This window comes from Phoenix dactylifera, chromosome 18, assembly GCF_051530095.1.
Source record: "Phoenix dactylifera cultivar Ajwa chromosome 18, Ajwa_hap1_PhDact_Kaust_v1.1, whole genome shotgun sequence".
Classification (NCBI taxonomy): Eukaryota; Viridiplantae; Streptophyta; class Magnoliopsida; order Arecales; family Arecaceae; genus Phoenix; species Phoenix dactylifera.
Window position 1 is genome coordinate 1,944,821 of NC_143207.1, and position 144,179 is coordinate 2,088,999.

Below are 144,179 nucleotides of genomic sequence, written 5' to 3' on the forward strand. Positions count from 1 at the left end.
TCTGCTATGTGTAGTGGAGAGCTCAGTCACCGACGTCTGAAGCCCAGTCACCGACGTCTGAAGTGCGTCCAGCTTGTCGATGAGTACATTCGACAAGCGCTCGGCCCACTCGGTGGTGGTGTGCATGTCACGACCTATGTCCTCTCGCATCTGTCGAGTGGTGCTCGTGACCTCACTCATGCTGTGGAACTGGGCCTGGACCAAACTCCGGACATTGTAGATCTCTTCCCGTACATGAGCCGTCATGTCAGTCACGGCCGTCAAGGAAGGGACCAACTGAGAAGATACGGGTGCAGGAGTGGGAGCAGGCACCGCACCTCGGAGCTCCCGAAGCAGCTCATCCCTCACATCTCTGACTATCTCCTGTCGCAGCTCCCGGAGCTGCTCAGGATCAATCCGGACCTCCATGGATGGTGGAGCCGAGGAGGAAGGTCCGGCGGAGGTGGTAGGAGCAGGAGGAGTGGATGGAAGGTCTGGATGGTCTGGAAGGTCTGGGTAGTCTGAATCGGGCTCAGGACTGGGTGAAGGTCTGGTGGTCTGAGCGGTGAGGGTAGACTTCCTAACCCATACCCCCTCTCTCTTCCGAAACCCCATCCTGTGTAGGGTCCCCGCACGCGTGCGATCAGTCCATCGCAAAGCGCGAAAGGGCTCCCCCTCAGGAATGGGAACCTCGTACTCCCTAAAAAGAAGGGTGAAAATCATGCCGTATGGGAGGGTGAGCCTAGGTCTATCTAGGGGCTCACACATATACCTATAGATGAGCTTAGGGAAGTTGATTGGGGTGTCCTGAAGGATATAGAACATAAGAGCTAGGTCTCTCTCATTTACAAAATCAAATCTCCCTGTCTTAGGAAAGATGGATCTAGACAAAATACTCAAGAGGATCCGCACCTCAATCGGTAGTGAGCTCGCGGATACCTCGTCTAGAGGTGACTGGGGTGGATGTCCTAGAACGGCCGTAAGGGCCTCAACCCTATCCTCAGGGTGTGCGGGAGCCACCCCTGCTAATGGAAGGTGGAAGATGTGGGCAATAAGATCCTCCGTGACACGCAAAGGGACACCGGCTACTGTGCCCTCGATACCTCCATCTTCCCGATGGACGGTACCATAGAACTCTCTAATAAGGCCCGGGTATGTGGGGAGGTCCAGTGTAAGGAAGTACTCTAGGCCCTGGGCCCTAAGTCTATCACCTATGGTGAACCCTTCCCGGGAGAGGAAGTCGAAATCGACATACCTCCCGGTGGAGACGACCTTTCCGGCCAATGGCCTCGCGGGAACCGCCCTAGGCGGGGAACGAGCCGGAGGTGGTTGCCTCGCGGGATCGTGCCGCGCCTTGGAGCGCCGCTCGGGACCGGCCTCGGGTCGGGACCTCTTCCTAACTACGGTCTTACGCGGCATTTTGACCTAAACTGAGAGAAAAAACCTAGAGGACGGTGAAGGACCGACGGAAAAGACTCGGAACCGACCGGGAATGACCTAGGAAGGGAGGAGAACTCAATGTCCGACGAAGAATCGATGGGAAAATGGCTTGGAGACGATCGGGGACGACCTAGGAGTCGGCTCTAGGGCTTTTTGAACAGTGGCGGCTTGAAAGAAAAGTGTTTTCGAAACGACAAATCTAGGGTTAAAAAGTCGGATCCCGACTGCGAGTCGACTCCACTGAGTCGCGAGTCGACTCGACATCGAGTCGACTCCAGAATATGCGCGAGTCGACTCTCCTTATGCGCCTGTGGACCTCGAGTTGACTCCCGACAGTATGCGAGTCGACTCCCCCTCTGCTGCCATCTTTGCGAGTCGACTCCCGCCAATGCGCGAGTCGACTCCCCCTTAGGAGCCGGCTCTGAAACTTACTCGAGTCGTCTCTAACTTTGGCACGCACCTAAAACTCATGCTATAATCGTACCGAATGACGGAAAATCACTTAATTAAGATCTGATTTGATGATCATTGGAAAGAAACTCTATTTTTAACCACATTGTAATCATCAAAATCAATGTATCTAGTGGAACCACTAGGATGGATCAATCACTCCTAATCCCCTCCTAAGCACACTAAACCTCTCTTCACTTAGGAGTTTTGTAAAAATATCTGCTAATTGATTATCAGTACAAACAAATTGGAGTGTCACATCACCATTCAATACATGATCTCTTATGAAGTGATGTCTTATCTCAATGTGTTTAGTTCTTGAATGTTGAATTGGATTTTTAGTTAGGTTTATGGCACTTGTATTATCACAATTAATGGAAATTTTATCTTGTTTAATGCCATAATCTTCTAATTGTTGTTTAATCTATAAGATTTGAGCACAACAACTCCCGGCTGCAACATATTCAGCTTCTGCAGTGGATAATGCAACCGAGTTTTGTTTCTTGCTAAACCATGAGATAAGGTTTTCTCCTAGAAATTGACACGACCCGCTGGTACTTTTTCTATCAAGCTTACATCCAGCGAAGTCTGAATCTGTGTACCCTATTAAGTTTAGGCTAGATTCCTTAGAGTACCATAGCCCTATGTTCTTAGTTCCTATTAAGTATTTAAAAATTCTCTTAACTGCAACTAGATGTGATTCTTTAGGATTAGCCTGATATCTAGCACACATGCACACACTAAACATAATATCAGGTCTACTTGCAGTAAGATACAGTAAAGATTCTATCATACCTCTATAAAGTTTTTGATCTACAGATTTACCTGATTCATCTTGGTCTAACTTGCATGATGAGCTCATGGGGGTGCTGATTGACTTGTTTCCCTCCATGTCAAACTTCTTGAGCATCTCCTTGATATATTTGGCTTGATTGATGAAGATGCCTCCTTCAGACTGTTTGATTTGAAGCCCGAGAAAGTAGTTCAGCTCTCCCATCATGCTCATCTCAAACTCACTCTGCATCAAATCAGCAAATTTCTCGCAGAGGCGATTGTTAGTAGCACCGAAAATGATATCATCAACATAAATCTGTACTAATAACATATCCTTATTTTGCTTTTTCAAAAATAGTGTTGTATCTACATTTCTTCTAGAGAATTCATGTTCTAATAGGAATTTGCTAAGCCTCTCATACCATGCTCTAGGTGCTTATTTTAAACCATAAAGTGCTTTATTTAGCTTATATACATGATTGGGGTATTGATGATTTTCAAAACCAGGAGGTTGTTCTACATATACCTCCTCATTAATATACCCATTTAAAAATGCACTTTTTACATCCATTTGAAATAGTTTGAAGTCCTTAGAGCATGCATATGCTAATAGTAGTCTAATCGCCTCAAGTCTAGCTACGGGAGCAAAGGTTTCATCAAAATCTATACCTTCTTCTTGATTATACCCCTTTGCTACTAGTCTAGCCTTATTCCTTATAACAATTCCATTTTCATCAAGTTTTTTTTTATAAATCCATTTAGTACCAATAATTGGATATTCAGAAGGTCTCTCTACTAGATTCCACACTTTGTTTCTAGTAAATTGGTTTAGTTCTTCTTGCATTGCATTTATCCAATTTACATCATTTTCGGCTTCTTCTATATGTTTGGGCTCAAAGTGTGAAACAAAAGCTAGATGGTTATTCAAATTCCTAAGGGATGCTCTAGTCCTAACGGGTTGAGATGGATCATCTAGAATTAGTTCCTTAGGATGCCCATGAGCATACCTCCAAGCTTTAGTTAGCCCATGATCCATAATAGCCTCTTGGCTTGATGATTCTCCTTCAATCAACTTTTGATTATCATCTTGTAATCCCATCTCATCTATCTTTTCTTCAAGTATTTCCATATCATCATCAAAATTAACCTTCTTACTAGACGAGATGTCACTAGAGTCATCAAAAACAACATGTATAGATTCTTCTATAACTAAGGTTCTTTTATTAAAGACTCTATAGGCTTTACTAGTTGTAGAATAACCTAAGAATATTCCTTCATCAGATTTAGGGTCAAATTTTCCTAGATTATCTTTCCCATTATTATGCACAAAATACCTACATCCAAAAACATGAAAATAATTAACCTTTGGTTTTCTGTTTTTCCACAGTTCATAAGGTGTTTTCTTTATAATGGGTCTCAATAGAACTCTATTTAGTATGTGACAAGAGGTATTAATGGCTTCTCCCCAAAAGTACTTAGGGAGGTTACTTTCACATAACATAGTTCTAGCCATTTCCTCTAGTGTTCTATTCTTCCTTTCCACCACTCCATTTTGTTGTGGTGTCCTAGGTGCTGAGAAATTATGGGTTATTCCCTTCTTACTACAAAATTCATTAAATGACTGATTTTCGAATTCGGTACCATGGTCACTTCTAATGGCTATGACTGAAGACTCTCTAGCATTTGTTACTTCCTTATGGAACTTCTTAAACATAGAAAATGCTTGATCCTTATGCACTAGGAACATGACCCATGTGTACCTAGAGTAATCATCTACTATAACTAGACCATATTTATTTCCACCTAGGCTTGTTGTTCTAGTTGGACCAAATAGGTCCATGTGTAATAATTCTAGAGGCCTAGAGGTAGAGACACATTTTATGGATTTAAAAGAGTTCCTAGATTGTTTGCCAAATTGACATGCTTCACATATTTTGTTCTTTTTAAATTTTAATTTTGGCAAACCTATCACGGAGTCTCTGTTAACTAGTTTAGTTATTGTGTCCATGCTTGCATGACCTAACTTACGGTGCCATAACCAACTAGCATCATTATCTTTAGTTTCATTTACAACTAAACATTGGTTATGTTTTGCAAGATCTTCTAGGTCTACAACATATACATTTCTACGTCTAATCCCTTTAAAAACTAAACTATTATCATTAGGGTTTGTTATAATGCATAGTGATGGCTTAAACATAACATCATACCCTTTATCACATAATTGACTAATGCTTAATAAGTTATGCTTAAGACCATCAACATATCTAACATTATCAATAAAAGTAGAAGGGGTGATTTGAACTTTACCAATACCAATGATGTGACCTTGGTTGTTGTCTCCAAAAGTCACAGCACCTCCCTTCTTAGCTTCAAGGGTGAAAAATTGATCTTTGTCACCCGTCATGTGCCTTGAGCAGCCACTATCCAAGTACCAGCAGTTTTTGTTGACCTTAGCTGCAAGACACTCCTACACAAGCAAATCATGTCATCTTAGGTACCCAAGTTTTCTTGGGTCCTTCATGGTTAGTCAAGTTGGTTCCTTTTGGAACCCATACCCTTTTAATTTTCCTTTTTATTTTATTTTTTCTAAAATTACACACATTCGCTTTATGACCTATAGTACCACAGCAAAAGCAAGTTATTTTCTTAGTTTTAGTTTCTCCAGCTTTAACAAAGAAGTTACTAAGAAGTTTTTGTTTATTTCTTGGTTTATACCCTAAACCCGCTTTATTAAATACGGCTCGTTGACTATTAAGTATCATGTTTAATTTTTCAGAACTATATGTAAATTTTTCAACTAAGGGTTTGTATTTATTAAGTTCTTTAGTTAGAGTTTGATTTTTTGCTTTTAGGTCATTAAGTTCTTTTGTGAGATCCTTATTTAAGATTTGTTTATGATTTTTAAGTTCTGAAAGTTCCTTAGTTAGTTTTTCATTATCTTTAGTTAAGGTACTAGTCTTTTGAGTTAAAAGTTGGTTGCTTGTCTTAAGTTCTATATTTTCTTTGATGATTAAATCCTTATCCTTAACTAATTTATCGTATTTATGTAGGTATGATTGATTAGCTATTTTTAGTTCTTTATTCTTAAGATTTATGGCCTTATATTCTACCATTAATTCATTAAATGCATCATAAAGTTCATCAAAAGAAAAATCAGGATGCGTATCGGAAGTTACCTCGTTTTCATTGGCCATGAAGCAGAAATTGGCCTTCTCTTCTTGTTCATCATCTGATGAGGAGGATGATGAGTCGGAGTCGGATAGTGTTGTGACAAGAGCCTTCTTCTTCTTGTACTTACTCCCCTTCTTCAGTAAGGGGCACTCAGCTCTTATGTGACCCGGCTTCTTGCACTCGTAACACCCAATCCCCTCATTTTTCCTTTCCTTACCTTTGTCCTTGCGGTAGGAATTTGAGGGGCCTCTCCTTTGATGATAGGACTTCTTGTGGTTGATGAATTTCTTGAACTTACGCACAAGAAGAGCCTCACCATCATCTTCCTCATTCTCTTCTTCGTCACTGCTGCTACTGCAAGACAAGTCCTTGTTAGATGAAGTAGACTTAAGAGCTATTACCTTTTTCTTGTGGGAGGACTCCTCTTCGCTGTGTTGCTTCATGGTTAGCTCGTGAGTCATTAGGGATCCAAGGAGCTCTTCAAGTGGAAGCTTGTTCAAGTCTTTAGCTTCTTGGATTGCCGTCACCTTGGCTTCCCATGACCTTGGTAGGCAGCGAAGTATTTCCTGACAAGATCACTGTTAGTATAGCTCTTGCCAAGGCTTTTTAGGCCATTGACAATGTCAGTAAACCTAGTGAACATGCTAGTGATTGTCTCATTAGAATCCATTTTAAATAGTTCATACTTATGAACCAATATATTAATTTTGGATTCTTTAACTTGATTCGTGCCCTCATGGGTCACTTCAAGTCTATCCCAAATCTCTTTTGCAGAATTGCAAGTAGAGACCCTATTGAATTCATTTCTATCCAAGGCACAATAAAACACATTCATAGCTTTAGAGTTTAGTTGTGCCTTTCTCATGTCATGTTCATCCCAATCCTTTTCTAGTTTGGGTACCTTGATACCCTCTACATATATGGATGGGATGTATGGGCCATTTACTACAATGGTCCACATCTCATAGTCTTGGGCTTGGATGAATATTCTCATCCTAGCCTTCCAGTATGAGTAGTCGGATCCATTAAAGAAAGGGGGTCTTTGGGTGGACTGACCCTCAATGTGGGAAGATCCAAATGGGGTTGTCATTTTGATCTTTTAACTCTTGGGTGGAAGAGTTTAGGCTCTGATACCACTTGTTGCCCAGATAGACAACCCAAGAGGGGGGGTGAATTGGGTTTTAAAATAATTTGAATAATTAATACAATGTGGTTGACTAATTAAAAACTATTGCAAGTTATTTAATTAATGCTAAGTGCTGTGAGTGATATGAGGGGAAGAAGAAGAGAGACAATCCAACACAAACACAAGGTTTTATAGTGGTTCGGAGCTAACCCTTGCTCCTACGTCCACTCTCCAAGTCTCACTTGGGAATTCACTATAACCCCCTTGGATTACAGCCGGTTGTTTTCCAAGCTCACAACCAAACTTGTTGTTTTACGAGCTCACAACGAACTCGGTCGGTTTTTCCAAGCTCACCGACTAGAACCGCCCCGATTGTTTTTCCGGGATCACAATCAAACCCTTACACACGTTGGTTTTAACTCGGCTCATCAACCAACCTCAATCCCCTTGATTCAATCTCCGATTGAACTAAGTAAATACAAGTTGTAGAAAGAAAATAGAAAATGAGCTTCTCAAAAAGCAGATGAAAACAATATGAACAATAAATGAAGTTAAGAAGCCTCAAACGCTTTTAGATTGGAGATGAGGAATGGCTTCTTAAACTTCTGGTCTCCTCTTGAAAGAGTAGTCGACTTGAATGCAGGAGAAGGAGGCTTTAATTGCTGGAAAGATGTAGTTGGAAGCAGTAAATGCAGATCTTCCTCTTTTTCGTTGAAGAGCACGTTGCAGAGCTTGAATGCTTGATTAGTTGGAGTGGAATGGTTATTCTCTACCTTGCTATAGTCCTTTGTGGCTATTTAAGCCAACCCCCATGGAAACTAGCCGTTAGAGTGCTTTTTCTGCCCGTTCTGAACACTCTGCGCAGCCTGACAATATGACCGTTGGTGGGTTGGAGTCGACTCGCACGATCAGGAGTCGACTCGGCTGTAGCGGGAGTCGACTCAAGCTTTTCCGGAGTCGACTCGGCAACTGTTCCAAATTTGAATTAAAGTTGCCTTCACGACTGGGAGTCGACTCGTCTTGACCTGGAGTCGACTCGTCAACTTCTGGAGCTGACTTGGCAATTTTGGAGTCGGCTCATCCACTGAAGTCCGTGGATCCAATTTTGAATTTTGTCCACTCGAGTCGACTCGACTGTCCTGGAAGTCGACTCGAATCTCAGAGCCCGAACTCCCGATCCTCTGTCTTTTGGCTCGTCCAGTCTTGGAGTCGACTCGAACTTCCTTGGAGTCGACTCGGCTCTCAGTTTCCGAAAGATGGTCTTCTGCCTTTTGACGTGAAGCTGTCTTGGAGTCGACTCGAGCTGTCTGGGAGTCGACTCGAATCTCAGAGGCAGTAACTTGGTTTTCTGTCTGTATTGGGGTCGCGGTGTCTTGGAGTCGACTCGCGTATTGCGGGAGTCGACTCGAATCTCAGAGTCCATAAAATGCTCTCTGACTTTTTCTTTGTGTACCGCTGAGAGTCGACTCTTGCTTTCTCTGGAGTCGACTTGCCACCTATCGGAGTCGACTCGCGTTCCACTGGAGTCGACTCGAATCTCAGACCCGAAAACTGTTCTCTGACTTTTCTGCCTGTGACTGCTTGGAGTCGACTCTTACTTTCTTGGAGTCGACTCGGTGAACATCGGAGTCGACTCGCGCACTTCGAGAGTCGACTCGCTGACAGGTTCTGAGTTGAAGCTTTCTGTCCTTCTGTCTGTTCTCAGTCGGAGTCGACTCGTACTTATCTGGAGTCGACTCGAGCTCGTGCCAGTGAACTTGATACGCTTGGAGTCGACTCGTGATACTCGGGAGTCGACTCGAGTCTCAGACATTGGTTCAAACAGACTCCTTAACTTATCCAAAAATTATGAACCAAGTCTTGGGACACTTAGACAGGATTTTCACTGAAACACTCAATTGAATTCATTAGTAATCAAAAGATATACTCAAATGCTTTGAGCTCATCAAAATCAAATGGGGTTTTAATCAATCACTCCACACATTCTACGAGATCGCAGATACTTCTGAGGACATTGAAATTCAAAATTTGTTTTGGATGCCATAAGGATGGTGTTGAAGGTCTAGATACCAATACCTTGTCGTTAGAACCAAAGGAGTGGGAAAATCAAAATGATTCAACTTGAGCCTTGGGATGCCAACTTCCTAGCATCCAAGGTTCCGATGGTAGCACACGAGCATCTAAATTCTCAGGGCATGTAGTAAAGGAGCCAATGTGCAGAGTGCATGATCTATATGATGGTTAGAGCTTTTAGGGATGAAATTGTCCCAAGTTTAGGGGCATCCTATTAGATAACATACCCGCATAGCATGCAGGGGTTCGGGGGTTGAAAGTGGGGTGACCCGAGACGGAGGAGCATGATTCACTCTCTGCGAGATGGGTCCAGACATTAAGTGGAGGGTGAGCCTGCCATCCGTCAGGTCTTACTCGACTTTTTCCGCACTAGATGGACAGAGGATGAGGAGGCCAGTGATGGGGACCGCCCTCTGAGAGTGGATGTTGGTATTCATGACGCTGAGAGTGTATCCTTGATCCAGCCGGTGTCGGCGTTGGAGGTACAGGAGGCAGTCTGGGCCTTGACTCCTGACAAGGCCCCTGGACCTGATGGTTTTCCCCCTTTCTTCTTTCGACGGTACTGGGGTATTATCCGACCAGCGGTGGTGGAGGCTATTCAGTGCTTCTTTACCCAGGCAGCTATGCTTGTGGGTTGGAAAGCTACCTTCATCACGCTCATGCCTAAGCGTCAGAATGCGACCGAGCCCTGTCACTTTCGTCCTATCAGCTTGTGCACAACCTTATACAAGGTTGTGGCAAGAATTATGGTGGGCAGGATGAAGCCCCTCTTACCTGATATCATTAGCCAGGAGCAGGGGGCTTTTGTGGCTGGCAGAAATATTTCTTACAATGTTATGTTGGCCCAGAAAATGATGTGGGATCTTCGGCGAGCTTCGAAGCGGCACAGCCTAATGGCAGTCAAGCTATATATGGAGCGGGCTTATGATAAGATCAGGTGGAGTTTTCTTCAGCGGGCGTTGGAGGCTTACGGTTTCCCCAGGCAGTGGATTGATTGGGTGATGGGGTGTGTCCGTGGGCCAAAATTTTCTATCTTGGTCAACGGCACACTGTCATCCTTCTTTGAGTCCACCTTAGGATTACAACAGGGATGTCCGTTATCCCCTTATTTGTTTATTATCTGTGCTGATATCTTGTCACGGTCTTTGGAGAGGGTGTGCGCTAGCCGGGAGTTGGAGGCCTATGCCCTAGCCCCGGGGGCTCGTCCTACTCCCATTTACTCTTTGCTAATGACTGTCTTCTTTTGACCAGGGCACGGATTTCAGATGCTCAGGTTCTTCGCAGGGTGGTGGCAGACTACTGCGTGGCGTCCGGCCAGAGAGTGAATTTGCTTAAGTCTACCATTTCTTTCAGCCCCAGCACGGAGAGCAGAGTCAGACAGGAGATTAGAGCGATACTGCAGATACCAGAGTAGGAGGGGGCGCTCACCTACCTAGGTGTTCCTATTACTGGCCAGAGGCTACGGGTGGCAGAATGCTCGGGTTTGGTGCAGCGAGTCCAGAGCAGGTTGGAGGGATGGAGGGTGTCCTCCCTATCCATGATGGGGAGAGTGACATTGGTTAGAGCGGTGCTGGGATCCATACCGGTGTATCTTATGGCCAACACAGTGGTTACGAAGACGATTCTGTTGAGAATCGAGCGCCTTCTTCGGAGCTTCTTATGGGGGTCATACGGTGGAGGTCATGGAGTGCACCTGGTGGCATGGGAGCAGGTTTGCCTTTCTACTGGTGAGCGTGGCTTGGGGGTGCAGTCCCTCATAGAGAGGCGCGAGGCGTTCCTTGCTCGGCACGCGGCTCGGTACTTGTTAGAGCCACACGGCCTCTGGAGTCAGGTGATGGCAGCTAGATATGGTCGGAGGGTTTCAGTGGCGGCGTGGAGGGGTCGTCGAGTCTCCTTCATGTGGCGCGAGATCGGAAGGTACATGCCATCTGTATTGGCACATACTAGGTATTTGATTGGAGACGGCCGGAGTATTGATGTGATCGGGAGTCCCTTCCCCTGAGCTGCTGGCCGACTATGGTTGACACCGAGGCAGTAGAGGGGCTACGGGTGTGTGACCTCCTAGTCCCAGGAGGGGCAGAGTGGGATGAGGCCAGACTCAGGTTGTTGTTCGGGGCACACCTAGCTGCGAGAATTCGGTCCCTTCCATTACCCGAATGTGGGGGGCCGGACGTTAGGGTGTGCGGTACCTCGAGCCGGGCCAGTGTCAGACTGGGAGATCTTTCCCGCATTATTCAGGCAGAGCACGAGCCGGGGCCGGACTGCACTTGGATTTGGAGGTTTGGACTTCACCCGAGGGTAGCTCTCTTCCTATGGAAGATATGCTGAGACCGCCTTCCGACGAGAGCAGAGCTGAGCAGGCGAGGCTGGGGGGTCCCGGTAGAGTGTGAGATGTGTGGAGCTGAGGAGTCAGTGGACCATGTGCTCTTCCAGTGTACATAGGCGAGGGCGACATGGCAGTGGACTGGGATCCCGCAGGGAGCGCGGAGTGCGTGACTACAGTTTCTCAGGGTGATACGACAGTGGTTAGCCAGTTCACAGACTCACGAGGAGGGTATCAGAGTGACTTGCACAGCATATCAGATTTAGCTGGCTAGGAATGCTCGTACTCTTGGCGAGCGTAGGATGTCACCGAGGTTTGTGGCAGATCTTGCTCGGGCACAGGCCACAGAGATCAGGCTCACCCTATCTACAGATAGACCTTTGACAGCTTTGGACACCTGGGGTTCCCCCTTGCTCCGGCAGCTCCTCGGATGGTGTTTTTCACCTGGGAGCCCCCACCCCCGAGCTTCCTCAAGGTCAACTTCGATGGATCGGTTTTGGATGGTGGCACGCGTGGCGGTGCAGATTTTGTCATACGGGACTCGCACGCTAGGACAGTAGCCGCAGGTGGCTGCCAGTTGTTTGATACATCGGTCCCCGAAGCAGAGCTGCGGGCAGCCTGGGCAGGCCTTCATCATGCACGGGTTGTGTTGCGGGCCAGCTTGATTATGTTGGAGGGTGTGTGGAGTGATTAATCATAACCCTATTTGATTTTGATGAGCTCAAAGCATCTGAGTATATCTCTTGTTTACTAATGAATTCAATTGAGTGTTTCAGTGAAAATCTTGTCTAAAGTGTTTCTAGACTTGGTTCATAATATTTTGGATAAGTTAAGAAGTCAGTTTGAACCAAAGTCTGAGACTCGAGTCGACTCCAGAATATTACGAGTCGACTCCAAGCGTATCAGAATCACTAGCACGGGCTCGAGTCGACTCCGGATCATTACGAGTCGACTCCGACTGAGAACAGACAGACGAGCAGAAAGCATCAACTCAAAACCTATCAGCGAGTCAACTCCTGAAGTGCGCGAGTCGACTCCGATGTTTACCGAGTCGACTCCGGAGTAGTATGAGTCGACTCCAAGGAGTTACAGACAGAAAAGTCAGAGAGCGAATTTCGACCCTGAGATTCGAGTCGACTCCTGTGGAACGCGAGTCGACTCCGATGGTTGGCAGGTCGACTCCAAAGAAAGCGAGAGTCGACTCTCAGTGGTACACAAGGCAAAAGTCAGAGAGGAGTTTTCGGACTCTGAGATTCGAGTCGACTCCCGCAATATGCGAGTCGACTCCGAGACAGCGCGACCCCAAAAAGACAGAAGACCGATTTACTGTCTCTGAGAGCCGAGTCGACTCCCAGACAGCTCGAGTCGACTCCAAGGCAGCGCTACACCAAAAAGGCAGAAGGCTATGTTTCAGAAACTGAGAGCCGAGTCGACTCCGGGGAAGTTCGAGTCGACTCCAAGACTGGACGAGCCAAAAGACAGAAGATCGGGAGTTCGGGCTCTGAGCGTCGAGTCGACTCCCAGGATTGTCGAGTCGACTCGAGTGGGCCAAGTTGAAAATTAGCTCCATGGATTTCATGAGATGAGCCGACTCCGAAAATGCCAAGTCAGCTCCAGAAGTTGGCGAGTCGACTCCGGGTCAAGTCGAGTCGACTCCCAGTCGAAGAGGCCACTTTAATTCAAATCCGGAACAGTTGCCGAGTCGACTCCAGAAAAGCATGAGTCGACTCCCGCTACAGGCGAGTCGACTCCTGATCGCGCGAGTCGACTCCGACCCCCAACGGACATATTGTCAGGTTGTGCAGAGTGTGCAGAACGGGCAGAAAAAGGTGTCTAACGGCTAGTTTCCGTGGGGGATGGCTTAAATAGCCACAGAGGACTGTAGCAAGGCAGAGAAGCACCATTCCATTCAGAGAAATCAAGCATTCATTCTCTGCATACTTGTCTTCAACGAAAAGAAGGAAGAGCGCCATTAACTCCATCCAACTTCTTCTTCCCAGCATTTTAAAGAAGCCTCCTCCTGCATTCAAGTCGACCAGACATTCCAGAGGAGACTCAAAGTTCAAGAAGCCCTACTCTACTCCAACTCAAAAGTGTTTGAGGGCTCTTAACTTCTCTCTAGTTTATATTGTAGCAAATCTGCTTTTTAAGAAGCTCAGTTTTTCTGTTTGTTTCTTATTCTTTCCATATTGTCTTTACTTAGTTCAATCGGGGGATTGAATCAAGGGTGTAGAGGTTGGTTGGTGAGCGGAGTGTAAAACCAACGTGTAAGGGTTCGATTGTGATCCCGGAAAAACAATCGGGGTGGTTCTAGTCGGTGAGCCAGGGAAAACCGACCGAGTTCGTTGTGAGCTCGTAAAACAACAAGTTTGGTTGTGAGCTTGTAAAACAACCGGCTGTAATCCGAGGGGTTATAGTGAATTCCCAAGTGAGACTTGGGGAGTGGACGTAGGAGCAAGGGTTAGCTCCGAACCACTATAAAAGCCTTGTGTTTGTGATTGTGTGTCTCTTTCTTTTACTCTCATTTCATTCACAGCACATAGCAATTAATTAATCATCTTGGTAAAGCATTAATTAGTCATCCACAACATTTTAATTGCAAAATTATTTTAAAACCCAATTCACCCCCCCCTCTTGGGTTGTCTATCTGGGCAACAAGTGGTATCAGAGCCTAAACTCTTCTACCCTAAGAGTAAAAGATCAAAATGACAACCCCATTTGGATCTTCCCACATTGAGGGTCAGTCCACCCAAAGACCCCCATTCTTTAATGGATCCGACTACTCATATTGGAAGGCTAGGATGAGAATATTCATCCAAGCCTAAGACTATGAGATGTGGACCATTGTAGTAAATGGACCATACATCCCATCCATCTATGTAGAGGGTGTCACTGTACCTAAACTAGAAAAGGATTGGGATGAACATGACATGAGAAAGGCACAACTCAATTCTAAAGCAATGAATGTGCTTTACTGTGCATTAGATAGGAATGAATTCAATAGAGTCTCTACTTGCAATTCTGCAAAAGAGATTTGGGACAGACTTGAAGTGACCCATGAGGGCACGAATCAAGTCAAAGAATCCAAAATAAATATATTAGTTCATAAGTATGAACTATTTAAGATGGATTCTAATGAGACAATCACTAGCATGTTCACTAGGTTTACTGACATTGTCAATGGCCTAAAAAGCCTTGGCAAAAACTATACTAACAGTGATCTTGTCAGAAAAATTCTTCGCTGTCTACCAAGGTCATGGGAAGCCAAGGTGACGGCAATCCAAGAAGCTAAGGACTTGAACAAGCTTCCACTTGAAGAGCTCCTTGGATCCCTAATGACTCACGAGCTAACAATGAAGCAGCACAGCGAAGAAGAGTCCTCCCATAAGAAAAAGGTAATAGCTCTCAAATCTACATCATCTAACAAAGATTTGTCTTGCAGTAGCAGCAGTGAAGAAGAAGATCATGAGGGAGATGATGATGAGGCTCTTCTTGTGCGCAAGTTCAGAAAATTCATCAACCACAAGAAGTCCTATCATCAAAGGAGAGGCCCCTCAAATTCCTATCGCAAGGATAAAGGTAAGGAAAGGAAAAATGAGGGGATTGGGTGTTATGAGTGCAAGAAGCCGGGGCACATCAGAGCTGAGTGTCCCTTACTAAAGAAGGGCAGCAAGTACAAGAAGAAGAAAGCCCTTGTCACCACCTTATCGGACTCCGACGCATCATCTTCATCATCGGATGAGGAATAAGAAGAAAAGGCCAATTTCTGTTTCATAGCCAATGAAAATGAGGTAACATCCAACACGCATCTCGATTTTACCTTTGATGAATTGTATGATGCATTTAATGAATTAATGATTGAATATAAGGCCATAAATCTTAAGAATAAAGAACTAAAAATAGCTAATCAATCTTACCTACATAAATACGATAAGTTAGTTAAGGATAAGGATTCTATCACCAAAGAAAATGCAGAATTTAAAACAAGCAACCAAATCTTGATACAAAAGAATAATACCTTAACTAAAGAAAATGAAAGGCTGAACAAAGAAACATTAGAACCCAAAAACTATAAACATATAAATGAGAGTATCACAAAAGAACTAAATGATCTAAAAGCAGAAAAACAGACACTAACTAAAGAACTTGAGAAATACAAACCCTTGGTTGAAAAATTTACATATAGTTCTGAAAAATTAAATATGATACTTAATAGTCAACGAGCTGTATTCAATAGAGCAGGTCTAGGATACAAACCTAAAAACAAGCAAAAACTTCTTAGTAACTTCTTTGTTAAAGTAGGAGAAAGTAAAATTAAGAAAATAACCTGTTTTTGTTGTGGAACTGTAGGACATAAAGCAAATGTATGTGACTATAGGAAAGGAAAAACTAAAAGAAAAATCAAAAGGGTATGGGTTCCAAAAGGAACCAACATGACTAACCATGAAGGACCCAAGAAAACTTGGGTACCTAAAATTATATGATCTGCTTGTGTAGGAGTGTCTTGCAGCCAAGGTCAACAAAAATTGCTGGTACTTGGATAGTGGCTGTTCAAGACACATGACGGGTGACAAGGATCAATTTTTCACCCTTGAAGCTAAGAAGGGAGGTGCTGTGACTTTTGGAGACAACAACCAAGGTCACATCATTGGTATAGGTAAAGTACAAATTACCCCTTCTACTTTTATTGATAATGTTAGATATGTTGACGGTCTTAAGCATAATTTATTAAGCATTAGTCAATTATGTGATAAAGGTTATGATGTTATGTTTAAACCATCACTATGCATCGTAACAAACCCAAATAACAATAGTTTAGTTTTTAAAGGAATAAGACGTGGAAATGTGTATGTTGTAGACCTTGAGGATCTTGCCAAACACAACCCATGCTTAGTTGTTAATGAAACTAAGGACAATGATGCTAGTTGGTTATGGCACCGTAAGTTAGGTCATGCAAGCATGGACACAATATCTAAACTAGTTAAAAGAGATTCGGTGATAGGTTTGCCAAAATTAAAGTTTGAAAAGAATAAAATATGTGAAGCATGTCAATTTGGCAAACAATCAAAGAACTCCTTTAAATCTATAAATTGTGTCTCAACCTCTAGACCTCTAGAACTACTACACATGGACCTATTCGGACCAACTAGAACCACAAGCCTAGGTGGAAATAAATATGGTCTAGTTATTGTAGATGATTATTCTAGATACACTTGGGTCATGTTCTTAGCTCATAAGGATCAAGCTTTTTCAGTTTTCAAGAAATTTCATAAAGAAGTAACCAATGCTAGAGATACTTCAGTAATAGCTATTAGAAGTGACCATGGTACCAAATTCGAAAATTATTTATTTGATGAGTTTTGTAGTAAAAAGGGGATAACACACAATTTTTCTGCACCTAGAACACCACAACAAAATGGAGTTGTGGAGAGAAAAAACAGAACTCTAGAGGAAATGGCTAGAACTATGTTATGTGAAAGTAACCTCCCTAAGTACTTTTGGGGAGAAGCCATTAATACTTCTTGTCATATATTAAATAGAGTTTTATTGAGACCTATTATAAAGAAAACACCTTATGAACTTTGGAAAAACAGAAAACCAAAGGTAAACTATTTTCATATCTTTGGATGTAGGTGTTTTGTTCATAATAATGGGAAAGATAATCTAGAAAAATTTGATTCTAAATCTGATGAGGGCATATTCTTAGGGTACTCTACGACTAGTAAAGCATATAGAGTCTTTAATAAAAGAACCCTAGTTATAGAAGAATCCATACATGTTGTCTTCGATGATTCTAGTGATATCTCTTCTAGCAAGAGAGTTAATTTTGATGATGATACGGAAATTCTTGAAGAAAAGATTGACGAGATGACATTACAAGATAACAGTCAAAAATTAATTGAAGATGCATCATCAAGCCAAGAGACTATAGTAGATCATGGGCTAACTAAAGCTTGGAGGTATGCTCACGGGCATCCTAAAGAATTAATTCTAGATGATCCGTCTCAACCTATTAGGACTAGAGCATCCCTTAGGAACTTAAACAATCATCTAGCTTTCGTTTCACATTTTGAGCCTAAACGCATAGAAGAAGCTGAAAACGATGTAAATTGGATAAATGCAATAAAGAAGAATTAAACCAATTTACTAGAAACAAAGTATGGAATCTAGTTGAAAGACCTTCTGAATATCCAATTATAGGTACCAAATGGATTTATAAAAATAAACTTGATGAAAATGGAATTGTCATAAGGAATAAGGCTAGACTAGTAGCAAAGGGCTATAATCAAGAAGAAGGTATAGATTTTGATGAAACCTTTGCTCCTGTAGCTAGACTTGAGGCTATTAGATTATTATTAGCATATGCATGCTCTAAGGACTTCAAACTATTTCAAATGGATGTAAAAAGTGCATTTTTAAATGGGTATATTAATGAGGAGGTATATGTAGAACAACCTCCTGGTTTTGAAAATCATCAATACCCTAATCATGTATATAAATTGAACAAAGCACTTTATGGTTTGAAACAAGCACCTAGAGCATGGTATGAGAGGCTTAGCAAATTCCTATTAGAACATGAGTTCTCTAGGGGTAATGTAGATACAACACTATTTCTGAAAAAGCAAAACAAAGATATGTTATTAGTGCAGATTTACGTTGATGATATTATTTTCGGTGCTACTAACAATCGCCTCTGCGAAGAATTTGCTGATTTGATGCAGAGTGAATTTGAGATGAGCATGATGGGAGAGCTGAACTACTTCCTCGGGCTTCAAATCAAACAGTCTGAAGGAGGCATCTTCATCAATCAAGCCAAATATATCAAGGAGATGCTTAAAAAGTTTGATATGGAGGGGAACAAGTCAATCAGCACCCCCATGAGCTCATCATGCAAATTAGACCAAGATGAATCAGGCAAATCTGTAGATCAGAAACTATATAGAGGTATGATAGGATCTTTATTGTATCTTACTGCAAGTAGACCTGATATCATGTTTAGTGTTTGCATGTGTGCTAGATATCAGTCTAATCCTAAGGAATCACATTTAATTGCAGTTAAGAGAATCTTTAAATACCTAATAGGAACTAAGAATATAGGTTTATGGTATTCTAAAGAATCTAGCCTAAAATTAATAGGATACACAGATTCAGACTTTGCTGGATGTAAACTTGATAGAAAAAGTACCAGCGGGTCTTGTCAATTTCTAGGAGAAAACTTAATCTCATGGTTTAGCAAGAAACAAAACTCGGTTGCATTATCTACTGCTGAAGCTGAATATGTTGCAGCCGGGAGTTGTTGTGCTCAAATCTTATGGATCAAACAACAATTAGAAGATTATGGCATTAAACAAGATAAAATACCCATTAATTGTGATAATACAAGTGCCATTAATCTAACTAAGAATCCAATTCAGCATTCAAGAACTAAACATATTGAGATAAGACATCACTTCATAAGAGATCATGTACTGAATGGTGATATGACACTACAATTTGTTTGTACTGATGATCAATTAGCTGACATTTTTACAAAATCCCTAAGTAAAGAGAGATTTAGTGTGCTTAGGAGGGGATTAGGAGTGATTGATCCATCCTAGTGGTATTTTCCACTAGATTCATTTGATTTTGATGATTAGATTGTGATTAATATAGAGTTTCGTTTCAATGATCATCAAATTAGATCATAATTTAGTGATTTTCCCTCATTCGGCACGAACATAGCGTGATTTTTAGGTGCGTGCCAGAGTTCGAGATGACTCGAGCAAGTTTCAGAGTCGACTCGTAAGGGGGAGTCGACTCGCGCATTTGCGGGAGTCGACTCGAGATCGATGGCAGCAGAGGGGGAGTCGACTCGCATACAGACGGAAGTCGACTCGAGGTTAACAGGCACATAAGGAGAGTCGACTCGCGCCTATTTTGGAGTCGACTCGAGGTCGAGTCGACTTGCGACTCAGAGGAGTCGACTCGTAGTCGGAATCCGACTTTTTAACCCTAACTCCATCGTTTAGAAAACACTTATTTTCACCGCCGCCACTGTTCAAAACCCTAGAGCCGACTCCTAGATCGTCTCCGGCCGTCCCTAAGCTTTTTCCCGTCGACCTTTCACCGTCCATTAGCGTTTTACTCCATTCTAGGTCAACCATGCCTCGTAAAACCGTTGTCCCAAGCCGGAAGAGGCCCCAACCCGCAACCGGCACCGAGCGACGTTCCAAGGCTTGGAACGATCCCGCGAGGCCACAACCTCCGGCTCGTTCCCCGCCGAGGGCGGTTCCCTCAAGGCCGTGCGCCGGGAAGGCGGTCTCCACCGGGAGATACGTCGATTTCGACTATCTCTCCCGGGAGGGCTTTACGATAGGAGAGAGACTTAGGGCCCAGGGCTTAGAGTATTTCCTCACCTTAGATCTCCCCACATACCCTGGACTAGTTAGGGAGTTCTACGATACCGTCCATAGGGGCGATGGGGGTATAGAGGGCACGGTAGCCGGTGTCCCATTATTCATTTCGGAGGATATCATTGCTCAGGTCCTCCATCTTCTCCAAGTTGGGGTGGCACCCGCACACCCTGAGGATAGGACTGAGGCCCTTACGGCCATTCTAGGGCATCCACCCCAGTCCCCCTTGGATGAGGTATCCGCTAGCTCACTTCCAGTTGAGGTGCGGATCCTCCTGAGCATCCTGTCTAGGTCCCTCTTCCCGAAGACTGGGCGCTTCGACTTTGTTTCTGAGAGGGACCTCGCCCTTATGTTCTACATTCTCCAGGACACCCCAGTCAACTTTCCAAAACTTATTTATAGATATCTATGTGAGCCACTAGATAGACCTAGGCTCACCCTCCCCTACGGCATGATGTTCAACTTTTGTTTAGGGAGGCCGAGATTCCCATTCCTGAGGGGGAACCCTCTCGCGCATTGCGATGGACAGATCGCATGCGTCCGGGGACCCTACACAGGATGGGGTTTCGGAAGGTAGAGGGGACCTGAGTTAGGAAGTCTTCCACCTCCACACATACCACCAGACATTCCCCTAGTCCTGAGCCAGACTCAGATTATTCTGACTTTCCCTCCACTTCTGCTCTTACCACCTCAGCCGGACCCTCCTCCTCAGCTCCTCAGGTCATGGAGGTCCGGATCGCTCCTGAGCAGCTCCGGGAGTTGCGGCAGGAGATTGTCCGAGATCTGCGAGATGATCTACTTCGGGAGCTCCGGGGTTCAGTGCCTGCTCCCACTCCTGCACCTTCGTCAGCGTTGGTCCCTTCCTTGACAGTCGTGACTGAGATGACGGCCCATGTGCGGGAAGAGATTTACAACGTCCGGAGCCTGATCCAGGCTCAATTCTCCAGTATGAGTGAGGTCACGGGCATCACTCGGAAGATGCGCGATGACATCCGGAAGGACATGAGCACCACTACTCAGGGGGCCGAGCGCTTGTCGAACGTGCTCATCGACAAGCTGGACGCACTTCAGAAGTCGGTGACCGAGCTCTCCACTACACATAGCAGGGCCACTTCGTCCATTATCTCTCAGCTCGGGCATGTTACAGATGCGGTCACCCTCCTCATGGAGCAGAACAGATTGAGAGGAGGAGCCACATCCTCGAGAGGAGGAGCCGCATCCTCCTCGAGGAAGCCTTAGATTATTTTGTGTTATTTTGACATGTACTTTTTTGCTTTACTTATTGTATTCTAAAATGTATTTACATACACATCAATACAATGAGTAGACATATTCTCTTCAATTGTGTGCAATTTGATCTCTAAGTGATTGTTTGTTCTGCTTACCTCCTTTTTGATATGATGACAAAAAGGGGGAGAAATATTTAGTAGATATGTAAATGGAATCAACATAAAAGAACTCAAAATAAGAATCAAAAATTAAAACATAATTTGTTCTTAGTGGATTTGGTACCTCGAGGCTCATTATCTCTCTGTTGGGGCTCCTAATGGAGTAATCTCCAGAATCTATTCAAGGGATATTCGGAGATTAGTTGAATCCAACTCAAGAACAAATTGTCAGATTTTCCCTCTAAAAACCAAAAATTTTAGTTCAAAAACTTCAATGCATTAAAAGAAAATTCAGAGAATCAAAACAAAGTTGAATGCATATGTTGAGGGGGAGAATCTGAATTTTTAAGAAAGCTAAATCATTAAATATATATAAGCCAAACAATTGATTGCATGATATGAAGGCTTATATAATTCCAAATGAAAGGGGGAGCTTTAATTCCAAAATTTATTGTTTCACGCCTTTCAAGCTTGGATAAATCAAATAACCAGACACTTGAATTCATTTATGGATTTTATTTCCTTATTTATTGAGCAATTCACTTTACATATACTCAATGTTTTGTCATCATCAAAAAGGGGGAGATTGTGGAGTGATTGATCATAACCCTATTTGATTTTGATGAGCTCAAAGCATCTGAGTATATCTCTTGTTTACTAATGAATTCAATTGAGTGTTTCAGTGAAAATCTTGTCTAAAGTGTTTCTAGACTTGGTTCATAATATTTTGGATAAGTTAAGAAGTCAGTTTGAACCAAAGTCTGAGACTCGAGTCGACTCCAGAATATTACGAGTCGACTCCAAGCGTATCAGAATCACTGGCACGGGCTCGAGTCGACTCCGGATCATTACGAGTCGACTCCGACTGAGAACAGACAGACGAGCAGAAAGCATCAACTCAAAACCTGTCAGCGAGTCGACTCCTGAAGTGCGCGAGTCGACTCCGATGTTTACCGAGTCGACTCCGGAGTAGTATGAGTCGACTCCAAGGAGTTACAGACAGAAAAGTCAGAGAGCGAATTTTGACCCTGAGATTCGAGTCGACTCCTGTGGAACGCGAGTCGACTCCGATGGTTGGCAGGTCGACTCCAAAGAAAGCGAGAGTCGACTCTCAGTGGTACACAAGGCAAAAGTCAGAGAGGAGTTTTCGGACTCTGAGATTCGAGTCGACTCCCGCAATACGCGAGTCGACTCCGAGACAGCGCGACCCCAAAAAGACAGAAGACCGATTTACTGTCTCTGAGAGCCGAGTCGACTCCCAGACAGCTCGAGTCGACTCCAAGGCAGCGCTACACCAAAAAGGCAGAAGGCTATGTTTCGGAAACTGAGAGCCGAGTCGACTCCGGGGAAGTTCGAGTCGACTCCAAGACTGGACGAGCCAAAAGACAGAAGATTGGGAGTTCGGGCTCTGAGCGCCGAGTCGACTCCCAGGATTGTCGAGTCGACTCGAGTGGGCCAAGTTGAAAATTAGCTCCATGGATTTCATGAGATGAGCCGACTCCGAAAATGCCAAGTCAGCTCTAGAAGTTAGCGAGTCGACTCCGGGTCAAGTCGAGTCAACTCCCAGTCGAAGAGGCCACTTTAATTCAAATCCGGAACAGTTGCCGAGTCGACTCCAGAAAAGCATGAGTCGACTCCCGCTACAGGCGAGTCGACTCCTGATCGCGCGAGTCGACTCCGACCCCCAACGGACATATTGTCAGGTTGTGCAGAGTGTGCAGAACGGGCAGAAAAAGGTGTCTAACGGCTAGTTTTCGTGGGGGATGGCTTAAATAGCCACAGAGGACTGTAGTAAGGCAGAGAAGCACCATTCCATTCAGAGAAATCAAGCATTCATTCTCTGCATACTTGTCTTCAACGAAAAGAAGGAAGAGCGCCATTAACTCCATCCAACTTCCTCTTCCCAGTATTTTAAAGAAGCCTCCTCCTGCATTCAAGTCGACCAGACATTCTAGAGGAGACTCAAAGTTCAAGAAGCCCTACTCTACTCCAACTCAAAAGTGTTTGAGGGCTCTTAACTTCTCTCTAGTTTATATTGTAGCAAATCTGCTTTTTAAGAAGCTCAGTTTTTCTGTTTGTTTCTTATTCTTTCCATATTGTCTTTACTTGGTTCAATCGGGGGATTGAATCAAGGGTGTAGAGGTTGGTTGGTGAGCCGAGTGTAAAACCAACATGTAAGGGTTCGATTGTGATCCCGGAAAAACAATCGGGGTGGTTCTAGTCGGTGAGCCAGGAAAAACCGACCGAGTTCGTTGTGAGCTCGTAAAACAACAAGTTTGGTTGTGAGCTTGTAAAACAACCGGCTGTAATCCGAGGGGTTATAGTGAATTCCCAAGTGAGACTTGGGGAGTGGACGTAGGAGCAAGGGTTAGCTCTGAACCACTATAAAAGCCTTGTGTTTGTGATTGTGTGTCTCTTTCTTTTACTCTCATTTCATTTACAGCACATAACAATTAATTAATCATCTTGGTAAAGCATTAATTAGTCATCCACAACGTTTTAATTGCAAAATTATTTTAAAACCCAATTCACCCCCCCCCCCCCCTCTTGGGTTGTCTATCTGGGCAACAGGGTGACTTGGCCACTGTCATCGGGTGGATTCAGAGGGGATTGAGGGGTGAGGGCACAGACCTCCCCTTGATCCGTGACATCGTGGTGATGATGAGAGATGGGATGGCCATCCAGGCCAAGCATGTACTCAGGGAGGCCAACGGGGCAGCCGATTGGGTAGCTGGCTACGTGGCCCACCATTCGGGGTATGCCCTTTGGTCGGGGGAGGGGGAGCTGCCATTGGCACTCCGTGAGTTATTGTATTTTGATCTTATTGGGTGTATTCACACACGTACTATATGAAGCGCCTGTTTTAAGCAAAAAAGTGGGATGACCTACATTGATGTGCAATGAAGTAGTGCCTTGCATGCTAGATCATGAATCATCTCAGAGAATTTTAAACTTTCATATCCTTAAGACCTTCACAAAGCTTGAAAGGAAAAAAGAGAAGGTTATAGGGGTGAAAGTGGACCGGATAATTTCTATCCAAATCCATTTTTGCATCTGAATATATTCGGATATAGATAGAAATCTGAGTATTTGAATAAAATTCGTATACATGTCCATATCTGTCAAAGAAAAATGGATATCGATAGACAACTACTCGATTTGTATCTAAATTTTTAATTTTATTGGTAATCTTATTTAATTTTATATAGTACTCATGAACTTCTAAAAAATACATGACCATATTAACATGTTATTAACTTAATTTACTATCCACTTAATAATATCTTTGATTTTGTGGTGATAAAATTTAATTATTCAACTTATATCTGTATTTATATTTATACTTCCTCAATTGATTTATATTCTTATCTATTTAAAATAAATATGAATATAAATTTTTACACCCGACTAGTTTATATTTATATTTATCAAATAAAATAAATATAGATATGGATATACTTGTATCTGATCCGTATATAACCAGGAGCTCTATTGAAGATTCAATGGGTATTGCAAGCATAGCGCCGCCTGTGCTCATGGCAAGGCCCCTGTCCACGGGGTATATAGCCTGTCACAAAGGACAAACCCTATGCTTGTCCTACGCCGAAAAAATAGGAGAACGGAAGATAACAAAGCTTTTGTTTGAGTCTCTTAGATTAAGAATAAGAAGATTCCATGAAATGATTCATGATCCCGATAATGTTGATTAATACATACGAATCACGACATTAAAATATCAACATATACATTAAAACCAACATTAGTTACTAATTCGAAGGCATTTGAAAAGAAACCCTTCAAAAATAATAAAACGAAGACTGTAAAATCGCAGTCAATGTTTTGATAGTATATTAGCCAATGACTTGGAATATATCAATTAAGATAGCAAAGGCCCAAATTTTATAGTGTATCAATTGTACAATACCCAGTTGGATAACCATAAACAATAATTAGGCATTTTGCCAACTATATGGAATTGCCTTTATAGATCCTTATTCACCAAGTATTTCTACGTAGAGTTGCTTCCAATGTGGTTCCAAGTTTCTCTATATCATTCCACACAACCTCCAATTATGTTATCTTAGATCTTCCCCTTCTTTTTTTATCACCTTCAACACAAACCAATATACCTCTCCTTACGGGAGCCTTCTTATGTCTCCATTGTATATATTTATACCATCTCAATCGATTTTCCATTATTTTATCCTTAATTTATGCAACTCTTATAGCTTCTCTAATATATTCAAGTCTTATTTTATGAATTGTATGAAAAGAAAATTTGTTCCCTAGTTTTATTTCTCCCATAAAGGTTTCTTTGTTAGAATCCTCATTTAATAATTTGTTAAAGTAATATCTCGAGCTTTCTTTAGTTTTCTTATTTTTCACTAACATCCTATTTTTCTCATTTTTGACGTATCTAATTTCATAAAATTTCATTCTTACCTTTTGAATCCAACATATTGTTACGAAAAGAACATATAGAAAAAAGAAAGAACTTATCAGTTGAGACGTGATTTCACTGTCCTTAAGAATAGATTGTGCCCCTCTGAGAATGAATCTCGATGTAGCAGGTAATAGCGGCCTATCCTCTAGGATACAACAACCGGGTCACTCCAAGCATACATTCGCAAATGCAGTGACACTATCGAACAACCCAGAAAGAGGTTTATTTAAAAAACATAGTGTTTTACCATTAGAGTGCGACGCACGATTAACACGTTTTCGGATCGGATCTGCCAATTTTGTCTTAGACCACCATTGGGCTCGTGCGTGCATAGGCTACTTACTTTCTTTGCTTTTCTAAGTTAAAAGGTTGAAGATTATAAAATGATCTTTTGAGTTTCATCTATTTCCAATGTGGGACTAAAGAAAGTACACAAGACAAAAGACAAAGGAAGGGTAGACTTGAAATTTTGAAATACTCCAACACATATACCATTTATATTACTAACCAATCACATAAAGTATTATATCTTACATGGTTACCTCTACTTACTAGCATTTTTGCATCTTTTTATTTATTTTGCCATGATTTAATACAAAACAATTTATTTTAATTGTCACTTGTATCTCATTATTCCATCACTATTTTTCTTTATTCGTATATCTTTTCCCCTAGGACTCTCCTGAGACATGTTTAGCTATTCTCCTAATACAACTAGATATTTGGTCCCAGATTATTGGTTTAGTCCTTAGATTCCAGTTTCTCTTCTTTCATAATTTATCTCCAAAAGATACAATATTTCCCCTTCTAAATTCCATCATCTTATCTTTTGTTATTTATTAATAAATTGACATTTCAGTTGAGACGAAAATGTTGGATAACCTAAATAAAGATGCCAATTATCTAAGTTTTCTGCATTTAGGTAATATTTCCAAGTGTTGCAACCGAAGACCATGCCATTAAAAACCATGTGAAGAGGCCGACATTCAATAGCTTTTAAAGAAGTTTCATATCAAGATACCAATGTAATTTAAATAGTTTAATGTGATAAACTAGTAATTGTAAATTTCCAAACCTAGGTTGCATAATCAATTGCTCAATAGCAGTATGAAAGTATGGAGAGAACATTCTAAGGAAATCCATTTCCCAAGTAGCGGTACATTGTGCTATTGTTTTTGGTAGCCAGTATGTGTGAAATAGTTAGGTTCCATATGAGAAGAATACATAAATTGGACACCTGCTACTAATTGCTAATACAAAAGATTACAAGGCAATAATAGAACACTGGAACCCTTGAATTCCTCCAAAAAATGAGACAATAAATAATTATATAGGCAAATAGGCCCGATGCGAAGGGTTACAAAATAAACTCCATGTAAACTTGGGATAACTAGTTGCAATCATCACCACAAAAGCCGCATCACTATTTGCTGTCCTTGCTTGCAGGCCTCTTCTATAACATTGCTCAAGCCTGCATGATTATTGACGATTTCTATTCAAAAACTCCTAACTCCACCGGTTGCCACCAGTATATAACAGGTACTCGCCTACAAATTTTCACTGTATTGGCTAGTAAGAAACTAATGAATTCAGAGTGACTTCTCACTCACAGAACGAAGTTGTTTAGCATTGAGAAAACAAGTCTGCAATTTAGAATTCTCTACTCATTTTGGTCCTCATAAGATGATGCACCAGAAGAGTCACTTGCAAATTGAGTTGTCCCCTTTGAAGATGAAGGATGTGATTCCTCTTGTTGCAGTGTCAACTCTAAAGGAAAAGAGACTGTTAGATAATGGCCACTTATGTTACTGTATTACACACCTATATAAAAGAGAAGGCAAAAGCTTATTCATATGAACAGAATATGCTTTAAGTGCAAGCAGATAAGTGATCCATTTGTGTTGATTCACAACAATGTGTTCCACAAAAAAAGAAAGGAAAAATAAAAAAGGATTGACTATGAAGATTCTGTATAATAACATTCTCATTTTTGACAGTAAATAAGGATGTGATACTGTTTTAGCTACAATGTGATAGACACAAGAAAAATGAATTGGTACAATAGAATTCTCTCTTGCTCTCTCTCTCACACAGCACATGCACACACATGTTCGCAAAAAGAAACATACAGAGAGAGAGAGAGAGAGAATGTGGAACTCTCCCATCGCTCTTCTCTCTCTAGCAGCTTATACAGTGTCAGTGGCATACAGAAGTAATAGGAAAGCTCCAAATCAGCCATATAAACTTTTAGTGTAAATGTTTTTGTTGATCCATCCCATCCCTGACTGATTCTTTAGGAAAAAGGGTAATACACAGCACATGCACACACATGTTCGCAAAAAGAAAAATACAAAGAGAGAGAGAGAGAATGTGGAACTCTCCCATCGCTCCTCTCTCTAGCAGCCTATACAGTGTCAGTGGCATAAAGAAGTAATAGGAAAGCTCCAAATCAGCCATATAAACTTTTAGTGTAAATGCTTTTGTTGATCCATCCCATCCCTGACATGATTCTTTAGGAAAAAGGGTAATGCTCCTAGAGAACAAGATTTTGGGACCAAAAGATCATATTCTCTTGTTGAGAGGTCTAGACCCAAAGAGCCCTATCTTCATAGTCATAGAACAACCCTCGTAATCATAGAATAATCATAAAATAAATGCTTCAAAAAAAATATTTACTTATAAAGATCACCTGAGGTGTTTTGAGCTCTAGAGCGGAACTTCTTTGTGTGCCGCCGAATAAGCTTCTTGGCTTTCGTGATAGTCAATTGTCTAGCAAATGGAGAGAACTCAACATCATTTTCACTCCAGTCGCCTTGGAACTCATTGTCTGCCTCACCTCTCATAGTCCTCAAAACAAATACTTTGGCCTTACGGCGCTGAGAATTGAACAATCCCCTAATGGAGGTCACAAATCCGTCACCAGCTCCATCACTTGGACGCTTGATCCATGAGGTAGGCAACTGATCAGGCCTTCCAGGTTGACCTCCATCGCTGTCACTGAGATCAAGATCGCCTTCAGGAACAACACCTCCATGGCTCTCCCTTTGGCTCTGGGATTTATCTTTAAACTTTTTACCCTACAAAAGAAATAGTATAAAAGAGAATCAATTTGTTCTGGTGAATGATAATTACATGTTAAAAAAAAAATGCTCGTTGTTTGCAATCAGCTGGTCACTAAAGTAATCATTCATGCTGATTCACACGAATGCAACTCACCTGATAAAATAGTCTAGGAAAATGTTTTGTTTATTAACATGTTCAGAGTTACGAAGCAAAATGGAGAGTCACTTGCCCAGCAGGTTGAGCTGGACTTAGATTGGAACAAAACATCACAAACTATTAGTAATACACTATTTTCAGGAAAGCATTGAAGTTGGGCAGTAAAGATAGTCTTACTCCAAAAGCAAGGTTAAAGAGATATGGCATCAGTGATTTCACTAATAGCTAATACTTCATAGTATTTGATCTAAGTCACACTGTGGATAAAGTTAAGAATGCTTTGAGATGCACATTTGAGCCAGTAATGCGAAAAAGCAGGTCAGCCACATATAACTTACCTGCATGCCTGTTACTGACTTTAAAACTCCCCATATGATATGTTTTTTAACACGTGAAAATAGTCTCGTCCAGGTGCCAATAAAATCATCACGATGGAATGTATCCATAAGCAGCCTTAAGTCACTTACAGCAAACCTTGGCCCCTCGTAAGTAAGAAGCAATTCAACCTATGTGACCATTGTGTAATAAAATGGTTAATAACACAATCAACTGAGTTAGAGTACCTGACTACAAGCTAAAATAAACAAACCTGGCTTATTTTGATACTATGAAACACAATCATCCTTCGTGGCCTATCTCTTTTCTCATCAAGAGTTTTGCCAGCCTTCTTTTCTTCCTGAGATGAGCGTGAGGATTTTACTGCCTTGTAATCCTTTGCTTTATTTTTGGATGTCTCCTCGCTAATTAAATATTCTGGTGCGGCATTTAGTGAACCACTTTTTGAGGAAGAAATGCTTGAAGAATGAACTTGCAGGACAAGTTCATTAGCCACGGACTCTGCCACAGTTTCTTCCCATGTTCTGTCAAATGAAGATGTGCGTCGAAGCCCGGGCTTGGAACCAAATATAGTATTTTCCTTTTGATTTTGTGACTTCGACGCCTGCATGCAGATTCCCCCACTTAATACAAACAGATGCTACCATAAACATTTAATTCAGACAAATTTAATTATCTAATATCTATAGGGTGATGGTGTTACTTGATGAGTAAAATTGTCAGGACTAGTTGTTTTCAATTTCAGCGTTACTGCTTTCATTTGTAAAATGGCATGGAAGTCCATCCATTATTTGTATCATGCATCTGATGTTACTTAGCATGCACACATGCATATGTGTGCATGTGCATGCATGTGTGTTTGCATCTTTAATATTGCATCTGTTCTTAGTCTATAGTCAGATTTTTGAAAAGAACGTATATGTTTCTTATGACATGTTTGCCCAATTGTACAACTTACTTGGGAAGAATCACCTTGACCACAAGTGCCAGCTGTAACTGAAGCTGCTGTAATAGCACAGGATCTTCCAGGAGACTCGCCATCTTTTGTGGAATTGCTGCCTGATGCTGTCACTTCAGGACCAGATGTACCTTTTTTAACCCGTCTTGAGCCAGCTGTAGTTGAAACTTTCCAAACTTCCTTCATGTTTTTGATAGGGGAAAAGGAAATTATGACTTATGCATTCAAGGAAGATATCATGAAAAGAACATCAGAGAGGTGGTTTCAACTAACCTGCCGTTTTTGTGAATCTTGCTCTTCTTCTGGGAAAAAGTATGACCACATCATTCTATACATTGTTTCAGTCAAATATATCTTCAATGGATAAATCTCAACCTACAATAATTGTATACCAGTGCAATCATCATTTAAGCAGGGATTCTCTAAACTATTATTTTATGTCAAGTTGAACCATACATGGAGGGCAGTAGAAGAATAATCTCACTGACATTATGAGAAAACCAGTCTAAGCATGAAAATCTTAACAACTAAGTATAAAGCCCTCATAAGCGAGATGAGTAAAAACCAAAACTCCCAGTTAATAATCAATGAAATCCAGAAGTAAACGGACTTGCATTACTATCAAGGCTTTAAATCCCATCTCAGTTTCTCCGAGGAACACGACACCCAAGTTTCCCGCCCCAACCTAGCAGCCATCTCGGTTGAGGGTCCCTGCAGGTAACCTCTATCTCTCTATCCTTCTTTCTTTTATTTATTTATTTCTTTGTTTGTTTCTTTTTCCTCTTGACTTCTTTCTTCTTTCCTTTCTTTCTTTCTTTCTTTCTTTCTTTTTCTTCTTCCTTCCTCTCTTTATTTCCTTTTTCTTCTTCTTTTTTCCCTTCTTCCTTTCTTTCTTTTTCTTCTTCTTTCTTTCCTTTTGCTTTTCCCTTTTCTTCTTTTTTCCTTCCTTTCATTTTTCCCTTTTCTTCTTCTTTCCCTCATTTCTTTCTTTCTTTTTTCTTTTTCTTTCTAGATGTGGATGGATTTCAGAGTCCTGCCCCCATCCTAGTTAGCTTTTTCTCACAGGAATAGGAATGTTGGGATTTAAAACTGTGATTACTATAATAAAAGGAGATTATAACGTGATGATAAAACTATTCCTTCCGTTCAAAGAATTTCTGCAGAAATACATTCTAAAATGGATGAAAAAAGAAATATATGCAATTGTGGTGAAGTTAATGGTTAAAAAAGAAGAGCAGGGTATCTGTTTAAATTACATTTTTTAGACTCAGTAATTTCTGTTTAAATTAAATACATAAATGCAAGAAATAATTGAAATTAAAATGTATGTTGGAATGTTAATCTTAATATGACTTATACACAATCATGTTATGAAAAATTGCAATTGCACTCATTTTTCATCAAAACAGTTACCACAATCCATGAACCAATTGTGAAAAATGGACCTTGAGGAATAGTATTTCATTACATTCTGATCTTTTAAGGTTTCTTCAAGAATGGTATTTTATCATGTCCTCATCTTTCAAGTTTCTTGAGAACAAGGTTTTACGTCGCAATTACCTAGCCCTGTATTGGTGCCTTAGTGGTATAGTATGGCACGACATGCTATTGGCACCACACTATCACATGGCACAGGTGCAAATTTGGTGCTAAGTCGGCACCCAAGAGCTCGAATACCCTTTAGCATAATTGCCATACCTAATTAAGAAAACCTTAACACGTAAAATATGCTATGTCAATAGGTCTCACAATTTACTTGGTGAGAGACTAATTAGAAAAGACTGGAGCAGCTACCTTATCAATAAATAGACATGCATTTTATGCACAAAATGGAGCAAAATTGTTCTTAAAAAAAAAGACTAAGCTTTGGATGTTTAAAAAATTGTAAAATAATATAAGTCAGAAAAATAAAAGCAAACAATTTAGTTAAATTGACCTGGAACCGTTCAAGAGTTGAGTTGCCATCCTTTGGACTTCCTTGCTTGGCATTTACGCGAAGCATAACACTTCTGCAGTCAAATTCCAAATATGAGGAAGAAAATAACTTATAGAGCTCTGGATAAAAGAAATTAATTGCAAGATGAAATATCAGAATATCTGGAAAATAAAATGTAACTATAAAAATTAAAAAGAAAAAGCAAGTGATATAAGGAGTTGAGAGATAATGTCACATTCCCGTGAGAAGGAAAATACGGAATATTTAAAATGCGCTTGGTTCAGATATACACCGCTGGCAGATGTTTCAGGTTTGACCTGATGCATACTGTGCTCATATTGATAAACCCTCCAAAAGAAAAGTGTCATATGGCACAAACACCAAATACCGAAATTAGGTATGCTGTGCTGGAGGGGAAAGAAAATAAGAGGAGAAGAATTCAAGAAATTTTGAAAGAAAAGATAGCAAAATAAGAAGAGAGGAGCTGAAGTAGAGAAGAGGTGGGTGGCGAGAAGGATGTGTCGCATGGTCTTAAATTTAATCAGGAATATGTGCAACACAATTTTATTAATGAGGGGCGGCCACTTAATTAGAATGGATGGACCAAAATGCCCCTAATTAGTGATCTGCTCACATATATACCATAATCGCTCATAGTGTGCAATTTGGGCCCATTTTGGGCTTAAGTAATGATGCAATTATGATGAAAATCTTACTATCTGAAGTCCTCTAATAACCTGAACCAGATCAGCCCAGATTACATCAATATTCATCAATGTTCATCAACAATTTCATGTTAATTACAGAGGATAATGCAGATAAACATAACAAGAACATACATGATGCCATATTTAGAGCTTCGGAACATGAACTATGGTAATGTAACATGACAAGAGGAAGCAAATGTTACGATCTTCAAAATATTTGGTTCTAAATAACAATGCCAATGGTCTAAAATTATTACTGATTATCACAGTGCTCTAACTAGTTTCCTATATGCTATTGTTGATCTATATATTACTATTTGGCCTAAGAAGTGGAAGGGAAGACCCAATATATTAAGGATGACAGTAGTCTGACATGTAATCATACATATGATGGGTTGCAAGCATGGTTTGCCGAACTATGATGGGTTGCAAGCATGGTTTGCCGAACCGGTCTGTACCAGCCGATTTGGCTCGGTACAGAACGGTCCAGCCTGAAACCGGTATCCGGACAGCGTAGATACCGGTTCCCGCTGTCCGAATACCGGTTCCAGTTGTTTTCAGGCTAGTACCAATTAGTACGCATGCGTTCCGACTGCGTACCAGTCTCATACCGGCCGTACTGGTGCGAACCAGCCAGTTCGCACCAGTACCATTTTTTTTTAAACCACAGCGCGCACGTGCTATGGTGTGAGAGCGCGTGGCCCGAAATCGGGGCCGCGCGCCCGCGCGCGGTTCGCCCTGCATGTTTCCGCGCACGGCCCACGCGGGACGCTCTACCCCCGCGCGTTTCGGCACGCGGCGCGCTTTCCTGGTGCGCGGGCGCGATTCTCCGCGCTGGAAATCAGCCCGCGTGCGATTCCTCCGCTCGCACAGGGCAGCCCGCCCGCAGATCCGACTTCTTCGCGGATCGCTGCTGAACTTGACTCTTCCTTGACCACTAGCAGATCTAAATTTGCTGCATCAATGGGTTCTTCAGTGCCCATCTGCTGATCTGAATTTTCTGTTGTAGAAACTTCGGATTGCTTGATTTTTACTGCTGGAGAATTTTCAGTTTGCTATGTTCCTGCTGCTGCCGAATTTTCAGAACCTTCTTTCTTGGCAATCGATGCAAACATGGTCCCGAATTCATGGTTGATCTATGCTGAATTTTCTGAATCAGCGTCAAGATCTTCTTCGCATGCCTCAGTTCCTTCGTTTACTCCGCTTCTTTCGGCATCAGTGGGCTGAGGAGGAACATCAGAAGGCTCTATGATCTCGTCCTCCTCACATACCAATGTGAACTGCTGGAGAATTTTCAGTTTGCTATGTTCCTGCTGCTGCCGAATTTTCAGAACCTTCTTTCTTGGCAATCGATGCAAACATGGTCCCGAATTCATGGTTGATCTATGCTGAATTTTCTGAATCAGCGTCAAGATCTTCTTCGCATGCCTCAGTTCCTTCGTTTACTCCGCTTCTTTCGGCATCAGTGGGCTGAGGAGGAACATCAGAAGGCTCTATGATCTCGTCCTCCTCACATACCAATGTGAACATTGGTTTTTGGTGGGGCAAACAACGATGGAATGGCCTCGACCGCCGCACTTGTAGCAATCCGTAGGGTTCCTTCCATGGTCTGCCGTACCGGTCGGTACCGGCCGGTACATACCGGTACCGGACCCTACCGGTATGGTACAGCTACAAATTTCGGTACCGAACCGTACCGGCCCGTACCGACCGGTACCGACGCGTACCGGCCCGTACCGACCGGTACCGACCCATACCGACTCGGTACCAGCCCGTCCCGAATCGGTACCGGCCCGAACCGACCAGTCCGTACCGGCTCCAATTTTTTTTGGCTTTTAACCCCATCGGTACAGTACCGGTTCGGCTCGGTTTGGTTCGGTACCGTACCGGTACCGATGCCCACCGGTACGTCGGTACAGTCGGTACCGCATACCTTGGTTCCTTCCTTGCGGTATGGATTGGGGCATGGGTCCTTTGCCCCTTTTATTGGCCCATGGAGCAGCTCTTTCTTGATAAGCACATCGATTAAAAGAGGCTTCAGATCTGAAAACAGGAGCGTTACGTCGACGAAAAGGAACTCCTCGGCTGCTGCATTCTGGAGGCCGTCGCACGATTGGTGTTTGTGCAGGGCGTCATTGTCGCTGCTGTAACTCTATACGAAGTGCAAGTTGGTACGCCTCCTCCTTCTGCCATATAAGATCCATTCGATGGAGAACTTCATCCAGCTTCTTATCTTGTTGGTGACGAAGTCGTAGTCGTGCCCTCGTATGATCCATCTCTTCTTCTTCTCACTGTTGGGACCGCCAATCGGTGTTGTAAGCATGATGATGTTGAGATCGCCAATCAGTGTTGTAAGCATGGTGATATTGAAATCTCCAATCAACGTTGTAAACATGGTTGGTCCACATATTCATGGAGAACAAAGGATTTGCTCTGGTTGGTGAAAAATCCTTTGCTCTGATACCAATTGACGCAGTTGGAGTAGGTTGCGAAATTTTTTTACAATGATGACTGAAACTTCCTCTCTTTTTTTTTTCTTTTTTTTTTCTTTGGCAATGGTAATGGGGGATAGGGCTTCACGTGGATAGAAGGGAGGAGATGATGAAAGAGATGGCTAATTAATTTGATTGGGTTCAATGGATGAAAAACTGGCTAAGTGTATTGGTGCTAATTGATGGTGGCGGCTGAATCTTTTTTGGGATTTTGAGTCTAATGCGGGGGACCTAAAAATATGTGGATGATGTGGCTAATTAGGATGAGCCCTAATTGGGTTAGAACTCAAGGGAATATGGCTAGGTGGCAGCGAATAAATGGGATAACTATGGAATATTGACGAGGAGTCACACCCCTTCAACATCCCAATTCTAGGTGGAATAGGAGAACGTCTCACTCCCCTAATTTCGCCCTTTTTTTTTTGGCGTCTCACCAAGGAAAGGAGCCTCTCTTTTTCGTGGTCTTTCTCTCACAAATCTCTGAAAATTTTTTTCAACTAAATCTGATATGATTTCATTCATCAAAACCTCCTCTTATAAAGAGAAAGGTTGAAAGTTACAAGCAGATTTACTTGGACTCAAAATCAGATAAGGACATTTTTTAAAATTCAAATCTAAAGATAAACATCCTAAACCACTTGCCAACTAAAAGTTGGACAAGTGTCACCCCTTTTTGGTGTGCAGATTGGAGTTTTGGGAGAGAAAACTCCAACCGTACACAAGCCCTACTTTATTTAGGACTTCTCCCTTGCTGCATGGAGTTAATCCTAGTGTCATTAGGACTCCATCCCATGGGACACGTGGAGCAATCCCACATAACCAAAGACCCAATCAACGCTTGGAATCAACCTAATTAGGCATTGAAGACTCTAATCAATTGTGAACTAATTTTACTTTTTACAAGGACTTAATCTCACCGCAACTTGGACTCAATGTCACTCACACGACTAAACCAAATGCCTCACGCCCAAGAGACTAGACCCTAGACTCCACAATCAGATGATATCCCTTTTCTTCACGTGATGCAAAGGCCTTCATGCTGAATTCTTTCATGTTGGAAATCCTTCTCAAAGGGGGCACCACATCAAAATATTAGGATCCCTAAAAATCAGCAAGAGTTGATCATCATATGAAGAGTCCTTCTTGTGCCAAGACTCCTCTTCAAAAATTCTTCACGCCTCTGATTTCTTTCCTTCCTTCACGTGGAGAAGTCCTTCTCTTCATGGACTCTTAAGCCTCCTAATCTTTAGCCAAGGATTGCCACATGACACTCAATTATAAGGACTCAATCTTAAACACATGGACTCAATCTTAATCACATGGACTCAATCCTCTCATACAAGGACTCAATCACACAACTCCTAAATTAAATCAAGACCCTTCAATGCCTTGGACTCAATTAAATTTAGGTGTTGGGACAACTAAACTCAATGTGACTTGACCCAATCCTTACATAACATGGACTCTTTTGATGCCACTTGGCATTCAATTATAAGGACTCAATTGAAGACTCAATTCAGCAAACTTACAACTCATTTTAGGATTCAATCATAAATATAAATCAGCAAATTGCAAACCCAAAATAAGAACTCAAATAAACCCAAAATAAAAGGACTCAATGTGGCCTAATTGACCAAAATAATATAGACTCAATCCAATATAATTAAATGCTGGAAATTATGAACCCAATGTGTTTTCGGGCACTCCCAAGCAAGGATCCAAACTCGACGTACATCTATTATGACTTGGGCTCGCACTCCTGCATCAGGACTCCTCATTCCCATCCGCCAAAGAAAAGGGGAAAAAAAGATACAATCCTATCTCACGCCAACAAACAATTCTTATCCTTTGCTCACGTCCACCTAGAGTCCTAAACCCATTAGAACACCTAATCCCTAGCCACCCACAAGTCCTTCACGTCCTAACCCAATCCCATAGCGAGTCCAAGGCCCAATTCCTATTGCGTTATAATCCATCAGCAATTTCTGCACATGGTTGAGTCAATCCACACCCAGTTGAACCCAATTGAATTAATTAGTCATCCTCTTCAAGTCTTCATCCTTTTTATTTGTTTCTTTTAAACTAAGTATATTAAAATTTCATGCCTTTTTTTCTTCACTCTCTATTTTCTTTGATAGCTAAACCAATTTGTATTTTTAAGAACAAGGAATGTATAGAATGAAATGCAACTGGGCAACTCAAGGATAATGCATTCTAATAGTAATTTGCAGTAAGTGAGACAGCAAATGTTGTTTCTATATTTGAATACAACGTAATTGTATAACATAAGCATTATCACTTAGTCTAGTTACCATGACTTTGATGCTTAGATGAGTGCTCCACGATGCATCTAGCACGATGTCACTCTTGTAGAATGTTATAACATACATCAAATATTATCACGTATTGTTTCTTCTCCTTTAGTGTCATGCTTCCTACCTTATATATCTTTTTCCTTCAATTGCCATTCAAACTCATAAACTTGGTTAAACAATTTAGACAACACATTTAAATGCAATCATTTGCTATTATCATAAGCAAAAGGTAAAGTATTGGGTGTTCTTGCTTATGAAATGGCTTACATAAGATTTTCATTTTAAACTTAGTAGAAATTTATTTCTCTCAAGGTGAATAAATTCTTTCAATATCATTCTTGAGTTTGTTTATAATGTTTTTGACTCATTCCTAAAACCATCCTAGACAAGTCAATGATTCCTGGAAAAAAATCCAATATGTGCTTCTGATAAGTGGACAAATATGCTTCTTACGATATATACTAGATGTACATGGCAAGTTCAAATTGATTTCTGACCTCCTTAGTAATCAGCTACGAAGATTTTTGATCCTAAGATTATGTCCTAATATCATGAAGAAAAAGTAATTACTCATGTAAATCTCCTCCAATATTTGACTCTGTGCAGTTTTCCTTGGTTTATTAACTCTACATGGGATGACTTCATATTTAAGTCCTTGGTATAAGAAAAATTCCATAAGTCATACTACAAGGCATATAAGAAGTAAAAGGTCTCCATGATAAAAATACTTAGCTGTCAGTTCCTACATTAAGGAAAGTGTTCTTTGCAAGGTTAGCCAAACCGATTCCAGGACCCGTACTGGTCAGCTACCTGTTCGATACAGTATCGGTTCAGTACGAGGTGAACCAAGCGGTCCAGATTAACCTCGGTTCAACAGAGCATAATCAAGCTTTTAGAGATATTGAAAGAGGGGGGAGGCCAAACCGATTTGAACTGGTTCATAGTTCGCACCGATTCTGCGGTTCAAAAGCTATCAACCCATTATACGAAGTATTGCAGACCATGGATAATGAGAGGTACCCCCACATGGGCTTTCTATATCATATGATGGAGAGGGTAAAAAATCGGATCGGGTGGTAGATCCGAAGCATGTTCAAAAGTACAACACCATTGAGCAGCAATGAGACTACTAAATAGATAGGAACTTGCATCTAGCAAATAAGCAAGAACATTGAAAATTTAACTGCTCTTATTTTGTACAATTTTATTAAAACAATTATGAACTCTATCTGTAGCTTACTACCTAAGATTGATATATTCTAGAAACTTCTAGCCCCCCTGCGTAATGTGATCTACAAGATAGAGCCTAATCTAGAAGTCACAGCCCTATGTCTACAAGAGGTAAGTTAACTTAAGTGGCATGTGTAAATTAACTCATGCATTCAATCATTAACATATTATAACATGTATATTTTTCATAGACGAAAATGTTTAAGGAGGGCACTAACAACTTTGGTGTCTCGACAGCAACTGTAAAAAAAACAAAGTATCAATCTAGGTATATAATATATCAGCTATAACTATTATCTGACATCAGATGATTACTAATATGATACTATCTTATACATGGAATGCCGTACCGGTCCGGTCCTAGACCGGTACCGGAACCACTAAAAAACCGGTATTTTCCGACTTTTTAGCCGAACCGGCCGGTACGGATGCGTACCGGCCGGTTCGAAGCCCGTACCGGCCGGTACCGAGCCCGTACCGGCCGGTTCGCACCGGTACGTTTTTTTTTTTAGAACCACAGCGCGAGGTGCTGTGGTTTTTGAAACCACCGCGTACCGGCCGGCCACCGGTACGCCGACCGGTACCGGTACGGCGGACCTTGATCTTATATGTAATTTTCTTCAATATTTTTATAGTTGATCGGTGGATTCATTTTGGTTCGTCGGCAAGAAATCTTAAGCGGCTAGCCATCTGATTCTCTCCCAGACTGTCTCCTCGAGTGACTGTAAGCGCAACTGATCCACCTTCACCCTCATCCACACCAAACAGAGGAACCGTTTGACATCGAGGCGCCTTAATGATCTTGTATATATTTATTACAATCTGAGGTTGAGGATGACACGCATTCAAAAGAAAGTAGAGCTAAAGTACATGGATCCAATCCACAATATTTTCGTTGAGGATGAGAATAATCCTATGATTGAATGGCTTATGGACTAGAAGCAAGAGTCAGAGCTTGATGAGCCAAGATTGCCTCCACGACTAGCCCGTTTTATAGCCGAGGCTAGGGTAGATGCAGGACAATGGGCAGTCGCAACATTCCACACAATTTTCCAGTTAATCAGCTATAGCTACAGAGGTTACTGGGGAGCCTATCATCACATGACTCCTTATCCAAAACATCCGCCTAGAGATATGATCGAGAGTTACTTAGACGAAGCCATTACGCTACCCGATCGACTTAGTTAGGGGGCAACATCCATCCTCCCAGCATAACTAGGCATAGAAGGGCATGAAGGAAAAGCAAGCAGTTGCTCAACGCAGTTGAAAGAAAAAGGAAAGATAGTTGTAGCCCCGATGAAGAGAGTGGAGTTAGTTCACTTAGATTTGAAACCAGGAAGAGCAGCGATGACAGTTCTGGTAATCATGAATCTGGTGGCTAGAAAAGAAGTGGAAGACATGAGACCACAATTTATGAAACAAATATAAGATAATCTTTGATTCACCAGTGGTCCCAATTTATACATGCCACATAGAATGAAGACCATGGTGCACGAGCTAGTAAAGCTGCGAGGATACAATTGTATATAAAAGACAGGCACCTCGAGGTTGTTCAGGAGGACATGATGCAGCTGCATATGGCCTCGTATGTACAATAGGGTCTATAGATATTTCAGGTTTCGAATCATATGCTGAATTCTATTATTTGCAGGCACAAGCAGCATATGACACATAAGGATATGGATACGATGCGTCCGGGGTATCATCTTCCATTGGCTACTACCCTACGCAGTCCGGAGCACCTTAGAGGTCGGATTTTGCTGCCAGCATATTCAGATGGTCTCCTCCATAGCCGTATTATCAGCCAGAGGATATCTCTCAGATAGAGAGCTCTAAAATGAAAGATCCGAGACTGATTATAACTTAGCGCGCATTCCTGATGGGATGAATGTACAGGACTACATGCTGCTTGTTAGAGGTGTGCCTTCTGATTATGCTAATGATCCGAATATGCACGAGAGACATCGCATTCAACGAAGTTTTAGATGTCAATATATATGTTGTACTTTAAATACATGTAATTGATCATATCATTTTATATTTTGTATCTCACTAATTGATTTTAGGATATTTTATATTACTTCTAGCATGCAAAGCCAGAATTGTTGTATTTTTCTTTACATTTTGAATTTAAACTGATCAAGGTCAGTGGAATCGGTACCAGGCACCGTATCGATTCTCTGCGGCATGAGTTGGTACGGGCCCACACCATGCCATGCTGGGCCTATACCGACAGAAGAGAGGGTGACACAAACCATGGGAAAGAAAAAAAAGAGAGGGAAAAGAGAGAGAAGAGGCTGGCGGATGGTGGCGGAGGCCGACGCCTAGGCAGGAGATGAGGTGAGACCACGGTCAGTTCTCCTGTTTCGAACAAAATAAGGGTATGACCGTTAAAAAAATCGCAATTTTTAAGTGAAGTCCACCGGCCTCCGCCAGCCCTCCACCGACGTCCGCCAGCTTCCCTCCTCCCTCTCCCTCCTCTTCCGCTTGCTCTCTCTTTCCTCTCTTTTCTTCTCCGCCCCTTGCAACGATTTTCATTTTCGTTGCTAAAACCATACCGGTGAGCCGCCGATACGGCTCGGAACGGCCGAAATTGTCCGGTTTGGGACGATTCTGCCGACCCTAAGCCTGATGTTAATGCAAAAGCCTAGGGGTAGCAAATTCAATGACACAAACTTGCCAGATTTTTGCCTCCCTAAGATAGTATTGTTTCAGCGCAATGCCACGGTGATGCAAAAAAATCGTTCCAGAACATCAAGAAGCATTATTTAAAAAGTACCAAGATGATAGAAACATCGAAAAAAATCAAGAAACATCAAATTACACTTAAAGTCACTCAAAAAATAAAAAAAAAATGATTACTATTCATTGAAGCATAAAAAATTGTAAACAAATATGGCATGCCAATTTGGCAAACCTTGTTAGGATCCATAATTTATATGATGTGTTGATACTACTCCATAAGAACCTCTTTGGTCTGCTAAGCAATGATTTTAGCAATTGCTCATGTCAGCTAGCATGCCCTATGCCGTGTCAGTCCCAACAACAAGATTGAGTTAGCACAACAGCCACAGAATTTTTTTTTTTTGATTGTTTTGTCCTTTCACTAATAATTTTTGTTTCAGCATAGCACATAAGGAGCACATAACTTCTTGATGCTGCCTCCTTTGATAAACAAAAAGGTGTTCCATATGATGGAGGCTTGTAAAAGAAATCATCACCGAATTGGGACTTCCAATCTGCTTATTGGGCATGCCTCTTGTTGATTGATAGCTACGATATGAAAGATGATACTTATGTTGGTTGTAGGCTTGTGTTTCAAGCTATAGAAGACTAAAAAGCAATCTATCGTTGTAAAATCAACAATTGCAGTAAAAGGGGAAAAAATAGTGGCAATCCATATTGTCTGTGAACTAACAATATTCAAATCTTTCAGACATTAAACACATATTCAAAAGGATTCTTAAACTGTGATATGAAAAACCTGGTTCAACAACTATCAAAGGTTGATGCTCTTACAAATAGTTTAGCTAATCAAAGGGACAAGGCAAATGGCCTACAATTCCAAACCATGTACCCTTTCTCTTTCTCTCTTTCTCCTCTTCTTTTATTGTTGCTTCTTTTTCTCTTCAATATCTTATCCATAATAATTAGTTCTTCTTCTTTGTTTCATCCAAATTACTTATTTCTGTTTAGTAACTATTCTTAGACACCATTAGCAAGGTTGTAGGCTACTATTGTATAAGGCTGTTTTAAATTTAAATAACTACTTGAAATTGGTGATTTTAAAATTTAAACCATTTGCCGAATTCACATAAGAAATTCCAAAAGAATTTTGGGGTGGAGCAAATGTTTTGCTTCGAAACAGGAATGACCCCTGTGGGCTGCCGCATGTGGAGGAGATGAGGACTTTCAAGCTCTCTCTCCCTTCCTCGGCCTCTCCCTCCCTCCCTCCCTCTACCTCTCTTCCTCCCTCCTTCTCTTTCTCTTTCTCTTCCTCTCTCACCTTCAACCTCTTCCTTCTCCCTCACCGGATTTTTCGAACCGAGGGGTGAAACCGTGCTAATCCACTTTCGGTGTCGTTCAATATTCCCCGATCCAGACGGTTTGGGTTGGTACAACATTCCTTGATCTAGCCTTTTCCTAACTATTCAAGATTGGCCTCTTGGATCCTCAATCACAAAGTATTCCTATTTAAGGTCACCTCAAATGTTATTCCAAGCTTCTCCATATCCTTTCTTACAACTTCCATGTTGCCTTAGATATTTCTTTCCTTTTGGTACAACCTTCCATACAAACTAAAGAATCTCTCCTTAGTAAAGCCTTATCAGATATTCGTTTTACATGTCCACACCATCTCAAACAATTTTCCATAACTTTATCTTTAATTTGTGCAACACCAATAGCTTTTCTAACATATTCATTTCTAACGATTTCCTAGCTTTTCTGTCCTTTCTAGATATTCATTTCCAACATACATTATTTAAATGACAAGAATTTACTTGTAAAAGTTATTAATTGATTAAAAACAAAGTAATATAATATGTTAATGTTGTATAATTAGTTTTTTTGTAAGGAACAATATCACCCAAAAACAAATTACAATTATATACCTAAAATTTTTATTTTAATTATTAATTTTAAGAGATTTCAAAGACTATTTTCATTCAATCAAACAAGATCTTCAAAAGATAATACAAAATAGAACTAATTTATGATTAAACCTATCTATTATAGAAAAGGATATATAAGGCAGAAAGACATATGAAGTTAAAAAATACTAATAAAAATTATAATAGTTTATTAAATATATCAATATTCAATAGGGATTTCCAAAATATTCCCACTAAAATACACGTCGAAAGAAAATCTAAGAAAAAAAAACTTTTGAACACAAAAAAGGGCCAATAGAAAAGGAAATCTAAAATGCTAAACAAAATACTATACAAAAAAATGTAGGTATAGCATACCTAATTAGTTATTTGGGATATGATTAGGAAGAGTATTAGCCTAGCATCATTCACTACTTAAGAAGGTAAGAAAAGACTTCTTTCTCTGGAAAATTTAATCCTCCCAAGTCCCAACCAAGGTCCGCCGTACCGGTACCGGTCGGCGTACTGGTGGCGGCCCGGACTGGTCCGTACCGGTCCCATCCCAACTATCTATACATTTTTGTTTCTCCGTCTTCCTTAAACAGCACTTTCTCAACTTCCAAGATTTCCACTTTCCTTCCATCATTTCATAAAACCCATCCTTTCTCTCTCTCCCTCTCTCCCACCTTAATCATCCCAAAATTCAATTATTTTTTGTTGGGGATATATGACAGAAATAAATAATGAGGGGGATAGGCATGTATATAGAAATAGAGGAAAATTTATAATACCTTTCTGAAATCAAGAAGGGCCATAACCCCCCTAGTGACTATGTTGCTCCGCTCCTATTTTCATGTAGTTTCTTTATTACCCATCACTCAGCCATATAACATTGTACTTGTTGCTGTTCTATATAATTTTTCTTTAAGTCACTAAGGTATGAGCATATCACATAATATCTAGCTGCCCTCTCTACTTCATTCAAGCAGCTCTAATTCTAATACATATATCTTCATTTACCTCCATATTATTTTCTATAATAGCTCATAATAATGAAAGCGATCACTCTTGTACGTCAACTTAATTGGGAGCATATCATTATTTCTACTTTCACTAAATTTACATTCCATATACACTGTCTTTGTTCTATTGATTTTCCCGCACTGATCCTCTAAAGGTTTCCTCCATAAGTCATATTTAGAATTCAATCTAGTCCTTGTTTCATCAATTAACACTATATTGTTTGCAAATAGCATACACCATGGCACATCTTTTTGAAAATTAGCAGTAAGTTATTCTATAGTTGATGCAAGGAGATGTGGGATTATTATTAATTAATTGACTGATTATAGTATCTATTTTTCAAGTTGAGACAAGTAAAAGCATGACATCAAGTAGAGAAATGATAGATTAGTTATCTCAAATAAAGGGGTGACAAAATCCATATTGTGCTTACAAGAGAATATTGTTCAAATTTCAAAATATTTGTTAGAAAAAAGCGAGTATATCCTTTAAAGTTTAAACTATGTGAAACTAGAAAAGACTAGCTATACATAAGCAAGAATGTTATCCAAATCTTACTTTCCCCATTCTGGAGGTGCATTCCATGCTGATAACAGCACATCGGATTTGGCATTTGGCATGCAGTTTCTTAGGACAAATGACTTAATTGTAAACTGAGCAACACCAATATCCTTGTAATCACGATCGAAGTCATAGATCTGTCAAATAAACTCATAAAAATGCATAACAGTCAAGCAATAAAAATATAAACAACCATGCAAACCAGGCAATGAGTATGTGACATTTTAAAGTAGTTGAGTTTCAAACTCAACATAATAAAATTGGTAACTTGAGATTTAGGAATAGAAATATAATCAAGTACTGATGAATAAAATTTATCTAATCTAGGAAAGTAGTTAACCATTCATTTCTAACCAAAATGAATCACAACTAATAAGGTGTAGAAACTAGCAATATTGTTTAGGAGAAAATAACAAGTTAATATCTCACCAATTGGTCTTTGTTACGCTCATCATGAGAATAAGAATATGTCAACACCACTGCAAGTTAAGCAACTCTATACTATTTCCAGGCCCAATAAAGTTTCCAAATATTATAAGGCACAAAGGTATATTGACTCAGGATTGCTATAGCAAAGTTTATAGACACAAGGTATATTTCCGGGCTCGGTAAAGTTTCCAGATCTATAACCCAGGATAGGTACAAGATTCCAAAGCTTCAGCCACTTTATATACGTACATTTTTGAATTATTTAAGTGAAGCCGGCACGACTGCTGGACTTTACTTATTATTTTTTTTTTGAAATTTTTAATTAAAGTCGACAATGAAGTTGGCAGACGTTGCCAACTTCACTATGATTGCCAACTTCACTTACAAAATTTCAAAAAATTGAAATAAAGGGGCCGAAGCCCTTGTTCCAACACCACGAAGGAAAGAGGGCTTCAAAAGCTCTCTCTCTCCCTCCCTCTACGTCTCTTGCACTCTGTCGCCGTCTCCCTCTCTCTCCCTCCCTCTGCGTCTCTTGCACTCTGTCGCCGTCTCCCTCTCTCTCCCTCCCTTCCTCCCTCCCCCTCTCCCTCCCTCCCTCTCTTTTCCTCTCTTTCCTTCTCCCTCTCCTCTCCCTTGCTAGCTTTTTGATGCGAAGGCCGGAACCGTCCTGGTCCACCTCTAGTACAACTCGGTACGGCCCAAACCAGACAGTTCGAGACAATACTGCCGACCTTTCTCTAATCACATCGAATGATGGGAGCTCAACTTTATTTTTTTCCCTGTCCATTTTTCTATTATATGTTTTACTTGGAAGTAATGCATAAACCAAAGTACCATCCTTTAAATTAAGAATTGATATATGAGAATTCAGCAACGAAGATTTTTAAGTGGACACTTCATGCAATACAAAATTATGTAGAGATCTAATAAACATTTTATTTCTCGCCTATTTTGTACAAACAATTAGCAAGAAACATGAGATTAGCATGGTCCCTCTATTGCATTGAGTTTTGGCATCGAATAAAAGGTTGGTTTCTAAAGAAGTCTAGGCTAGAATCCTCAAATTTTTCTGTTTTGCAACTTGATTTGTTATTTCTTTACCTTCCTTGGAATGGTGTTCAAACAAATATAAAATTGTTCTAGACCAAAAATTCAAAAATTTAAGATTGAATCCTGCAAATATTGGAACAGAATCCATTTAGGATCTCCTTTTGCTTGTTTTTACTTTCAAACGATACAAAACAAGCCTTTTTGCATATTAAGAACAACTCCTAGCTGTACTAAGTGATACTTGGTTTGGGCATTCATTTGGCCTTGGTACATGGCGAACCAACCTCAACCCCCACCACCCCAAACCACTTGATTTGCAGCCAATTCAAATGGTTTGGACATGGTTTAGGTGATATTTGATTGAATAGAAACCCCTAGCTATCGTTTTACGATGTGTGGCATGTAAAAATGATACAAATCGAATCAGTAGGTTTTTGAAATAGTGGGCCGAATGGTCTTTAACTCAAGCACGGTGCAAGGGATGACCTTTAGTTCCAACCTGGAACTCAATGTTTGATGACAAACACATGTGAGATCAATACTTGGGTTTGCTAACTATAATCTGAAAGGATGTTAGACTATACATATATTTATATATATAGTTGTAGTCTTTATTTCCTATGAACTTGTTATGGTATGTTCACCACTATAGTGTTTTCTACTGCCTATTTGTAGATTGTATATATTTCAGCTATTGTCCCTAAATACTACTTCCACTACTTGTGTTCATTGTTGGCAACCGTCCCCTCCTTGAGTTGATCCATTTGTTGAACACTTGAATGTGAATACTATTTGGTTATACTTATCCTGATTTTTGCGAAATCACATGATTTTGGCAATTGTTCACTAAATAAAGATCATCACCGACGTAATTTACAAACAAAAACTTGGGCTCTAATGCATTTTGCAAAAGGGTATCTCATATTCGTTTTTTGATAATCAAATGATGCTGGAGATCGGTGAACCAAGTACTAGAATCTGCTGTTCACAAACATTAAGAATTTTGTGTTAAAACAAACAAAAAGCATTTTACATTAAATTCAGAAGTTTTAAGTAAATTCACATCTTTTAGATTAAGTTAGCCCCTCGAGGCCACTCATATCCTCATTGTGAATGAAAGTGAGACCATTAATGTCCTCGTTTATAATTTGAATGAAGCCACTTATCATGCTCTTTGCCAATGCAAACCAGGCCACTTATTATCTGCAAGGTCCACTCATGCAACTTGAGCAAGGGTACACATAAACCTCTTAGCTAGAGATTTCTCATTGATAATTCAACTAAGTCTACTTATATACCACCTACTGAGGGGTCAACATAATGTAGCAGAGGCCATCAATACCACCAAGATAAGGGTTCTTCATCGAATTTTGAGTGAGGCCACTCATATGCACCTATCTAAGGGTAGGCTCATTTTTTTCAATAATAACATTTCTTTTCTATTTGAAAGTATTGTCACAAATATCGAATGGAAAATTTGCTAGAAAGCTTCAATAAAATAAGTAAATGTGAAATCAGCTTTAAAAAAATATAAATTAGAAGATTCATACAATTTCATACTTTCATATAGCAACTAGAACATGATTCCATGATAGCATAGGATGACATAACAAGTTAAGACTTTTAAATGGTTCAAATTTAGAAACCAAGACAATCATAAAGTCCAAACTTCAAGCAGACGCTAACTTTTGACAGCTGACTAGTATCAGGGTATGAAATGTTTTGAGGAACTAATTCAGATCAAATTCAGATGCAGAATAATACTACTTTAGGGTTTCCAAAGAACTTCAGGTAGTTAGGTTCTACGATCCCAAGCAATTTCTAGGCTTGAAATAGACTCTGAATTGAATTTAAAAGTTGAAAAGATCACATAAAGAAAATCTTAAATTTTGAAATTGACAAGAAGTCGAATTGTCGAAAACAATATCCAAACTTGAAAGGGAGTTCCAAGCTCAAAAAGAAAAAAGCAAGCTTAAATTCAGAAACATGGAAGTGTCTCTTACAAAGGAATAAAAAGCACAGGCTTGAAATTGATTACAAGTTACAACAGTGAAAAGCATTAAACTTTAATTCATGAAACAGAAAGAAGCTATTTACCAATTGAAACCAACTAAATCCAGAAAACCTGACTCAAAGCTTCCCTTCCTCTTCTTCTTCTCCTCTTCCTCCTCATCCTTTCTAAGGGCCTAGTACATTTTCCCTTTCCTCTCCCTATCTGCCCTCATTGCACCCTATTCATAAATGGAGAAAGTTGGGTCCAATGTGTGGGTTAGGTTGGTTCCTAGATCAATTAAGGAGGACTGTTGCTAGGGTTAGGTTGGTTCAAAGTTCAAACTCTTCTTCCAATTTTTCATTTGTATTTCCATTTACTTAAGATATTACATGCAAAAAAAAACCTGTCAGTGGAATTCAATAATAATACCTAAAAATTCATATTTTCCAAGAATAAAAAGTTAATTTCCCAACCTTGATCAAATTCCAAATTTTGGCACTGGATCAACTTTTAAAAGTTCAGGTATTTCTCAGATCTTAAAATCTTATAGATTTCATTATACCAAACATTGTTAAACCCAAAAGTGCAACTTATAAAGTCAGGGATTTGACTCCAGGGCATATCTATCATATTGTTACCCAATACTTGGGAAATTGACAGAAGCATTAGTATTCTGATCTTACATAGACATACTTCTAATTGCATGATGGGTCTTACATTTAGTGTATTACAAGCTCAAAGCTTCGCTTCCTCTTCTTCTTCTCCTCCTCATCCTTTCTAAGGGCCTAGTACATTTTCCCTTTCCTCTCCCTATCTTCCCTCATTGCACCCTATTCATAAATGGAGAAATGTGGTTCCAATGTGTGGGTTAGGTTGGTTCCTAGATAGGTCGGTTCCTAGATCAATTAAGGAGGACTGTTGCTAGGGTTAGGTTGGTTCTAACTCTTCTACCAATTTTTCATTTGTATTTCCATTTACTTAAGATATTACATGCAAAAAAGTACCTGTCAGTGGAATTCAATAATAATACTTAAAAATTCATATTTTCCAAGAATAAAAAGTTAATTTCCCAACTTTGATCAATTTCCAAATTTTGGCACTGGATCAACTTTTAAAAGTTCAGGTATTTCTCAGATCTTAAAATCTTATAGATTTCATTATACCAAACATTGTTAAACCCAACAGTGCAACTTATAAAGTCAGGGATTTGACTCCAGGGCATACCTATCATATTGCTACACAATACTTGGGAAATTGACAGAAGCATTAATATTCTGATCTTACATAGACATACTTCTAATTGCATGATGGGTCTCACATTAAGTGTATCACAAGCTCAAAACATAACAAGTCAATCAAGCTCTATCTAAAAAAATATTCAAACCTAATATGTTGATGACATAGTGATAAGAAGAAGTAATTATGAAGGCATAGAAAAGAAAAAGAATTTTTTCTAGAAACAATTTTCACAAAAAATAGAGAATCAAAGTATTTCTTGGGAAAAGAGATTAATTTATGCAAGAATAGTTACGAACTTATCATAAATCTTCTAACAATGCTAAGATGCTTCAAGATGAACCAGCAAAAAAACTCTGACGCAGCTACAAATGTGAAACTAATTCATGGTCATTGTGGAAGACCTAGAAAAATCTAAGAACACAAATTAATTTACTTGACCACTACTAGGTCCAAAACTTTTATTTGATGAGTATTCTGATATGAGGATCCATGTAGGCATGTATTGAGTCCTACATTAGTACTTTCTGAATAGCCTGTTTGGATGAGGTCCTAGTCATTACAAATGGTATCAAAGCCGACCTGGACATAGTTCCATCTAAACTAGGGGATACTGTAGCATGAGCCTGATTGAGGTTGACCACAAGCCAAGCATGGTGTTTGTAATTGGATTTTATTGGATTTGTATCCTTAGCCTAGCGAGAATGTCAGTGGCTCAGAGCTTAAACAACAGGAATATGTGAGGACCCATGAAAGCGTGTTTAGTTTCAAATTGTATGTGCAAACCTGGGCAAGGGTGTTTAGTCCCACATTGGTTGAGCAATGGGGAGATTTTGGGTACTTATACAAGGCCAAGAAACCCAAATAATAAATTTTGGTTATCTTTTTGGGTGAAGTCCTAAGTTCTTACATTTTATATGGCCTTGTGTATATTGAGGATTTTATGTAGCCTCGATGTATAAGTGAAATTATGTAGGAAAATATGAAACTATATGAAATACAAGAGTTTTTGAAATATAAATTGTGTTTCGGTCATTGATTTTTAAAAAGTTCTTGACTTGTGAATCTTGTGTATATTATTTGGACTCTTCTCTAAACCCGAGTTTGAATCTTTCATGAAATCCTATTTTATTGAAAATTTTGCTTTTGGGACTTCATAACCATTTCTTCCTATGAACCTTTCAGTTTTTTGATCACGGTAAGAGTTTACTTACTAAGCTTTGTAGCTCACCTTCTTTTATGATATAATTTCAAAGTGACTAGTAAAAGCCCTAGTGGATTTACTCCAAGAAATGGATTCCATACTTCCATAGTTTCCATTCAGATCTAAATATCATTGAACTGATGTCAGTGCAGTTTTTGCCTTTGAAGGTATAATATCATATATGATAAGTGAGGTTTAACGTTGTCAATGGATCTGCAATACATATATCATGGGTTTTAGCATATACTGAATCATGTGGATTTTATTAAAGATGTTAAATATTTATGGTATTTTGATCAACTTTTATTGACGATGTTAAGTTTGAATTTAGTTTTGTTTGATTTTAGCGGTCACACCTTGAGTTCGAGCAAGTTCGAGGCTCAAGGCATGACATTTGAGCTACCTTATATGGCTCTCAGAAAATCTTATCTATTTGCTACATAAGGATTTAGTACCAACACCAACATCAAGTTAGCATAGCAAACATTAAATTCTTTTTAAATACTGAATTCATGGTATGCGGTACCACCCCAAACTGCCTAGAAACTAGGTCGGTTCGCCACAGAAAATTGTTTTAGGCACCACACCGCTGCAAATCGCTCTGAAGCAAGCGGTTTCGGGTAGAACTAGCGTGAACCGCCCAGCTCCTACTAGTTCGGTGCTGAATCAGCTCTCTTCCCTCTTATAATTGAAGAGAGAGGCTGTGAGAAGCTTCCATTGCTTCTCACGCCTCCGCACTTCAAAATCCACCCGCTTCCCCCAAATAAACATCGATTTCAACAAAAAATGCAAGATCCAAGCCATTTTCAAGGTACTCCCTCTCTCCCCATCTCTCTGTCTTCATTTTTCTTTCTTTTTTAGGCCGAAAATTGGCAAGAAAAATGAAAAATAGAGGTCATGCCAAAATTTTTGATTTTGGCTTGATTTCATGATATATTTTTTAAATTAAAAATAATATTTTTTAATAAAAAATTTAAAAAATGAAATAAAATTAAAAAATAATTGTAAAATTAGTGCCCATTCATTCAAATTTAGATGCGGCATGCGCATAGTAGCCCGGACCCAAATTTGAATAAATTTAGAAATAAGCATATTTTAATGCATGCCCACAGTCTTAGAAAAATATATTTATCATTCATACTAAGGTGATACATGAATCTGAGCTTAAATTAATTTTTTGAAATACTATGTAGCATTTATAGTAAGCAGGCAGCTGCACAACGCAGAAAAAAGGAAAAAAATAAGATAGCTGCAGCCATGATGGAGTGTGGAAGAGTCAGTTCACTCAGATTCAGAGATCAGAAAAGGCAGCGATGACAGTTCTAGTGGTCATGGATCTGCTAGTTAGGGAGTAAAGAACATGAGACCATCGTTTATGAGACAACCACAGGGTGGTCTTTGATTTACCAGTGAGTTTCAGTTTATGTATGATATACAAAATAAAGACCACGGTGCACGATCTGATAGATCACGCGATGATACAATTGTATATAGGAGACAAGCTTCTTAAGGTCAGTCAAGAGGACACGATTTCATTATTTGTGCAGATGCATTGTCTAGATCCCTACGGCAGGCAGTGGCTACTCAAGAGTTGGAGGTTTACAGACCGACAGTGGGGGCCCCTCCGATCTCCCACTTGCTTTTTGCTGATGACTGTTTGCTTCTTGCTAGGTTGTCGCGGCAAGCGGCCCGGGTTATTTGTCAGATTCTTCGGGATTACTGTGCAGTATCGGGACAACGGCTCAATTTGACCAAGTCAGCTATAACTTTCAACCCGAAGACCAAAGTGGTAGTGAGGCACTCTATACTGAAGATCTTGGGGGTGAGAGAGCAGGAGGGTATGATGACATACTTGGAGGTCCCACTCTCGGACCAGCGACTGCGGCGTAGGGACTGTACTTCCCTGGAGCTCAGCATCAGACGCAGATTAGAGGGTTGGCAGATGCATACACTTTCTATGATGGGTAGGATCACTCTAGTTCGATTAGTTCTTACCTCGGTCCCCATCTACCTACTCTCCGACGCCATCATTCTGGTTACAGTCCTGAGGTCCCTTGAGCAGCTATTCAGAAATTTTATTTGGGGGAGGAGCAGTGGCAGAGGTGGGGTCCACTTGATGGCATGGGATGTTGTGTGCCAGCCGACTAGCTACGGAGGTTTAGGGGTGCAGTCCCTGGTGGCGAGGCGGGAGGCCTTAGCGGCTAGACACGCGGTTAGATTTGTGCTCGAGCCCGAGAGTATGTGGTCCTCGCTGATGAGGGCCAAATATGGCGCCTTGGTTCCCAAGGTGCGAGCTGGCCGTCACCACTCTCCGGTCTGGAGGAAAATGTGTGCTAGAGCAGGGGTGGTGTTTCCGGAGATCAGATGGATCATAGATGACGGTCGTTCTATTGATGTGTTGGAGGATAGCTGGGTGACCGAGCTGCCGATCTATCATATGCCGACCATGGTGGATTCGACGAGATTAGCAGGCTGCAGGGTTAGCGAGCTGCTGACTTTAGAGGGGGGTCGATGGAGGGAGGAGTTGATACGGGAGGCTTTTGGGGAGCAGTTGGCGGAGTCGGTTCTGTCTCTTTCGGTCCCCACCAGGGGGGTTGACAGGCTAGTATGGATGCCGACGGGACAATCGCGGGTTCGAGCTAGAGATCTTCATGCTTTGATCAGTAGGGAGCCAGCTCATCAGATTGAGGGTGGTTGGATATGGAGGCTATGGATTCACCCCATGTGGCGCCAAGGTTCGCCGTACCGGTACCGAACCCCGTACCGGTGCCGCACTAGTATAGATGAACCGAGTGTCGGTACGGTACGGTATGCGGTACGCCAAGCGTACCGACATTGGTGTACCGATACCGGTACCCATCGATACGGGTACGGTACGCTCGGTACCGACCGGTACAGCAAACCTTGTGTGGCGCTATTCATCTGGAAGGTGGCCTGGGGCTGCCTTCCAACCAGGAGCTTGTTAGTTCGGCGTGGCATGGTGGTCTCTCAGTGCTGTGAGGAGTGTGCAGATATCGAGGAGACGACCAAGCATGTCCTTCTGCAGTGCCCTAGAGCCCGAGAGATATGGAGGAGGTCACCGGTCCCACTACCCAACTCGGTGGTTTCTGTGCAGGATATGATTCATCTGCTGAGAGTGTCCATGCGGAGTCCCAGATCTGCTGAGGCAGGGATTTTTATGGCATACTTGTCCTACTACATCTGGTTGGACAGGAATGCCGACCTGTTTGAGGGGAGGAGGTCGTCCCCGAGGATAGTGGTGGACAGAGCGACGCTATATGCGAGGGAGGTTCTTACGGCTACCATTGGATTTTCTTCTGGGATAGCCAGGGACATCTTGGGTACTCTTCACGCTGCTTCAGCGCCCCGGTTTGCCTTTGTTTCTTGGGTACCCCCACCCCTTGGCTATCTCAAAGTAAATTTCGACGGCAGCCGGTCAGTGAATGGTGTGACTAGAGGGGTTGGATTTGTGATCAGGGACCATCTTGGTAGGATGATTGCAGCAGAAGGGCGGTGCACGCTAGGACTCACAGTGGTCGAGGCAAAGCTGCGGGCAGCTTGAGAGGGTCTATCCTATGCGTGGCAGGTACTTGGTGTGGAGCAAATCTGCCTCGAGGGAGACTCATCTGTGGTTATCGACTGGCTCTGGAGGGCGGATCAACTTGGGGATGGTCACCCCCTCATCCGGAAGACTCATAGGATGGCTCAGTTGATAGGCGATGTTCAGATAGGATACATGTTCAGGGAGAAGAACAGGGCAGCAGACTGGGTCGCCTTGTTTGATGCTCGGCATTCCGAAAATTTTCTTTGGACGTCCGCATCAGACGTCCCTCCTTTGTATTTTTTACTTTCCCGCAATATGGCAGGTTGTACTCACATTAGAGTTATATGAAATGAGTAGCCACTTTTATCAAAAAAAAAAAAGGACACGATTTAGCTGTAGATAACCTCATAATAGAGTAGGATCCATAAACGTATCAAGTTTTGAGTCGTATACTGAATCCTATTACCTGCAGCCATAGAAAAGGCTCAGCGCAACTACAAAGAAAATAATGGCATCGATTTGGAATGGCACACCATACTGTAATGTGTTGGTATATACCAGTTCAATACTGTACCGAACCGGTAGCAGACCAATATGGGGCACAGTAAGGGTTCAGCTTAACTTGACTTAATTACCTTATATTCTTGAAAACTTTTATTTTTTGTTTAAGCATTGCATATTAAGTATGGCATCATGGGCAGCTTGTTGCCACCAATTCTCTTGCTCCTATCAAGCCCAGCATTAGTATAGTGGATAGTAGCATTGGGTGGATGGTCTATCCGACCTCAAGTGGTATTACCAGCCATTCTGAAGGAGCAGTTGATTCAACAATTTTCAGTTTAGGTTCAAAATTCGAAGCACGCAAAGTTCAAGAAGGTTATGTAGGCTCATTAAGAATATGAGATAAGAGTGAGCTGATCTAGATGAATATTGAGCCATGCTCAATCTAGCCCTATCTTGTTGAAGCTTAAGGGAGGGTTGGACACATGTCCATAAATCTATTATTGATGGTTTGTGCGTACTTTATGTACATATACATACATACCTGACCTTATGAATTTATGTTAGAATTCCTATAACTTTCTTTACTCCCAAATTGTACATTTTAAATTGCACAACATCCCTTATGAAAACCATTTTGGTGAGACAACATTATGCTCCAAAGTTAACTCCTCAATTTATATCATCAACTTCTTAACTGACCAATCACACAAACGTACAGCTTTTAAATTTGATATAGAATTAGAAAACACAATTTAACGTTCGGCAAAAAGTAAATTTTTTTGGATGTGACCAAGGTCTGTGGTACCGATAGTACCGGTGAAGACCGGTTCCAATATGGTACCGATTCGGTATCGGTCGGAACCGGTACCGAATCGGTCGAGATAGGAAAAAAAAACACGCGTCCGACGCGTGGACGCGCGCGCACCTGCGTGCGCGCCCACGCGCCCGCGCGTTACCACAGAGTGGCATTAAACGCCACTCTATGCGGCATTTAAAGCCCACGCGAGGCAGCCCGCAAGAGCTAGCTGCCCCGTGTAGGCTCGTCGAGGCAGCACAGGGAACCGCGTGCGGGCGCGGTTCCCTGCGAGCGGGCGCGAGCGGGCTCGCAGTTCCCCACTCGTGCCCGGTTCCCCACTCGGCCCCGCGCGCGGGTTTTTTTTCCCCTTTCTTTATTTTTTTCTCCCCTTCTTCTTCCCGAACCCTCCTTCCCCTCTCTTCTCTCTTCTCCTCTCTTTCCCAGTTCCCCCCGTTCTCCCGCGAGCAAAGAAGGAAGAGAGGTCCCGCCCGCAAGCAAGGAAGAGAGGTCCTCCTTTTCCACGTACTTGCCTTCTCTTCTTCCCCGCTCCTTGTCTTCTTTCTTCCTCTTCTTCCCCGCTTCTACCGGTGCCAGTCACACCAGTTTCGGATCGGTACCGATTTTCACAGCCAAACCTACCGGTAGCTGTCGGCACCGGTTCGGTACAGCCTGAACTGACCGATTCCGATCAGTTCGGCAGACCTTGAATGTGACACAAATGCATTAGATAACACATAATTCAAGGACATATGCAAAAATGATTTGAAAATTAAGTCAGATATGCAAGGAGGGAAATAGCATAATTTTAATGATAAACTGAGATTTATTATGAAAGCCACACAGGTAGACCTACATAAGTTTATATTTCATGACGGACTAAATCTAATAAATTGACATATGGACATGGAGAATTAATGTGGTACCATTTTCTATTATCTCGGTGCAAGGATCTGTTAAGTATATGTTCAGCTAGTTGACGTATTAAGGCATCATAAATAATAAAACTAATTTGAATAAATAAAAAAAAGCAATGAAGACATCTGCAAAAATGTTACCTGTCCTTGACAAAGATTTAATATTTTTTTTCTTTTTCAACCAAACAATTACTCTTGGAAAAGCATATATCAGCACTCACCATGTCATTTATCTCAGCTTCAGCAATTGATTTTCCATCTTGAAGCATACTCCATATGACCTGGTTGATTCTCACAGAAATTCTCATAGCATATGAGGGGCTTTTGTTCTTTTCTTTCTCCAACAATCGCAACTGTGCAGCTTTCTGCACAGCCACCCTTAATGCAGAATATGCTTCCTTTCTCAACTTTTTTATTTTCTCTAGCTCTTTCTTCAGTCCTTGCACCTGATCATGGCATGATATGCATACCCTTATAAAAGGCATAGACTTTAAAAGCTTTTTGAGGTAATGGTAAAAATTAAGCTTTCATTTGACAAATCAAATTGAGAGAAATTTATAATAGATTATCTTCATTTATTATTAGAGACTTCTCATTGAGATCACCACAAGAAAGCATGTAGTGTAAGTTCAGCAATCTATAAGTGGGGAAAAACTCAAACACAATTTAGGGTAATTCCAAATAAATTCAAATTTCTATCAGTGGTATTTAATCCTACCAGCATTGATTTTGCACCAGTTATCATCCACAAATCACTATCATTTTCTGGTGATTGAGTTAAGTCATCAGATATCTCAGTGTTAACTAAAATGTTCCTCATGTCATCAAGGAGCAATTTCTGTTCCCTTTCTCTCTGTTCAAGGTTGATCTTTGCAAGTTCTACCTCTTCAACACCATCAGGAACTATCTCATCAGTCTCCTCTTCAGTATCTTCATCATCAAATGGATATGAGAGAGTATTTTTGCAATATCTGGAGAACAAGAAAATTTGGCATCATCATGAATCAACAGTTATACAAACAATGCCTAAGGGAAGCAACTTCACATAATACAAGATTTTACTACTACGCTGATAACCATAACATATGCATAGGAAAACAAAATAATCTCATTCAAGTCTTCAATTAAACTTGCTTGTTTGTCTCACATTAGGAAGTTATGCAATTAATTAGTTTTGACCAACCAATTAAATGCTCCTATAAAAAGCTTGCATGAACAAAAGGGAAGATAATATGCAAATCTGCTTGTGGGTCCCAACTAGTGCAATTGATAAAGTGATTGATCTGTGCTACTCAATTAACATCTCAAGATTCTGATTTATAAAAGTTTTGCTTTAGTACATATTTTTCACAAAGCCATCCATTCCTTTTCAAAAGCAAATGGGATAGATCTGTTCTTATATCCGCTTTAAAACTAGATATACCTCATGAGAGCAGGTTAGAAATGACAAAATAAGCAAAAAAATTTCCCATGAGGGTTATTTACATGACTGATCACCATGGTATGCTGAACCGGCTTGTACCGGCCGGTTCAGGGCGTTCCAAACTAGTCCGGTTCGGTATTAAAAATTGGTACCGGCCAATACCGGTCCGTACCATCCTGTACCGGTCACGTACCGGCCCCGTACCGCTAGGCCAAATTTTTTTTGGCTTTCGGATGCGTGAACAGTAGTACCGGTTCGAATCGGTCCGAACCGGTACCCAACCGGTCCGGTGGCCGACCGATACGCCTACCAGTACCGGTTCGGCGATCCTTACTAATCACAACTATTTCATAACTAGAATTTCACCAATATACATCATCCTCCCTCAATGCAATTTTCCTTTTACAGGGTTCTCTCTCATGCTCTCAATCTCGTAAAATCACTCAGCAATATACCTATGTTGCTCATGTTCTTTTGGGATCACCAAGGCAAACTAGTACGATTCCGCCCCTCGGTTCAAGAAACAAGCGAGGGAGGGGGAGAGGGAAAAGGAGAGGAAGAGAGGGAGAGGGAGAGAGAGAGGCCGAGAGGAGATAGAGGGGGCTTTCGAGCCCCCATCTCCTCCGACACACGAGAATAGGAGGTTCGGCACTCTTCTTTTGAATTTTTTTGCACCAACTTAAATTTTAAAAATTCAAAAAAAAAGGGTTAGAGGCTTAGAGCCCTTGTTTCGAAGATAGAGGTTTGAAAGTCCTCTCTCTCTCTCTCTCCTTCTCTTGGCCTCTCACTCTCTCCCCCTCCCTCTGCCTCTCTCTCCCTCCCTCCTCTTTTCCTCTCTTTCATTCTCCCTCTCCCCCATCCTCACCGGTTCTCTAATGTTGGTACAAGGCCGATAAGGAATAGCATAATTGTGTTTCATATTGTACCGCCAGGCAACCGATACAAATTTCAATACCGGTACAGCAAACCTTGGTTAAAAGGACTGAATACAAAAGCTTATAGGTTAACAAAAGTTTTCACCAACTAGAATCGCTGCCACGACGCCACCACAAAGGAGACCTACAATCCCCAAGTTTTTTTCTACTCTATGAATCCTAAGTCCATTATAGATTGTATTATTCGAATAATTTTACTATAATCCTATTTGATTTTTACTAAAATCTGCCATAAGTAGTAGAGCTTGTTCTCTCTCTTTGTCTGCATATCCTCATCCACACTCTCCCTCTCTCGGTAGAGAAAGATAGCGAGAGACCTATAACCTCTAGACTAGTTAATTTATTCTTCTTTTTTAATTGTCAATTGCCTTTACCGTTTAACACTTAACATATCCCATGCCTATTTTGTTCTTCATAGTTTCAAAGGTCAAGATTTATAGAAAACAATTACAAGGGCATCCTAGTAAACGAGGCCCCAAACCACTTAAGGTCTAGGGAGGGTCAGATGAACGCAACCTTATCCATGTGTATAGAGAAGTTGTTTCCTTGATAGAATTACTTATTAAAGAAAATTTCACCAAAGCAAATTTCTTTAAGTAATAGTTAGAGTTGACATCAAGCTTTGTCAAAGTAGTACCGAAAAAGGTACCGGCTGGTGATCGGTTCAGCATGGTCAGCATATTGACACGGAGAGTCAGAGAGGGGAGGGAAGAGAGAGGGAGGGAGGGAGGGAAAGAGAGAGGGCTCGAAAGCCCTCATTGGAACAGGGGATCCCCTATTTTCTTTTGAAATAGGGGACCCCTATTTATTTTTATTGCTTTCCAAAAGGGGATTCTTGTTTCAATTCAAAATCGAGGATCCCCTTCAAAACAAGAGATCCCCTGTTTCGATTAGGACTTTCGAGCCCTCTCTCTTGGGGTCCTTCCCCCTCCCTCCCCCTCCCTCTCCCTCCCTCCCCCCTCTCTCTCTCTTTTTTCTCCTCTTTCTCCCTCTCCCTGCGAAGGCACAGTAAGGCTTCTATTCCAGCTGGTTTGGCATGGTTCAGTAGACCTTAGTTGACATTATAGCAAATTAATTAGTTATTGTTTTCTTATCCTCTCATGCAAGGTTCGCGAAGGTACCAAGACTCATACTGGTCGGCGGGCGGGTCAGTACGGTACCGGTTTAGTACCATACCAACACACGGTATGCTTGGGTGTGCGCATTTTTTTTATTTTTTCAAGTTTAATTAATTGATAATCAATCTTTTTCATCTTTTCAATAATTTTGAAGTCTAATTTGATATTTTTTTATGTTTCTTGATGTTTCTATAATCTCGGTTTAACCCAAATGATGCATCTTGTTGTTTTAAAGTGATACAAAATATAAAATGATTAGTGAAGTATTGCATGCTACAAGAAGCAACATAAAATATCTTAAAATCAACTTATGAGGTAAAAACTACAAAATAATACAATCAATTACACATATTTAAAGTACAATATACATACCAATATCTAAAATCTCGTCGTATAGCGATACCTCTGGTAGATATTTGGATCATTAGGATAGTCGGAAGCAAGATACGCCGAACCGGTACCGGTCCGCGTACTGGTGGCGATTCGGACAGAGTCGGTACCGGTTCGAGCCGTACCGAACCGATACCGACCAGGTCCGCCGCGCGGGGCATGTTTCCATGGGCGCGGCTGCGCGCACGTGACGCATCTTTTTCTTTTTCGTTTTCTTTCTTTTCTTTTTCTTTTCCTTCTCTTCTTCCTTCTTCCCGATTCTTCTCCTTCCTTCTCCTTTCTTCTCCTCTCTCCTCTCTTCTCCTCTCTTTCCCCTTCTCCCGCGAGCAAAGAAGGGCGAGCACCCCGACGATGATCACCCCGACGAGGCCTGGTACCGGTAAGTCTTCTACTCTTTCTCTTCTTCTTCCTCTTCTTTCTTCCTCTTCTTTTCTTTTCTTCCCCGCGCGGCAGGCGCGCTGCCCCGCGCGTACCGGCGCGAACCGGACCGGCATGCAGCAGGAACCATTTTTCACAGCTAAACCGTACAGGTTAGCCCCGGTACCGGTATGGTATGTGCCGAACCGGCCCCGGTACCGGTATGGTATGTGCCGAACCGGCCCGTATCGGCCGGTTCAGCATACCATGGTCAGGAGGCACATCAGCCTACCCCTCTAACAAAGTAGCTTTGTAGTCTTATATGTTCATCCTATAAGGAACATACTCTGGGTTATAAGCATTTTCAGATCTCTCATTGAAACTCTAGCTCTGAGAGGTGACCTTTTGCTAATAAAACAGATGTGAAGAGGCCCACCTGAATAAGTCGGCAACAAAATTCGACCAGTAAGATGCTCCAGGTTGCGTAAGATAGTAGCTACCGAAAGATGCCTTAGACGCACCATATCCATATTCATATCCGTATGGATCATAAACTGCCTGTGGCTATGGGTAATAGGACCCAGTATACGACTCAAAACCTACACTACGTGCGAGATCATCTGCAACTGCAACGTGTCCTCCATAATGACCTGTAGGAGCCCATCTTCTATATGCAAATCATATCCTCGTGGGCTCTACCAGGTCGTGTACCATGATCTCTATCTTGTGTAGCATGCATAAATTGAGACTCACCGATGAATCGAAGACCATCCTGCAGTTGTGTCTCATAAACGGTGGTCTCATGTCCTCCATTTTCTATGGCCAGCAGATCCATGGCCACCCAAAGTGCTGCTCCTAATCTCTGAATCTAATTAAACTAGCTCCTCTACACTCTCCATGGGGTCTGTAGGTTCCTTTTTTTTGTGTGCGGAGCAGCTGCCAGCTTACCCTTCATGTCACTCTCTGTATGCTTACCCTTCATGTCACTCTTTGTCTGGCTATGTCGGAAGGATGTATGTCGCCCTCCTGATCGAGTCGACCAGATAGCATAATAGCCTCGTCTAAACATCTCTCAATCATATCTCTGAGAGGATGCCTCGAACAAAGAGTCAGGTGGTAATCGGCTCCCCAGTAACTTTTATGGTTGTGGCAAATCAGCTAGAAGGATGCATAAAATATTACTCTCTACCCATTGTCCTACATCAACCCTAACCTTGCTGGCTACAAAACTGCCCGATCATGGAGGCCATCCTAACTCATCAAACTCTGGCTCCTACTGCTGGCCCACAAGCCATCCGATCATAGAATCATCCTCATTATCAACGAAAGCACTATGGATCGGATCTATATACTTTAGCTCCACCACCTTCTGAATGCACTTCAACCTCAACCTCAGATTGTAGTGAATATATACAACGTTGTTGAGGTACTTCTATGTCAAACAATTCCTCTACTTGCTGTAGATAAGGGCGAGGTGAAGCCATTGTGCTCACAGCCACTTGAGAAGACCGTCTGGAAGAGGATCTGGATAGCTAACCGCTTAAATTTTTTTGCGAACAAACCAAAATAAATCCACTATTCAACTGCAAAATTATTGAAAAAAATTATACATAAGATAGTATCATATTAGTAGCCATCTAACGCCAGATAAATATCCTCCTGATGTGTAATATATCTGGATTCATTGTTTTCTTACTTATGACAGTTGTCGAGACTCCAAAGCTGTCGATGCCCTCTCTAAATAGTTTGGTTCATAAAAAAGAACCGTATTGTAATATGTTAATAATTGAAGATACCAGTTAACTTACACGTCACTTAAGTTAACTTACCTCTTCTACACAAGGGTCGTGATTTTTGGATCAGGCTCCATCTTCTAAACCATATTATGCAAAGCGGCCAAAAGTTCGTCATCTACATTGATTCCAGCTATGGTGTACTGAAACTTCGGGTTCAGATAGTATTTTGCAGATAGAGTTCGTTATTATCTTAGTAAAATTGTACAAGTACAGAAGCAGTCTAATTTTTAATATTCTTGCTTACCTATTAGATTCAAGTACCTATCCATTTAGTAGTCTCACTACCGCTTAATGATGTCAATGTACTTCTAGGCATACGTCGGATCGAGCTTCTTGATCTAAATCTTTGCCCTCTCCATCAAATGATACAAGAAGCCCATCTAGGGATACCTCTTGTTGTCCATGGCCCAGAGCACTTCATACAATGGTCTGATAGCCTTCACTATCTTCTCGATCCATTGCCAAAATATTTGCCTCATCACCAAGTCCTCAACAATGCTCTCTTCAGTATCGGCCCTCGCAAGTCATAGGGTTGTTTTCCTCTCAAAAAAGCTATCAAGTACAATATAGTTGGTAACAAACTTGTAACTCTTGATCTCAAGATCTCTCCCCCGCATACCTTCTCATCAGTAAAATGGCCCATATACGGTTATAAATATATCTGATGATGGTTTGGGCTATCTCCACTGTCTGCTGCACTCTGTGAATCTTCGTAATATCCATCAATATGAGGTCGATACAATGTGCAGCACATGAAGTCCAAAAAATATATGGTCACCGCTCCATCAAGATCTTTTTGGCATCCTTATATTGCGGCTTATTATCAGTGATGACCTGCACGACATTCTTCTTTCCTACTTGATCAATCACCTCCATCAATCTGAGGACATACGTGGCATCGTGCACATAATTGGAAGCATCAACTAACTTATGGAAGAAAGCCTTCGTATCATAATATGTCAAAAAGTTGATAATGCTCCATCTAGTAGGGACGATCCAACCATCACACATCACCACCAATTCATATGTGAGCCCCTTGCTCTTATATGTAGCAATCTACTTCTTTAGGTCCTTATTATTGTCAAAAGGTTCACCGTAGATGTCCTTCAGTTCTAGAGGATCGACACCAGGACCAGTAGCCTGTATGGAGAAAATGATAGACCTATAGTACATATTATCTGCCATATTTGCTGAGATGTGATTGAAGTAGAAGCAAAATCTAATAGCTCATCAAATATCCTTCTTCTCCTTCAGCATTATGTCAAGTGTCAACCTTCCACTGCTTCGAATTCTTGCTAGGGAAGGCATATAGATCTAAATCATAGATGGTGGCTCCTGATGAAATCTCTTCGGATGACTTCTTTTGCTACCAAAAATCTCTAGCATAGATACAATACAGCCACCGCCTCTGTTGACAGCCTCCCTGATTGAGGTCCTCCTGAACTCTGGACCTACTCAGCTGCTCGTAAAACCAAAGCCCGATTCGTAGAGTGAGAGCCTAAATCAAGCTCTACGTTGGCAGCCTCATCCTGCTGCCACTGATCATCTAGGCTCGCCTGAATGGCAACCTAGATTTATACCTCGTTATTTGGAGTAGACACCTCTGACTCTTTAAAGTGATAGAAATGTAGTTCTACCACTGTGCGGTCCACCTCCGCCTTCTTGTCTTCTTTGTTTTTTTGAAATCAGCGAAGTGCTTTTTCATTAGTTGTCGAACCTATTGTGGACATTTTCGACACATAGATACGTTGGAGTAACCACCAGCTAAGTGCAGCTTCAATATGGTTACTTTCTCTCTTGAACTCTATGTTGCACCGGTTGTACTTCCAATGATACCGATCCAAGAGCATTTGCCCATGATGCCAACCAATATCATGCCATAGCTCTCTTCTTTTTTTTTTATGGTTCCAATCCTGCAGATTTATCAAGCATATCATTTTATCAATTATTTAATAATAGCAAAATTTTATTACAATAAACAATTTTTTATCTCAAAAAATATATTTGATTTATCTAATACATAATACTAAGTTTTTATATTTTTTATTTATTTATATATTTTTAATAATTTTTAAATTAAAAAATATATCTAAATACCACAAATTCGAAAAAATATTTTTTACTTCTGAAATATATATTACCTACTAATTTTTCATATTTTTGGATTAAAAATATATATTTTTAGTTATTTTTAAATTAAAAAATAATTTTTAAATATAAATATTTTAGAAAAATAATTTTAGCTCAGATCAATGTAGAACCCAACAATGCATGCTACTTATATTTTTCTAAGCCTGTGGGCATGCATCAAAAACTACTTATTTTTTTTATTTTTTTCAAATTTAGGCCTAGGCCACTGTACGCATGATCGCATCAGAACTTGAATAAATGAAAATCAAAATTTACTAGAGTAACTTGCATGGCCCTAAATATTCTTCTGATTTTATATTTTTAAAAATTTTAAAAATTTTATATTTTTTACTTTTAATCCAAAAATATATTTTTAATTTTTAAAATTTATATATAGTCTAGAAATTAAAAATTTTTATGTCATCATGTAGATCATCCATAGAACTGCGACATATCATAAAATCAAGCCAAAATGAAAAATTTTGGCATGATCTCTTATTTTGCAAATTTCGAACTATTTTTTAGAGCCAAAATAATAGAAAGAATGAGATAGAGGAGAGGATGCACATCTTATTTAGGCCTAGATCTTACTTCAATCGTGCTGAAACGGTGTGATTTTTACTGTGGAGAAAAGAGAGAGATGTTTAGAGAAGTAAAAAAACGTTGGGAAGAGGACATTCTTTTATGAAAAAACAAAGGGGGTGGGGGTCGGTTATGAACTGGCCTGACTCGGTGCGAACTGCACAGTTCGCATCAAGTTCGAACGGAACCAGTCAGTTCCGAATGGTTCTAGCCGGTTCCGGCTGGTGCAAGACCGATCTCGATTTCAATAGTCAAACCGACCCAGTCCCACACTAGGTCAGCTCGGTATGGGCCGAACCGAGCGGCTCGGTATGGGCCGAACCGAGTGGTTCGGTACGATTTCGCCGACCTTGCTCCCATGTATAAAGTTTAAGATGAACTGAACATCAAAATTTTATAGTGTTATCTAGGACTTTTAAGAACATAAAAGAAATACTGATACAACACAAAGGGGAAACCAACAAGTACTCTGACCAACTAGATCATGCCAAGCATCGAAAGCTATAGTAAGCAAAAATTTGATTTGCAGGAAGATTTTCTTATAAATTTTTCATTAGGAATGATATCAAATATTAGTCACATTTTCATATTTGTAATAGAATAATTCTAGTATGTTTTCTTATTATTGAGTCCTATTCCGAGTCATTCTGCATCGGTTTTAATGCCCAAATTAAGGTTAGGGTATCATTTTCTATAAATATGCATGTAATACATTCTAAAGGACAGTTTTTGAGATATTAATAAAATTATTTTCGAGAGAATTTCTTTCACCAAGCAAACAATTCTTCAATCCAGTTTTATTCTATTTGCATGTTGATCTTGAAAGCATAACCTCATCGACCAAATTGCACCTTTTTCCTTTTCAGCTACGTCAAATACTAAAATGCTTTAAATAAAGACAACTCCATGTAACCCACACCAGTCCTCCCTATGTTACCTTGTACCGAATAAATGGAGGAACTAATATCAGGCATATATCAAACTTGCAATGGTAGCTTGACTTAAAAGACCATTCTTAGTTCCTTCAAATCATGATTATTGTTTTAACAAAGTCCTCGCATGCCACAAACCAAATTTTGAAAACATTACCAACTCTTTAGCAATATTTAGCCCACTAGATTCAAAAACCAGAGTTACAAAATATAAAAGATTTTACACTTGTAATATAGATATATTAGACATGCAAAGAGCCTTTTGTGTCATTTACACTGATTTAAATTTTGATGGATCAATCAACAGCATCTTCACGTTATATCATTCATGGGTTGACTATCTTCCTTTTTGGTGTTAACCATCATAAACATTGAATATACTATATACAACTTTCTTCATGTATTATTTCATTTTTTGTAAGACTAAAAGAGGTTTTTTTAAGTGTTTGCATATTCATGAATTTCTACCAAGGTCTGTCGAACCGGGCCGAACCGTCCGGTTCAGGCAGTACCGAACCAACTCGATGCGAAATCAGGTCGATTCGTCATTCATATTTGGTTCCGACCTCTAGGGGCTGAAACCGAATATGAAACTATCTTGGTCAGTGCCGACTCGGTGCAAGCCGGCCATCTTGCACTGAGTCATCCCGGTTTCGAACTGGGTTGGGTGTGGGCCACCTGCCACTACCCTACCGGTTCGGTCCGGGTCTGAACCGTACCGAGCGTCGATCGGTACGGATCCCGATACCGGTTCAGCGGACCTTGATTTCTACAAATTAATATATAAAACTATACCATTTAATCCTACTTTTGAGGTTTTGGAAAAGCCAAACATTGCATTAGTGGCTGTCATAGATTCCAATATTGGTATATCTATGTTGTTCCTTTTCCATCCTCCTAATTCGATATGAATAGGAGAAAGAAGAGTCCATCTAGTTCATTTTGAGGACCAAATGGTGAAACCCCAAACAAAATATCAGCTGCCCAATTGCTCTTTTGATTTAACATGTCTAACAAAATTAGCCAATTCTTAAACAACATAGATTTCTTCACAAGACTCTCTCGGGAACAGATAAACTAGGCATAATCCACAACAATGATCTAATTCTTGAGAACCCTAGGATTGAGAAATTGAAAAACTTGTGACTAAAAAGAATCATAAATGATATGCAAGGTATAGTATAGAATTACCCAAGTATATAGATGATGTAGTCTCACCTGGCAACCCTCGCAAAGAGAAGATTGGTTAACACATCCAGCATAACCTGAAATTGGCGTGATGTCATTGTTGCAGTAATATTAGGAGAGTTGAAAGTCAGCTCTTTTAGTGGTTTAACCTGCATCCACACATAAAGTCAGAATAGGGGAAAAAACTAATTATTTGCTAATTAAGTAGGTTCTAAGTAGGGAGAACTAGATATAGTCAATTTTCATGCATGAGAAGTTTGACAGAACTACTTGAGCGTACCTTCAACTCTGGAGTCCCACCTTTGTGTCTTGTATAGCGGAAATACATTTCACAAGGCATAAATACCCTCTCAAGTAAAGCACCAGTTCGCTTTACTTTTGGTGAGCTCCTAAGAATTTTGGGTAACCACTGAACTCCAGCTCCTGGGTCAACATCAGTTGGTGCTACATGAGCTTGAACATTCTCTAGCATCACGGAGAGCTCCACGCGATGCCACATCATTTCAGGTTCAGCCACAGGAATGGATACATTGCTAGTACATAGGGCTTGTTCAATCATCTCATAACCAACATGAAGAACAGAATGAAATGAACGAGCCAGGACACGACCGCTAGCAGCAGCTAGTAGAAACCTACCCTGATATATAAGTATGAAAGAATTCAATTCTTAGATAATGAGAAGAGAAATTCACCAATTTTAGTTAAGAGATATTCATTATATAAAAAGGATGGAATTATATAACAATAATATGTAGAGGTTTTCCTTTAGAAATTGAAGAAACAAAAAAAAAAATATTATTATCAATACTGCTAATTTATTTGCTGTATCATAATATTTTCATCATTCTTCAAAACTATTTTCCTGTCAAAAATGGGTCCTTTATGAAGCAACACACTATTGTGAAAACCTTATGGAATGATTGGACTATTTGGCCATTTTTCTTATTATCAATTTTGTTATCAACTGGCATGTAAAAAAAAAAAAGTAAAGTTTGGATCTAGTCTCAAATTTGAGCAGATTTAAAAGAATCTTCAAAATTTCAATGTAAAAAAAAAATGACATTTTTTTTATTATCGTGGTTAATGATGACAAAGTTTTTGTAAGTACAATATTATGTACTGCATCAAAATATCGTGATTGTTGAGGGGAGATCTAAAATCTTTGGGCTCATTGAGTTTCAAGGTTTGGAGGTTTCAGCATTTTTGGTTCATATTAGGAGTTTTGGCTACAAAAATTGAAACATTAGGGATGTAATAGAAAAGTAAAATATGACAAGAAAACAAATATGACACAATTTAGAGTATTTCACTTTGTTTGGGATGATTGGAAATATAAGTTTTGTCTTTCTGGAATGGAAGTCAGATATGATTAGGGTTTACTAATTATGTTAGCATCATTTTAAAGAGTAATATGATATATAATTGTTTCACAGAGTCTAATTAAAACTATGTAAAACTGTAAACATTTGCAAGAGTTAAATATACATATAAAAATTTCATAGTGATATAGCTTGTTATGATGATTACCAGTACCTTAGGAGACCAAGAAACTATATCTGTAGTTCTGTACTGTAACTTTATAAGTGTGAAATATGACTATAATTAGATATAACTCATCTAACTGTTTGTAGGATTGAGGACAGTATCAAAAATATAAGCTCAAGCCATATGAATCTACTCTTGGCAATGGATAGGCACAAGAACAGTCATTTCTCTTTTCTTCTTTACCATTTTCTGAGCTTTCAATCAACAATTTGCATTATTGGTCAATTAATTCCTCTAAATTTGTATATTAGGATCTACAAACATCAAATGTATTGCATATACATCCCACAATTTAAATTAAGTAAACTATTGAAATAATCATTCCTATTTATCCCTTTTGGTGAACAACTTTACATCTCTTAACTAGAAGCTTTGTCAACTAACTATGAAATCTGGATTTTGGATTCCTTGAAGTGTGCACCAAATGTTTCATCCAAGGTTCGCCCTCTTAGACTGGACTCCTTACCAGTACCATCCTATTATAGTATCAGTACACAGTACAGTACAATACGAGATAGCGAGGCATACTGAATGTCGGTACGGTACAAGACTGCATCGGTTCAATACTGGTATGGTACGGTCCAACCGGTACGGTCCCGACCAGTATGCAAAACCTAGGTTTCATCTTTCCCTATTTTGTTAGACCTAAAGGGTAGCTACTGGAGCTTTCTAAGCATATAAGAAACAACAGAAGGGGTGAATCATGATGAAGGGAATAAGGGGGAGAGACACTTAAATTTATCTCTCCCATAGCTAAAAGACAAACAAGGATATATAGGTTATTTTAAACTTTGGTTGAGTTACGCAAGCAGAAAGCATAATTTGTCTTGTAGAGTAAATTTTAGGGACTAATTAAAAAATCAAAAAAAGAAATGAGACAAAAAGCCAACCAATGATTATATAGCGTTCATGTCCACTGTCAGCTTAGTTCAGCTAAAACCTTTCAAAACCATCGAAACTGACCACAAATGACTAAAGACCAGCCAAGAGTTGCTTTTGTCTCCATCCTGGCCAATCTTGACTTGTGGAACGTTATTGGGTACACATTGTTTCTCACCTAACTAATTAGTTAGGAGATATTATGTAGATGTTTGTGGAAGTCTTATCACCAAACCAATTCATTATTTTGTAAAAATCAGCAGAATATATGACACAAATTTTGTATTATGCGAAAGAATTTAAACACAGCAAAGTTGATCTTCAAATTTATAACAGAAGGTGGTCAATAAGGAGAACATCTGTAAAGACAGAAACATGCTCATCGAAAATTTGTTTTGGTTGATATAGTTCAATCTTGGGCATAACCAATACTTTTCTCTATTTTAAGAGGGTATAATAAGATCACAATATAATTATGGTGAAATTCTGATTGATACTAATGATTTTATCGAGGCCTTTGATGGGATCTTTCATAAATATTGTGTTCAATGTATGCTGAACCGGTATCAGTAGGCGTAGCAATTGCCTACCAGACTAGTTCGAGACCGGTTTGGGACCAGTTCGGGACCGGTTTGGACCAATTCGTACTGGTGCTGAATCGGTCTGCATAACACATGCGGGCGTGCTGCCCAAGCATGGGTACCAGTGCAAACCGATCTGATTCACACCGGTATAAGGCGGTATCGGGCTTGTACCGGTCCAGTTCGCACCGGTACGCCTCCGTACCGTTGGTTCCGACCCCATACCGAAACCGTTTTCCACCGCCGTACCAGACCGGTTAGGGACCGGCCCAGTCCGTTACATGCTGAACCGGCCAGTGCGTGCCAGTTCAGCATACCATGATTGTGTTATTATAACTTAAGTCATATATGGGCTGATTGGATCCCATTAGATGGATCAGGTCCACTTTACCTTTAATTAGAGGAAAATATGTCCACATCTTCAGATTAAGGAGATCATCAAAACAGCAAGACCAAAGGGAAAAATAACACCAAAATCTGCTTAACAATTGCTTCATCTACTAGATAAAACTAAGGCATGATGTTGCATCATCATTCACGTATATATTACAAATCTTAGGTGCAGAAATAATATACTCACATTAGCTTCTTCTGAGTGCAGATTGAATTGAGGTTGAATAACATTAACCATGAACTGGCGTGTCCCTTCCTCTTCTGAGTCGTCAACATATCCATGCCTTGCTGGTGAATAACTAATTGAAAATTAATTTTCTGAACACTAAGCATATATCTTATGAAAGCAACTCTAGAAGTTGATTTGTCAAGAAAGCAAAGAAAATGACTAGTACAAGGCAGCAGCAGTTTGTGTTGTTATGTACTAAATCAAAGAATACAGGCACTACTATACAAGTCCAGAGCTAACTATGAACTCTTGAAACATATGAAAATCAATATCAAACTAATGTACCAAGAAATATAAAATAAAGAGTTATTAACCAACGCACCAACTGCACTTGAGGATGAATTACCCATTTTTGGAGAATGAGATGAATTATTGACAGGCTGAGGTGAATAGGAACTTGCACAATTGGATGCAGAAGGACAAGATTTTGAGCTATCATCGAGAGGCATTTGAGTCCCATCAATTACTTGTCCCTCAAGCAACTTTCTTTGTGCATATTGCCGAGAGGGAGAAGGTTTTGGAGGCTCAAATGCTTTTGATAAACCACCAGCCAAGGACAAAACTGCATCTCTATTTTCTAAATTCCACAAAATCTTAAGGCCATAAACAAATACACGCTGGCAATTATCAGCAATTACCACATTATATCCGTCATCATCACTCATATGGTCACCTTCACTACCATTATCAAACTCAGACTTTACATGAGTCATCTCAGTACTCTTCCTGCCAGCTTCTTGCCATTCTGATAACCTTGTGGAATCAGCCTTCGGAGCTTGTCTTCGTATAGTGAAATAGTCAGAATATAAAAGAAAGCCATCATCTCGTGTTTTTTCTGTGCAACCTGTCACATAATTCCATTTTTCGCTACTGAACTTATCTGCTTTCACAGTTTGAGAAGATTTATTACTAGTTCGAATATCTTGACCTCCAGGTATTCCAACATTTCGGTTTAAATATGCCTTCAGCAGATGCAGGTCAAGACCCTGGTAAACAAGATCAAGAGGTTCGCGCTTGCAATCAAAAGTATACTTCTGCTTACCACGACTAAAATAAAGTTCCAGTTTCAACTTTGTCATTCTAACTGTCACACCCTTAGCAGGATCATCATGCCGTAAAGGCATAAAATTAATGCAAGTGGGTGAAGCATCAATGCGGAGAAAAAACTCAGTCATGACTTTGTCTAATGACAAGTTACCTGATCTGGCAACTCTTGGAACACCAAAACGTGGCCACCGAGAGAAAGATCTTAATTTTTGAGGAGGAAGATAATATAGATTCCACCAATTAATTAACCAAAAAAGGTCATGGGCACCAAGGTTTATGGTTGGGGAATCAGGTGAAGTACAATCCAACTTTTGAGAAGAGACCAACACAGAACCATCTAGTGTTTTAATGTCTTCCATGCTAGAAGATGAAGATAGCTGGTCAGCTAGAAGAAGAGAGGATTTAAGTGAAAAGTTCCACTTAAGTGATAGAGAGGTTGAGCGGAATGGATCATAAACTTTCCCATGTGGTTCCCCTTCTACAGGAAGTGCATGCAGATAATGGTTAAGGGGATTCCCAGACTCACATCCCCACTCCATGAAAACTTCAACAGAGAAAGCAGGACAATATAGTAAAGGTTCAGAGACATGACATGGAGGCTTTAAACTGCAATTCTTTGTCAGACTCTCTATACTAGAAACATAAATCTTAAATTCCTTCATAGAAAGACATACATGACCATCTCGTTGCTGAATCTCCATGTAACCAGAAATTATTTCTGCTCTATCCAGCTGCTCATACGGGTTAGTTGTCCCAAGCAGATACCATTTAGTCTCCACGAAACATAAACTAGCTTTCCCGTGAATGTAGTACCTCATATCATCCCACCATGGTAAGCTGCGTTCCTTTTTAGGAGGTTGAGCTTCATTTAGTGAACTTGGATCATGCCTAGTGCCCAGATTGACCCTACGAAGAGCTACGGTAAATGCATAGCTTATATCCGCCAAAACTGGTTCATATCCCACTCCGAATGAAACTTCCCCTTTATGAAAATACAAAGGCAAATCATAGTAAGTTTTCATCGGTGGAGTTGTGCCACTAGCTGACCGTAACATTCGCACTCTCCACCATCTTCCAACGAAAACATCTTGCTGCATTTGGGGCTGGAAACAAGTTGCCTGAAACCAAGAGAAGATTCACTGTCATGTACCCATAACAACACACAGAAAAAACGCTGCTTCCAATTGCATATCTACAGCAACTGCCAAAGGATCTGTTATGAAGTTTTACATGGTTAGAAAAGATGGTGCCGGGCTGCCGGCTATACCAATTTATACCCAGATTCTGAAATGAAATATTCATATCCAGTCTCAAAACAATGCACTGCCTTCAACTTCAAACTAGATCTAATGCAGTTGGATAATCCAAAACTAAATGTTGTCTAATAGTAAATACAAATGTATCTTCCAGATTGTAAGTTAGTTGATAAATTAAAACTCATTGATGGCACCAAGCAAACAGGGTATAATACAGCATATCTGAAAATTGCACATGTTCCTTCAAATTTGAAAAAACAGTAAAATACACCTAATACCCATTCAGGTCAAGGTCCCCATGAGACATAAGTCATATAAAAAGACCTATAAGTCATAAAGCAGTTTCTGGTCTTGTTTCAACTCACTAATAATGAAATCGAAGAAAATATACTGAGGAAAGAGAAAAGAGAAAAATTGGACTAGCACGATTTTTCATACGTAAAATACTTCAATGTATTTTGCTATGCTCTATTTAATAGAACAAAAGACAGAATAAATTCTCTCTAAGGTAAAGCTTGGAAAAACAAACAGCATTGAGCCTGACCTGTTGAGCAAGCACAACACGTCCTTGACATTTACCAGCAGTTCCAGAAAAGAGTGGAAATGAATAGTTTCGTATCTTTGCAACCAATGACCCTGCATTTAAAACGATATCACTACCATACATCCGGGAGAATGGTATTTCATTGTCTGAGCAGACAGGGTCAGTCTTTCTAATGAAATCAACCATTCCAGCATCACCTCCATCGATCCTTGTAAGAGTGACATCTAATTCTGTAGCACAAAGTGATAGCAGTGAAGATCTATTCATACTTGATTTAAATCCAGACTGAAAACCTGTTATGCATGCGCCGGACCCTTCTGAGATCACCATTTTTTGACATGCCAGATAATAAGACCGAAATGCCTCCTTATAGATTTCTTCTTGAAAATTTTGAGCAGATGACATATCAGATGCATCAATCTCAATTCCATTATAACGGATCTTCTTTTCAGAATTGTGTGCATTTGGTTCAGCATTTTCTGAAATCTGATTACTTTCGGATACATACTCATCAAGAAACTTTGACCTCACAATAGTGTTGCAAACTTCATTCTTCATCAACTGGTAATGTTCATCAAGCCAGCCTTGTATGGGTTCCTCCTCGATATCTGCTGTAAGTCTGCGTATGATAAATCTGACAGTTCCAAACTTTGTTGACTTAGTTTTAGATTTTCTTGTGCTACTCTTCTTGACAGGAAATATCAAATTTGTTTTAGCAGCAGCAATAAGCTTCAAGCCTCGCAGTGTATCCTCAACAGCATCATCAACAGCACGTAACTGCAACCTGTAAGGCATGCAAATATGAACATCAGGGCTCCGAATTGCCCAATCCCATGAGATTGCAGACTGTATTTTGGAATCAGGCAGATTGCTCTTAGATACTGGAACACGGGAAATTTGCATGCGACTACTTTTAAAAACTCTGGCTTCATTAAAACTAAGCATGATTCCTTCAAGTAGCACACCTATTCTCGCATTCTCAGAGAAGATAGACTGCACATGAATTATTGCTTCGACACCATCTGCAAGTTCAGCAGATACTTTTAACATTTCCAAATCAATGGCAAAAACTGATTCTTTTTTCTTGCGTTGCTTTTCAGTTTGTACTTGATCCATGATTACTTCTTTTCCCGGTACCTTATTCAAATCAATGGATTCTTCCTTCTTATCATTATCAGAACTTTCAAGCCTGTTACTATATAGCAGTGATCTCAAACATGTAACTAATTCAAGTAGTGCCAAATGCGGATCAGGTTCCCATCTGACTGATATATCAGTGACATTGAAGAACGAACACACAGCAACATCGTTAACTCCACCAGAACGGCGTACAAACTTTGCCTTCTGCATATCAAGTAGAGTCACTTTTGTTCCGGCTCTATTTTCTTCCGGATATTCGTGATAGACTGATCGAGCTCGCTCCAATTCAGTCTGCATAGAATGCTTTTCCTTGTTCAAGCATAGTCTAAGACGAATAATATCAAGAGATGTGGAGAATTTCAGATGCTTATAACCACTGGGGCTAGTGGATATTATGCTTGCTGTCCGTGGCGTGCCATCTGCAGAGACACTGATTAGTACTTCACCACCTTGTGAACCAAAATTTACACGCTTGGGATCTGCAACAGTCATATCTTCCATACTCACATTCCCACAATAAATTATAGAGAACTTTTCAAGACTCAGTTTTAAAATTTGTGTCCCTTTTGCAGTTTTCTTGCGACATATATGCCCAACTTTGTTCTGTGGAGCTCTTTTACCAGGAGATAAACTTTTTAATAATGTTTTAAAGGACATCAAGGTCACTATAAGAGACTCAACATGCTGAAAGCAAAAGTATATTCCCATATCAGTTATGTTGATGGAAAATACTAGTTTCCGCCGATTGGGGTCATGTTCATCATATTTCTCCATGTCCTTTTGTCCCCAATCAAGACTCACCCGTGCAATGTCAACAAAGGAGCCCAAATTAACTTCAACACCATATAAGCTTTCCTTCAAGGATTCTTGACACTTATCTACCAAGTTCAAATGTAATTTACCAAGTTCCGCGTGTAATTGAATTCCCTTCCTTTCTATATTATTGGCAAGTAGATGACAAGACTGTAAGCATGCCTGCATCAAGGTATTTCGTCAAATTAAATCATATAAGTTTAGCAGGAGAATATGCATTGATGCTTCATGATTTATTTTTCACTTTAGGGAGTCAAAAAGGAAGTGCTTTAAAAGTTTCCATGCATGGGACATGTTACATAAACATTATTTTTTAAAAAGAAACTGAGCTACAGTAACAGGTAACAGATCAACTGAAACAGAAGAATCTAGAACAATCAAGATGCATTCCTGGCAGGAAGAGTTGATGCTGTTAATCTAAAATAAACAAAAAAAAAGTGTTAGAAAAAGGTTGCAAAGTATCATCTTGGTTGAGTGTGAGCATAGGAGAATCTTAGGAAGCAATGAACACCTAAGGTTGAAGGTTTTTGCAAATGAAATCATGATGTTCTAATTGGAAAGCAAAGCAACGTGATAAAGAACAGAATGCCCTGTTAACATAGATCCAAACTATGAACAAATATAAAAAAGAAATAGTTGTTACACATGAAGGAGCTTAATTCACATCTGATCCATGTACCCAAATTCCATAACATCATTTTTTTCAATTAAATAATAAACTAATTGTTATAGTACAAGAAAAACAAAAGGATAAAAACAGAAAATAACAAGTTCCAGGGAAAAAATGTAGCCTCCCAAGTGGTGCTTACATATTACTAGTCAAAGTACCTAGAAATCATTTAGTGAGAATATTTTGTGGCTGGATGATTAAGTGTCATTTTGTATAATGGTGAATATAATGTTCTTGCAGAAGCACCAAAACAGAGAGTGAGCACGAGCAAGATTTCAAATTGTGAGAGATATTTGGTCTATCAGGCTCAAAATACATCTTTCTCATATAAATTGAATGTTTCTCCAACATTTCCAGATTTTCTCACCACATTCAATTGGCAAATCAATCACTAAGCATTACTCAGCTCATACCCGATGTCAACCACTAAGATGATTTTGGCAAAAATATTGGCCTTAAAAGAGCATCGATTTTTACCAGTATATCAAAATGAACATGCTTATAGTAAAAGATAACTTACCTGGTATAGTGGCAATTCATCAACACTGTAAAGCATGATAGCCATCTGTGGGGTGGAGACTGTACATGTCCATATGATAGCCTTTGTGTTGTCTGCTGGCGAACTTTCTTGTTGAGAAGTCTCCTCATGAAGAACCATCCGCTTCTTTTTAGCCAAGTGAAGAGAAATCAAGGGCTTTAATCTGCTCGTAATAATGTTGCATTGAGATCCTCCAAGCTTGACATGAATCTCAGTTCCTATTGGTAAAGGTGGCTGAAGCAAATGCATCGCATGTTATGCATAAACAAAATTGCATAAATAATTGAGGTCTAAAGAACACCTTAGTACTAATATTTCAGGAAAATAAAATGACAAAGCATCATATATAAGTACATAACAGCGTGAGAAATGCTAGAATAATTCTTTCAAAAGGAAGCAAGGTCAAAGAATAGTCTATACCATTTTGGAATAAAGCTTATGATAGGGGCTTTAAAAGAAACTAGATTTTTTTACCAAGGTTGTCAGCACCCAAGATAATATTTTGCGGCTACTTCTATCCAAGTTTGCAGTCTAGGTATCAGACCCCGTACAGGTACCCAACTGATACATCCCTACCAAGCAAGGTCTGCTGTATTGGAATTGGCACCCATATCGGTAGGCCAGAGGTACACTATGGTATGCCCTCGTGTCGTGCCACTCCGGCGTGAACCGACAAGGAAACCGGCAAGGGAGGGGGAGAGGAAGAAGAAAAGAGGAAAAGAAAGAGAGAGGGAGGGAGAGAGGGAGGAAAGGAAGAGGGACCAAAGGAGGGAGAGAGCAGGAGAGCACGGCGGGGAGAGAGAGAGGCAAAGGGAGAAGAGGGAGAAGGAAAGAGAGGAAAATAGACAGAGATAGAGGGAGAAAGGGAGAGGGCAGCGGTGAGTGGCGGCCACCGGAATAGGGTCGAGAGGGGGAGAAGGAGGGCCAAGCACATGCCCGACCTCGGTCGAGCATGCCCATTCTCGGTCGAGCTCACCGCGCTACCACGCATGCCTAACCTCAGCCGAGCACGACCAGCCTCGGCTGAGCTTACCGCGCGCCCACGCATTCCCAACTTCGCCAAAACTAACCTCGCCAAGCACATGCCTGACCTCGGCCGAAAACGCCCAGCCTCGACCGAGCTCACCACGCACCCACACATGCCCAGTCGCGGCCGTGCAATGCCCAGCCTTGGCCGAGCTCACCTTGCGCCGCCCTGCCATGCCCTGACACCCGACAGTCGCACCCCCTGTCGTGCCAGACGCCTCTGCCGTACGCCCCAGTGCCGCCTACGTACCAGACGCCCTGCCAGATGCCTCTGCCATACGCCCCAGCCCTGCCAGCGTCCTAACAGCGCCAGCAGCGCCCTGCCACAGCGCCAGCAGCCTGCCAGCCGCAGGCCTTGGCCAGCTAAGGCCTTGACCGACCTAGACCAAGCCTTGGCCAACCTAGGCCATTGTCCATTAAGTGTTTATCCCCCATGAAGAGCCTATAAATATGCATGGGGAGAGCTTGGGAGGACATCTTTTTTGTCATCTAGAGAGTTCATGTATTTCGGCCTAAGGGCTTTGGAGAGCTTTGCTCTATTATAATCAGTCCTAGAGTGTCTCTAAGGACTTGGGCTAGTGAGAACCCATCATAGTTCCACTAGATTGTTTTTGTAATCTTGTCTTTGGGAATATAATCAACGATCAAGCGTTCCTCTACATTTCTTGAGTTCCATACTTGTGGTCTTTGGTTGTTTCCATCAAACCAAGGGTCGGGCCAAGCTGCAACCAGTAGACCCGCCTCTTGAATCCCACGAACGCTTAAGCACCCGAACACCTTCTGGCGTTACCCGCATCGGCCCGAATCGACCAACTTCACGGTGCGCACAAGGAGCGCGGGACATAGAGTGGTGTGGAGGCTTCCGGGCCGAAAGCCACCCTCCATCAAAACCGCACCCACGAGCATTGGGAATTGCGCGGGCGCGTTACCACAGCAGCCCAAGTCGGTTCGGCGTACCCTACATCTATCAAAACTCACAAGTCACAACCATAGAAACTAATATAATATTTAAAGATCATTCCACTAACTTTTTTCAAAAAAAATTCCACCCAAACTTGAGGAACTACTCAACTTTCCTTAGACTTCAAAGCTACATCTGCATGATCCTCCATTCAACTTAGCATATTTGTTTAGCTTCTTTGTCTTGTGGGTCCAATCTCTCAGAAAGTACAAGCATTTCTCTCATCCCATGTCTGCAAATCAACCCATGTAGAGCCAAATTGCCAGCCTCTGTATGACTTAAAACCTTTTCACAGAATGCTTGAACTTTAACAATAAGCAAGCCAATTCAAATAGTTGGAAGGATGCTTGATCATGTTTTCCTAATTACAAAATGACAGCTACTTGCAGAAGACAAGAACACCTTCAACAGAAAACACAGTTGCCAGCTTCTCCCCATGCATAAACTAAGTCTTCTAATAGCTACTTGCCATAATACATGAGCAAATCCCTGGGAATACATAAATCTACATGAATGGTTCATCCACCCTATATAAACCAGCACAATTAGCCTTCATCTTTTCATTCCTAAATCTACCAGATGCCATGCTGATCTGGTAGGAATCTTTTAATGCTTTTTTAGATTTCCAACAAACTCTGCCTGGGCCATTGTCTATTGGGAAGCCTCTCTCCTAATTAAGTCCCAACGCCTACCATGGCCATTGTCTATTGCCACTTCTGTTAACTTCCAATAACTCCCATTAGATATGAACACCAATCACCTCTTATATAAGATCCTCAATCAACAAAAAAGTGCTTCACAACAATGTCTCAGTTTGATCTCCATGTATTCCAATTTGCTCATTTCTGGTTTCAACATTCAACAACTTTAGAAGTTAGAACCAAAAGTAAATAACCAGAATAAGTTAATTATGAGCAGAAAAACTTAACAGCCCTGCCAGAGCAGGCATCCACACATGACATTGCATGTGCATACATTTAAACAATCAAGGAAACAGCAATAGAGACGATGCCATCTCTTATGCAAGCATACTGACTTCCTATTTGAGCACTGATCTGCCAACAATGTTGCCTCCCAAACACAGATCCTCTTATGTATGGCATCATACATAGGTAACAGCTTTTCTATGGTATAACACATAAGGCTACGCAAAATGGCTAAGCAAGGGAAAAATCAAAAATTAGTGGTAGATCTGGTGACCAGGAAGAAAATTCTATGGTATTTGGAAGATTATGTTATGCCAGAAAGCATACATAAGCATTCTTGAATCTCGGGTGTCGATTTGATAATTTGACAAGAATATACAACAAGGTCAAATGCTAAATCATAATATGGCAAGATGAAGAACTCACTTGCATTGGAATGTCAATAGAAGCCATAACTGCAACTTTTAGGATCTCCAACACAGACACAGAACCTCCTCTGAGGACCTGCAAATGAATATACAAAGGGGAACAAAATTAAATGCATCAATTTGAAGGAGAGTTTTCCGAGCAAAATAATCTTATCAAACAATAACTTACATGAATTTCACTGAAATTCATTTGAAGATAAATATGATTTATCACTTCTCCAGAATCCTCATATCTTTGGGATTTAGTACTTCTAAGATCAATTCCCATAACACTGTTGTTAACAGAAAAGTCTTGGCCACAGTGCAGAAACTTCACATCTAGCTTTGGCATATTGAAGCTAACCTTCCAGAGAATAAATAAATCTTGTCAGATGATATGGTCAAAGAACTATCATGTCAACTTCCACTCATATGGTCAACTAACACTTATGAAGTACAACTATCAATCAGAAAATATTTTATAGAATCACCAACACATAATTAAGCAAGGAGTAGAAGCACCAAATAAGCCCCAGAGAAATTGTAACATAAACCATAAAAGTTAAAGCATCTTGTAATAATAATAAGACTTTAAAAACAATCATTTCAGTCTGCCAATGCTGTATTTGATTAAATAAAAGCATAGTAAATGTTAAAAAAAAATACCATATTAAATAAAAAGTTGCTTCCTAAATCCTAACTACTCTATGGTTGAGAGAGGCTACTTTAACTACAGTGAAATTACAGCGAAAATTACATAATTATCTTGCTTACAATGTATTGCGAGAGATATTTGTATAATGTTTTATTTTTCACCCTTCTGTAATAGCATGGTTTGTAATAAATTAAAGTGTTTCCAATGAACATCATTACCAAGGCAGCACAAGTCATACTTCGGTTCAACTTCATGTTTTTAATTGTAACATTCCTAGGACATGATCATGCATCAATAACATCTTCAGAGTACTCTAGTTAGCAGACGATAACACATCTACATTAGTTATAAATATAGTGAACATAAATATATGGCTGATGCCCATCATGTTATAGTACTAACTTGTCAATTACAGGTTCCCATTAAGTTACAGAATAAAATTTGGTTCCAACTTAGAGGATTAACATAAACGCAAACACATAAGATGGAATAAGGAACATTTGTTCAGGTTAGGGAAAAGAAATTAAATTATCAAAATTATATAATGGAGTAGACAACATTTGTTGGGCATTAGGAAAAACAAGTATATTAAATGGATATATGAATCAATATTGGCATGCAGCCTATGAAGTTCCATGCCATAAGGCACATATTGTGCCATCACTGGACCAGCACGTGGCACAGCTGCATTACCAGCCCTCCATGAGTTGGGGGAAGTGCGGAACCAGTAGTGCCCATGAGTCTATGTTTGAAGCACTAGTATAGCACAGCACATGCAGTGCTATTGCCAGGCTGGCACAGAACTGGCATGTGGCATCCAAAACCTTGTTTGAAATCAAAAAGGGCATGCATTAAGAATTCGAAACCAGTTTTAGGACTTGGGACCAATTGTGGAAAGCATCTGAGTTCCATATACACCAAGCTTATCAGAAGAGTCATATTTTTATGTTGTTATCTTTTCATACTTGAACAAAGATTTTAAAAATGTTGACATTCAATACAAGGATGGAAATCTAATTGAAAGATTAGTACCATGGAGTACAATGAATATTTTCAAGGAAGGGAATGTTAATTCATCTGTTGTCATATAGACCTACTTCAAATACATGGAAGTTACGAAAGAGAAGTTAAGGGCCACACTTCCAAAAGACAGACAAAAGTTTAGGTTCAAAATTTTGACATGTAGCTTGCTTGAATTGAAAATGAATAATCAAAGGAAGATACAGGGCAGCAAGAAAAAGAGTTGGACAAATTCGGATTTATCAAAATTTCCATAGGAGGAATGTTTGGTTTTGTACCAAACTCTAGATGCTCCATAAAAAACACCTAAAGGAAGGGTATTACCCTGATGACAATAAAACAGTATCTTAATAATACAATGCTCAATCAGCCAAAACTCTATATTATGATCATTATAGGTGGACCATGCAACAAAATAAAATCCAAGGTTTCCATAGAGCTATTTGGATAGCAACTAACCAAGATTATATGGCTCAGGAATATTGAGTTATACATATTGACCTCAATGCTTGAATATTAAAATGGTGCCAAGTGTGTTGAGCGTGATCTGGACATGGATATTCATCATATACTCAGTTTCCATGTCAACATGATAAAGATACAATTCATCAAGGAAGAAAAACACCAATAGTTTCATCAACATTAGCACTAAACTAATTTCAATTTTAATGGAAAATTAGTACATGGTCATATAAAAAGCAAAAGCTAGAAATTTCTTTCATCCACATCTAAAAATCAAACCATGAAACTAAGGATGTTGCTTTGGATGGTCATTATGTTGAGAATTGATAATGTTCCACCACTCAGAGAATATACATTTGATTAAATCAATGACCTAGTTTCGTATATCTCGTACTTCATTTTTAAGATATTAAGCTAATTTAAATTCAAGGATCGATCATGCATTGCCTAGAGCTAATGAAACTTGAGCACTGCCAGGAGTAGAAGATAATGAATTCTTCTAGTTTTCCTTCGCATGAAAAATCTGAAAGCAATTCATCATAAAATACAAAGAACAAAACCAATGAAGACCATAGCAAATTAGCAAACTGAGGATTTCTTTGGTACGAATTACTAGTTTAGGATTAGCTGGTAGAATAGATTGACGAGGAAACCTAGGTGAGCATGAAGTTGTTTTTGGAATGGTATCATAGTAGAGCACAAGTTGTTCTAACAGATACAAAATAAGGTATTAATGAGGTTGATTAATCCGTTTATTTATGTTAATTTAGATGCTATTTAATTGGCACAAGATGTTTCATAAGGTATGATTCCTATGATCCATGAGGACATTATAGGAAATTCTGCCGATTGCTTTAGGCAATCGAGGAAGAAAAAAGGTTCTGGATATTGTTCCTTAAATCTGTCAAAGCTATGGACATAGTTAGCGCTGCCAACTGTACATAATGGCTATAAGATGGGGCTAACTTTCATAGTTTCCAGAATCATGACTCCATAACACTTCGTGATATCAGGATACATTGACAGGTTCACCTGACAAAACATTAATTTGAAACCATATTGTCAAGATAGATTGTCTTCGCAATCTGTTATTTCTCTGCATGTCCGCTAACCTAAGAGATCTTTGTGGAATCCCCTATCTCATAGTCACTTTAGTGCAAGGTTTCAAATACTGCCATAACAGGACAGTACAAACAGTACCATACCATTCTGGCAGGTTTCTAGCATTGGCACAAGATATATCGGTACGGGATGCAGTTTTGTACCATGTGTCCGTACCCAATATCATACCGTTCCGGCCAAAAACTGGTATATGAGGTCCGACACCAATATTTAAAACCTTGCTTAAGTAGCTAGGCTATGCAAACCTATTGTTTCAATTTTTGGTTTATGTCAGTTCATGCAAGCAAGCAAATTTCTTGTCAAGACAATAACATCACACAGCATTGGTTTTCATTGAGCCTAGTTAAATATTTTCTAATACTTTTAAATCCTTTTATTTTTTATTTTGGCACGAAGCAGCATATATGCTTATAAAGCACATACCATGCCGAAGGTATACTGGCCCAACCATTGGCACCAACATTTAAAACTGCATAGATTATATAGAAGGTTAGCTCGTAGATGCTAATTGGATGTGCATATGTTATAGTGAGAACATGTAGGATGCCCAACAAAGGACCCACAATCCAACAAAGGAGAACAACTATTTGGGTGATGAAGATTAATCGGATATTTACATCCCACTAAAGTTTAATAAAAGAGTTCTGATGTACTTGTTCTTGTGACAAGATCATAGAAATATAGCACATTGATTAGCTTGTGAAATGTATTATTAGAAAGTATCAAAACATAGGGCCCATGGATGCATGTTTTGGTTATAAGTTCAAGTGTTCAACACATAACCTCACGGTCCTAAGGACCGGAATGAGTTGGTGATAATAATGGAGGGCCATTTGCTTAAGTGGTTGCACTATCACATAGAGGGACTTAAATCTCAAGATGTTTCGGATCTAAGGAAGCTTGCTGTTGCAACATTTTTCTCAAGTCAATCAAAAGTCAAAACTAAGGTGTTAGGGTCCCCTAAGATGTGATAATCCAAGTAGCTAAAGGTTATGTAGTGGTACATTGCAAACCTAATAGCCTAATAACCTTTTGCTAGAATGACCTATCCAACCTACCTTTGTGATCCCATTTGCTTAAGATACGATCCAGCTTCTTCTGGAACTATTTGTGACAAGGTCTACTGTACTGCCCTGTACCGTTCGATACGGGCATATTGTACCATACCGAGAGAAAACCAGTACGAAACACACCTTCAAGTCGATAAAAGCCCCATACCGCCCTATATCAAGGCGTACTAAGGTGCGTACCAGTCCGTACTGAGACATGCCGAAATAAAAATTGAGAAAAATAGTTACAGAGCTATTTTGGCATAGAAGTATACCACACCATACCGTACCAAACTGATAAAATACTAATACAGCAACCGGTACCGAGATTGTGAACCATGGTTTGTGAACTTAAGGACCCTAGGGTGCAACTATTGGCCCAAATTTATTGTTGACACATATTTAGAGGCATACAAGCTACTCTCTATAAAAATTTAGTGTCCATTCATCCAGTTTTGATGCGATCATGCGCAAGTAGCCTAGGCCAAAATTTGAAAAAAATTGAGAAATAAGTAGCCTTTGATGCATGTCCGAGGGTCTAGAAAAATATATATAGCATCCATTGTTGGGTTCTACATTGTTGGGCCTATGTCAGATGTTTGTCAATCCCAAGTAGAAGGAAAGTAGATATGCAAAGGCCGGCACTGAAAGGAGCAGTGTCGAGGACTTGGTGACAAGGCAAACATTCTGGCAGCAGGCCACTACAATAGTAAAGGCAATCAGACCGTGGACAGTGAGAGATACCCCAAATGGACTTCCTGTATCATATAATAGAGAGGGCAAAGACAGATCATCAAGGCAGATCCGACACATGCCCAAGAGTGCATCGACATCATTGAGCAGCGATGGGACTACTAGATGGGTAGGAACTTGCATCTAGCAGGTATCAAGAACATTGAAAATTAGACTGCTCCTATACTTATATAATTTTACTAAGATAATAACGAACTTTATGTGCAGCATACTACCTGAACCCTCAGTTACTATAAAGTATGCCTGGAATCGATATAGATGACAAACTTTTGACTGCTCTCCTAATGTGATTTACAAGATAGAGCCAAATTCAGAAGTCGCGGCCCTATGTCTAGAAGAGATAAGTGAACTTAAGTGGCATGTGTTAGTTAACTGGTATATTCTATTATTAACATAGCACAATATGATTCTTTTTCATAAACCAAAATATTTAGAGAGAGCAACGACAGCTTTGGAGTATCTGCAGTTGTCGTAAGTAAGAAATATATGAATCCAAATATGTTACACATCAGAAGGACATTTATCTAGCATTAGATGGTTACTAATATGGTACTAACTTTTAAGTAATTTTTTTCAATGTTTTTGTAGCTGAATGGTGGATTTATTTTGGGTTGTCCGCGAAAAATTCTAAGCAGTTAGCTATTCGGATCCTCTCCTAGACGGTCTTCTCGAGTGGCTGTGAAGTCCACCTTCGCCCTCATTCATAGCAAGCAGAGAAACCTTTGACACAAAAGCGTCGCAGGTGATTTCCAGTTGCACGATGGTCTTTGATTCACCGGTGAGTCCTAATTTACGCATACTATACAGGATAGGGACCACAGTGCACAATCTGGTAGAGCTCGCAAGAACACGATCATATATAGGAAATGGACTTCTAAAGGTCATTCAGGAGGACATGATGCAGCTGCAGATGACCTCGCACGTGAAATAAGATCCATAAATATATCAGATTTCAAGTCGTATACTAGATCCTATTATCCGCAGCCATAGGCAGCCTATGACCCATACGGATATAGATATGAATATGGATATGATACGTTTGAGGCATTTCTGGTGGCTACTATCTTACGCTATCCGAAGCATCTTGCAGGTCGGATTTTGTTGCCAGCATGTTCGGATGGGCCCCTCCATAGTTGTATTATTAACTAGAGGACACCTTTCAGAGCTAGAGCTTCAGCGAGACATCCGAGAGTGCTTATAATCCGACGCGCATTCTTTATGGGATAAACGTATAAGACTACAATGCCGTTGGTCAGAAGGATGGGCTAGTGTGCCTCCTGACTATGCTGATGATCCGGATATCTACGGAAGGCATCGCCACTCGACTCGATTTTAGATATTGGTACATATGTTGGACTTTAAATGTATGTAATTGATTGTATTATTTTCTAATTTTTACGTCACTACTTGATTTGAAAATATTTTATATTGATTTTATGATTTGTATCACTTTAAAGCAATAAGATGCATATCTAAGTTAAACCAGAATCATAGAAACATCAAAAAAAAATCAAAAACACATCAAATTAGACTTAAATTCATAGAAAAAGTTCAAAATGAGTGATTACCAATTAAATTTTTTTAAAACTCTTAAAAAAATTGGGCGTGCCGGTCTGTTAATCGGCATGCCCTACTCGTACCGGTTCGGATCCCGGTACCAGTTTAGCGGACCTTGATTCCAAGTATTGTTGGGCATCCCATTTCATAAAAAAACAGGATAGCCCTGTCTCATGGTATTTAAGACCTTGATTATTATAGTGGGGGAGATGCAATTTGGTCCATCAAGACATTCATGTGATGCAATAATTGTTTTATCATGGGCATGCATTCCTCTAAAACCTCATTATAGTATCTTATATTTAGCTATAATGTTAAAATATCTCCATATAAATGTGCATGTCTAATCCGAAAATAGGCTATTTTGTAAAGATCTGCTGTGCCGATACTGGGCACCGGACCGATTGCCCGACGGCAAGGGTCGGTACAGGCCTGCGTCGTGCCGTGTCGGGCATGTACCGATGCAATAGAGGAGGCGGCAGAGAGGGCGAATGGGAGAGAGAAAAAGAGAGAAGGGGAAGAGAGGGAGGGGGGAGAGAGAAGGGTGATAGAGGCCGACGGAGGCCCGCAACCCGGAAAGGAGGCGAAGGAAGGCTTCATGGTCGGATCCCCTATTTCATTCAAAATAGGGGTCTGGCTGCTTTTTAATTTCGTAATCTTTAAGTGAAGTAGATAAATCGGAGAAGCGCCTCCTCATGGCTTGCCGGGCTCCGCACGGCTCGTCGGCCTTCGCACAGCTCGCCGGTCTCTGCTAGCCGGCCTCCACCTTCCTCCCTCTTCCTTCCTGCCCCGCTCTCTCTCTCTTTTCCTCTCTTTCCTTCTCCCCCTCCGGCAACAAGTTTCGTTTCCATTGCCCGAACCGTCTAAGTCCGCTGCCAGGACGGCTCGGTACGACCGGAACCGCCCGATTCAGGACGGTTCCACCGACCTTGGAGTGGACTGTAGATCAATAGAAATTTCTGATTTGGTTGGTTTGTTTTTGAGATATAAGTTTTAGTTCCGTTCTAATATTGATTGATTTTCTTATGATTAGTTGGTTTGTCATCATTTCTTACCTTGATGTAGAACTTTGATCTGATTTGCTCTTTTGAGCCAATTAGATTTTCTTATATGTCTAGTAGGTGTAGTCTTGAACTCTTATGACTATAGTTTAATAGTTCTTTTTGAAATTGCTTTATGGATTTATTTATGGGTGAAGAAAATTATTTTGATGGGTTAGGTTTTAATGTCTAGATGCAAATCATTTTCTCCTCTAAAAATATCAGTGATACATTATTGTAATTCAACAATCATACTAGCTGCGATCTTGATCTAAGCAGCGTATTTTGATAGATCAGTGTTGTTTTTCCTAGTTTGGTTACCAATATTTACTCAATTTATTATAGACATATGTTCAAAGTTTGAACTTCTCACCTAAACTAGTCTATTCTTGGCATACAGAGCTTTCCATTTTAGATATGATCATACTTTTGTTTCAGCCATGCAATCAAACACTACAGTTCAGCATGGTACCACCGGTACCATACCCATCCCAACAAGAAAACAGCACCTGTATGGATGTGGGATGCCAATTTTGTCATGAACAAATTATACTAACCATACCGGTCTATACCGATCGGTACCGGTCAGTACTATCTATAGTCTGTACCAATTGGTATCGATCGCTTTTTAATCTTTTTGATTCTAATTGCCTCTATCTGTCCTAGCCATATTGTTACCATTCCATTCCGAGACAAAACCTTGTTATAGATGAATTGGTGTGGGATATTAGTTAGAGTTTTGGATCTAATTAAACAGGCCTGGATATATTTAATGGCTTTAGCTTCAATAATCAACACAGTTTAATTTCAACCTAAGAGTAGACAAACTACATAAATTACCATCCTAGAAAACTTAAAATAGAACAAATTGACTTGAACCTTTTTTTTCTTAATTTTTCTTTTCATTTTTGGACTTTATTCTGACTTCTTTTAATAAAACTCCAAAACTCATAGAAAAACCTTCAAAACTACAAAAAATACCGAAATTGAAACTATGTCTAGGGAACCAAAACAAGAACTAACTTTTATAATCTTTCCTAGAATCCACTTAAGAGTGTCAAGTGGGTCAGTTATTGGGCTGGCTAACATTATGCTATAATCTCTTCTATGGTACTATCTTTCTCTCCTTGCTTTCCCTACCCTATCTTTACATATTATACAATCACAGCCCGGAGAAACTCCATACGCCTCTCCAATGAGTGCAGAAAATGCAAATGAAGATCTAGAGCAGGTACAAAAGATGATTGTGCCTTGAGCCCTCCCAGGCCTATGGTTCTGGAAAAAGTTTGCATCCACATAAATGGGAGAAGCATGGTTAGGCAATGATCTTAACATTTTGTTGTTTATTTCTAAACATAGCTTCATGCTTTGGGTGCATTGACATTACTTTTCAAGACATATTGCCCTCGGATTACACTTCATATAGCCAAGAAGCAAGAAACCAGAATTTATAGAAGCATCTAGAACACTGCTTTCATGTTTTGAATCCATATAATTGAGAGATATGTTTTTCAAACGTTAGTTTTATAAACTTAAAAAGGGTCTACAAGTGTCCTCTGTTGTAAAAGGGCCAACAATTAGGTTTGGAATAACTTGTAGAGAGTTGATTTATCCCTTCACTAAGACTATTACTCACACCACTAATATGTAAAGTCGAACATGCATTTGTATGGATTTTATGGCATTATTGTCTAGGCATACTACAGTAGGTAACAATCAGGTAATTTAGCACGCTACGTGTAACTCACCTTGAGTGGTCAATGGTTCTAAATAGCACGCAATCAAACAGGTTTGCCCAAGTATAGTTTTAGTCTAATTCGAGTTATAACAGAAAATTCTCATATCAAAATCAACATAAATTTGATTGGCCCGGGAAAATATCACCCACTATGGAGTTATTCAGTTTAAGGTCAAATCTCATTTAACTCAAATTTTTAAAAATATTAAAATATAAAATTAATATGAAAATCCTACCCTGCCTCTTCTCTCGCTTTTAATCTCTTGACTCCTTCCTTACTCCTGAATCACAACCACCCACCCTATCCCTCCATTGCCCAAGCTACACCCCATTACCCATCTTCCTTCCCCCCTCTCTCACACCAAACCCACCAATCTTACCTACCTCAACCAAGGTTTGTTGTACCAGTCTACCAGTACTAGGCACCGTACGAATAGCTGATTGCCATGATACGAGTTGGTAAAATATGCCCCTGCAGGGAGACATGGTACACTGCTGGAGGTGAGACAGTAATCATACCATGTGTTAGTACCATACCGAACCAAGCCCCATACCATACTGTTATCTTACCTGTATAGTAAGGTATACCCAATACCAGGCTGTATGGCTTGGTACAACAAACCTTGATCACATGTGCCCTCACTCTATTTCATTCCTTTTTCCTTACCTCTTTCCCTCACATGTATCATCCTAATTTAGGATCGAGTCACCAGAATTTTGCAAAGTTAGAATTGTCATGACTTGAATCTAATTTTTTTGGGAGATTCAAACACGTATGTCAACCAAGGTTGAGAATTTCCAATCCCAATTATGCTTCCTTCTCTAGAAGAGCTCATATTTCCACACATTTCAATTGGTCCTTAGAATTAAGGATATGACTGCTCACAAAATTTTCAATTGGTTAGGTAGGGGGCAGTATGAAGTAATTCTTATTGTACAATATACAAAGAAAGTTGACTTGAGCAAGAACATCTAGTTTTGAGTGCATAATATATGTGAATGTTTAAGTTGAACCATAAGAGTTTTACCAATTGCAAATAGAGGGGAAACCTGATGATGAGATCGTGTTCAATCAATAGAATGGAAGCTTTAAAAACAGAAAAAAGGAAAAAATCACAATGATTTACTTAAAAAGCATTGGTTGATGATGTTTCTCTAAACAACAAGCATAGGAGGTTCCAAAAAGTAGTTCATATGCACATTATCATGCTTTTGGTTATAAATAAGAATTTAAGATTATGGCAGCAATGTCTTACATGGGAACATGTAACTAGAACACCTTGTAGAATGTACATTCACATTTCAAATACCATACTCATTTCAGTTTGTATCAATATTTGAGAAAACAAAACATTAAGATGATTGTTAACTGGAATCTATCATGACATCGTATTCGAAGAACTTACATTTTTCAAACAGTAACTTTTATATTCAATGATACTACCGCTTATTGACTAATACAAGAACTCCTGCAAATTTCAAACGAAGTAATTGTCCCCAATACACCTCCATGAACTTAAAATATACCAAGCTAAAGAATATATTGACTTACATATGCACCTAGACATGCCAGCATATTCTCTCAACATATGCAAACTGTAAACTAAAGAAGAATGCTCCCAAGAGAAATGATAGACATAGCTCCAATTCCAAATATTATTTATAACATATAAAAACATGCTGGAATTTACAATTTTTTTATAACATAAAATCATAACAAGAGCAAAGAAAAACTTTATGAAGAATACAAAGAATGCAGTGAATGATAGTGGCAAGTGGATGATAGTGGCGGAGACTGCAAGCATTACGACAGAAGAAAACAGCACAATCTCTGGAAATTCACAAACCTTTTCAGGAAACAGAAAAATGTGCTTCTTTATTGACAAAGGCAAAAATTTATTTTTCTGCAACTTTTTGGCTGACATAAAGTCCAAAGTAGCACCTTCATCACCATCATCACTAGTTGAGGTGTCTGGCTCCCTTTTAGTTTTAATGAACAGGTTCTCATTTAAGTTTACAATGATGTCTCCACATGTAACATCCAAATTATTGATTTTGACTCCTTGTTCCCTGAGGCAAAAGATGTAAGAAGTTTTTATTCATATAGTCATCATGCTGCCTGTTCAAGTTGTATAATAGGATATGGCAAGCATGACAAACACCTTATATAACTAACTTTTAGTCACATTTAGCTGACTGACAATTTGTGCACTCCATAAAGCATTGTAAACTCATCCCATAACTAGTTGTATGCTTCCATGTAAAATGTGTTACATGATTGAGTACATTCAGTGTAAACAATTTCATGCTTAAAATCCTAAGGTGTCTTCTACCCAATTGCAAAGCATCTATATGTCTCTATATAGTCAATATTGAAATATTTTGCAAAAGATAATAAAACCTAGAAGATAATAATTTGTGAGCTACTGAGATTGCAATATGAACCAGGTTCAATCATACATCTCTTAGCATAATCTACAAATTCATAGTCACCAAACTAGTTGAAAATCACATCTTACCTATACCATGTTTGTTAGATAGGTTAAATTGGCATGTACTTACTTCTCTTTTATCATCCTTAAGCATTTTATTTTATCCACTTCATTGATTATGAAATAGTGTGATGGTCGGTAAAATTATGTACTATCATTAAATTTGACAAGATAAAAATTTTCTTGAGACGACAAGACCAAGATCCCCAGTACCAGAACTGGCACCCATGCCGGTGGGCCAATGGTATGGTAAAGTACGCCCCTGTGCCGTGTCATTCTGATGTGAACCAATAGGAAAACCGGAAAGGGAGGGGGAGAGAGAGAAGGAGAGAGAGGAAAGAGAGATGGAGGGAGGGAGAGGAAGGGAGGGAGAGAGCAAGAGAGGGCAGCGGAGAGAGGCGGAGGGAGGGGAAGGGAGAAGCAAAGAGAGGAAAAGAGAGAGAGGGGGGGGGAGAGGGAGAAGAAAAGAGAGGAAAAGAGATGGGGGGAGAGGGAGAGGGAGGGAGAGAGGGAGAGGGCAACAGTGCCAGAACAGGGCCGAGGGAGAGAGGGAGAGAGGGCTTTCGTTCGTGCATTGGAACAAAGGTGGAGCCCTTGTTTCGAAAGAAAAAAAGGCTTCGGCCCCTTTTTATTTTTCTTGAATTTTTTAAGTGAAGTTGACAGCCGACTTCACTCTAAAAAAATTAGAAAAAGAAAATAATAAGTAATGTCACCAGTGGCTACCAACTTCACTTAAAAAATTTCAAAAAAAATATTAAAAGGGGCCAAGCTCTTGTCTCCTTTCGAAACCAGGAACCCGCCCCTATTTCGATGCATGGAAGAGAGAGCATTTCGAAAATCCTCTCACCCCCCTCCCTCGACCTTGTTCTAGCACCACTGCCATCTCCTCCCTCCCTTCCTCTATCTCTCCCTCCCTCTCTCTCACTCTCCCTTTCCTCTTTTTTCTTCTCCCTCTCCCCCTTCTTTGCCGGTTTCTCAATTTGAAGGCCAAAATTATCCTAGTCAGTTGTCAGTACGGCTTGATACACCCTGAACCAAGCGATTCAAGACGATTCCGCCATCCTAGACAAGACTATAACTTCATTGGAGATTCTCAAGGGATGTTTGATTGGCGAGAAATAAATAATATTCACATAAATACATAAATAAATGACTTTTACAAGTTTATCATTTGGTAGTTTTTCATGAAACCTATCTCTGATAAAATGATATCTCATCAAGGTTTGCTGTACCGGTACCGAACCCCTTACCGGTGCCGCACTAGCATAGGTGTACCGAGTGTCGGTACGGTACGGTACGCCAAGCGTACTGACACTGACATACCTATACCGGTACCCATCGGTACCAGCACGGTACATACGGTATCGACTGGTACCGACCGGTACAGCATACTTTTTATTTCTCATCTATCTTAATGAGAGTTAGATATTCCATCTATTAATATTTTTTTCTCCAACAACTAGTGCAATTGTTAAAGTCATTAAGGGTTGTTACCAAGGACCAAGACTTGACCTCAACTCCTACCAATTTTGGCCAGATTTCTCCTATCCTAGCTCTCAAAACTATTAATAATAATAAATTTTCTCCAAATATTTTTTTATCCCAGATTTTAACAAGATATAAATTTTACAAAAATATTGTTGGTATATACTAACATTCATGTTTAACCCTATAGACACTCTCATTCTCCTTTTCCTTTTCGGAGTTGGGATTTCTACTAAGGCACAATAAAACCCAAACAATCTCCCCTCTAAAATTTTTCTTTTTCTCTCACACAAGCTAAACCTTTTGTGATAAGCTTGTCTCACCCAACCAACCATTTAGCTAAATTAAACGTACCCAAATCTGAACCACTTAGGCCTTTATTGTGCACATGTAACCACACCCTCCCCCCATAAATGTGTCCTCTCCTCACCGTAAACTACCGAGGCTGCCACATTCCTAGCAACCCTTCTACCACCCACAAATGCTCTCTTACATTCCTCTCTCTTTCTCTTCCTCTCTTTCCCCCATTAATTTGCTATCTCTCTCAGTGGTGATCTGAGACTAGTTTTTTGGAGAAGATGAAGAAGAAGAAGAGGGAAAGGCCAAGCATTTAAAACCATCATCAAGGTAGACCCCAATCCCTTCTCTAAGTTAAATTTTTGGCATTATAATACAAAATCTTGGAGAGTTTGGGGTAAGATTTTATTTCTAAATCTTTAGAGATATTGGGTAGAAAAGTGGAAAGTAGGGATTATGAGTGTTTTGATGGTGATATCAGGGCGGACAGGTTCTGCCCTATTTAAGTCCAAAATTATAACTAGAACTCGGCTGGGTTAACTCATGGACCAATAAACCAGCAAAATCAGAAAATTTTTGAAGGATGTTAACCTATTAGGATGGTTTTGAATGTTTTGACTTGCAGGTAAAACAGAGCACAGACTTTGCCTTTGATTAAAACCTTCCTTAGAACTAGTATTTTGACGTGGATTTTAGTGACATTGTAGTAGTAATGGCTTATTTTGTATCTGGAAAGTTTGGAGCCCTGGCTCAAAGGAAAGTATATGAAGTGGTGAAATAATTGCAGCTGTCCATATAATACGGCAGATTACAAAACCCTAACTTTAGTCAATTGTTATTCCACTTGGACTCAGGATTTGCTCATACAAATACAATTTTGCCATATGTAAGCAAGATGACTATAGTTATTAACAAAAAAGTTTGGTGATTTTAGGATTCTCCTATAGGGAAAAACGAATTTTGTTTATAACTGCCTCTCCTTATACAAGCCTAGGAGTTGGAAATGCCTAGAATATCATGCAACGAGGGGGAATAATCAGATAGCAACTATTTCAAGTTTTCAACCTTCAATTACCTTGTTTTAGGTTAACTTCTAAGTTGTTTGAGAAATTTGTGAGGTGTTTGAATAGAGCCAGGAAGTAAGTGTCATTACATGCTCCCTTCTCCATAAAGGCATCAATACCTTATATATAATTGTGTTATGACATCTAATTATTATAATGAGAATGTCCCTATGACCTTTATAGTAGGATTTACAGAACCTGCATTTGTGAAGCTAATATCTTGAGTTAAGAATTCTATCTTTGTAATAGTTGCTAAGTGATTATGACTGTGTACAGTGTGTTGATGACATGTGCATGCATTTGATAATTAGCCTCGTGAGATTGATACCCAGCCACAGGGCATAAGTGTGACATGAGATTGCTGCACAGTCATGGGGTGTAAGCATGACATGAACTTGATGCTCAATCATGGGGCATAAGCATGACATTAGATTGATGCCCAGTCATAGGGCATAAGCATAACAAGATATTGATTCCTATTCAGGGGCGTAAGCGTGACCGGGACTGAATTATCCAAAAGGTTCTTCCATATGCTAGGTTCTGAGTATGGGTAATTTGAAACTTGGTGAAACTATATGATCTTTTATTTATCTATGTTTGAATTGGTAATTCAATTTTATATATATTATTGTATTTCTTGGATAATTTGTGAAAAATTCTCTTGAATATATTTTTTATCCTAAATTAAATTGTGGGAGTGCATGTGGGATACATTTTGGGCTATCATACTCACTATCTTATTCTTCTTTATTTTACAAACACTAAAGCATAGGGGCTGGTGGGGTATTATTTAAAGAGTGTGACTTGGAGCAAGGCTAGTTGTTTTGTAGCACGGACTGGACTTCCATCTTTTGGCAAGGAAAGAGGGATTGTAAACTAGTCTAATTTTGTTAGCAGTTATAGATATTGTCATCTAAAACTTGGGATATTTGCAACTCAAATGTTATTTTGGATGCTTGTGGATATTTGGACCCTCGTATGATGTTTAGTACTCTTGTTTCAAATAAAATATTTAGATTTGAGTTAGTAGTTGCACTGATGTAAGCCACAATCTGTTAATTATGATATGGATATTTGGTCTGTTGTTTTTGCTATCAATATGAATTGAGTACAAGATTTTTTGGGCCTTACATATTTCAAAAGGTAAACCCTTAAGGAATACGCAGCCATGTCATGTGCCTGGACCGTGTGGTTGCTCTGGGGCATGATACCTTTGTTTTTATCTCGTAAAGTTAGTTTACATATCTTCCCCATCTGCTCTCTCTCCCTCTCTCTCTCTCTCTCTCTAATCTAGTCAATCTCCTATTTATTTATCTCATATGTTTAGCCCGTGTACTCTCACATTCCCTTCCATATCTAACAACTAATCTCTTGATCCTTACACACAAAAAGAGAGCATTTATTAGCTTCTTTTAAATACCAGCTACAATTGGTAAAATGCAATCTGTGTTAAAGTTCTCTCCCACATCTCTCTCTCCTTTTTCCTATATCATATGTCCAACTCTAATTCTATTTCACCATGTTTTCTACAAATTTTCTGCAAAATCGTTCTTAGCTATTTCCAAATTTGGATAACAAATATTTACAAATAAAAACTGTAAAAACTATTTATTGATTTTTAAATGCATTATATATCTTGGTATACTATAAAACTTGGAAGTATGAAGACCAAGAATGAACAACCTGTTGTTAATAGAACTCGTTTAACAATTATCAGGCATTTTACCAAAAAAAACTATCATCAGGCACATGGTCTGCCGAACCAGGCCAAACTGCCCAATTCGAGCCATACCGAGACGAACAAGCATGGGACCGAGTCATTTCGACGGTGGGATTCAAAACCAGCCCCGAGCCGCTCAGAATCGGTCCGAATAGGATGATTCCAGGAGGAACCGGTGCACACCGGACTGTTTGCACCAGTTCGGATCCAACCCAGTTCCCCCTTCCCTCTTTCTTTTTAACTAGTGGGAAGGCCTATGAAGGCTTCCCAAGCCTTCTCAAGTGTTCCTTCGCATTTTTTTCAAATCCCTCGGGCTAAAAAATGTGTTGATTTCAACGATTCAAGGAGGATCTAACCCAAAACAAGACATGTTTCTCCTCCCCTCCCTTATTTCCTCCTCTTTTTCTGAACGCTGAAAAATGCCAAAAAATTTCCAAAATAAGGGGAGGTCATGCCAAAATTTTTGATTTTCGCATAATTTCATGATATGTTATAGATCTATGGATGACCTAAATAATTTCACTAAAATATTTAATTTTTAAATTATATATAATTTTAAATTAAAAAATATTTTTTAAAATTAAAAATTAAGAAATAAAATAAAATCCAAAAAATGATTGTAAAAATAGAAGCTTATTTAGTGGCATGCAAGCTACTCTCCAGCTAAATTTGGTGTCAATTTAATCAAGTTTTGACGCGATCATGCGCATAGTGGCCGAAGCCTAAATTTAAAAAAAAAGAAAAATAAGTAACATTCGATGCATGTCCACGGATTTCAAAAAATATATGTAGCATCCATAGTGGGGTTCAAAAAATTAGTAGTACATATTATATAATTCAAAAGTATTTTTTGAAGTAAAAACATATTTTTCTGAATTTATGATATTTAAATATATATTTTTAAATTTAAAAATTAATAAAAAATATAAATAATCCAAAAAAATATGAAAAACTAGTACAATGTATTAGATAAGTCAAAAATATTTTCTAGAGTAGAAAATATTTTTTTAATCGTAACAAAATTTTACTATTTTTACATAATTAATAAACTGACGTGTTTGATAAACCTATAGAAAAAAAGAAAAGCCCGTAGCATGATATTGGTTGGGATAATGGTCAAATACTCTTAACTTGGCACCACTAAATATGCAACTGGTACAATATAGAATTCGAGGAAGGAGGGGTAACCAAATTGTAGCAGCATCTAGCTAGCGGTTATTCTGATGTATCTATGTGTCAGAAATGTCTACAGTAGGTCTGGTAGCTGATAAAAAAGCACTTAACTAATTTCAGAGTAGCGAAGGATAGAGTTGCAAAGAAGAAGGCGGATGTGGACCTTCGAGTGGTTGCAGATAGTCTTAAGCGGCTAGCTATCTGATTCCTCTCTCATACAGTCTCTTCAAGTAGCTGTAAGCGTAATTGATCCACCTTCGCCCTAATTCCCAAGCAAAGGAACCGTCTGACACAGAAACGTATCAACAATCTTGTTCACTACAATCTGAGATTAAGACTAAAGTGCATTCACTCTAAAAAATGATGAAACTTCCGTTCGCCCCCTCTCATCATCACTCTTGCTCTCTCTTTCTATACGATGATCTTCCCTTCCTACACTGACTCTACTTCTCGTTCGGTCTTTCCCTTTCACCATCCTCTCCGTCCAAGAAGCGCCTCTTTCGCTCCAAGGCTTTCTCGTGGTACTTAGAAAGCAAGGCTGTCAGCTGATGAAATTGGGGATCGCTACGCTGACGCTTTCCTCTCTTGTCTCCCTTGAGAATCTGGAAGAGGTAGCCCTTAAAGAAGTCAACTAGATCTTTCTGGTTCACACAACCGGAGTACTGAGACAGATAGGACTGGATGCGGGGCAATAGCAACTGGAAGACGGAACCATCGCCTTCGAGCGGTAGCTTTCCTTTCTTCTTTCATTTTATATGATTAATGACCTGTGCATTCAGCTTGCTTCGAATACGGCGCAGAGGAGCAGTTTGGACTATGGTGCCATCATCCCGGATCGAAAGCAGAATGCCGAGGGATAACATGCTTCCTTTCCCGCGCAGTAGCTCACTCCACTCTGCATTCGTTCAAGCTTAAAGTCGGCTAGAGCGCGAAAAAAGAAGGTTTTAAAGCGAGTATCAGTATCTCAGTTTCAATTCAAACATGGGCTTTCGTTGATGATAAGAATGATCATATAATCAGATGGCTTGTAGACTAGCAGCAAGAGCCGAAGCTTGATGAGCCAGGATCGCCTCCATGACCAGCCAGTGAAGCTAGGATGAATGCAGATCAATGGGCAGATCGCAATATTTTATTCATCCTTCCAGCAGATCAGCCATACCACAGGGGTCACTGAGGAGCTGGTCATCACCTGACTCCTTGTCTGAGACATCCTCTTAAAAATATAATCGAAAGTTGCTTAGATGAAACCACTATGCTATCCGGTCGACTCAATCAAAAGGGTGACATCCATCCTCACAGTGTAGCTAGGTAGAGAGGGGGATGAAGAGAAAATAGGCAGTTGCTTAACACAGCAAACAAGAAAAAGAAAAAGTAATTGCAGCCTCGAGGAAGAGTGTGAAGGAGTCAGTTCAATCAAATTCAAAGACCAGAAACAGCAGTGATGACAGTTCTACTAGTCATAGATCTAATAGCCAGGAAGAGAATGAAGAATATCAGACCATCGTTTATAAAACACGGCTGCAGGGTGGTCTTTGATTCACAAGTAAGTCTCAGTTTATGTATGCTACACAGAATAGGGACCACGGTGCACGATCTGATAGAGCCCGTGAGAATACAATTGCATATAGAGACAGGCTTCTTGAGGTCATTCAGAAGGACACAATGCAGTTGCAGATACATCGGTGCATGGAGTAAAATCTATAGATGTATCAGATTTCGAGTCGTATGTTGGATTCTATTATTCGCAGCCACAAGCAGCTTATGACCCATAGGAATACAGATATAGAAATGATGTGTCTGAGGCATCGTCTTCTGGTGGCTACTATCCTACGCAGCTCGGAGCATCTTATGGGTCAGATTTTGCTACTAGCAAATTTGCATATGTCCTTCCACAGCCGTATTATCAGCTAGAGAATACCTCTCAGAGCTAAAGCATCAGTGAGAGATTTGAGAATGATTATATGCCAAAGCACGTTCCTTATGGCATGAGTGTATAAGACTATAGCGTCGTTTAGTTAGAGAAGTGGGCTGACGTGCCTCTTGAAGTCCTGATTATGCTAATGATTAAGCAACCTACAAGAGACACCGCCACTCAATGAGATTTTAGATATCAGTATGTATATGATACTTTAAATATATGTAGTTGATTGTATTATTTTATATTTTGTAACTATTAATTGATTTTAAGATATTTCATGTTGCTTCTTCTAGCAGGCAACATCTCGCTAATCATTTTATATTTTGCATCACTCTAAAACATCAAGAAGCACCAATTAGGATGCATCAGGAACATAAAAATATCAAAAAAAACATTAAACTATACTTAAAATCATTGAAAAAATTTGATTATCAATAATGCAAACTTAAAATACATTGAAAAAAACTGGCGCATAGTTCACCATACCGACCTGAACTAAATGGTATGGGATGTACCATACCATACCATAACAGTTCGATATCGATACCCGGTACAGAAGGCATACCGACACTCGGTACGCGAAAAAAACTCCGTACCATACTAACAAAGTGCTAATATAGCACCGGTTTAGGGTCTAGTACTGAGACGGCGAGCCTTGAATTAGCGTGTCGGTTCCATACTAGCACACCTCTACGTACCATATGTCGGGACGGTACCGGTTACCGATACCAAACTAGCTGCCGACCAGTTTAGCTTTCGGTAGCGGTTCGGTAGACCTTAATCAGGCATCATTATCCATTTTCTGAAACTAACAAAATATCAAACAGCCCAGTACAAGAGGAGAAAGTAGATATGTACATGTGCAGCAAAGTACTAAAATAGAAGAAAAGGAGAAAGAGGAGCGGGGAACGAAAACAAGTTGTGATTACTGTAGTTTACAACGGAAGAAAGAAATATATAAAATATTAAAGAAATAGAAAATTCAGAAAGAGAACACCAGAGAGAGAGAGAGGGGGGGGGAGAGTCACAATATTCATCACTAGGACTGTGGGGAACAAGGTAGGAATCATCTCCACTAATTGCACTGCTGGCATGGGCTGCTTTCTAATAGGAATTTAGGCTACGGTCTACAGTTGCATTCAGGTGCAATAGGTTTTGCAATTCAACATGAAATATGTTTAAAATAAAATACAACTAATTGATCATTATAATAATATATTACATGCTGGGTACTAATTTTGCACTTCATAATTGTATGCACCATATGTTGCACACATTATGTTTCAACTGAACCAGATGTTTAAACAGTAAATTGGACTAAATGGCTGCTTCAAGTCTAACCATGCACTGCTTCAAAGGTTTGGCACCCTATAGTCATCATTCATTAAGCCTGATGTGAGTTATATAGCATAAAGATTTTTAGAAATAGTTATATAATTGTCTCAAGAAATGCATAATCATGTCATATGAAAATCAATTGTAAGATGCAAAATCAATAACTATTAGTGGGAAGAAAAAAATGACCTGTGATGACCAAATTGACAAGTGATTGACAAATCCTCACACATAAAAGGAGCACAATTCATGTCCAGAGAAGTTGAACATGTCTGCCCAGCGACCAAATGGCCACCTTGGTAAAAACTGGATGACTGGTCAAAACTGAGCTGTGAATCACATATTTGTACAAGAAAAGATATAAGGTGCAGCTTAACATCAAGGACAGAATTTGATGCCTCATTTTTAGATATGTCCACTTTCAGATCCTTGACTACAGTGGCAGCTTTTGGTGCCTATGACATTCAAATAAAAGTTTACATAAAATAACAACCAAGTGATCAATGCATAGAGATTATTTAAACTTCGAAAGCACACAGTCAATAAAGACTGGAGCGGCAGAAGAGGATTGGCATTCCTATACCAAAACAAATTGCTAAAACAGAAATGTGCAAAATGAATTTCTGCAGAAATATGCACATGACAACAAAAAAAGAACATGAAACTAACAACCCAAAAGTAAACTACATCTCAGTTTAGCCAACAGAAATCTTCAATTGGAACATTATGAAGGACAGCATAAATGGTTTCAGCATAGATGTTCATTGCAGCATAAACCAACAACCTAAAAGTACACTCCTTCCCTGTGAAGAGACAGCTGGTTGCAGCATAAATGGTGCTTCCCATAGAAAAATATTTGGTTGCAGGGATGCAGATTGTGATGACTTTCCAGTAATTATTTTCAATATTACAGACTCTAGCCACATGATTTTGCGCAAAAACTATCCATCTGCCACGCAATTGATTCTACCGATGTATCTTGTACTTCAAGATGCCATGGAACCTTAAATTGTAATAGAGTCATTGTCCCTTCACCAAAGAATTACCGAGAATAATCACTTCCTTCTTAAGAGCTTGTTGGTTCCATGAACTCATCTAGTCTTCTTATGATATCATGGATCCTCTTCAACTGGACTTCTTACTTGTCTAAACTCTAAATTTGTTAAAGAACTTAATACCAACAGAACATAGATGTTTAATGATGAGAGCACAAAAGTGCGACCTACATGTCACTAAAATTAGTGTTATTGCTAACCGATAATGATAAATTCACTGGATTAATATTATATTTGGGTTTGACACAGATTATCATAAATTAGTAATAAAATGCACATTGAGTACAAATTTGACTTCAGAAGGATCCCTTCCCAGATATGACCCGGTTGAAGATCGAGTCGGGTCCGAGTCGGGTCCGAGTCGGGTTCGGGTCCGAATCGGGTCCATTTTGTTTGTGCTTTTGGGAAAGAATTTTGGGCAAATCTAATTTGGCCATATCATAACTATGAGGTGCTGGGTGACCCATGACTTGAAAGACTTGCAATTGACCTCCAGTCAGAACAGATGACCCGTGACGAACCAAGTTCGTCCGTCTACAAGCCAGATTTCATATCACACTATTTTTTATCTATATAACTAATTGGACGGAACTTGGTGTCTCCCAGCTCTCATCTCAGGAGGGCAAAGAAAATCCCAGCTCCAGCCATGATCCAAGCAGCGGATCCTAGCTTCCTTCCCAAGTCGAATCCGCGGCCATCCCGTGCGAAAACAGGGAGAGCAACGGTCCCCACCATCCCGTGATCCAAGCTTCCACCGATTGCCGTGATCGGTTCCTCCCACCAGCCCACGGATCATCGCCTCCTCGCAGCATCCGGCGTCCGCCCTCTTCTTCCGCCCGTGAAGCCAGCCCCTCATCCCGTGATCCCCCTCCACGGATCAAGCTTCCGCATCTCCAGTGGTCCCGCAGCGGCCTCCAACGTTCCCGTAATCAAGCTTCCGCGATCCATCCTAGCAACTCCTTCTGTTCCAGCACCCGGCCACGATCAACCGTCCCGAGCGTTCCTTCCTGCATCGCGTCCCCCTCTTGGCCCAAAGAAGGAAGACCACAGCGCCCCTCCTCCGAGTTCCAGCTCCATTCCGTCGATCCCGCGGCCCCGAGTCCGTGTCAACGTCCCAGCCGCTCGTGAAGCAACTCATCTCGCCGTCCATGACACCTCCAAGCCTTCCTCCACGGCAGATCCACATCATCCTCCCAGATTTCCAGCAATCCTGTGATCCACACCTCCACCGCGTCCGCCCTCTCCTTCCGCCCATAATCTAGCCATCCACACTTGCTGGGGATCTATATAAGGGAGCCATCGAGAAGGAGGAAGGGAGCTCTCGGCTGGGTGTTGAGCCAAAGAACAGAGGAGAGAGGGAGCTCGGTTCGGTGGGGAGAGAAGAAGAAACAGGGGATTGCTCTGTTTCTTTTGGAGAAGAAAGAAAAAAAAAGGAGGAAGAAGAGCTCTGTTTTCCAAATAATATTTTATGTTATTTTTTTGGGAGCTCTACCGAGGGAGAGAAACAATGCAATTGTTTATTTTTCTTTCTTTGTTTTTATATTTTATTCTGTAGAAGGAGGAAGCATTAGGCTTCCAATCTTCACTTTATTTTTACTTGTCCTTTTAATGCAATCCATAAATCTCTTTTTATGCAATTTATATTCTAAGTTTCAGTTTCTACAATTTATTTTATGTGTACTGAAAATCTTATTTAAATATTTTTTTTCTTGCTATTTGACCGCTACTCTGAATTAGACTTCGATTCCAAGTATCTGTCTTTTCGTTATTTTCAAATAAAAAATATTCTCCGGTAGACTAGAGAATCCATCAACATCCTCAAAATAATGTTTTTCTTCTATCATTCAAAAATCGATTTCGAATCCGAGTGAACGTTTTATTTTTTATGCAACTCCAATCGCCTTTCTGTGGATCGACCTCTTACCACCACTATTCTTCGAGTAGAACAGGTAAGAGTAAAATTAATTTAAACTTTGTCTGTCGGTTCTAACAACGATCTGTTTAGCATATTTTTAGGTAAACAGGAATCGCACAACATTTAACTTGCTCCTATTATTTCCTCATCCATATCAGAAGACAACTAATAGGAAAAAAAGTTTATTTTTTCTGGAATCTAAAACATGTTTCTCAATTGCACAATTTAATTGCAGATTTATTTGAAATCTAAATTTTAATTTGCAACCTTTTGACACATATGTGTGTTGTTTAACTTTCTAGACGAATATTTGAGCCATCAGAAAATTTAGAACATTTCATGATTGACTCCAAGCTCATATTTGATGCTTTAAATATCTGCATCAAATCCTAGAACAATGCATCATTAGGCAGTAGAGCTTACCATGAAACATTGAATGAAGGTCCGCCGTACCGGTACCGGTCGGCGTACCGGTGGCGGGCCGGACCGGTACGGTACCGGTCCAGTCCAGTACGTACCGGCCGGTACCGCGAGCCAAAAACCACAGCACCTCGCGCTGTGGTTCATAAAAAAAAAAAATTCGTACCGCTGCAAACCGGCCGGTACGGAGACCGGCCGGTTCGCACAAGAAAACCGGAGATACCGGTTTTCTTGTAGTTCCGGTACCGGTCTAGGACCGGACCGGTACGGCATTCCATGCATTGAACGCCAGTTGATAGTTCTAGAAACCTACCATCACAGTGACATGGTTCATGCTCAGAGAAAAGAAAGCAACCCAGCACAAATTTCTTAGGGCAAGAAAGTGCCTACAGGTAAGAGATCTGCTTGATAATTGGAAAACTTTTCTTAATAAATGAGAGAATGAAAAGTTAGAGAAAATGATATAAAGAGTAAGTTCTTAAATCTTATGCATCATCATATTCTAAACAAACAGATCCAGTCTTCCAGAAACTTCATAAGCAGGAATTAGCCAATTCTTGGGCCTTTGGAAGTACATAGATAAAGAAACAAAAGCTTCAAAAAAATATATGTTAATCTTCTTAAAGAAAAAGCACCTAATTGTGCCTTCATTCATCAGTTTAAGCAGCCATATTAATTGTCACTCTGCTCTCTCCATAATAAGCCCTTCTTCTTTTCTCCCGACAACTATAGGGTCTTTATTAATACTAGATGGTGCTCTAATAACAACATCAGGGAGAACATAAGCCTCCATTTAAATTGGCATAAAACAATTTAAAGAATAATACAGTACACTCCTCATTTCCTTGCCAATAGTGAAGGAACTTAGATAAGGCCACGACAGCAAAAGGTGCATAGTCAGAGGCAAAAAATAAATGCTTGTTCATGGTGTTTTAAGGTTCTAGTCAGTTGCAAATTTATTATCCAGAAGCCTTAAGGCCAATTGGTAAAGTGTTCACCTTATTTCAAATCCAGGAGTGGATTTTTATGATTTTCTTGTTGCATTTGCTTTTAAGTAGTATTTGATATCTTACATTGGTTAAATTAAATGTATCAGTTGAGATTATCATAAGATTTTCTCTCTTCCTATGTAAGCTCCATATAAGGAGTCAATTTAATTTCTAGCGGTTAGAGAGTTCTGATATCTGATTGTTTCTGCATAACGAGCACTGAGCAATAAGTGGATAATTTCTGTCATGTGATCGAGGAACCAAATCTTCTTTCCTCCTGATATCTCCTCCTGATATCTACTTCCCTCGGAACTCATCTTCTACTCTCTTCCTTTTAATGTTTTTGGAGCTCTTCATAATTTGATGTCATATTAGTTATATTACTTAAGGGAAAGCAATTTCATTCCTTTGAGACATGTCAAGATTCAACTTAGGGAGTTCCTATGCTTCAGAGCTAGTTAATTCCAGATGAGCCAAGCCTTCTTCCTAAGTTATGAAACTAAGAGGATGGAGAAAATGAGAGATTATAATTAATGGTTGGACCTTTGGAGGATATCAAGTGACATTTTGCTTCTTTAAAGAACAATTAAGAAAAAAATGAAGAATTGGATGAGAACCGTGTACAGCTCTTTCTTTTGATGAAGTGGAAAGGTTAATCTTATCCTCAAAATTCTAATAAGTTCACTTCCAACAGATAAAATAGTGGTAACTTTATCTTCATTTCTAAATTTCCTTTTGCTCATAAAGATGAAGTAGGATTGCATCACAAAGAGGCCTCTTGCTCAAATTATATTTCTTCAAGGTAAAGTAATAAATGTTTACATCTTTACCTACTTCACATGGAAAACTACAAAAACAAAAGAAGGATGTGCTAGTTACTCTTAATGTTGATAAACATATTGACTAGGATTGTCCTATCAATTAAGTAGAATACCTTTATTGATTTACCTACACATGGCACACTTCTTTGAGTTGATAAAGATTTTAAGAAAGAATTGAGTGATCTTGACATGGATTTCCTCTTAATTGAGTGATCTTGACATGGATTTCCAAGAGGATCACATGATCAATGATGGTATAACTTCAATTCACCTAGAAGAAGATCTTCCTCTCATCATCTAAGTCATGCAATTGTCCATTTTGATTTAAGGTTTTGATTATAAAGGTTTAGGAAGTCAAATCACAGGGGCTCATGTAGCAAAAGCATCCATTATGCAAATAGATATGCATAAATCATGCCAAACAGTACAAGTTGTAGTGCAGACCATGAAAAGTGTGTGTTGAACCTGAGAAAGAGATATATGCCATTAGAAGGCTTGCTAATAATCATTCAAATGGATGGAGTTATCCAAAACAGAATAAAGATGAGCAGTAAAAAAGTGAATCCAAGAATATGTCTATTATTGGAAAGTTAGGGTCTTAATAAATTGTAACTTACTATCCAGCAACTTAACCAAGGTTTGTCGAACTGTCCCAAACCACCTGATTCGAGGCATAACATACCGAACCGGTGCAGAACCGAGAAGGTTTTAGCATGGTCAACAATCTTGACATAGTATTGTACCGGTATATTGCTGGTTTGATATGGTACATGTCAGTGCGGTACAGTATGGTATTGTATGCACCCCATACCAAGATAGCTCCCAAGATCTTTTTCTCATTTTCTACCATAGTACCACCCGAAATCGGGCAGCATGGATCGGTATGGTATTGTGTGCACCCCAGTTTGGATAACACCGAATCGAAGGATACCAATTAAACCTTTGACATCAAGAAGAAATTCTCCCAAAGGAATAAGACCTTAGATCTTACCAATCCCAATGCCTGTGATGTAAAGAGGAAGAGATCAACCAGCAAACATAAACCTAGAACTCCTTCAAAACTACACTAAAAATCAAATCAGATTCCTGGCTGAAATGTTAAAAATTCAAACAATGTTATAGTAATAGTTAGGGTAGAAAAGCTATTCAGAATTGTTTGGAAGAAGGCCATAGAGTGAGGACCATGCAGTTGGTATGGAGGAAAAAAAATGAATATCAATGCCGTTAGTGGGTCACACATGAGGAGAACAGTACATAACAGGAATCTTGAAAATTGTGGATCCTTTATTTGTCACATTCCTCATATAGAACAAGACTATGAAAACATAAAATTCAAGAAAAAAGTGCAAAAAGTACAATCAGCAGAGCATTGGACATTTCAATTTTTTTGACTAAGAATCTGTGGAGAGTTTTATTGGAATGGATCAACTCTATCATGTGCAGTAGCATGCTTAGATGATCCAATTTAGTTGCAGCACCGAGCAAATCATGTCATTGATAAATAAGAGATGGCATGCATCTTCCAACAAGATCCAATTTCATAAGCGAAAACAAACCTTCAAAATTAATTCCTTCACAGAAACTGATAAAAATCTTGTCATGTTAGTCAAGATCATCCACCTTCCTCTTCCTACCGAACGTGATCTTTTAGGTTTACTCTTCTTAATGCTTTTTGCAGTAGGCCTTAAAACAACTTCCACATCACTTATTAAGAATTGCATCTTTGGGCTCCGAGAGACAAAGATAACTACAACTTTAATTTCACCAATCGATAGATATTCAACAGAACCCTGAAAAATAGAACAGATTTTCATAACTGGCATGTGCACCAGATATAAAATACAACAAAAGTATAAAATTTAAAATGGCTATTCATTACTACTATAAAGAGCATTGACAAATTGTAACATGTAGACGTTTTTCTGCATAGAACGCATGGATTTTCAATTATATTGCCAAATACATTTATGAGAAAACCATTAAGTCAACTGAGTAAATGTGTGTTTATCATGCATTCCATGCAACAAATGGCAATGAAGGACTCATAAAAGTGATCTTTAGAAAAGAGATCTTGCTCGTAATCTTTTTGATTTAGTAATGTGACATAAGATAAAGTCAGAGTTCACTTGTTACAAGTTCAAAAGATTAGGCTATGGAAAGAAGATAATGGAGATGCATGAGATAGACAAAAAAAATGTTATACAATCATTTTTAAGTATATTTAAAATACATTTTCACAGGCGAGAGGAAGAATGGATCGCTACGACCTCATTCCTTATCAATCTTTTTTGTTATTTATGTAACTTGTCAAATAATCCCACTTTTCGGAGGCTCCCGTTTCTGTACATTGAAAAGAGAAGAGGGACATATTGAAATAAGTTAGTAGTATTTGTAGATTGTGGAGAGTGAAGACATAGGTTCAGTTGTTTGGCCCAAGGAGCCTGAATTACTCGTGTTGGCAGGAGCTAACATGTGAGAGAAGCATGGATGGCTGTCTTCAGCTGTCTGATCAAAGATTCTCCTACTTTTCGGCAACTCCATAGATAAATTCAGTCTTTTTTGGGTATTGCACATCTCTTATTTATCACTCTTAAAGACAGAGCAAGAACTGAACCAAGATGAGTATTTATTTAAGCTGTAAGCATATAAAACTTGTGGAGAGAGGGAAGTATTGGGCAACTTTAGTCAGTCATACAGGCCAAGAAAATCATGTTATAATTCAACCGATCGTATCTTCAGCCATGCATGGCCGTGCAACAAAAGATGAAGGCTTTCACACTATAATATTCAATATACATATATCAGTACATATATAAATATGTAAATAGGTAAATCTGGTACACTACTACAAATGTACGTATTATTATTTATGAAGAGTATTTTTAATGATAATTGTACAACAATAACATACTTGATCTGCCTTTATTTTAGATTTTGTTTCTATAAAGGGCCTATAGCGTCATTCTAGCACCAGAACATAATTTACGAGACAACTTGTAAAGGAAGGACCTATTCCTCAAAAATAAAGAAGAGTGCAATGCTGATAAACTGGCACTTTTTTTTGTTCTGCACCTATTCAGTGTCTGTGCACATCCATGAAGCTTTTATTTTTCAGTTGAGATATGGTCATAAGAATAATGGAATTTCATAGAGCTATGCATTCAACAATATGATCCATTTTCCCCCAGAAGATTATGTTAAAATGACTAAAGGTATCTAAAACTGAATGCTATAAAATGAATACGGTAATCATATATACTAAAACTGTCTTTCCTGGAGTATTTTGATAGTTTTAGTGGAAAAACCTTTCTGAGTGACAAAGTAATATCCCTTAAACAATTGCATCCGGCAACCTGAAAACCAACAGATGCACCCATTATCCGGCTCAGAAACCAAGCTAACAACCTGGCAGCAAACCTGAAATAAGAAGCATTGCTAAAGGTTAGATTAAAAGGGTAAATGTTCTGATTTTCTAAGGAAAGCAGCGCACTCATACATAGCTACTAAGAAGAAACATGCTAACTAGACATCAAGTTGGATTACAGGTACAGGCAAAAATAAATAGAGGCAGGGAAAATAGTGCAATATTTCTTGTGGACAGTAATTACTATATAACCAATAAATATGTACCATTGATACTCAAGGTTGATTGATTAAACACTGTCAAGTTATGAATGACTCATCAACCTAAGACAGGCTTGCTTAAGTTCAAAATAGCAGATAGTGCTTAAGAAGACACAATTTATAGGCATGATCGTCATTATATTTCTTGAAAACTGCATTGTATGCTGAAATATAGAGAATATGGGAAAGGCTATATGCATCCTTTACAAGAGGATTCCAGGAATAATTAGAGCTACCAAAAGAATCTCAACCAAATAGTCATCTGCAAAAAACCCAATGTTCCAAGGCTATTTTCGTTTTCACTTGCTGTGGAAATAATGGCTAGGCATGGTACGATATGTTTTGGCCATGGGCTGGTTTTAGGACTACCATATGAGGTGACCTATTGTCATTGACTGCATAGAACACTTAACAACCACCCTTTGATAACAAATGCATGCTAAAACTCTAATGTCATGATCATAATGTTACAAATCATTGATAATATCTGATGTTTTAGTGAGGGTCAGATGACAATGATAGCTAGCCCTTCCTCTTGCATCATTTATCAGAGCTCCAAATGTATAGTTCAATCTCCTCAGAGGAAGCAAGGATCCGAAGGTAAAAATCTTCTTGTCTTTACTATAATTCTTTGATAAGTACAGTAGCAAATCTATACAACAAAGAAATAAGTGGTAAAAGTTTTTTTTGCATACCTTGTTTTGCAATTTAATTGGTAACTTAAGAAAGTATTGTTTCAAATAAAATGTTAACCAAGAATCAAATGTTGTAAGACCAGGAGAGTACCACCAGTACCACACCAATCCAATGGAAAATCGGCAAGGGTACCACTATGAGGCCCAGCCTACAGGCAGCTTGATGCAGCACGCATGAGCCCAAGCATGGGGCGTGCGTGGAGTGTGGGTCCAACGATTGGCATGCTCAAGCAAGAGCCCAAGCATGGGGCGTGCGTGGAGTGTGGGTCCAACCTTGGGCATGCCAAGGTACATTGAACCCATGAGTACGTATGAACCCAAGCAAGGGCCGTGCGTGGAGTTTGGGTCCAACTTGGGGGTGCCCAAGTTATATTGAGTCCATGAGTCAAGTTACATTGAATTCATGAGTCGTTTGAGAGTTCTAACTGATTTGGAGTCTTAGTTGACTTGTTTAGTTGATTGCGTCAAAGATATAAGTTGTTTTGACAGAGTCCTTGTCAAAGTAGGAGTTGTTTTGAGAGAGTCTTTGTCGAGTAGGGGTCTGATTTTTTCTAAAATTCTGGTTGTAGTGTTTCCTAATTTTCCAACCTCCTACTCTATATAAAGAAGAGATGATGAATAAATCAATAGGAATGAAGTTTTAGAAAAAAATTGAGAGTTTTCTCTTCTTGAAGTGAGATGCTTCTTCTTCTTGGTGCGACGCCAAGCTCCCTTTGGAAGAAGTTGAGTGGAGGTGAGACTTCTTCACCATCTTCATGCTAAGCCTTGAGAGTTCGTGTGGGCCATGACCACTAGCACCATCATTGGCCTCTTCTTCTTCCTATGAAAGTCGGCAACACTCCTTGTTTTGTCCTCTCTCTCATTCTCTCTCCTATTCTTTCTTTCTCTCTCTTCTCTCTCTACTCTCTTTCTATCTCTAGTTTCTTTCTCTCTCTGATGGAATCTAGAGAAGAGTCATGCATCACTGGACTCCATCATCATCAATTCTGTTGTGTTATTTATACCCTAACCTAACTCTTGTTCCATGATTTGACCCAAGGTCCGCTGTACCGGCACCGGTCGGCGTACCGATGGCGGCCCGGACCTGTACGTACCAGCTCTGTACCGGTACGGCAGCCATACTAGCCAGTTTTTCAATAAAAACTTCCGGTACTGGATCCCACGCTGATCCGGTACCGGTCCCAGCCCGGACCGGTTCGTACCGGCCAGTATCCTCATTTGACCAGTTAGATTGCTAGATCGGGTCAACTTAGGTCATCTGACGCCACCACCTAGTTAACCCTATCCTTCACCTTTTTTCCCATGATTACCCACCATTGCCCTAATTTCCATCGCAATATTCTCTATTTATTAGGCTTATTCTGTGGTGATTGCCGATGCTTAGGGTTTTATTTTAAAATTTTGTCATGGATGCATTTTGATAAAATAAAACTTTGGATATTAGACTCCAAAGGAGACTTTCAGAATTAGTTGGATTTGTCTGCTAGTTGTTCTCGCAAGGTAAGTAATGATCCATCTTTCTGAGATTTTTTATTTAAAAAATATTATTTTTGATATCAAATAAATTGTAAATGGATTTTTATGTGATATATGAATTTTATGCAATCGTGATTTTAATAGAAAAAAATCGACCAGCTACTTGGAGGCTGGTCGGTTGCTATTGATGGTGATGGATAGTGGCAATGATGGCAATCACTTACCACTGGTGCCCAAAAATGTATTCATCTTTTATTGTTTCTTCCTTTCACAGTTCCATGCTTTCTTCTTCTTTAGACCAATCCTCAGCATCTTCTTCCTTGTCTCCTTCTTCCTTTGATTTTCCTTCTTCATTTTCTTCTACTATTACTTCTTCATTTGGGTATGCTTCCCCCGTTTTTCATGTTTTTTCCTTCCATCTTGCATACCAGACTCTGTTCTGCTTCTTGATGGGTGTTTGTTATGACCCCATAGTCTATTGGCTGTCGTTTCCTTACCATTCTCCTCTTTCCTCTTCTTCTCCTTGCCGGGTATTGGCTACCGAGCCATGACCCTATAGCTTGCTGGTTGTTGCAATGGCAGCAATTCTATCAATTCTCTCTTTTTTCTTGTAGATTTTGTTCTTTGAACTTTTAAGTGTGAAAAAAGGTTTTATGATGTGATATATTGTGAAAAGGAGTTTATATACGATATACAAACTAATTTATGTATGTCATTAAAGGCATTCATAAGTAAGACTTTGAGTTCTTTCCTCCCTGGATCGCCGCCTAGGTGCCTAGGCACTCGCCTAGGCCATAAAGGGTGTCCACAACCTAGCTTCACCTAGGCAATCTAACAACCTTGCTTGAAATGTAGCAAATGTCCGCTTTCACTTATTTTTTTCTTTCACTTTGCCACTTAATTTATTTTCTTTTACTTCACCATGAACGCAATTTGGTTGTTTCACTACAAAAGAAATTAGGTGTTCTACTTCTATCACGCCATTGTGCATATCCCTTGTCAAAGATCTATCACTATCCTAGTAGGATGTGAATCATATTCATCAACATAATGTTGCACCAAAGATGGTCTTCTAGCAAATTTTTAGCAATTAGCATGTACTAACTATGTTTTAAGTCATAACTACCGATGCAATTCAATGTCATGTCATGCCAATCCTTAGCATGCAATGGCACGTTACAGCCAAGAAGGGACATGCAGACATGCTGCATGTTAATAAGGCACTAGCTACATGCCAGTCTGCGCTAACAGGAACTTTAATCCATTGGTGGGATGGAGTAAATACTGAGTATATCCCTCTCCTCCAAAAATACTTGAGCACAGAAACTATCATCAACTGATCTCATACTTCCACATGAAATTTTATTAATCCTTAACTTGGTAGAGAAAACATCATGACCGCTCAAGCTTCATAATTCAATTCCTTCATAGGCACTTCTTGTATCTATTAAGATCTCTATGTCTGCACTCTGTATTAATGGCTCAATTGGTTTCTGAGCTATCCCCTTGATAAATTTGGAAAAAGAGAGAACTTCGTTCAAGTATCTGTCATTTACACAAGAACAGCAAGAGGTCCAGTCTCCCATAGCATAGAGTAGTGATCTTGGAATCTTTGTCATCCATCAGAACTCTTCACCTAGGGTTCTCTCCTTTAGCTTCTCTAATCTATGCACACATAAACTAGGAGAACTTTGCATCTGCAAACTTGACGGTTTTCATGGGCAGGTAACAGGGTTTTTTCTTTCCTTCGCTATAACTAAAATAGCAGAAGTCTAGATCAGTCAGATATGATCACTCTTGATCATATGTTTGGCAGAAAGTGCACTATAAGTCCGAAACTCATGTAATCCAATGACTCACTACCACAATTTTGACTTTGGTCCAAAGCCGCAGTTCCATGGCATGTAGACAAGAACCCATCCTACTCAAATCCGAACTAATCAGAACTGACAAGAGAGTGATTCCCGTGCCTTGTAACATGGTTAGCGTAGGTATCATCGACCAATTGCTTGAGGTTAAAAGCTAAAATCAACAGCATTATCTGTATATTCTTGTATCTACGGATTTACAAAGCCCAGGAAATTTCTTACGAATTAGGTTTTGAGGAAGAGGGGGGGAAACTAACTTTTTCCTTGTTTCTTCATAGTGTAACAAAGATTCACCAAAAAAGAGAAAAAAAGCAAAAGCTTTTGTAGCAAAGAATCGAAATTAGACCAATGTGAAAGAATTTTATGAGGTTTTGAAGTGAAAAATAAGATGTTTTTTTCAAAAACTTACAAGGATATGGCCCATCCCACGGCGCAAAAAATCAAAAGAGCAAACAAGAACTTGACAGGCGATGCCATCTCCACTGCTGAAGGTACTGGGTTCTTTCCAATCAATTTATCTCACAGTAACCTCATCACCGAGTTCCAGAGAAGCAATCCTTCACAGAGATCCAAAACAAGGGTCAAAATTCCAGATTTCCAAACTTGACTGCGCGCATGAGAGGAGAGGGAGACTGGGAGAAAGGTAGCGTCGTCGGTCCGCGATCCGATTCGAAGGGCGGAGGAAGGGGAGGGAGGAGGGCGTCTGGTGCGGGAGCGCGCACATTTGGAGGATTCGGGGGTAGGGTCGGGGTCCCCATCCGCGATTCGAGCAGGGGTGCGGAGGATGGAATGGGAGAGAGACATGTCCGGGGGTGGCGAGCGAGAACACCGCTTCCCTCCACGACTCCCTACAAATAAGAATCAGACACGGACAGCCATCACGTGGTCGAACCAACTTGGACCGGCCGAGCGGTGGTGTAGAATGACAACTATCGTCTTTCTAATGGTTCGGGAGGTCAACTACGTTATTTTCAGTATTTAATGAAAAAAAAAAAAAAATCTTCCAGGGGAGGGGGGAATTAACCCCACCTGCGTAGCAGCCCCTATTGGACCTCCTTCCACTAGGGAATGTTCGATGCGGCCAGCGCCATCTCAGTGCCAGCTGGACCAGAAGCGCTTCTGCCGAGCGTGTCCAGGCTAGGGACATCCAGGCCTCAAATTTAATCGACGCCTGCGTATTTCGAATCTGAGCTACCTCGGTGAAAACAGAGCTCCATTCCAATTGTGCTACCATCTTGGTAGCTGCGGCTGATCTTTTAGAGGTAAGTTTCTACTTTGGAAGTTTCCTAGGTATGAATTTTGTCCTAAACCATTTGATATGCATCAAAAGTAGGTTTGACATTTTCTTCGAGGGAAACGACCTCCAGCTCCAACTCATCTACTTAGGATGTCAATTTGTCGGCTTCCTTAGTCAGGTTTACGAGGGAACGGTGACGGAGTGAGAGGTCGGTTAGTCTTTCTTCAAGATCAACAAAGGCCTAGTCAGTCATGAGGTGGGTTGAATGCCGTGGAGTTGCAATCGTATTTGATAGCTCGACTGTCTTCCTAGGAGAGATGAGTTTATCAACGGTGATCTCGATAATACTTCGTACTAATCATTTGGCCTTCTGTGCCTTGATTGGAATCTGGGGAGAAGATGCAAAGCCAGCAAAGGAAACTTTGGCTGAACAAGCTAATAGCCCGGCCCTAGCGCTGGCCAACAAAGTTTGAAAGATCAAACATCTACCTATATCTCGTAAATGGAGATTGAATCAAGATGATAGAAGGACTGATTATCAGAAAGATAATGATTAATACCTCAAGGCCGGCAATTAACGAGCTAAAGAGCAATGCTTTAGAAGTTGGCATCGGGATTGGATTGACAAGAGGCCCAGATTCTTTTGAAGTTTGTAGCATCTTGGTTACTATATTAGTAATAGGAGCAGGTGATTGCTTTGACAGCTGAGGAAGCTCTTGGTGACTCCCGGAATGAAGTCGATGAGGTGATGGTTGGGACAATCCACTAAACTGGCGAGTCAGCTCCTTCATAAATCGAGCTTGGTCTTTTGAAGATTCGGCTAATGGCGAGTCGGTAACACTAGCAACGCTTTGATCCTCAACTGACTACTCCGTTGTGTCTTTGTTGATGTCTAAAACTACCACAGATTCAAAAGGTGCAGCCCCACTTATACGTTCTAGTCACTTCTCCTGCTTATTCATGTGCGGGAAGAGGAGCAAGTTTAGATCTATGGGCTACTACTTTCCTCCTCTTAGGAGAAACGACTTCGTCTCTTTCTAGAGCAGGCCGAATCAAGAGAGCCTACAATGGAGTTACAAGAATAGTCGCGCAGGAATCTATCATTTTAACAATGCAATCTTAGCCATGTGACCAACGTTCACCGAACCGGTACCAGGACTCATATCGGTCGCATGTGACCAAGGTCCGCCGAACCGATACCGAGATCCATATCTGTCAGTGCCCGATACGGATCTCGGTACCTGTTCGGTACCGTACCGAACCAGTACGGGTAGGGCTCCAATTCACAAACCAATAAGTTTTTTTGACTTTTCAAGAATATTTAATTAGTAATCCGTCTTTTTGAACTTTTTCAATAATCTTAAGTCTAATTTGATTTTTTTTATATTTTCTTGATATTTTTTGATGTTTCTATGATCCCAATTTAACTTATATGATACCTTTTATTGCTTTAAAATAATACAAATTATAAAATGATTAGTGAGATGTTGCATTCTACAATGAACATTATAAAATATCCTCAAATCAAGTAGTGACGTAAAAATTAAAAAATAATACAATCAATTATATATATTTAAAGTACAACATACAAACCTGTTGCCCAGTGGATACAACCCAAGAGGGGGGGTGAATTGGGTCTTTTAAAACTTTTATGCTACTTCTAACACTTTTCAATTAATTATGCTAAGTTGTATAGATGCACAGTGGAATTTAAACTTAGCAACAGTTTGATTTATTGAGTGAGACTTGATTAAGTAAATTGAATATGCTTGCAACTAAAGGATGCGCGGATAAGAGTTAAGCAAGCAATTTATCTAAGTAAGTAAGTGAGCAAGTTAGACAATCACAAACACAACAAACATATAGTGGTTCAGTGCACCCCAGCACCTACATCCACTCCCCAAGACCTCTTGGGAATTTCACTATAATCCTCCAGATTACAGTCCGGTAGTTTTGCGAGTGCACTACCCAACTCGTTGTTTTACACCGGGCTAACAACGAACCCTACAATCCGGTAGTTTTTCGAGTGAACTACCCAACTCGTTGTTTTACCCCGGGCTAACAACGAACCCTACAATCCGGTAGTTTTTCGAGTGAACTACCCAACTCGTTGTTTTACCCCGGGCTAACAACGAACCCTACAATCCGGTAGTTTTTCGAGTGAACTACCCAACTCGTTGTTTTACCCCGGGCTAACAACGAACCCTACAATCCGGTAGTTTTTCGAGTGAACTACCCAACTCGTTGTTTTACCCCGGGCTAACAACGAACCCTAAAACCCCCAATTTAACCTAGGCTTGGGACGCCTTTCCCTTGTTCCAAGTCCCTTGACTGGAACAAGCACAATGTTAGAAGAGTTTTACAAACAATTGGAAAGCTCTAAATAAGCAAATATGACAATGATAAACAATAGAACCCGGAAGAATCCTTTTGCCGTTGGAAGCGTGGAAAATGGTGATTCTTCCGATGTGGATCGCGTAGGTTTGAGTGTGAGCTTTGAATGCACGAGCGGAAGAGAGTAGTTGAGCTTAAAATCACTTGAGAAGCTTGAAAGCACTTGATTTCTTCACTTGAATGCACTAACTCCCTTGAACCTCTTTTTCTTTCTTCTCTCTTGAATGATTTTGCTTTGAGTTGGTTTGAAGTTGTTGAGAAGCACTTAAGAGGTCCCTTTTATAGCCCAAAAAGCAAATATAGCCGTTAGACACAAAGATATGACCGTTTGAAATTCAAATCTACCTGAAAAAGTTGTCAGTCGCGTCCCAGGCGCTCCGGGGACGTCTCCGCGCTTTACGGGGACGTCTCCGCTTGTTTGCGCTTTTTGCATGGGGACGACTCCGCTGCTTCGGGGACGACTCCGCGCTCCGGGGACGTCTCCGCGCTTTACGGGGACGTCTCCGCTTGTTTACGCTTTTTGCATGGGGACGACTCCGCTGCTTCGGGGATGACTCCGCCGTTATATCTCCGAAAAACAGGTCTTCTGGAATTCTCTGAGAGAGTCGACTCCGCTTTTTCAGGGGACGTCTCCGGACGTGCCAGTTCTTTCTGTTTGTGCCAGAGACGTCTCTGAGACAACCCGGAGACATCTCGGCTGTCCCTGATCTGTTTTCTTCAGCTCAAAAATTCTTCAATAAATTCTTGAAAAATATGGGAACTTGCCTAGACATTTCTTAACAATACTCTTAATTAACCAACTAAAATCCTCAAATAACTTGTTAAGATAAAGGAAATTATGCTCTAGTGTTTTGTATTCATCAAAATCCATTAGAGGGTCAACAATTTCCCCCTTTTTGATGATGACAAAACTTGGAGTATGTGCAATATAAAATATATTGTATTCTCGGACTAATGCATAGCTAAGTTGCATGAATTAGAAAACATATATATTTAAAACATACTTCATGATAATGCTTTCGATTTAACCAGCTTAACACAATCAACATATTTCAATTAACACAATCAACATATTTCAATTTAAGCTGATTTGTATTCAATTCAAAACATACAGCATTATGAGCATATACTTAGATATTTCTCCCCCTTTTTGACAACATCAAAAAGGTTGCAAGATAATGAAACATTAAGCACAAAGATAAGAATACTCAAATATTTCTTTTTCTTTTTGTACTCTGATTTGCATGTCAAATTATTGCAAGAATATGAATCATATAACTCAAGGCAATAATATTAGAAAAAGATTAATGAGCATAGATCAGAGCCAATTATAATGAGAACACATCGAATGTGGTTCCAAAGATAGTTTTCAAATCAAGTGTAGGTGGAATCTTTCTCAAGTTAATTCAAGAAGTACCAAGAATGATATTCAAGGAAAGCACGAATGGAAATTTAACTTTTCTTCAATAATAAGTATGAAAGCTTGTTTATTTAAGATCTTTTGCCCAATATATTAAGTATTTTAGCAACATGAGAGCAATTGAACTAATTTTCAGAATATAAGAACAAAAATATTGTGGCATACATATCAAAATATGAATCATGAAATTTATGATATATCTTAGAGCATTCATAAAATGCAAGGCTTTGAAAGTTCTTTTAGAGTTCTTTTAAAGACTTTCTTTTATTCCTTAAAAAATAATCACAATTTGATATATAAGAATATGAATTGGTACTAAATTGAAGTTCTAAAGAGCAAGCCAATTAGGACTCATTAGTGAATTCCAAAATAGATTTTCTGAGAGACACTCAAGAAAATTCAACACATTATTCTTCCCCTATTTCATTGAACTAGAGGCTCTTAAGATCAACTGTTTGAATTGTAATTTGGTTCATGATTGATGCATAAGATATACTAACCAAATAACAAGCCTCAAGGTGTATCATAAAGATTTTCAGATTTAAATTTCAAATGATACATATTGGAGAGTATTAGGATCACTTCTCATTTAGTATTCTTCCTCTCTCCTTTAGTTATAGATTTATGCAATTAAGTTCCATAAGATCTCTCCTTCTGAAATTTTCTTTCTCCCCCTCAATTGATCATTCCATTTAAGAGTTTAGAATTTGAAGATAATGTTCAATAAAATTGTCAATCTCAAAAATATATTTTCTATAAGTTTCAGCTTATTTTCATAAGACTCAAGTTTGAGATAAGACAACCTTTATAGAACTCATCTCAAGGTATAAACTTATTATATAATTAAAGCAAGTCTTGCAATATAAGGAGGTTCATCAAAATCATTCCATAAAAATCAAGGTATGCTTCAAATTAAAGTAACTTTAGGATAGGATACTGAATATCTAAAGCTCCCCCTCAAAAGATGCATTCTTCTTTAATCATTCTTTTCTATTGTTGAATTTCAGATTTTAATGATAAACGTGAATAAAACTGAAATTCTATGATATCGAGAATGTAGAGTAATCTAGCATTATTCAAAATTTGTAGCAATTACTCTTTCTAATCCTTCAAGAACAAGTTATGCTTTCTCTTAATCTTAGAGAAAATGTATAGAAATATTAATCAGAAAATGATTCATTTGAAGCTCAGTTTCTTTCAAAAGCATTTACATTTTCTTTCTTTTAAGAATCATTTGAGTGAGCTGAAATATTTCTAGCTTTAAGATCATTCACTCTATATATAAATTCTGATGGAAGTCTTTAAGAATGTAGGAGAGAAAAACATATAGATGATCATTGAGGTATATATATTTACAGAACTCAATTTCTTAATCATAGTTTTTCAGCAATGTATACATGAAACACAATAAATCTTTTTAATATCTAAATAAAATCATATATTTAGAAACATTTGTTCGCAATCAAGATCGTTGAAAAATACATCACTTAAACCAGTTTTAGTACATTTTAAAGATAAGAAAAGATAAGAAATGATATGTTTCGGATGCGTATCGGAGCAATCAACCAAGGCATCAAAATTAATTCTGTTTTTCTTATGTTAAAGTTTTCATTTAGAAGTCATATTGAGTTATTCTCCTAAATGACACGATCATTGAAGCATATGACTAAGGTTACAAAGATGTAACGATATAAGCATTTTTAAGTTAAGTTTAAGCTTTTATACAAAATCAGATTCTGAATTTTCATAAGAATTTCCAAGAAGGATCTCAAAATTATAATTTGAGACATGTATCTTCTACATTGTAGTTCATCTTAAATTACCAAGATTGAAAACACATATTTCAATAACATTAGATCACTTTCAGAGTCTTTGTATTTAATATTGAGTTTCAATACAAAATGGAGGATATTTTAACAAGTATTAGGATATTGTATATCAAAGTTAGGCAAGTTGAGAGATAGATCAAGATCAATTCATTTTGCCTAAATAGAGATATCTTTCTCTTCTTCTTTTTACAGATTTATTCAACTTTCAGATTTTAAAGATGATTGTGACCGACAAATCTGAAATTTCTTTTCAATAATACCAAAAAAAATTTATGCAGTATTTCAAACATTCAATCAAATTATCCAACCATGAAGCATTACAAAATATTGAGAACCCATAATTCAAAACATCATGCCACATGCATAATATATTATGTGTTAAGTCATGCATTAAAATATTAAGAAAAAGAATGTCAAGGATCAAAATCAATTCTTTTCAAATAAACTCCCCCTACATAATTTTGCACTGATTTCATCCTTAAAGTGTGTTTTCAAGTGATTAAAAATTTGACTTGATTCTTCTTATATACTTTCATTTACTTTGTCTTTCATTTTTAACTTTCTTATGCTCTATACTCTATTTGCTCCCTATCCGGTGGAGTTGGGAAGGGACACGAGGTACTACCACTAGCCTCCCTCTTGTGCCGTCCCTAATATGCCCTACACCGAATGGTTGGGTCAAATAGTGCCGGGTACTACCACTAGCCTCCCCATTGGCACCATCCCTATGATGAGCAATATAGAAATGTTAAAATGTTTACTTCAAACTCTTCCTGTTTAGGTGTAATTAATTACGAATTTTATCCCTTCCAAAAGAATGCTCACACAAGTCTCACAAATGTGCCGAATATATTATGCTTGTTTTGCTTTTCCTTAAGATTGGAGTAATTGCCTTTACTTAGATTTTACTTCTCTTGAATAATATCCATTTTCTTTTCTTTATCTCTCTCTCTTTTTGTTATTCTCAAGTAATTTGCATGAAAGAGCAGAATAAGGAAATAATCTTATGTATCATATAGATGTATATCATGCAAACAACATTTTCATTGTGCTCAAGGATTCATAACTTCTCACAAGTTATTTTAAATCAAAATTTTAAGCATTTACTTGTGTATTTCATGGTTATGATATAGGCAATGAAATATTTTAGTTTGAGCAAACCATGAAACAATTGTCTAAAAGCATAAGTCAATTAATGCATATATAGACATGATGTCTAGAAATTAATATTTAAAGATTTTAATCATGCCACAATAAGATTTAAGTTATTGACTTTGCTTAGCTAATTTATGAGAGAGGTATCTAAAATTACCGATTCATTCTGCATTCTTCAAGTCAAATACCTGCTAGATTTCTTATGTATGAACTTTTGGCTGAAGAAGGTCCTCTCTCTTGTTTGCATGTGAATGTTTATTATATCTTATGTGGAGGTGTCCTTCAAGTTGAAATCTCTCATTTTCTTACTCAAGGATCCTGCATTATTAACAAATTCCTTTTCTTTCTTGAAAGAAAGTCTTTAGTTTCTTTAAGATACAAACCATTCATCCAACATATTTTTAACTAGATGACTCAATATAAGATATGACAATAGTTGAATATTGAGTCACTTTACTCAAGAGATTGCCTAAATATAAGCAAGCACATATCACTTGAACTAAAGAGATAGTTTCATTAACCAAGATGGTTCAAGGACAAGCACGTGAAGCAATAGGAAGATTTATCAAGGTCAAATCAATTTCTTATTTTCGAAATCGATTTAGTTTAGATTTTATTTGCTTAAGATAATTATCAATAAGACACGCTAGCTAAGTTTTAATCAACTTATCTTAAACAGTTGTTTCTATCAAAATTCAGATTATGATTTATTTGTTATCAATAAAATATGATTCATTAAAGTTAGATTGAAGTCTTGCACAAGGTCACATAATGAGCATACAATCTGATCTACTAGCTGTATGATAAAATAATTATTCTATCATGCTTCAATACAGCTTTAAAATAATAGATCTACTTTGCTCATCCTTTTCAAATTCTACAAGATGGGGTCATAGACATACCTTCTTTATGCCAATCTTCTATAAGAGTTTTCTTGTGGACTAACTTTGGTCAATGGAGATCCCCTTTCTTGTTTGTCTTAATTTGGAGTTTGAGAGAAGATGTTAATTCATTCATCATACATATTTCAAACTCACCTTACATGAGCTAAGTAAAATCTTCATATAACTCTTCATTAGTAGAACCAAAAATGATGTCATCAATGCATACTTTGAGCAAATAAGATATCACAAATTCTTCTTTTTGATGTATAGATTTATCATTATTACTTTCTATCAAAAAGGTTACTTAAGCTTTTATATCATGCTTTTGATGCTTGTTCCAAATTATATATTGCTTTAACATATTTGTAATGAGTATTTTCAAATATGGTGGTTATTTAACATAGATCTCATTTTTAATGAAATAACCACATAGGAGTGCATTCTACACATTCATTTGACAGAATATAAAGCTCATGAAGCAAGCAAATGATAATGGTGATCTTTACTTCTAATCATGCAAGGATTTCATCAAGATTTAATTCATCTTTTCTTGATTGAATCTTTTAGTAGTCACCAATTTTTCTTCATTAAGTGCATTTCTGAAAACTCAATTTGGTTCTAATTATTAACAAGTTTTCCGATTTTATCGGCAAGATTTCAAATTCTCTCTCTTTTAAAAAATGATTTAGTTTAACTTGACCAATTATAATCTTGCTCATTCTTCTTAAGGTGTTTTAGTTTTAGATTGTTATATGCAAGCAAAAAGATTAACATATACACATATAATCTGATTTTAGTGACTTGATGAAAGATCATTAGTCTCATAAAGAATAAAATGAATTGATATTTCTACAACTAGGATCTTTTCATTGAATATTCTATATGCATTGCTTGATGAATGATATCCAAAGATAGAAGTATCTTTATCAGATTTGGCATTATTTTCAAAAGAACATATCAAGCATAACGTGTATGACTGAAAAATATGAAAGATATGCAATGGTTCATTTTCCATTTTTCAGAAGATCAAAAGGAGTTTTCATAAAAAATAGATCTAATAGAAATCATATGTATGACAAGCAGTGATGATAGCTTTTAAAAATTATTTAAGTAGATGACTATCATACACAATTGTCTTTTTCATTTCTTCAAGAATTCTATTAACCCTATTTTACTTAAGGTGTCCTTGGTGCTGAAATAATTAATTTCTGTATAAACTTTATCAGGATTTTGGTTTTCAACACTGTGCCATGATACCTTCACAGTTTGGAAACCTTTATCATTTGAAACACTTTTACAAGATTTAGCAAATACAGAAAATATTTCAATTTTATTTGCCAAGAACAAATCCAATGTAAGCTTTTGAAAACTTAGTGATGGAAACAACATCTTTAGATTTAGAAATTGATTCTTGTTTGTTTCCTTAGTTAACATGCATAGCAAACTTTGACCTTTCAGAAGATAATCTAAGTAAGGCAATGGCAAGGTCTTTTGAGATTAAGTACATACTAGCATGAGTTGATTTTATATGCCAAAGATGGTTTCTTTAATCTTGGTATTCATAGTGCATATATTCAAAAGCATACCAAGTACACATTATCATATCTTTGATCAATAAACAATAATGCCATGGATAAAAACTCTCAATCAAGCATATAGAGAATTCATAGAGTTATTCTTAATAAATTGATTAATCATTTAGCAACTTATCCAATAGTGAGTAAAGCATAGTATAAAATGAAGTGATTTGATTATATTTCCAAAAGTATTTTTTATATCACAAAATTGATCAATACCTGCAATTCAGATTTTAATCAAATACTAAAGCAAAATAATGATGAGATGCAAGGATTACTGATTTCATTATTATTATTTTTTTTTATTTAAAATTACTTTTCATAAGTATATTTTAAGTTTCATTTTTGACGTGTGTCTAGAGCACCCATTTGTATGAAAGTTCTATTTGTTCCATGTGTATCTTGGTACACCTATGTCTACATCCTCATAATTTCATTTTGGGTACCCAAGCTTGCTTGGGTCCTTGAGAGTTAGGACATATGGTTCCTTTTGGAACCCAAATCTGTTTAATAGTAATAACTTTACCATTTGATTTAATTGTGTTAGAACGATGGAAAAAGTTGTTATGCCCATTCTTTTCATGTTTGAAATAAGTTATCTTATTTAATGGTTTGCTTGATGCATTAATAACCTTTTTCTCTAGAGATTTATTGTTAAGTAAAGGAGTCAAGCCAAGTTTTGATTTATCATAAGCAACATATTGGCTTTCAAACATCAATTTTAATCGTTCTGAACTTACAGTGAATTTGTTAATAAGAGATTTTGATTGGTTAATTTCTTCACTTAAGTTTTGATTTTCTTTAATTAAATTCTGATTTTTCTGAATCAATTGTTCTGAATTTAACCTTAAGCTTTCATTTTCAGAATTCAGTTTGTCATATATTTTAGCAATAGAATTTCTTTCTTTTGAGATTTCCAGATTTAGCTTTTTAAGATTTTTATTTTTGATAGCTAATTTTCTACATTCATCATACAAATCATGAAGAGCATTTAATAGTTCATCATAAGAATATTCTTCATAAAATTTATTTGGTGTAAAATTAGATTCAGATTCTACTTTATCTTCTAATGCCATAAAACATAAGTTAGTTACCTCTTGTAGTTCATTGTTGCTTCTAGCTTTCAATTTTTTGCTTGACTCTTCCTTGGTCAAGGCTTTCTTGCTTTTTATCTCTTTCTTCCTTTCTTCTTGCTTCCTCTTCTTCTTTGTCTTTAGGAAGCTTTTGAATCTTTCGGTGTTCGGAAATGGATCCTTGTTTCCATCACCGTACTCTTTATTTTTTGAACTAATCTGCCTCTGAGTCGACTCGGGCCTTGTTGGAGTCGACTCGGCTATTGTGGAGGATTCTGCAATCTCATTGTTAGTACGCAATTGAAGCACATGTGAGCTAATTTGAGATTTGTCATAAATAATTGTTAAAGTATCCCAGATTTCTTTAGCAGATAAGCATGCAGAAATCTTATGAAATATGGATTCATGGATAGCACAATATAGAAAGTTCATAGCATTAGCATTCAATTATGCTAAGTCTTTTTCATTGACATTTTGAGAAAGTGTGTGAGGTCCATTTATAATAATATTCCACATTTTATAGTTTTGTGATTGAACAAAAATTTTCATTCTAGCTTTCCATTGAATATAGTAAGTTCCATCAAACAGTGGAGGTCTGTTTATGGAAAGTCCCTCGGCAAATAATATGTTATGTGGGGTTGTCATAATCTTTAGCTCTAGTCGGTTAAGACTATAATCAATAGAAGAGCACCTGCTCTGATACCACTTGTTGCCCAGTGGATACAACCCAAGAGGGGGGGGTGAATTGGGTCTTTTAAAACTTTTAGGCTACTTCTAACACTTTTCAATTAATTATGCTAAGTTGTATAGATGCACAGTGGAATTTAAACTTAGCAACAGTTTGATTTATTGAGTGAGACTTGATTAAGTAAATTGAATATGCTTGCAACTAAAGGATGCGCGGATAAGAGTTAAGCAAGCAATTTATCTAAGTAAGTAAGTGAGCAAGTTAGACAATCACAAACACAACAAACATATAATGGTTCAGTGCACCCCAGCACCTACATCCACTCCCCAAGACCTCTTGGGAATTTCACTATAATCCTCCAGATTACAGTCCGGTAGTTTTGCGAGTGCACTACCCAACTCGTTGTTTTACACCGGGCTAACAACGAACCCTACAATCCGGTAGTTTTTCGAGTGAACTACCCAACTCGTTGTTTTACCCCGGGATAACAACGAACCCTACAATCCAGTAGTTTTTCGAGTGAACTACCCAACTCGTTGTTTTACCCCGGGCTAACAACGAACCCTACAATCCGGTAGTTTTTCGAGGGAACTACCCAACTCGTTGTTTTACCCCGGGCTAACAACGAACCCTACAATCCGGTAGTTTTTCGAGTGAACTACCCAACTCGTTGTTTTACCCCGGGCTAACAACGAACCCTAAAACCCCCAATTTAACCTAGGCTTGGGACGCCTTTCCCTTGTTCCAAGTCCCTTGACTGGAACAAGCACAATGTTAGAAGAGTTTTACAAACAATTGGAAAGCTCTAAATAAGCAAATATGACAATGATAAACAATAGAACCCGAAAGAATCCTTTTGCCGTTGGAAGCGTGGGAAATGGTGATTCTTCCGATGTGGATCGCGTAAGTTTGAGTGTGAGCTTTGAATGCACGAGCGGAAGAGAGTAGTTGAGTTTGAAATCACTTGAGAAGCTTGAAAGCACTTGATTTCTTCACTTGAATGCACTAACTCCCTTGAACCTCTTTTTCTTTCTTCTCTCTTGAATGATTTTGCTTTGAGTTGGTTTGAAGTTGTTGAGAAGCACTTAAGAGGTCCCTTTTATAGCCCAAAAAGCAAATATAGCCGTTAGACACAAAGATATGACCGTTTGAAATTCAAATCTACCTGAAAAAGTTGTCAGTCGCGTCCCAGGCGCTCCGGGGACGTCTCCGCGCTTTACGGGGACGTCTCCGCTTGTTTGCGCTTTTTGCATGGGGACGACTCCGCTGCTTCGGGGACGACTCCGCGCTCCGGGGACGTCTCCGCGCTTTACGGGGACGTCTCCGCTTGTTTGCGCTTTTTGCATGGGGACGACTCCGCTGCTTCGGGGACGACTCCGCCGTTATATCTCCGAAAAATAGGTCTTCTGGAATTCTCTGAGAGAGTCGACTCCGCTTTTTCAGGGGACGTCTCCGGACGTGCCAGTTCTTTCTGTTTGTGCCAGAGACGTCTCTGAGACAACCCGGAGACGTCTCGGCTGTCCCTGATCTGTTTTCTTCAGCTCAAAAATTCTTCAATAAATTCTTGAAAAATATGAGAACTTGCCTAGACATTTCTTAACAATACTCTTAATTAACCAATTAAAATCCTCAAATAACTTGTTAAGATAAAGGAAATTATGCTCTAGTGTTTTGTATTCATCAAAATCCATTAGAGGGTCAACAAAACCAATATCTAAAATTGGATCGAGTGGTGATGCCTCTCGTAAATTTATGGATCATCAGCATAGTCATGAGGCATATCAGCTTACCCATCTAACCAAGCAATGTTGTAGTTTTGTACGTTCATCCCATAAGGAACACATGTCGGGTTATAAGTACTCTCGGATCTCTTACTGAAGCTCTAGCTCTGAGATGTGTCTTCTGGCTAATAATACAGTTGTGGAAAGGCCCATCCGAATATGCCAGTTGGTCTATAAAAAGGATATCGTGTTATACTATATTAATTATAGAAGATACCAGTTAACTTACATATGTCACTTAATTTAACTTACCTCTTCTAGACATGGGATCACGACTTCTAATTTCGCTCTATCTTATAAATCACATTACGCAGAGTGGCTAGAAGTTTGTCATCCTAGGTACGCTGTACTGAAATCGAGAGTTCAAGTAGTATGCTGCACATAGAGTTCATTATTGTCTTAGTAAAATTGCTTACTTGAGCAACCTAATTTTTAATGTTCTTACTTATTTGCTAGATGCAAGTTGCTACCTATATGGTAGTCCCACCGCCACTCAATTATGTTGATATACTCGTGGGCATGCATCGGATCTGCCTCCATGATCTGAGTTTTTGCCCTCTCCATCATATAATACAGGAAGCCCATTTGGGGTTACCTCTTGCTGTCCATGGAACAAAGCACTTCAAACAATGGTTTGATAGCCTTCACTATCATAGTGGCCCGCTGCTAGAAGTTTGCCTAGTCACCAAGTTTACGATGCTGCTCCTTGCAGTGTCGACCTCGAATATCTACTCTTTTGCCACTCGGAACTCACAAACATATGACATAGGGCTACTTTCTTCTCAAAAAAGCTACCAAGTATAACGTAGTTAGTAGCAAATCATATGACTTCTGGTCTCAAAATGTCTCCTCCTACATATCTCCTTATTAGTAAAAGGACTAACGTATGGTTATAAATATACCTGGTGATGGTTTGGGCTATCTCCACTATCTGCTACACTTTACAAATCTTTGCAATGTATAGTGGAAATGGCAGATCTATAGTACATATTATCTGCCACATTTACTGAAATGTGGCTAAAATGGAATCAAGATCCAATAACTTACCACATATTTTTCTTCTTATCCTTCTTTAGCATTGAGTCAATCGTCTACTGCTTCGAATCTCTGTTGGGAAGACATGTAGATCTCAATCATGGATTGCTGCTTCTGATGGAATCTCTCTAGATGACTTCTTTTTGCTACTAAAAGCTCCTAGCATAGATGCAATATAGCCACCACCTCTGCTGATGCCCTTCCTCACTGAGGAGGTCATCTTCAACTCTGGATCTGCCCTGTTGCTCATAGAACCGAAGTCTGACTTGTAGTACAAAAGCGCAAATTAAGCCTTACGCCTGGCCACCTCATCCTAGTGGCACTGATCATCCAGGCTCGCCTGCATGGTAGCCTGGATCTGTGCCTCCTCATCAGCTGGAGTAGATGTCTTCTCTGACTTTCTAGAGTGATAGAAAGGTGGCTCTGTCGTTCGGCTGTCCAACTCTACCTTCTTTTTGGCAACCCTTTTCTTTACTACTCTGAAATCAGCAAAGTGCTTCTTCATCAGTTATCGAACCTCCTATGTGCATTTCCGACATATATATATGTCGGAGTAACCACCAGTTAAGTGCTCCTTCAACTTGGCTACCCCTCCTCCTTTAAACTATGTGTTGCACTAGTTACACTTCCAATAGTGCCGATCCGAGAGCATTTGCCTATGATCGCATCCAATATCACACTCTCGGTCCTTCTTTTTTCTTGGTAGCTCTATTCCTACAGATTTATCAAGTACATTTGTTTATCAATTATTTAAAGATAATAAAATTTTATTATGATGAAGATAATTTTTTTACTTCAAAAAATATATCTGATGTATCTAATACATAATGCTAATTTTGCATATTTTTTTTATTTTTTATATATTTTTCAATAATTTTTAAAATTAAAAATATGTTTAAATATTATAAATTCAGAAAAATAAGATTTCTATCTTAAAATTATTTCTGAATTATGTAATACATATTGCTAATTTTCATAATTTTTAGTATTATTTATATATTTATAATTATTACTTAAATTTAACAATCATATTTAAATATTAATATTTTAAGAAAATAATTTAGATTACATCTATATAAAATCCAATAATGGATGTTATATATATTTTTCTAACTCCTTAGGCATGCAACAAAAGCTACTTATTTCTTAATTATTATCAAATTTTAGTCTAGACCTCTATGCACATGATCGCATTGAAACTTGAATAAATAGACACCAAATATTTTTATAGAGAGTAGGTTACATACCCCTAAATATATTTCTTTTTTTATTTTTTTATTTTTATTAATTTTATAAAAAAATTTATTTTTAATTTAAAAATATATTTTAAATTTTTAAAAATTATATATAATTCAAAAATTAAAATTTTTATGTCATCATATAGATCGTCTATTGATCTACAATATATAATAAAATTGAGCCCAAATTAAAACTTTTGGCATGATTTCTTTTTATTTTGTAATTTTTGAGTTATTTTTTGAAGTCCAAAAAAATTAAGGAAATGAGATGGGAGAGAGAAAGTACACCTGATTTTGGCTTGAATCTTCCTTCTGAGTTGCTAAATCGACGAGTTTTTTGATTGTTTGGAAAGAGAAAGCAGTGAAAATCCCTCCACCACTTTCATTTGCTACTGGAAAGGCCTTCTCGGGCCTTTCCAGCAACAATCTGATGCTTTAAAAGTATCATATTAGTCCACAGTGACAACTTAGTTTAGAATCAGATTGACTCGGTGCAAACTGACTAGCAATATGATGCTTTAAAAGCGTCAGATTAGTCCATATGACAACCAAGTTTGGAACCGAATTGACTCAGTGCAAACTAGCCAGTTCACACCAAGTCTGCACCGAACCGATTGGTTCCGTCTAGTTCGGACCCTTTGCGATCAGTTTGGAATCGGTTTTGGCCAGTTCAGTAAGGGTTCCAACTAATATAAGGCCGGAATCGAAAATAGAAGGCGAAGCGATTCGGTTTCGTACCGAGTTGGCTTGGCACTGCTCGAATCGGGTAATTCAGCATGGTTTGGCAAACTCTATGCGTGACTAGCGGTTATGATCTTGAATCAATTCAGCTTGGTTAGGAGTAGTCAGATGTATCTTTGCCTTCGGGAGGGAACGAAAGTTGTTCCACCTACAAACCGCGAGGAGGTTTTGTGATTGGTCAGCTGAGGAGGGTGAGGATGATAGTGTTATTTTGATGATTAACAAGCAATTATCTAGAGTATGCTATAAGTTAAATTGATACTTCATTTATAAGTTCATTACTCTCAGTATATTTGGTTAATTGAAAATAGATACATGACCTTGTTCATTTGAATGAATCTAACCTTGAGAATGCAGCAAAGTGTGGATTGAGTCGACCCAAAGGTTGATTGGGTCAACCCCGGCACATCAAGAAATCATTTGGCACACTCCTGCAAAAATGGCACAAATGAACAGTGAGTTGGGTCGACCCAAGGTAAGCATGAGTCGACCCAACCTTGAAGAACCTCAAAAACATAACTGAAGAATGCTCTCTGGATTTACTGAGAGGGTCGACCCAAACAGTGGTTGAGTCGACCCAAGCTTGAGTCGACCCAAACCCTGAGAGGGTCGACCCAAAGGCAAGACAGAAAGACAGACAGAAATTGGTTCTCTGGAATTACTGAGAGGGTCGACCCAAGAAGAGGTTGAGTCGACCCAAGTGGACTTTGAGTCGACCCAAAGAATGGTTGGGTCGACCCATGGGAAGGAAGGCTGAAATTGAGGTTTCTGTGGTTTCTGAGAGGGTCGACCCAAGGAATGTTTGAGTCGACCCAAGGCAAAGTTGGGTCGACCCAAGGACAGGTTGAGCCGACCCAAACACGGGCTGAACAGTAACGGCTAGTTCTGCAGATGTACTTTTTGTCCTTTCCAAGGTCAGTAACGGCTAGTTTTTGAATTCTAACCATTGGGGCTTGACCAAAGAAGGTGGGAAGCTATTTAAAGGGGCACTATTCATCAGAGAGAATAACTTTTGAGTTGAATATCAAAGAGTACCCAAGAATACAAAAGTGCCCTAATCTTCTTCATCAAGAGCTTCATTCAAGAATCAAAGAAAGGGATTGAGCAGATTCAAAGAGGCATCAAGAGCTCCATCCCCTTTAAAGAGTGAAGCATCCTTGACAAAGAAGAGCAAAGCGACTTCAAAGCGATAAATACTTTCTAACTCTTCCTTGTAGCTTATATTGTTTCATATGCTCATTTAGGAGTTTGAATCTTTCCTTTTGTTAATTAAACACTTTGTAAAGGTTCGTTGGTGAGCCCGCAAAACCAACAAAGGTTTTTGGTGAATCCGGAAAACCAAAGTGTAAAGGTTAGTTGGTGAGACCGCAAAACCAACAAAGGTTTTTGGTGAACCCGGAAAACCAAGTGTATAGGTTCGTTGGTGAGCCCGTAAAACCAACAAAGGTTTTTGGATTGTGAGCCCGGAAAACAATCCAACTGTAATCCGCGGGATTATAGTGAATTCCCAAGGGGACGCTTGGGGAGTGGATGTAGGTGCTAAGGAGAGCACCGAACCACTATATATTGTTGTGTTTGTGTTGTGCTTGTGTTTTCATTTACTCTTGCATCATCTTCTACTCTTGCGTTAGTTTAACTCACTCAAATAGCTTAAGAAAGCATCCACCGCACTTAATTAAGAAAACGTTTAAAGCATCAAAAAAAGAAGAAGAAACCAATTCACCCCCCCCCCCTTGGCTTGTCACCTTGGGCAACAAGTGGTATCAGAGCGAGGTGCTCTAATAGTGCTCATTGATCTAACAATCAAGAGTTAAAGATCATGACAACCCAAGTGGGATGTGCAATGAGTGAGGGGCAATCCACAAATAGACCACCTCTATTTAATGGCACAAACTACACATATTGGAAAGCTAGAATGAGGATATTCATTCAAGCTTCGGACTATGAACTGTGGCAAATCATCACTAGAGGACCTCACATACCCACACTTAACATAGATGGCACTATCATACCCAAACCAGAAATGGATTGGAATGAAAGTGATAGAAGATTAGCACAGTTAAATGCAAAAGCTGTAAATACACTTTACTGCTCTTTAGATGTAAATGAATTTAATAGAATATCCACTTGCACCACCGCCAAAGAAATTTGGGATAGACTTGAGGTCACACATGAAGGGACCAATCAAGTTAAGGAGTCCAAGATAAACATATTAGTACACAAGTATGAACTGTTTAAAATGGAATCTACTGAGTCCATAACTGATATGTTTACTCGTTTTACTGATATTATAAATGGGCTTAAAAGTTTAGGAAAGTCTTATTCTAACTCTGATTTGGTGCGTAAAATTCTCAGGTCTCTACCAAGGAATTGGGAGGCCAAGGTAACCGCTATTCAAGAGGCAAAGGACCTCAACACACTGCAGTTAGAGGAGCTCCTAGGATCTCTCATGACCCATGAGTTGACAATGAGGCAAAATTCAGAAGATGAGGTCAAGAGAAGAAAACCCATTGCCCTAAAGACTACCACCCCTAGACAACAAACTGAATCGGAAGATTCAGATGATGATGAAGATATTGATGAAGAAGGGATGGCAGTGCTTGGGAGAAAATTCAGAAGATTCATGAGAGGTAAGAATAAGTTCCATAAAAAGAAACCCTTTCTTAAAGGTAACTCAAGCAAAGAAAAGGTTAAGGATAAGGAAAAAGAAAAGGAGACTCCCATTTGCTATGAGTGTAACAAACCCGGGCATTATAAGATAGATTGCCCAGATTTGAAAAGGATGGCAAGAAAGTTGAAAAAGAAGAATTTTATGGCCGATTGGAGTGAAAGTGAGGAATCAAGTTCGGAGGACGAAGATCATCAAGACACGGCCCAAATATGTCATATGGCCAATGACGATGAGGTAGATTCTGAACTTGACTGTGATTTTACTGTTGATGAATTGCATGATGCATTCTTAGAACTCATGGAAGAACATAAGAAAGTAATTAATAAAAATAAAGCTCTAAAAGAAGAAAATCAATCTCTCATTAAAGATAAGATAAAACTGTCTCATAACTATGAAACATTAAGTAGGAAACTTGAAAATGAAACCAAAAATCTAATTGCTGAAAATGTCAAGCTAAAAGAAGATGCTGAAAAATATAAGTCTTTGGTAGAAAGATTTACTCTTAGTTCTACCAAATTAAACTTGATTCTTGATAGCCAAAAAGCTGTATATGATAAGGCCGGTTTAGGGTATAGAACAAATAGGAAACAAAAACTCTTAAAGAATATTTTTGTAAAAGCTAAAAGGGAAATTATTACTTGTTATTGTTGTAATAAGATAGGACATAGAGCATATGAATGTAATTTTAGAAAGTCTAGTCAAAACAGATCAAGTAATAATCAAAAGATAAAATTCAAGAAAGTTTGGGTTCCAAAAGGAACATGGAGTACTAACCCTAAAGGACCCAACTTAGCTTGGGTACCTAAAGGTTCTTCTTGATCTTGATTGCAGGTGTGTCTTGCAGCTGATAAAATGGAAAAATGATGGTATCTAGATAGTGGCTGTTCAAGACACATGACCGGTGACGAAGATCGATTTGTCACTTTGGAACCAAAGAAAGGTGGAGTAGTGACCTATGGAGACAATGGTAAAGGGTATATCATTGGAAAGGGTAAAATTTTCATTGCTCCATCTATTTTTATAGAAAATGTTTTATTAGTTAAGGGTTTGAAACATAACCTTCTTAGCATAAGTCAATTTTGTGATAAAGGATTTAAAGTTACATTTGAAGCATCTGTATGCATAATCACAAATCCTAAAGATAATAGCATTGTACTTGTAGGACAAAGGCAAAGAAATATTTACTTAGTAGATCTTCATGAGTTAGGCAAGAAAAATGGTTTATGCTTAATTACTAATGAAGAAAAGAAAATTGAAACTAGTTGGCTTTGGCATCGAAGATTAGGACATGCTAGTATGGAATTAATATCAAAACTAGTTAAGAAGGAATTAATAAAGGATGTGCCAAAATTGATTTTTGAAAAGGACAAAATATGTGGACCATGTTCATTGGGAAAACAAACTAAGTCATCTTTCAAATCGAAAAACGTAGTATCAACAACTAGACCATTTGAACTCATACACATGGATTTATTTGGACCTACTAGAACTACAAGTCTAGGAGGAAAGAAATATGGACTAGTTATTGTTGATGATTTTTCAAGGTATACATGGGTTTCATTTTTGGCACATAAGAATGAAGCATTTTCAGAATTTTTGAAACTATATAATAAAATCATAAATGAAAAGAAACTCACCTTAGTAGCCATTCGAAGTGATCATGGTACTGAATTTGAAAATCAACACTTCGAGGAATTTTGCACTAAAAATGGAATATCACATCAATTTTCAGCACCTAGAACGCCTCAACAAAATGGGGTTGTTGAAAGAAAAAATAGGACATTGGCAGAAATGGCACGCACAATGTTGTGCGAGTCAAATCTTCCAAAGTACTTTTGGGCTGAAGCTATAAACACCTCTTGCCATATTCTAAATCGAGTTTTAATACGACCTATAACTAAGAAAACTCCTTATGAACTTTGGAAGAATAAGAAACCAACTGCAAAATATTTTAAAGTGTTTGGATGTAGATGTTTTATCTTAAATAATGGCAAGGAGGACTTAAGTAAATTTGATGCCAAGTCAAATGAAGGTATCTTCTTAGGATACTCCACATCTAGCAAGGCATACAGAGTATTCAACAAAAGAACCTTAGTAGTAGAAGAGTCAGTCAATATTATATTTGATGAGTCTGATAGTGAGTCTGCTAGGAAAGAAAATACTATTGATGATGATACAGGAATTATCGACTTTGAAAAGTTGAAAATTGATGACGTGCCAAATCAAGATAAGGGAGATGATTGCGTGCCACCACAACCCCAAGACGTGCCAAAAGAATGGAGGTATGCACATGGACATCCTAAAGATTTAATCATTGGTGATCCATCTCAAGGGGTAAGAACTCGATCATCTCTTAGAAATTTAAATGATTATCTTGCTTTTGTTTCACAATTAGAACCTAAAACTTATGAAGAGGCTGAAAAAGATACTAACTGGATAAATGCCATGCAAGAGGAATTAAATCAATTTAAAAGAAGTAATGTATGGACATTAACTGAAAGACCAAAGCATAATTCAGTAATTGGAACAAAATGGGTATTTAGAAATAAATTAGATGAAAATGGATTAGTTATAAGGAATAAGGCTAGACTTGTAGCTAAGGAATACAATCAAGAAGAAGGAATAGATTTTGATGAGACATTTGCTCCTGTAGCTAGATTAGAGACTATTAGATTGCTTCTGGCATTTGCATGTTTCATGGATTTTAAATTATATCAAATGGATGTGAAGAGTGCATTCTTAAATGGTATTATTGAGGAGGAAGTATATGTAGAACAACCTCCAGGATTTGAAAATCATGAATTGCCAAATCATGTGTTTAAACTACATAAGGCATTATATGGATTAAAGCAAGCACCTAGGGCTTGGTATGATCGACTAAGTAAATTTCTGCTTGAAAATGATTTTTATAGAGGAAATGTAGATAAAACTTTATTCATCAAAAGAAAGGACAAAAATCTATTAGTGGTGCAAATATATGTAGATGACATAATCTTTGGTGCCACTAATGATACTCTATGCAAAGAATTCGCTGATTTAATGCATGGAGAATTTGAGATGAGTTTGATGGGAGAACTAAGCTTCTTTCTAGGATTACAAATCAAACAAACCAAAGAAGGCATTTTCATTCATCAAACTAAGTATACAAAGGAAATACTGAAGAAGTTTGGGAATGAAAATCATAAGGGAATTGGCACTCCAATGAATCCTACTAGTAAGCTAGACAAAGATGAAAAAGGGAAAAGTGTTGATATTAAGCTCTATAGAGGACTAATTGGATCCTTGCTCTATCTTACTGCTAGTAGACCCGACATTGTATTTAGTGTAGGGATATGTGCTAGATACCAATCGGATCCTAAGGAGTCATATTTAAGTGCTGTTAAGAGAATCCTTAGATACTTAAGAGGAACTACCACCATTGGATTATGGTACTCGAGAGACTCCTGTCTAGATTTGCTTGCATATTCAGATGCTGACTTTGCTGGATGCAAGTTAGATAGGAAGAGCACAAGTGGCACATGTCAATTCTTAGGAAATAACTTAGTATCATGGTTTAGTAAGAAGCAGAACTCAGTGGCACTGTCCACAGCTGAAGCTGAATACATAGCTGCTGGTAGTTGTTGTGCTCAAGTATTATGGCTCAAGCAACAACTAGAGGACTATGGAGTCAAACTAGATAATATTCCTATTAAGTGTGATAATACTAGTGCTATCAATCTCACTAAAAATCCAGTTCAGCACTCTAAAGCCAAACACATAGAAATAAGGTACCATTTTATTAGGGATCATGTGCAAAATGGAAATGTATGTATTGAGCATATATGCACGGAAAAACAATTGGCCGATATATTTACCAAACCATTGAGTGAAGATAGATTCTGTATGCTCAGGAGGGAATTAGGCATATGTGATCCTTTTTATTAAAGAAATATAAAAGGGAGATAGTAGTCTCATGATACATTCCTCTAATTTCAAAAATCCCATGAAACATGAGTCAAATTTGTTATCTATAGATTTCTTACTCATGTATCATTGTTCCATAAAGAGTTTATAAGGATTGGAAGCAAGGAAAACTTTTTAGAAGCAAAAAGGAAGAGAAAAGAAATGGGACCCAACGTTCTGCACATGGGTCGACCCAACCCAGAACATGGGTCGACCCAACGTTGAGTCGACCCAAGAAAAATCTTGAGTCGACCCAACGTCGGGACCCCACTGTTAAAAGGGGGCCCGAGAGCACATCTAGGGCACTGTTTGCCCTTTGTCTTCTTCCGAAAAACCTACTCCCCACTCTCCAATCTCCACTAAACTCCTCCAAACAGTAGATTTCCTAAAGATCTAGGAGAAATGGGACCCAAACGAGCCGTGGCCAAGAGATCCGGAAGAGTGACTCGGATCCAACGGGAGGAAAGGCAACCTACCGAACCATCTCCCGTGTCTCCACGACGTGAGGCACGTGCGGAGGCCCCTCCTCCTCCTTCCCCCTCAGTGATTCTTGCTAGATTTGCGGGGAGGCCGGTTACAACGGGGAGAAGGATCCATTCCGAGTTTTTCAATCAAGAAGGGTTTCGGTTTTGGGAATGGATCCAAAGACAAGGTTGGGAGTATCTTTGCTCCCTAGATGTGGTCATCTACCCCGGATTGGTACAAGAGTTCTATGCCTTCCTCAAGACTGGTATGGGAGGGCTTGTTTCAGAAGTTCGAGGGGTTCGGATCCGTGTATCCGAGGAGAGCTTGAGTGATTTACTACACCTACCCTGCATAGGAGCCACTCCGGAGAGGCCAGAAGACAAAATGAGAGCTCTGCAATTGATCATGGAAAACGAGAACTTCGATTTTTCTCAGAAGGTAATAGCTAGTTCTCTTTCCGCTAAGATGAGGTTATTGCTCAATATGATAAATAGGATTTTATTTCCGAAGACCGGGAGATTTGATCTCATCTCAGAGCGAGATCTAGCAGTTATGGAGTGCATGATTCGAGGGACTCCTCTAAATCTTCCGGCTATGATATTAAGGCAGATGAGGAAGGTGATGTGCAGCAACAGGGTATCACTACCTTATGGTATGATACTCACTTTGATATTTAGACAGCACGGTTTACCTCTCGAGGAGGAGGCATCCAAGAGTCTGCATCACACTGACACGTACACTGCACGGACACTTATACGCATGGGATATGAGAAAGTGAACGGGCAGTGGATTCACACAGGTGCAGGCATTCAGGGTGAGGCACCAGAGGGAGATGCACCAGAGGATGAAGATGAGGAGCCTATGGATCATCCTACTGTACCCTCAGAGGCTGGACCATCGTCATCCGCTCCTCCGACAGATACGGATGACTTCTGGAGCAGGATGACAGAGCTCATGACAGCTCAGGCGAGGACTATTACTGACGGGCTCACGAGCCGATTGGACGCCCGGTTGGATGTCATGTCTGCTGAGATCAGTGATCTGAGGCAGCAGATAGGAGCACTCCGGAGAGAGAGAGAGACACATGGACCATCTGTGCCACAGGCTGCTGAGTCAGAGATATCGGCATAGAGTCATCCAGCTCGTCGTGCTCCACGCCAGACACAGTCTCACCAGGCTCGACCTCCCCTCGCCACGTATGCTAGGAGGATGAGGACTAGATCCCAGCCATTAGATTCTCCCTAGGCTAATCTTAGCGTCTATGTTTAGAGCCTAGGCTAGATATCTAGTTCTCACATGTATCTTGCTTTTCTCCTATGTATCTTGTTTTTATCTTATGTATCTTTAAATCTTGATTAAGGAACATTGAATCTGTCTTTGTTTTTGACATGAATGTATGAAAATGTTCCTATTTTGATCAATGAAGTTTGAAGTTTATTATTTATTGCATCTTTTCCCAAATATATATTTTTGATGATAACAAAAAGGGGGAGAAGAAAAGAAAGAGTATTTAAGAAAAGAAAGAGTATTCAATTTAAGTAAAGAAAGAGTATTTTATTTAAGAAGTAAAGAAAGAGTATTAATTTTGGGAGAAGTAAAGAAATATAACAAAAAGGGGAGAAATAAAGATAAAAGTTATGTAAAGAAAAGAGAAATAAATGGGCAAACAAATTGAAAATCATATAAGAAAGCTTATACATCTAAGGGGGAGCAATTTGTAACAATGAAATTGACTAAATCAAAAATTTCCATCAAAGCTCAGAATTTGGCACGCACCTCTCGCACCCCGATACATAACCTGAAACTCAGAGTTTATCTCCAATTTTTGAAGTTTCATTGCTAATGAATTATAAATGAAAGGGGAAGCAATTCAAAAAGTCAAATTGGCAACATTTGAATGATATAGGGGGAGATTTCACAAGTATATATGAAAAGCTGAAATTCAGCAATTTAATCCCTTTTATAAACTGATTTTAAAGACAAGTATCAATAGACTTATACTCTTTATTTTGTAATCATCAAAAAGGGGGAGATTGAGGATGATAGTGTTATTTTGATGATTAACAAGCAATTATCTAGAGTATGCTATAAGTTAAATTGATACTTCATTTATAAGTTCATTACTCTCAGTATATTTGGTTAATTGAAAATAGATACATGACCTTGTTCATTTGAATGAATCTAACCTTGAGAATGCAGCAAAGTGTGGATTGAGTCGACCCAAAGGTTGATTGGGTCAACCCCGGCACATCAAGAAATCATTTGGCACACTCCTGCAAAAATGGCACAAATGAACAGTGAGTTGGGTCGACCCAAGGTAAGCATGAGTCGACCCAACCTTGAAGAACCTCAAAAACATAACTGAAGAATGCTCTCTGGATTTACTGAGAGGGTCGACCCAAACAGTGGTTGAGTCGACCCAAGCTTGAGTCGACCCAAACCCTGAGAGGGTCGACCCAAAGGCAAGACAGAAAGACAGACAGAAATTGGTTCTCTGGAATTACTGAGAGGGTCGACCCAAGAAGAGGTTGAGTCGACCCAAGTGGACTTTGAGTCGACCCAAAGAATGGTTGGGTCGACCCATGGGAAGGAAGGCTGAAATTGAGGTTTCTGTGGTTTCTGAGAGGGTCGACCCAAGGAATGTTTGAGTCGACCCAAGGCAAAGTTGGGTCGACCCAAGGACAGGTTGAGCCGACCCAAACACGGGCTGAACAGTAACGGCTAGTTCTGCAGATGTACTTTTTGTCCTTCCCAAGGTCAGTAACGGCTAGTTTTTGAATTCTAACCATTGGGGCTTGACCAAAGAAGGTGGGAAGCTATTTAAAGGGGCACTATTCATCAGAGAGAATAACTTTTGAGTTGAATATCAAAGAGTACCCAAGAATACAAAAGTGCCCTAATCTTCTTCATCAAGAGCTTCATTCAAGAATCAAAGAAAGGGATTGAGCAGATTCAAAGAGGCATCAAGAGCTCCATCCCCTTTAAAGAGTGAAGCATCCTTGACAAAGAAGAGCAAAGCGACTTCAAAGCGATAAATACTTTCTAACTCTTCCTTGTAGCTTATATTGTTTCATATGCTCATTTAGGAGTTTGAATCTTTCCTTTTGTTAATTAAACACTTTGTAAAGGTTCGTTGGTGAGCCCGCAAAACCAACAAAGGTTTTTGGTGAATCCGGAAAACCAAAGTGTAAAGGTTAGTTGGTGAGCCCGCAAAACCAACAAAGGTTTTTGGTGAACCCGGAAAACCAAGTGTATAGGTTCGTTGGTGAGCCCGTAAAACCAACAAAGGTTTTTGGATTGTGAGCCCGGAAAACAATCCAACTGTAATCCGCGGGATTATAGTGAATTCCCAAGGGGACGCTTGGGGAGTGGATGTAGGTGCTAAGGAGAGCACCGAACCACTATATATTGTTGTGTTTGTGTTGTGCTTGTGTTTTCATTTACTCTTGCATCATCTTCTACTCTTGCGTTAGTTTAACTCACTCAAATAGCTTAAGAAAGCATCCACCGCACTTAATTAAGAAAACGTTTAAAGCATCAAAAAAAGAAGAAGAAACCAATTCACCCCCCCCTCTTGGCTTGTCACCTTGGGCAACAGAGGGCAATCTCCACGTGCTGAGTCAATGGTGCTGACATCAAACTGGGCTATGATGGCGATTACTTTCTCAAAGTGGATTTTCATAACATAGGCTTCCCACTAATCTACAAATTTTTTTCTTGATAGACTGAGAGTAGAAGGGGACAAGATTGAGCTGGTGAGCAAAAAAGTTAGGAGCATAATGCTCGATTCGAGGTCGAGACCAAAGTTGTTGATCCTCAAGGGCTATCGAGCCTTGCTCTATTGTACCTATCCAAAGTAGAGATTGAAGTTGTCGATCCTTAGGGGCCATTGGGCCCTTTTGGTGGGCCAATGGGCTTTTATCCTCGGTCCTTGGTGATGTCTAGTCGAGGTGGACTATAGTCCATCCGAGGTTGGGCATCGATCCTCTATGGTGGCTAACAGACCTATGATTGGTTGGGTTCATATGGAGAAATAACACCTAGGTGATCATATTGGATGTGCCTCCTTGCATCTAAGCCTACACTAACCTAAACTTTTCAAACAGAGGATACTTACCTTCAAGGTCTGTAGTTCTCGTGAAACGTGTATGGCCCATAGTATTTTATCTCTTTGGGCTAATCTTTGGAGAGAAACTAAAATACAATTTTATTAATGCTTAGTAATAAAGGACAAAAAATCCAATGTCATGAATCTTTCTAAATATGTACCATGAGAATGTTAGAGTTTTCATATTCGAGGGGCTAGTACACCTTCGAGCTTCTTGAGCTCGATTATTTGGCATGAGTTTCTCTTGCTTTGTGGCTTTATCCTCTCATAGGATTGGTTCTTCAGCCTGGACTATCTGATCATTGTTGAAGGGATGGATCTCTCGGTGATGAGTCCTCTAGAGATAGTGGCAATTATCATAGCAAGTGGCCAATTCTCATCCTGCCCTTCATAAGTTTGCCTGTCCCAATCGGTGTTCTTCTGATCGTCCACGTATCGGCTAAGGTACCCTTGTTGGATGAGGGTTTCGGTATCCTCTTTCAGCTATAGTTACTCCTCGGTGTCGCGCCCATACTCTTTATGGAACTAGAAGTACTTGCACATGTCCCTCTTCTTGGCAGGAGTTCTCATCTTTGAAGGCCAGCGTAGATAGCCCTCATCCTACATCTCCATCAAGATTTGTGTCCTTGAAGCATTGAGAGGGTTGTACCTCTTGATCCTCCAACGTGGACTCCAAGATAGCATGGCACTTCTTTCTTCTCAGCCATACTTTCTCCTCATGGCTATTGCACTTCTTGCTACTTTTTTTTATTGTCTCTCTTTGAGTAGCTATGGCTTCCTCAGCACAGATGTATTTATTTGCTCGGGATAGAAGCTCAGCCAAGTCCTTGAAAGGCCTCTTCTCTAGCAAAAAGCTGAAGTGAGAGCTCTTCATCCTGTTTATCGTTGTGGCTACTACGATGGAGTGATCAGCTTGAACTAGCTGATACATGGCTTCGGGGGGACTCATCTTTCCTCTGCTTGACGGCTAATAGGTTGGTTGAAGTCTTCCTCCACCTCCTATTGTTAATGAAGTGGCTGGTCGAAGAAGCTAATTAAGCCTGATTGAAGGCTTGAATACCAGAGTCAAGTGGCTTTCCTTAGAGTAGTTGGGAAAGCCCAACATATCTTGGCATCATTGGCTTCTAGGAGGAGCACGAAAGCTTTGAAGCTCTCAAGATGGTCCACCAAATCTATGATACCATTATAGTGCTCAAACTATAGCATCTTGAATTTCTTCAGAAGAGGTTCCTCTATGATTGATTTGGTGAAAGGAGGCTCACTCATCATCTCCAGATCATCTCTTGCTTCGGCCTTCTACCCTGCAGGGCCTTAATCTAGTTGTGTATCTCCTTGATCTTGCAGTGGGGGTTAGTGTTGGGAATTGTGCCATGAAAGACAATAATCAGCCTATTAATGATTGAATTGTATATGAATTAATGAAATTAATAAAAGTTATTTGGCAATGTTTTATTACATATTTTGCATCTTCGTGAACTCAAGTAATGTAATGAAGTCCTTAGGACTCTATTAAACGATAAAGGAGGATTTATCTACAAGTTCTTAAACTAGTTTGCGACCAAACGATATGCTATCACTAGGACAATAGCATTATCAAAAATAGGTCGTTATGTGCCATATACGTTGATTCTTCTCTTAACCAAAAAGTGTAGAGACACTGATATGTCACACAGGTGAAGTGGGGGTTAATGTTGGGAATTATGCCATGAAAGACAATCGTCAGCCTATTGATGATTGAATTGTATATAAATTAATGATATTAATAAAAGTTATTTGGTAATGTTTCATT

At 39.3% G+C, this 144,179-nt stretch overlaps 1 protein-coding gene across 7 annotated transcripts; it reads right to left on the bottom strand.

Annotated features, from left to right (window-relative positions):
• Positions 1 to 26,680: 26,680 nt before the first annotated feature.
• Positions 26,681 to 114,979, bottom strand: LOC103722438 (protein SABRE-like). Of its 7 annotated transcripts, none has more exons than XM_017846506.5 (23): positions 114,562 to 114,979; positions 109,795 to 109,906; positions 108,046 to 108,279; positions 101,479 to 101,744; positions 91,653 to 91,875; positions 80,600 to 80,773; positions 80,429 to 80,506; positions 77,072 to 77,323; positions 73,929 to 76,043; positions 71,428 to 73,246; positions 71,040 to 71,140; positions 67,735 to 68,091; positions 67,485 to 67,603; positions 57,322 to 57,574; positions 56,825 to 57,049; positions 44,931 to 45,070; positions 32,014 to 32,086; positions 30,351 to 30,452; positions 30,078 to 30,257; positions 29,373 to 29,723; positions 29,122 to 29,289; positions 28,254 to 28,641; positions 26,681 to 27,331 (listed from the first exon to the last, which is right to left on the bottom strand). In XM_017846506.5, the coding sequence occupies exons 1-23, from the start codon at positions 114,627 to 114,629 to the stop codon at positions 27,225 to 27,227; spliced, it is 7,905 nt and encodes a 2,634-aa protein (XP_017701995.4). In that variant the 5' UTR covers positions 114,630 to 114,979; the 3' UTR covers positions 26,681 to 27,224. The 7 variants fall into 7 exon arrangements, 6 of the variants coding, with proteins under 6 accessions (XP_017701995.4, XP_038987963.2, XP_038987964.2 ...); XM_039132035.3 differs by having other exon boundaries at positions 71,404 to 73,246; XM_039132036.3 differs by having other exon boundaries at positions 71,404 to 73,246; positions 80,600 to 80,768; positions 114,562 to 114,973.
• Positions 114,980 to 144,179: the final 29,200 nt, after the last annotated feature.

Coding starts and splice junctions, on each gene's coding strand:
- LOC103722438 (XM_039132035.3), bottom strand. CDS start 114,629: ATGGCATCGCCTGTCAAGTTCTTGTTTGCTCTTTTGATTTTTTGCGCC. Junction 68,092..71,039: donor TGCACTCAGAAGAAGCTAAT/GTGAGTATATTA, acceptor CTTATATATCAG/GGTAGGTTTCTACTAGCTGC. Junction 32,087..44,930: donor GCACCTCCAGAATGGGGAAA/GTAAGATTTGGA, acceptor ATTTGACTGCAG/AAGTGTTATGCTTCGCGTAA.